The 144,179-nt window shown below is 39.9% G+C and overlaps 3 protein-coding genes across 4 annotated transcripts; 2 read left to right on the forward strand and 1 right to left on the reverse strand.

Annotated features, from left to right (window-relative positions):
• Nucleotides 1–2,154: 2,154 nt before the first annotated feature.
• Nucleotides 2,155–65,330, forward strand: CRYBG1 (crystallin beta-gamma domain containing 1; the record flags this gene model as incomplete). Its single annotated transcript, XM_084203572.1, has 23 exons — nucleotides 2,155–2,190; nucleotides 24,486–25,969; nucleotides 31,517–31,573; nucleotides 31,977–33,423; nucleotides 33,502–33,678; nucleotides 36,087–36,134; nucleotides 36,245–36,363; nucleotides 37,707–37,869; nucleotides 38,794–38,933; nucleotides 41,895–42,021; nucleotides 42,350–42,385; nucleotides 42,789–42,931; nucleotides 43,184–43,310; nucleotides 43,402–43,547; nucleotides 49,512–49,638; nucleotides 49,816–49,848; nucleotides 51,632–51,741; nucleotides 51,967–52,096; nucleotides 55,776–55,915; nucleotides 58,204–58,327; nucleotides 59,495–59,653; nucleotides 62,507–62,669; nucleotides 65,207–65,330. The coding sequence occupies 23 exons, from the start codon at nucleotides 2,155–2,157 to the stop codon at nucleotides 65,293–65,295; spliced, it is 5,325 nt and encodes a 1,774-aa protein (XP_084059698.1). The 3' UTR covers nucleotides 65,296–65,330.
• Nucleotides 65,331–67,607: 2,277 nt separating this feature from the next.
• RTN4IP1 (reticulon 4 interacting protein 1) lies at nucleotides 67,608–91,943 on the reverse strand. 2 transcript variants are annotated; one of them, XM_084202137.1, is made up of 9 exons: nucleotides 91,599–91,943; nucleotides 90,313–90,464; nucleotides 89,401–89,469; nucleotides 89,046–89,170; nucleotides 83,650–83,698; nucleotides 82,001–82,137; nucleotides 79,750–79,933; nucleotides 78,339–78,431; nucleotides 67,611–68,134 (listed from the first exon to the last, which is right to left on the reverse strand). In XM_084202137.1, the coding sequence occupies exons 1-9, from the start codon at nucleotides 91,843–91,845 to the stop codon at nucleotides 68,018–68,020; spliced, it is 1,173 nt and encodes a 390-aa protein (XP_084058263.1). In that variant the 5' UTR covers nucleotides 91,846–91,943; the 3' UTR covers nucleotides 67,611–68,017. The 2 variants fall into 2 exon arrangements, with proteins under 2 accessions (XP_084058264.1, XP_084058263.1); XM_084202138.1 differs by lacking the exon at nucleotides 78,339–78,431 and having other exon boundaries at nucleotides 67,608–68,134.
• A 58-nt stretch (nucleotides 91,944–92,001) lies between these two features.
• On the forward strand, nucleotides 92,002–103,843 carry QRSL1 (glutaminyl-tRNA amidotransferase subunit QRSL1). The gene is made up of 11 exons (XM_084202136.1): nucleotides 92,002–92,138; nucleotides 92,338–92,497; nucleotides 93,664–93,762; nucleotides 94,765–94,861; nucleotides 96,563–96,739; nucleotides 98,995–99,170; nucleotides 99,275–99,387; nucleotides 100,892–101,084; nucleotides 101,458–101,575; nucleotides 102,712–102,917; nucleotides 103,389–103,843. Exons 1-11 carry the CDS (start codon nucleotides 92,115–92,117, stop codon nucleotides 103,598–103,600), a joined length of 1,575 nt encoding a protein of 524 aa, XP_084058262.1. The 5' UTR covers nucleotides 92,002–92,114; the 3' UTR covers nucleotides 103,601–103,843.
• The last annotated feature ends 40,336 nt before the right edge of the window (nucleotides 103,844–144,179 follow it).

Genomic DNA, 144,179 nt, shown 5'->3' on the forward strand with positions numbered 1-144,179 from the left:
CCCTTGGTGTGCCATTATTTTCCTCCTCCTCACCCTGACTTCTTCTCCAGACTTCAGCCAAACACCTTCCTGGTCTCCTGCTCCTATCATGTCACTTGTTCATTGCTCTGAGTGATGGGGTTGACAGCCCCCAGCCTACTGTTACTCCTTCAGCAGTATTGACCATAGACAGGGTAGGCAGGGTGCCACAGGATCTTTCAGCACTACCTGAGCAGCTTTTTAATGTGACTTTTGAATTTTCTCACATGCAATGTGTGTGGAACCACCCCAAAAGCAAGCTCTATCGGGGGAGGCAGAACATGAAAATCAAGATGGACAGCTCAAAGTCAGCTATGTCCTGGGGAAGGTAACCAGCTATTAAGAGTGATGCAGTTTCTTCCTTAGAAATAGGTAAATAAACAAAATAATTGCACATGTTTATTGGGATATGTGTTAAAATGTCAAAACATTTTCACCACAATTATGCAATAAACTGAACAACTTTATAAATATGCCTGAGGCTTTTCTGCTCACTTATTCACTCTTTGAAAACTCTATATGAAAGTCAGTTATAAAACTGAATTTGCAAATAAAGCTGTACAAACAGAGCTGGATTTGGGACAATATGATGAGTCTGGAAAAGAAGCCTGTGGGAAAAAGGTAGTTTTGTTCCAACCAAAATGGAAAATATGCATATTTTAAGGACAAAACAAAACAAGAACATTTTGAGATTTTTTTTTTTTTCTGTGAAAGCAAAATATTTGATGAGGGTATTTTTTCTGCCTAGAGATCTGTCAGTGTTTCAAACTGGGGTGAGTTCATTGGATGGCTGACGGTGAGGTGGTTTCTTGTGAGGCTCCACTTGCCCTGTGAAGAGAGGGTGGAGAATTGGGGCTTGTTCAGTTTTGGAGAGGAGGTATTTCAGCTTTGGGTAATGAAGATGAACCCAGACTTTTCACAGTGGTGCACAGTGGGAAGACAAGACAACAGCAAAAAGTTGATGAAGGTGTGATTCAGATTAGATGTAAGAGAAAACATTTTCACTGTTGTCCAGAGAGGTTGTGATGTTTCTGCCCTTGCATATTTTCAAGGGTTGGTTGGCTAAAGCCCTCCACAACCTGGTGTGTTCCCATAGCTGACCCCGCTTCAGGCAGGACATGGGACCAGAGACCTGTTGGGGTCCCTTCCAACCTAAATTGTTCCATGATCCTATGAAAAATTCAGTCCAATTTTGAAATAAAAATATCAAAATACATACCATTAAAAAAAAGCTGCATTTTAACCAATTGTCAAATCATCTAAAGGACAAAAATACATAAACGGTTATATTTATCAACCTTATAATAAAACTATCTTCAGAAAATTCTGGATCCTTGGTACTTCAACTTTTCAGACAGTGAATTGGATGAGATTTTATAACTTGGTCAGTTTTTACTATTTTGTTTCTCTCTTGAGAGGAGACTGAGTGAACTTTTTTTTGCATTCAGAATTTGAAATTTGACACTGTGGAATAAACATAAGCAAAATTAGGTTTCTTAAGTTTTAGGACTGGCTTGCTTAAAATAAATGTATTGCTTTAAAGATTGTATACACTTCTATTGGGACAGCCTCTTCCCAATAAGTGACTCGTTCTGTGAATTCAACGGATCCTTTTCTGAGACAGCTTCCAGAAGGAAAGTGAACGGGACATGTGATGTAATGTGGAGCTATAAACTCCAAGTGTTGTAATCTGCTGTCTGAAGAGGTGGAGTGACAGGAGATAAGACGACTAATTTTTCTGCCTTGTGGCTCTGATGTGGTTACCCTGCTGAGTGCTGTATTAGGATTTTGGTTGTTTCATTATCAGGAAAAAGCTGACAAGTTAGTTTCAGAGAGCTAAAGCAGGTGGGATGAATTAGTGTCTAAGAAGAGGAGCAAGCAGTTTAGCTAAAATGAAGCAGTAAACTTTGCAAGTACCAGAAGCCTGGAACCACTGCAATGGGAGAAAACATCTAAGTGTTTTATCAGAAGTACAGCAAACACTGACTCGGACTTTTTTGTGCTAGGATGCATTAACTGAGCCATGTTTCCTCTCCTTGCAGGTACTATGATGTGTCGGGCAGACGCTGCACTGTTCAGGAGAACCAAACACCCTCAGTAATCTGCCCCCACTCTTACGCTCTCCCAGCGATATCAATGTCTACTGCCTCACTACCAGCAGCACTTAGAAAGGTAGGAGAAAACTAAGTATGTGTGTTTATATAAACGTAGATAAACACACCTACATATATCATGAAGATGTCTGCTCTGAAAACAGAATTTAACACAAGGTGTAATTGTAATCTTCCTTTAAAAGACCTGTGTTTGAAGTACTGGAAAATGTTCAAATTAATAACATGTACGGAAATAAGGAAGGTACATAATGACTTTAGCTGGCGTGAAGAGACAAAAAAGAAAATGGCTCGAGGAGATCTTCCATATGCTCCCACAAACCATATGGCTTTTTCCTTTTGTTCATAAAAAATATATAAGCCAAAATAATAAAGGAACAACACCTACATTTCTGCAGTTCCCCACTTACCTCGTACTGTTTTTCTCCCAAATTTGCCCTAAACCAGGACACTCGGTAAGTTCTTTTCACAGAGAAGGAGGAATGGCTACACGTTTGTTTCTAGTGTTCATTTAGCTCATGTAGTGTTACTCATTTGCTTGGCAGCAGTATTACTGCATGGAAGCAAGCTAGGGAAAATGCTAATTACTCCTGTTCTAATGTGAGAACTTAATTTCAGATTGCAGACGAAGTTGTGCAATGCCATTCTTGTCTTTATTGTAATATTTCCATGGAGAGAGAAATACCATTTTTCCACATTAACAAAAGTACTCAGCAGGCCAGTAATTGAAAAAGTTTCTTTCTTCTTGGTTGTGGAACTAATATTCATCTGAATATATTTGATGAAGGCTTAAAATATTCTGTCTTTAAAACAAACACATTTATTTTTCAGTCTTCTCAAGCCAGAAAGTCTCATCTACTAACTTCTGCATTTGGAAAAGACTCATTGGTCTTGAGCTGAATACACAAACAATACAAACCCCAAATATCCCTTTTGGTCTCATTCAGGATTTTAGTTTTATTGGTACTGTTGGAACATCCTACAAAAAGGTCTCAGTTGTTCACAAAACAGCAAAATGGCACATTTACTGTGCTGGGATGACATTCCATTGTAGCAGAGCTAGCTGTGAAATTGGATTTCCAACAGAAAAAATTGCTGTCTTGTATATTAGCTTCTCCCAGGCAGTTCTAGAAAAGCAAGTAGATGTTTTATATTTTTCAGTGGAAAGTATAGGAGGCTTCAGCTGTTGCTTAGAAAGCTCTGAGCTGGCATTTAGTTCTTCTTCTGGAAAAATTTGTTCATACTTACAGCTAAATTAAACTGTTAGGGTGTCATTTCTCTAACCTGGAATCAATCCATTTTTACTAAGAACATTTAAAACCTTTTAAATGAAGCTTCTGAAAGTGAGTGAGACTAGGCCACATAATTTTATACTTTGATGTATAATGCAAAAGCCTGATTGTTAGATAAATTATAAAAATCAAGGAAATCGCCTGGGGTGTGTGTGTGTGTGTGTGAATTCAGCAGTTTCTATTGTATTGGGATAATCTCCTAATGTGTGTAATAACACAGTCACCTGCTGATGACAGATGGTTTATGGGGATAGGGATTTAAGGAAGCCCTGCCTTCCCTCGGCATTTCTTGTGGGAGAGTGGTAGAAAACGGTGGATTAGAAAACATAAGCTGTTTGCATCAGGCTCTCTGTTGCTGTGCTTTCTATGGAAATCTGTTCATAAGCCTTTCAAAGGTAAATGTACTGAGTAGAGTCTTGCAGAATAATGTACCCAGACTAATTTGTTTTATCCTCTGTTTTTGCTTAATTCATATTATTCCCTTTACCTTGGGTAATTAAGAACTGACTCCAGCAATGACTAAGACAAGCTCTCCTACATTCTTTTGTTAATTAAACAGTCTTCCTACAAAATCTTGCTTATCAGTCTTTGGACCTCATAAAATTTAGGGTTCGTTTTCTGGGGAGAAAAAAAGTACTTCGATTTTGCTTCTTTCCTTTTTTATGGTAGTGACTATTAAATGATGGTGTTCACTTTCACCTGGATTGCCTTTCACTCTCAGCTAGTTTGTGCCCTACTAGTCAGCAGAAGACCTAAAATAGCCACTCCCTTAATGGTTTTCTTTACCTTCTAAAGAAAAAGCTGTCCCCAGCGTATTCCAAGAACTTGTTGGACTGTCTCCTTCTTGTATTTATATTTCAACAGAAAAAAAATTAATTTCAAGAAGTAATTAAAGCCATCCACTTCTGTCCTTTTGGATGCTTCCCATGTGTGATCAAAAAACATGACTTCTCTCCACCCAAAAAGCTAGTCTATAATAAACTTCTATCTTAGTGTACCCTGGTTTTCCCTTTTCATCTTCTTCATCTTCTTGTTAAACAATCTTCCAGGATTGTTTAACAAATCTTCATCTTGCCTCTTCCTGTACTTCACAGCAACTGTTCTTGATGTAGTAACTTTGTTTCTTTTTGTTTGACTTCCATAGTGATAGTAAAATAGCAGGATATTAAAATATGTTTAAGACTACTTGCTTGATAGAATTACTCAATGAGTAAATGTTGTGTTCCCCAAATCATAAGGCAAAAATACTTCTTTTCACTACATCATTTTCTTAGGAAAAGAGAGGCCTCCTTCTGTAACAGTATTTCTTTCTCATCAAATACTTCTGGTGTTGATTCAGATGTGCTTCTGGTTCTGTACAGATTTCCACTTTCTTTCCCTTTGCAAGGCCTTCTGGAATCTATAATTTTGTTTATTGTAAGCTTCTGATGGAACAGTACAACCAAAAATATCAGAACAACCAAAAATAATTATATAACAATGAAAGAGAGATTTCAGAGTGCTCCTATAAAAATACAAATTACATATATTTATTAAGTCACTGGAGGTAACTGGATGCATGAGAAATTAAAAATCATACAAATTTGAGTATATGTTTCATTTTTGGTTTTGATCCCCTCACAGGCCATTCACTTAAAAGTTGTACTCAATTATCCTTGAGTCCCTTCTAACTCAGAATATTCTGTGATTCTGTGTGATTCTTGACTTTCTGGTCCTGTGCTATTTAATGTACAAAACATTTGTTTCATGAAATTGAAGATTAGCTTCTTTCTTCTGGTATTGTGGCAGACATTTGATAACACATTATTAAATATTAAAAATCCCTCAGAAATAATTTCTAGATGTCAGATCCACAAAAATATGGTATTTCTAGATTCTAAACCTCAGCTTATTCCTTTTCCCTAATAATGCATTACATCACTGGTTACATTTTCCAGTTTCACTAACTGAAGCTAAATAGCAGCATTTGGTATCCTTGAGTTTGTTTGCAAGTGAAGGGAGAATGGCTTTCTTAGATTCCTGTTTATATCTACAATGTCTGTGTGGATTCACATTGGGGATTGCTTGCACTGTCATATAGCCTGCACTGCATGAAGTAGATCGCTGTGGCCATGATTTTATTATCTGGTTTTTATATCTTTTAGACCTTACTAATAAAAGAATGTGGCCAGTGTTCTCCCTATGAATGAAGAAACAACTTCCTGAATGTTTGACTCATTTAATTCTCCTTGGATAAATAATAATTCAATTTGAGAACCAAATCATGGATGAAATGTGTGTTTTGCAGTCCTGCAGCTTCAGCAGTGACAAAATACCAATACCAAGGGTGAAGGTCCTACCTGCGCTATGGCAAACTCAAATGACCTTAAATTATGTAGTTAAAGACAAACACGTGTTAAGCTGACAGGTTTCTGTATAGTTACACTGAAGGGCATTTATTCCCCTAGAGAACATTTTCAAATTTAGATTGGATTCTGCTGATAGTAAAATGAGTGAATGGAAATAGAGTTTGCTTCATTATTTATATATTTCCTCTGCATTAGGAATAATGAACCCAAAAATCTAGACTTTAAAATCCCATGTGAGATACTTAGATTTCAACATCTTTTTTTCTAAGTCACATCTGTGTGCTCTAATGCTGTCTCTGCTCTTATATTCAGGTGTTGATTAGTCATATTTTCAGATTTATAACCGGGTACCTGTCCAAAGGTTTCTCAGGATTCTTCATCTAGATAAGAGTTCTCACACCTACTTGCTACCTGAGCACAGCCACTGCCTTTCACACAAAGATTCAGTTCCATGACATGAATATTCATTGAAGGAAACTGGGTGGAGTACTTCTAACACCCAGGTGTGGCTATGGAAGCCCATTTTGATTCTGTGTCAAATTACTGGATTAAATGAGTTTATTCTATCGCTGCCTTTGCCATATTCCTGAGACAGCAGATATGCAGATCCCTAATTCCTCCTGCTCTTTTAACTCATCTTTTAAGATGATAGTTCATCAAGGTCTAAGATATTTTCATGTTAGGACTCCTCATCTGCTTCTTTAATTTCTGTCTGCCTTGCTCAGAGAAATGTTAGCAAGGCTTTCAGCCTAGCTCATCATACTTCATTTTTTTACATTTTCTCAAGAAATAATAAAACTTAAAGGTCTGTTTGGGATCCATGGGGTTACTAAATTACCTCCCAAAGTTATGTTTAAATGGTAGGAACAAAGCATTTTATACTGTCAGTTGATTAACTTCCATACCAAGTAAGTGCAAAAGCAGGTGAGTCACTTACTAAAGTAACAGACAACAAAATTATCAGTTCATGGATAGGTGAGAGGAACCTGTCCACAGGAGAACAAGTAGTTGCCTTAAGGTTCACCCCAATTTTTAATAGATAGGGCCTTTCAGTGGTTAACCAATCTCCTCCCAGAATTTGAGACTGAAAGAAGAGAAGGCCTCCTTCTCCAGCTTGGAATCAGAAAGCTAAACAAAACCTGGTAGCCAAGGTCCTATGAAATGAGTTATGCAGGGGCTGACATCATATTTGCTGGTGCTGGTTTTCTCAAAGGAGAAAAAAACCCCACAATTTCAAGAGAACCTGCCTTGTGCAAAGATTGAAGGGAGAAAAGGAGGGGCAATTATATGACACTGTAGCATCTTTCTTTTGAGGTGAAGGGGAGTTAGAGGAAGGCAGTCACCTAAGAGAGGCCTAGGTGAATCAGGGAGCTGGGTTTCTCCTTGGTTTTGTTTTGTTTTCTTTTACAATCGAGATAGTTCCTCCCTCAGCTGTTTGGAATGGGTTATATCTTTCCAGATAATTAAATGTTGCAGCAGGACAAATTTTTATTGTATTACCTTGAAAAAGACAGGGGAAAAAAGCCTGCTCAGCGCTGTGCTGCATTCTGGATTCTTGCCAAAGTTTTTAGGTGTTTAACTACACTTATGCTCAATTTTTTTTTTCTCTCTTCTTTGGTGTAACTGTTGTGTTATAAAAATTACTGGTAAAATTACTGTTATTCCTTGTGTGGGAAATATGGCAAGGGCTACTCAGGATGGTTGTGCACCTCTCTGAGAGTGCGTGTTCTGTGCAGACAGGTCATTTGCTACCGAGTGGTGTTCCAGCCGCCAGCCTTCCCCACATTTCCCTGAAATAATGGTCGCACTTTCCACCTCCCTCCCAGGTTTAACCAGCTGATTCATTTTCCTTTTCTTTTTTCTTTCTTTTCTTCTTTTTCTTTTTTCTTTCTTTTCTTCTTTTTCTTTTTTTTCTATTAGGAATTCTCCCTTGCTAATGGACACATAGATTCAAAATCCCTTGATAATCCCAACACAAAGCTGACATTCACTTACTCCCTTTTCAGTTACTTATATTTGTGCTCACTCTGCTAGGGCTACTTTTTAATCATGTTGCTCCCCATTATCATCCCTGCAGAGGAAAGAGTAGCTTCCCATGTTTTAAATTTAAAGTATAACTTTTAAGTTCCTGATGTAGACAGGTCTGCTTGTGAGAGTTACCTACAGGTGATGTGCCTCTGGTTCGCTAATTTATGGGGAATCTGAATAAATACATTTCTTTCATTTAAATCAATCAAAAATACAGCAATAAATATTTTATAGGTTAAAACATGTGTAGTAATTTTATTTGTATTTTTATTTATAAACATATACAGATATGTATGGATGGGTATATATTTAAATGTAGATATGAACTGAAGGATTTTTGGAGGATATTATTCATAAGCCATGGCCTTGGGATTGCTGTTCTGATGTATTTGTATCCGTTGAAGAAAAGAGTATATAGATAGGATGGAAAAAAACCAGATGTGGTGAAGCATGGGTCACGTGAGAGTTCTTTGACAACACCCAGAACAGCTACATTATTCATGGTCTGTATGGCTTTTAATAGATGCTGTAGTGCTGACCAGCACAGTAATTTCTTATTGTCCTTTCAGCGCAATTTGTTCCTATTCTTGGGCTGCAACCATGATGTGATTTGGACAAGAAAGTGATGTTAATAGGAGAAGAACACTGAAGTCTTTACTTTGAAATTCATGGCGGGGGGGGGGGCGGGGAGTAATCAAATTCTCAAACCAAACCAGTTGAGTAGGGTGGAGAAATGTGGGAAGGGAAAAAGAATGCTTCATTTTGCCCTGGCCATGCCAGTATTTCTTATCGGGTTGGCAAAGTATTTATACACCTACCAAATACTTAATTTGCTCTGTCCCTTAAACTTTTAGAGTTTTTTAAGATGTTTAGCTCTGAGTCATGCTCTGAGATGATTAATATAGAAGTATTTTTTCAGATTTATTTAGTTGATTAGTGTGCAATTCATAATTAAAAACACAACATCACCATAAACATTAAGAAAAAACTGTAATTTAGAGAGTACTGAAATCATTATGGAAGCCAGGAAATGCAGAACTGGGACAGAATTTAAATGCTGACAATTTAAGTCACAGTGATGTCTCCCACAAACAGTTGGGTTCCAAGAAGCCACTGTATATTAATTTACTTGTCACTTGAGTGTTTGGTGAGTAGTGTCATAAACCAGTAAACTGAAATGGCTTAGCAAATGTTAAAACCCACAAAGCACAGGGGGAATAATTTGAATATAACTTCTATCAAAGCTTTTTCTGCAGAAAGTGTATTTAAGAGCATGATCTACAGGGACATAATGGCAGTCTTGACTATCATAAGTATATTTAACTGAAAAGGGTGCTCAGGATCGTGCAAACAAAGCAAAATTAACCCCAGCATGTCCAGATAATCCTTTTAATACCACCTGCCAGCAAGAGCCCACATGTAGGTGAGCTGCTCCTAAAGAACAGCACTAAGTAAGAGTGGAGGACTGAACTTTGCTTTTGTTAATTCTTTAAGTTTTAATAACACATGGTACTGTCCTTTAACATAGACCTTTCTCAACATTAATACTTAAAAATATAGAAGTAGCAGAGCCCTTATATTACTTTTAATACTGCACAGGTGCTGTTGTACCTGTAGGAATGCTGAATCAGGACCCTTGGGCAGCTAGCTGAAGTTGTAAGTCAGCAATTGGTGAGGCTTATTGCACTGATAGAACTTAGATACCATGTCTGATTTTATGGAAAATAATAAAGAGAAATGTGATAGGAATTTGTGTACATCAAGCCCATTTGCTTTTGGGCTGTGATAATTGCACATCCATTGCTTTACCTGTGTCTGCTCTTTGTTAAGGACTCGATAGGAGGAGGGAAGAGGGGACAAGAGGAAGGCCAGAGAGGAGAGATCAAAAAAATGGCACAAAAGCAAGCTAAAACCACAAATCAAGAACAATTAATTATTAATAGATTAAATTCACAGCAGAGAGTAAAGAAAGCTAACCCAAAAATTGAAGTAGGACTGTTCAGAAGATTGAATCATCAGTTTCTGTCTTTTAAATGCTTTCAGTTACATGATAAAAAGTTTGTGCTTTTCTAGGATTCTGTTGTAAGTCAGGTGTATTTTATGTCTCTGCTTAAAGAACTACAATTCTGATGTTTGCATCCCTAAAAGATTAAGTGATTTGTAGTAGAATTGCCTCTCTAACACTATTGATCTGAGACACATGACAGAATTAAGGATTCCTTAGTTTAGAGTATCCATAATGATACAAACTTTTGGTCAAGCATCATTCTGCCCAGGTTTCCTAGGACACAGCAAGCATTCATAACACTGCAGCAAAGGCGCTCTGGATACAAAGATATGATTCTTTAACAGAAGAAGATGACAGGTGTCCTCAACTCAGCCATGTTTCCTAATTGTGAAGACAGAAGAATCAAGCAACTAGTTATACATGCAGTGTCATACTCACTGTGTAGGCAGAGAACCAAAATTCTGAGAAGTCAAGATGTCAAAAAGCTGGGCATCAGGTCCACTAGAAAACTATCTGATTATTGGGATTTGGCTTTAGCCTGCTGAAGACATGCTCATCCTTTTGTCTTCCAGAAAGTCTGGAAATCTATGGCTAATTACAGCACAAGAAGGGTTCTCAGCTATCCATGACAAAAGCTCTCTGAGTATTGCTCAACAAAATTACTTCTCTGCTTAATAAAATACTGTGCTGCTGACTAGACTGATGGCATCATGGCAATTTCCTTGTCGGTTAAATTTTTTTCCATATTCCCAGCTCATTATTCCTCTTATCCCCATTTGAACCACAAATTCACTTCAATATTAACTTACAAAGGTTTTCATTTTGCTGTTTCCAACATGGCTAAGACACCAACTCTCTTATTTCCTAAAAATAGCATCTAGGTTAGGTGATCTCACATTTTTATGGCTGGCTCAGAGAGACCTTGAAAACATCTCTAATGTTTCTGCTGCTTTTTGGTGAGATTAATAGGAGAGCATCTAAGCTGTGGTTGATTGTAGGTGTACAGGACTACAGCTGACAATGAACGTGGGCCTTAGAGAAGGGGAAAACACAGGAGGGAAGATGGCATGGAGTTATGTATCATTTTCATAGGAGGAACATAGGTCCTGGAATACTGGTGCAAGAGGAATCTATGTTGTAGTCTCATACTTTGGCATTCAAGATGGCAGTGGATATACTGAGTCAAGAAGGCTCCCTTCACCCCTTTAGAATATATTTGAAGGTGGGGATACCGGTAAATTTTTACTCTGATAGACATCTTTCAAGTACTCACAAAGTTTATTGAGGAGATTGTTGGGGTTTTATATATACAATTAAAAACACCCAAACAAACTTGAACTTGTATCAGACAACTTGCATGTAACTTGGCTGGCAACTTAGGACATCTGTCACTTGGACAATTGTCCTTCCAAGCAATTAAATACATTCACCTTGATGCAGGTGAAGTATAAAAAGGTTATGTTCAACTCTACATTGGATCTGAATCCTGAATAGTATTCATATTCAGCCCTGTTTGGAATTGAATTTCATCTGAGGTATTGCACGCTTCATGTAATATTGTGAACAAATTTAGTGGAAGCAGCGGATGAAAATGTGTTTCTTTTAGAGAGGAATAATGATGGCCTAAAGTCATGTGAGCAGTTGTCCTGGAATGTGATAGTGCTGAGGTCTTCAGGGCTGGGCTGCTGAATAAACTACAGTCTCCCAAGCAGGGACAAAATAAAAGGTCTATCAAACCAGCACATATCTGCGCTTTGCACGAGTGAGATAATGTGGACAGCCACATACTCAGTGTGGTATTGCCCAGGGAAGGCAATGAACCCTTCATGCATTGCAAATTATTTAGGAGGTCTGTCATCAATGATCAAGCATTGATGGTACAAAATGACTGTGGTAATGGTGACATGGGAGTGTGCACCAGGCAGTCTGGTATTATCGGTGACCATCCTTTATCTGCCCCACCTCTGTGTATCATCGTGCCAGACACGCAGCTACATAGCATTTCAACATTTCACAGGTGTTACTTACGCTAGTATGTAACTTTTCCTTAGGATGACAGCCGACATTTACTGCTTTCTTCCCAAGGGTATACTCCTCCCTTCTCTTTCCCTTGGTGAGTACAGTCCCGTGAAGTTGCTCTTTGAATCACCAGGGATTTGTTTCTGGCTTCCGTGCTGGGCTGCTGTGCAGTGATCTGCAGTCTGGAGAGCTGAGGACTTGTCCTGCATCGTGCTTTTCTTGTACCATTTCCACACTTGTGCAATGTGTTGGAATGGTTTTCAGGACCTTGGCAGCTAGCTCTGCTCTCTCCTTGGGTGTGGCCCTCTTTCCATTTTGCCATGCTACGTGACCAGGTGGCTCACAGTACGCCTGAGCACCCTCAGATCTGAGGAGGTTGCGACACACAGCTTTTGCTAATAGTCCATTCCTCCTGACCAGGCTTTTGCCACTTTTTAAGCTATATGAGGTGTGTGACAATTAGGAATGCGTGTATGCATACATATATGTGTAATTTATTGCTCTGTAGTGCCAGCTGCAGTGTAATAAGGGGTTTGAAGAGGGTAGTCATGAAAAACTTCATCTTTCTGGTTTTATTGGCTCAAGAACTGAATTAGAGTGAATAAGCTGGAATGCTTCTTCACTTACCTCTTTAAAACAAGCACTTGACCTGCCATGGCTCAAGATCTGCAAAAGCAAAGCATGACCCACTTAAAAAACCAAATGCCTAAACTAATGTTTCAATAAGATTTAAAGATTGTTAAAGAAATCTACCATTCCTTCAAACTAGTATTGTTCATATAATTTTCAAAATCACAGGGGGGTAACATTTCACCAGATAAGTTTTCAGTTTGTTGTGGTTACAAATAATGTCCAAAGATTTAAATAGAATGTAATGTTTTCTACTACAGACTTTGTTTTTTATGATGAAGTTTGACATCTTAATTTCCTCTGAATCATATCTTATGACATGTAAATGAAAATTTATCTTCTTTTCCTCTCCTGTCTTTACAATTCTCCTCTCCCTTTTTTTTTTTTTGTTCTTTTCCTTTTACCATTTTGCTTTCTAGGGTATATTTGCTTATTTGCTGAAAAAAAAGAGAATAGTTGTCTCAGAAGAAAACAGAGATTAAAAAGTTTAGCTTTTGAAAAGTCTGAAAAATCTGACAAAGTATGTGAAAAATCTGACAAAGTATGCCATAAATGTTTAGCAACCAGAGTTCAGATAAAAAGAACACGAAGATCTGTTTAGTTTTTTTATGTTTCCTCTGGAGAAATTTGTGATTTTAAAAGGCTCATCAGAGGTAATTCTGGATATTTCCCCTCCCTCTTCTCTGGGGGAGTTTTGATGGTTTTTCTTCTGGAAACACATAGGGTATCTTTTTTTGTCTGGTGTGTCAGACAGTTTTTATTAGATAAATTTCTGACTCTTGGACCTGAAAAAGACTCCCACTTTCCAAACATGGGAGATGTGTAGACAGTTTGTGAGGGTTTTTTCCCAAGTGTCTGCCAAGCAAAAGAGAAGCTCCCCTTGGTTGTTGCTGGCTGCTGTTCAGAGCCTTGTGTAGAGCTGGGAAACTGAAAAGCTTTATAAGGTTCACCGTGTGGCCACCTGGGAAAGCCTGGGCTGCAGAAGAGAAAAATGATGGAGTCACCTACAGAGGAAAAGGGTAGGTAGGTAGGTAGGTAGAGAAAAACCCTACAGCGTAGGAGAGATTTTTATTCCCAGCCTTTCCCAACAGGTGCCAAGAAGGCGTGGGAGGGAAGTGGTAGATTAGGAACAGGGGAGAAGACTCATGCCTGCCTTCTGCATACAGGAAACACTTGTTGTCTACCAGGTTTTAATGGTCGACAGCCACCTCCCTCCTGCATTCCAAAGCACCAGCAAATAATGGAGTGAGTTTATGCAAAGGGGACTCCAGGAGTTGCTAATGGAGTGGTTTTGCTATCATTTATTTAGAAAGTATCTAAAATAGTTTGAGCCTAACATTAGAACTGTTGTAGCTAAAACTATGGTTAATCATGCTGCTTTTAAGGGTTAGCTTTAAAGTACCTTTGTCAAATCTGTTGTTCTACTAAGCCACAGATACCAAAGCCAATCGTGGAATATGTTGGATTGGCCTATATCCAAACTAACAACTTCAGAAATTCAAGTGCAGAATCAATAACTCTCTGTATTTCTTGACATTTCCTGGAAGTTTGGGTGTTTCTGGACTGCACAGTTTCAACTAGCTTCATCTAATTCCTTCTTGCATTATTGTTCATCCACAAAATACATTTTTAAAGGTAAGACATGATGTGGGTTTTTAAATACCAAATAGAAATTAGAAATTTCATCCAATTATCCACCAATAATAGTAGTGCAATTTTAATGCTGTTGTAGTTGTATCTCTTTAGTAGCTAACATTTACCAGTTGAAGTGCACAGTAGCATAATGCAGCATGACTGTAGTAATTAATCTGTAATAGCAGGAAAACATGTATGTCCCTTTTTTCTTCATAAGTAATAATGTATCTGTTTTCTAGACAGATGCAATGTTTATTTTAATGCTTTCTGCATTAATTAGTTCTGTTTGGAGCCTAAAATAAACACACCTCAGCATTTCATGAGAACATTTCCTCTTAGAAGTTTCTCTTGCTTAATGGAGAATATTGCGATATGGAAGTAATTGTGGAATTACAAGGAAAGAGTTGGAAGGACTATTCCACTTAATTTACATTTTTTCCCACAACACTATAGGGAACCAGTGGGTTTGGAGTCATTCCCATTTTCTTCATACTGGTTTCATAAAGTTTATTCTAACCAATATTGAGGCACTTCTCTGTAATAATTATTACAAGAAATAATTTTAATGAATTCTGGAAGCTGTAGGTATACACTGTTATTTGGAATAAATGCTAAGTTATAGTACTGTAATTCAGATGTAAAATGAGATATCCAGCTGATTTTTATGAAGTCAGGATAAGATATTTTAGTAATAGTAGTTCCTTGTGCTTAAAACTCTTCATTTGTAAATGATGGAAAATCTGTACATCAGAGAAGTTATCAAGGAGTGTAAACACTTTATACATTTCATAAAAGGGCTTTTTGAAGCTCACAGGGTGTCAAACCCAAATTTTCCAAAACAGCTGCTATGTTGGGCACCTCGATATTGGGGGGCTGACTTGAGACACATTTCAGTTGAAAGGTACCAAATGATACCCTGGTATGAGGCGTAATAGGATTTACATCACATGACTTTAATCTATTTAATGAGAGCTTCTGTGAAGAAGAGAGACTACATTAATTTCATATTTAAATACAGTTTGATTAAGTATTGTCATTTTTCATTCTGCTAAGAAGTTTTCAGAGTCAGAACCATACATTAATTTTTTCTGTCACAGGACCATCACATCAAGCCAGCATGTAAACATGTAGTTCACTTTGTTGTTTATGAAATTTGGCTTTGATCAAATTAGCAGTCCAATTTGCAGTTTGTTTACTGTCTTTATTCTTTCACATCTTAACGGCCTCACCTTAGTAACCAGTGCTCACAAGGATGGCTTTCTGCCTCTTGCCCGTGACAGCCTATATTCTACTGTGCCTGACCTGGGGAAAGTCCCCATGTTGCTAGCAAAAGGCTTTTAGTTTTCCATTTATAGCTTCAGACTATCTGCTACCCAAGAAAAAAATCTCTGGTTTTATGAATTTCAAATTACATCATGAGTTACTTTTAGGTATCTAGAGCTAGAGCTGCTGAAGGACACCTTGGTCCTTTAGTTAGTTTAACTAACTCCTGGGCATCTGTTCCCTAGACTCAATTAAAACTGCAGGTGAGACCTAGGTTTCCTACCTAGTACTGTGAGACAATCTATAACCTTCCTCTGCTGAGCCTTTACAGCCAGCTAAAAGGAAACACTGGGCACAGGAGTATATTAGAAATTCTGCCTTACTCTTGAGCTACATAGAATTATAAAATACCCTGAGTTGGAAGGGCAAACTCCAGCTCCTGGCCATGCACAGGACGGACACCGCAGGAGTCACACCATGTGCCCAAGAGCATTGTCCAAGCATTTCTTGAACCCTGTCAGGCTGGTGCTGTGACCACTTCCCTGGGGATCCAGTGCCCAACCACCCTCTGGGTGAACAGCCTTTTCCTGATATCAAACCAAAACCACCCCTGACACAACTTCAGGCCATTCCCTCGGGTCCCATCACTGGGCACCACAGAGAAGAGATCAGTGCCTGCCCTCCTCTTGCCCTCACGAGGAAGTTGTAACTGCAGTGAGGTCTCCCCTCAGTGTCCTCCAAGCTGAACAAGCCAAATGACCTCAGCCACTCCTCATACAGCTTCTCCTCAAGATCCTTCACCATTTTGGTGACCTTTATTTGGAAGCTTTCTAACAGCTTAATATCCTTGTTACGTTGTGGCGCCCAGAAATGTACACAGGACTCAAGGCGAGGCCATGTGCAGTGTCATGTAGAGATGCCCAGGAAAAGTCAGGGCAGCCACATGAGTGCCCTCTTTGGCAGAGACTGATAATATATGTGGCTCCATAAGATTATTTCTTTTTTGCCCTATAATCATTTAATGTAATGCTGCAAGACTTTTTCAAGTGCCACAGACTTTCCAGACTGCTGAGCTCCTATTGACAGCAGCAATTTTGTGTGAAAGCATGAGGAAGAGATGAAGATTGATGGTGCTTAAGAAAGAGCTGATTTCCAGAGACGGATTGCTCCGTCTGTGGCACAGACACTCCTAAGTTTGCAGAAAAAGAATCGTATTTCCTGTCTCTGGTAATCATGTACAAATATTTCATCTAAAAGGAGTAAGTGTTGCAGTAAGCTGTGGATCTAAATTAGTCAGTTTACGTTAAATCTATACTAACCATTATATACCATTTGGAGTTAGGGACAGGACACTGTACACTCTCACAAAACAGGAAAGACCTACAAGCGTAGAAGAAAGAGACCTGCTAAATCAAAACCACTGACGTAATAGATTCTTTATCATTTGTGAATTGCATTCAGAAATGAAAAAAGGAAAGGGGTTACATTTGTTAGTTGTGGCTTCTGATTAGGGGAGACTTAAAATTAACTCCAAGCCACTCTCTTCCTCTCCAAAATGCTTTTGCCATTTATCCTTTATTGCTTAACAGAAAAAGTACTTTCAAGTTCCTATCTCTTAGAACAAAACATACACATGTTTATTTTCACTCTTTACTTTGAAAGAGATAGTTTTGATGAATATTTACACTAAGAAGATTATCTAGCGATACAGCTCTGACCCAGCAGCAAGATTCAAAATCGTGAGAGTGAAGATGTGAGGCTAACTCATATCAAACTTCCTCACTTTCTCTTGTACTGAAACACAAAGAGTTGCAAGTGCAATCATTTATGTTAATACTATTTTTTTGCATATAAATTTTTTCTGGATGTCTTTCAGGTTCAGAAGAGTTTAAATATTCTTTCAGTTATTCATTGTTGAATAATCCCTGCTCCTGCTTTTGGTGCTAGTTCTTTTCTGCCTTTTCAAGTCCCTTTATAGTACCATTTTACCACGAATAGCTCAAAAAAATACAGATTTAATATACCAGCCTAGGAAGGTGAAGAACCAAGGATGCCAACATAAATCAGTCTCTTTCTGCATAAAGGCACAGGTGATTTTTTTTTTTTTTCTTTAGCCATCCTAAATTTGGACCAGAAAACAGTAACCAGATCTGTGAGAACCAACGTGTGTGGTATATTTTCTCTTACTGTTGCATATCTGTGCTCTGGTATTGCACGTTAATTAATACACGTAAGGCGTTTGCCCAACACTAACTTTGTAGTTCTTTGCAACATGTTCTCTGCTTCTGTAGAGCTGCTTACTGAAGGACTTGCTGCCACCCTTCTGCAGTTCTTTCTCCTATCCTCTAATTGAGTCCCTTTCTGTAGTTCTAATTTGTCTGCCAAATGACTTATCAGTTGGAAAGGCTCAAGTCAGATACTACTCAGATACTACTTCCTTTTTTTTTTTTTTTTTTTTTTTGCTTGTTTTTACCTGAGTGCTGCCAGAAGAAAGAAGGGGTTAAAGCGTGGGAGGATTGCTAAGAAAAAGGGTTTGGTTACTGACACACAGGACTGCATCTCACACAAGATAGTTTGTTTATTCTTCTGTAAACAGCAGAAAGAATTATCATCATCATGGTAAGGCAAACAACACTCTCTTTTATTCCCTTTTTAAACTCCATCAGAAATCTTCATGTTAATACACAGTTACTTTTTTAAAATCATAAAATCTACTGATCTCCATTAGTTTTATAGAGCGTTTCTTTAACCAACAGATGCTCCTCTTGACAGAAGGGGAGGGGGGAATTATTTTAGTTTATGGAAATAACTAGCTCTGGGGAAGAGGAGATGGGAGCAGACATGCCTTTTCTGACATGCCCGTTCTTATTTATCTCCCTTCTCTCCTAAATACGCATGTAAGGATCTGTTTCATTTTATCAATGCTTCTTTGTCTTTCCTGAGCTTTTTTGAAAGATTTCCATTCATTTGATTTTATGTGATTTGCTCCTTTCAGTTTTCCTGTTCTTTTCTAATACATCCAATATCTAAATCTTGGTGTTTGACACCTAAGAAATATTATGGTATAAAATAATTTTTATATATATCTATGCTTCTTGAGCTGATTATTTCCTTTCCAAAAAATCCATTAAACATTCAGGCTCATTAGTCTCCTTAATCTATATGCTGTTGCAAAATAGTCAATTTTCAGTTACGTTAGAACTAAAAATCTACTCTTACAGTGAAAAAATAAATTGGAAGTAGACAAGTCCTGTTCTCTTGAAGACATAAAATGTTTCACTAAAATACCCCGGCTTACTAGAAAATACAGTGTGTGTAAAAATATGACTATTAAGAAAACTTACATTTGTTTCACTTCACTCTGCTCAAGTCTCACATTTATAGCCCCTCGCTTACTCAGGTAAGTTCCTGAATCTAAATAAATGTATTCCCTGCACAAATTGCTCAGGTAAAGCTGAAATTGTTTAAAATCCAATTATTGCTATTTAAATCCTCTATCTGCATAGCAAGCAAAGAGCTGGAAAAGGCAGGGAGTGAATTCCATACTAGAGAGGACCTGTTAAATTTAAAGTGTGTTTTTTTCCTCTAACTCTGAAGAGGACACTGTCAACCTGGAACATGGTATACTTAAAATAAATGCTAAAAAAGTTCAGAGAGTATATGCCAAACTCTTCATATTCAGAAGGCCGTTTGGGAGTTAAAATAAGATAAGCCATATTTTCCTAATAGTAGCCCCACTTTGTGTCTTTGTGAAGGGTCAGCATAAACAATGAACAATGAGTATAGTGAATTGAAGTAATTCAAATCCATTTGATTGACAGCAAGGTCAGTTAAACTGGTTAAGTTTAGAGATCATTTAGATTAACTTAAAATATAACTGCTTTTTTCCCTTCAGTGAATCGCAACAAGAATTGACTCAAGTCAAATGTTTTGTTAAGTACATTTTCCCCCCATGCTTTTAAAAGAAGATAATAAGCACCAAGCCCTTATTTCCATCTGCAACTCACCCCTTCTCCCTCTGCCAGTAGCTATGGCACTCACCTGTAGGACAGCAGTATGAAAACTCTTCTCTGTAGGACTCGAGTGGGTCTTGTGCTTCTCAGACTTTTCTCTCTCTTGGCTTTGATTTGTACATTGCTCCTTCCAGTTTTTCTACTAATATTTTCACAGCACGTTGAGCCAGCAATACTCCAGAGCAATTTTCAGCCTCACAAAGCCAGGCACTTTAACTGTGATATATTTCAGTCTCAGTCTCTGCAGAATGCTAAAGCCTGAAGAGTAATAGTTTATTTATTTAAATGTTTTTGGCTATAGCACTTTTTGGGATGTCATGTGACTGCTAGAACTTCAAGGCTTTCTGTTTCTCATGGCTGGGTGAATTACAATAGTGTGATTTAAAGATATTTGACATTACTGGCTTTCCAGCATGAATTTCCAAGGGTCCTACACTATGAGAATTGTTGAAAATAGAAGGGTCTCAGAAGTTTTCATGTTACTTGAAATCCAGTCATTTATGACTTTCTAATGAATGATAAAGCTTAAAGTTATTCTTCACTAAATGGTTTGTTGCTTTTTTCCCCTCTGAAGATGAACACATGCTGGAAAATAAATGTTTAAATTAAAGAATTGTCCACAGTAGATATTACCATCTATTAGTTACCACAAAGTTGCTAATGACTAGTAAAAATGCTGCTTTTTTCTCTGTGTGCTCTAAGAAGTGTTTTCATTTATGTTTAGCTGACTCAGATGAACTCATCTAAGAAAATAACATCCAACTGATCCCTCAAGACACATCCTCAAGTTTTGATTCAACAGATCATAGTAGCTTATGCTCTCTTTTCACTGGAGACCAGCAAAGCACATGTTTAATTGCACTGTTAAATTAGGGGTTTGGCTGTGGCTAATGAGAAAAAAAACCCAGCCGAAAACAGAGGAAATATTTTAATGCTAGCATAAACAGGTATGAATATAAATACAAACAAAATTTACATTTCTTGGTTAAGAAGGCAGCAGCATTTTGCTTTCAGATTAGAACACAGCTTTCAAGGTTCATGCAGAGTGCTTGAAATAGCTTTCTCCACACTGTCCAAGGAATGGATAGGCAGGTCCTCTAGATTTTTCAGTTGCCAATGCCTTGGATCAGGTGTTTCTCAAGCTGTTAATGTTTTAAGAGTAAGAATGATTGAGCGTAAGCACATTGAAGAAGCCTGATCTGCAGAGCAAGGGTATTTCTTGCCTTCTGAAATCAAACACTTCCATGCAGTGCTCTGAAGTCAAGCATTCTCGTGCTGTGCTCTGGCAGGCTGGGTCCCACTTGCGAGTCCCTTGGGATGCTCAGTCTCTGTGCCCTCTTGCACTGGCAATACTGGCTCACCTACATTTATCTGACTTAAAATACAAGCTCTTCAGGGCAAGTACCTGGTCTTTTATGTGTTTTGAAAGAGCTGTATATAATTAAGGTACTTTGTATGAAGAAATTACTTCAAAACAGTTTACATAGGGCAGCTATTTCAAGATCAAGGAAAAATCTTTAGCCTTGTTCCCTGAGGAAACAAGGCTTATGTGACTGGACTGGCTGGCTGTCCCTCCTCACTTCCATTCAACACCTTTTGAACTTGTTGGTTGTAGTTTAAACTACATTTGAAAGGGGGAGATGTCTCAATGATAATTAAGTTCCCATGGACTTTATGAAAATCAGTGGCTGGGAAGGGAGAAATCCAGGTCCCCAGTTCAAATAACTAATTTTTTTTAGGTGTAATCTTGCAGACTAAAAACTTGACAGCAAGTGTAATAATGACGGTCAAGTTGATAATGTACTCCCAACTACTGTAGAAGACTGACAGCTATTTCCATACAATTGTTAATATGATGGTTGACACCATAATAAAGTTACATTTTCCCTGTTTTGGTGTTCCAACAGTTTTTAGCATGAACAATATAGTCATTCTCCTCACACTTGTAGTTATTATGAGTTATTGAAGAAATCAGTATTTTTCTTTATTGCCTTGCATTAAGTGTGAAAATTTTGTATTTTTGCTTATTTTAGCTGGCAATGTTCATTATTGTTATCTTATCCTTTCCCTGTAATTAGTTAGTACTGGCAATACATACATAGAATAAGAAATTAGTAATTGGGCTGCATTACTCATGATCTGATAGGGAAATTTATAGTTGGTTTTGTTATCACTAAAGCACTTTACCCGTCTGAGCTGTGTGAACTTAATCCAGCCCTTAATATTGCTCTTTACTTAATTGTTTTGGTTCTACTGCTTGAAAAAAGTCCTCAAAGGGAGGGGAAAAAGACAGGGATCAACTTTCTCATTTGTAGATTATTTCACTGTCTAATAAAACCTAATCCCCAACAATACAAAAACTTGAGCTTAAGGTAATGACCACAGACTTGCCTATTTGAAGGCTACTGGTGGAAGATCACTGTGTGAGGGCACAGGTCTTGGTTGGTGCTACAGCTGCTTATCAGTTCAATGAGTGAACTGTCATTCATTAGTAAACAGAGGTAGGCAAAGACAAGGGTTCCATTGATTTCTGTTAAGTTGCAGTATAAGTCAGCTCTATCTTTTCCCCAATTTAGGCTCTTTTTTTTTTTTTCACGTTTTTTGGTATTTTTCATTTGCTTGGGCAAGCCCTGCTGCTGCACGTTCACTGGCATTAAGTAGGTTCTATGTGGCTCTCCTGAGCCAAGACTGTGTAGGCTGTTGATTAAGAAAAAATAACGAACTTAACACTTTTCCAGCTGGAGGAGGAAGTGACTCCATAAAAAAGGTCCTTATTTTCTTCAGTAGCCAAGGGGGCAGACACACCGCAGGCCGGGCACCCCGGCCAGCTGCAGGCGGTCTGACCTGGTGTCTCCCCCGCCTCCGCGCTGGGCCCTCAGACGCTCCGAAGTGAGACTTGCGTGGTCCTTCCTGTTGAAGCTGTTCCACTTCATATAAGTCATTAAGCGTTAATTAGAAGAGGACTTGTTGAGCATTCATTAAACATTAAATACTAATTGAGCGCCCGGGGAGAGCGCCGGCACCATTCGGCCGCGGAGTCATTCTCACGCCGGCCCGAACGGGGCCGGGGGCAGGCGGGGCAGCCCTGGCCGCCGGCAGCCGTGTCCCCGGCCCGGGGGCGCCGTGCCCGGGGCGGCCAGGCAGGGCAGGCATCGTCGGGCGGCACAGACGGCAACCAGCCACGCCCGCCGGTGCGAGGTGGAAGGTGCGGGTTCATCTCCCCGCAGGGCGTTGAACCCAGATGTCCCACAGGGGCCCCGGCGGCCGGGCGGTGCCGGCCCCCGCACGCTTCCCGGGCTTGGGGGAAAGCCACGCCTGCTCCCGGCACCTCCGAGCGGCCAGCATTGGGGGCGGCCGGGTTACGGCCGCTCCACACACTCCGCTGCCCCGCAGCCATCGTGCCGGCAGGGGACAAGCCCGTGGCCCTGCCCTGCGCCGCCCCTCTCCCGGCCCGGGCGCCGGCTCACGCCGGGCAGCCTGCACTGCAGCTCGCCGGGGCGGCGGCGGCGCGAACCGCCCGCCTCCAACCCTCGGTGCTTTTCCCTCAACATCAAAGGGCGTCGGTTTTGCCCGGGGCGGCGTTTTGCCCTCAATAACAAGGCGGCGGCAGCCGCAGCGCGGGCTGCTGGGGCACCTACGGGGCGCGGCGCCCACTCGCGCCCCGCCGCCCCCTCGACGGCCTCACGCGTGGCCGGGGGCACCCGCGCTTCCCGCTGCCCCGCGGCCCTCGCTGGGGGCCGGTCCGGCGCTGCCGCCGCCCCTCCCTCCGCGGCCGGGAGGGGCGGCCCGGCCAGGTAGAGCCGCTGCCCGCGGCGGGGCGGTGGCTCGGGGCGGGCTGCGGGGGCGGGCCGGGGCGGAGCGCGCAGACGGCCGGCGCCGGGGCAGCCGTGCGGGTAGCGGCGGTGTGCGTGGGGCGGCTTCGTGCAGGGGCCGCCGAGGGCAGCCGAGCCGAGCGGTGAGTGTCGGGCGCTCGGCAGGGTGGGGAGGTGAGGAGAGGTGAGGATGCGGTGCGGCCGGCGGAGGGTAAAGCCCGCCGCGGCACCTTCCTCCTGCTTATCCCGTTTGGGGATGGGGGTGGACAGCGGGAGTCTTGGGCGGCTTCACCCTCCTGGTAACGCGCGGAACGGGGGCCGTGACTCCTCCGGTGAGGTGGTGCTGGGCTGGTTCTCTGCAGCAGTACCTGCGGCCGCGGAGGGCGCGGGGGCTTAAACTCCGTCCCGCCCTGGGCGCTGGGGGGACGCCGGGCAGTGGCAGGCGAGCTGGGTCTCTGCAGCAGGAAACAAGTTGGAAACTGCCGTGCTGCCGAGGGAACCCGCTCTCCTCGAGAAGTCTGGTGCGCCGGGGTAGAAAGTACTCGCGGTGTTTTGAAATAGACGTCCCAAAACAAGTATTCATCGTACCGGCATGTAAAAAGGGCTAATGTATTAAAATGCAAATATGAATGTGTACTCGGCGATGCTGTTGCGTGTTTCCTGTTTACCATGTTAATTAGAAGTTGTAAGGCAAAACTTTGCCTAAAGTAATCCAGGGCAGTGTTTGACCCAGTAATGCTCACTGAATGATGCAGTGGATTTTATAGTTCTGGGGTTTTTAGCCCAAAACACAACCCAAGTATTTACTGAACTTCATTAATGAGAAATGTATGGATTGTAAGACAACTTACACCTTTGAAACTATTCTCTACCGGTACAAGTGTGAAAACTGACTCAGCCAGTATGGAGAGAAAGTTAAACTTCCCACTCTTGTTTTTGTAAGGAAAATTTTGACCATGAAGTTTGATTCCCGTCTTGAAGGCACCAGGATACTTTTCTGTAACGTTTGGGGTGACGTTAACTAATTGTGCAAAATTTTGAGATTTGGGATATATAAAGCTGCCATTATAAAGCGTGATGAGCACATTTTCAAACAAATGCAGGCAAAAACATACAGAGGCATCGTGGAGTCCTAATTGTTTTTCAAGGATTTTGTTGTTCTTGTTCTTTTTTTGAGAGCTAGTATTGTTCAGTAAACTGTTTTGTTTCCATTCACTCTGTCCTTTTAATTTAGAGATAGTCATAAAACAAAAAATTTATTTATAGAAACAATTTTGACATTAAACAAATGTTTGTTTGTTTTTGTAGTCCACCTCACACCTTCCAGATTCTTCCAGAGAAGAAAATAAAAAGAAACCCGTTTTGGAAAGACTTGGAAATTTGTTTGGTACAGGGAAGAGGAAAAATGTCAAAAGTTCACTAGAACACACTTCACGTCATAAGGGTGAGAGGTCAGGTTCTCCTCACGGGGCCCAGGCAGTGTACTGTAGGCACTTCAGAGAAGGACACGAAGCTCCTCAAGTAGAGAAACAAGTGAGAAACGTAAGTGCCCTTCCTGAGGCACAGGAATATAATTTCAGTGGGGAAGTAAGACCGCTGTATCACGATACGATTTCAGAATGGAGCAGTAGGGGAGTTTCTTCTGACAGCGAGTGGTCAGCAGATTGGAGCGGCAGCAGTGAAACCATTAAAAACTCTTTCTGTGAGAGCAGCCTGAATGTGGAAACACTGGGGCTGGAGAAAGAATCCGTCACAGATATAAATAATTCCACAACTCCAGATTTCATACAGAGCTTGAGAAATCTGTCTAGTGAAGACTTAGAAAAGAGTATCTTAAGTCACAAGCGGCTTGTGAACACGTGGGTGTCTGAGGAGCCCGGGCATGCAAAACCAAAGGATTTGCCATATGAGTTGGAATCTGCAGCGAGTGAGCACGCATATTCTACTAGAGTGTTAACTGTTGATATCTATCTAAGAAAAACAGAGGAACTCCTTAATGAACCCGTGACTCTTGAATCGGAAGAAAATTGCAGTGATCTGGACACAATGGATAAAAAATCTGCCAGTAAAAGATCTGGAAAACGGAGAAAGTCTCAGTCGTCTAGTGACATTCCAAATGGAGAGAGAAACCAGACTGAGAATACTGCAAGGGAAGAATCCGGTTTTGAGGATGATGCCCATTCTGAGGTGTTTTCAGACAAGATAATAAACCCTGAACGAAAAGTGAGGTCTCTTCAACAGACTCCTGAAAGAAATTCCTCTTCCTCAGGTAGTAATCAGGACCTAAAAGTTGGATCTGCTCACAAAGGGGCATCTAAAGCTGAAGCTGACAAGGGCAAGCAGCAGATCTCAAACACAAGCTCTGCAAGGAGAAGATCATACAAAAAGAATCAGTCGGATACTGTACCCATTTCCCCTACTGGTTTGAAGGGTCAGGTGAAAGATTACTCTTCAAAAAGGCAACCTTTAGCATCGCCAGAGACTAACCCAGTGACAAAAAGAACTTCAGTGGAAAAGGGAGCTATACCTGTGGCTTTTGGGGAAGACAGTTTGGAGTCTCCCAAAGCTTCTTTGGCTGCTAAGACAGAAGACTTGGTGTTTGCTGAAGGCAGGAATGATACCAAGGCAGTAAAGAATGGTAATGGTCCAGATGGAAGAGCTTTCTTGCATACTGATGGGATTAAAAATGGAGACCTGTGTCTGTCAGCTGAGAGGCAGACAAATTCTGATTTAGACACCTTAAAGCTGAAGAGTTTGGATTCTTCCAGAACAGTCATGACAAAAATTAGCCTGTAAGTAACAAACTAGTTCATCTTGTCCTTGTAGCTGTAATTTTGCTTGTATCTGTGTTTAGAATTCCATGGAAACACTAGCTGTGTATCTGTTGTCTGTCTAAATTGTTTTCAGTTAAGAACTACCCTTAAAAAAAAAAGTTACCATAACTAAAGCTACCACTTAACAAGCACTGTAATCTACATGTATTAGAAAAATAATTAATTTTTTCATTTTCTAAATTGATAGGGAATCTTTGTCACATCCACTATATGGAATAATTTAACATATATAAAAACTGCTCAGTCATCATCATTGTGGATCAGATTTATTCATCTATCATTGACCTTAATTAATTTTTCTCTCTGTAACCAAATCAGAATGTGGTTGAAGATTTTGTATGTGAAAATCTTTTGAATAAGAAATGTATTCAAGTTTTCTAGAAACAGCCTAAGTTCTGCTCTTATTTTATGAAGAAATGTAGCATGCAATGTAGAACTTCATTGTTCAAATGATATGATAGATCACACTCCAAAGTTTTGAATACGTATCGTTGCTTTCTTAAGTATGTGCAGGGTGAATCACTTAACTTTTGATGCATGTGAATAACATCAGGTATTTGCAGAATGAAGCATATATTAGTTTTCAGTTTTTGATTTTACACTTGAAGAAACTGTCTCTGTCAAACAGGTGGTCAGAGCTTTCCTTAGGGTTATAAAGAAGCAGCTGTATTTATAAAGTTCGCTGTTATCAGTAGTATGAGACCAGTGATTGATTACTTGGATACTGTTGCATTCTCATCCACAGGGAATGATTTGTTTGCATTATTCATGCCTGTTGTTTGGTTGCCACGGCTGTGTGCTGTGTGCAGTTGCTCTCCTCGTTCTGACATGTTCAGCTGTAGGTGTGGGGGCACACTGAATCTTGTTGGCCCACCTGAGGTACACTGAGTGTTGATAATTGTCCTTGTGCTAGAAGGATGTGGAGGTTCAACATGATGATTTCAGAGACATGTCTGTTTGCAGTTATGCTTCCCACATCTGAGAAGCACAGGAGCAATTTCCTCTGCACAATTTGTAATACTCTACATCTGAGTCTTTAATTTGTAACTTAAGTTTAAAAGGCCTAGTACTGAAAGTTAAACTGTGGCATTTTTGTACTGGGTGATGCCTTGTCATCTGGCAGTATAGATCACAAATCTTTAACTCTTGAGTTTGTATCTTCACAGCTTCAAAGGAAAGGTAGCTTTCATATTGTTTTTTCTCTGTGTCACTGTCACTAGTGATGATGAAGTTATAAACACCTGCATAGTTGGATTTAATTTCTTCTTTGTATCTCCTGGGTTTGATGTACAGTGAATTGTCTTTTACTGTACTCATAAAGTAACAGACAAGTGTTCTGTCTGAAAGACCAAATTTTAACAATTAAATAATCTGTTCTATTTCATCCCATTTTGTGGGGTGTGTGACATTGTGTCTTGGTCTTATCTGCTGCTGTAGGAACTTTATCCCTGGGTGGGGACTGCCATGTTGCCTGCAAGGTTTCTGATGCATCTGATAGCTGTCATAGCACAGCACCACACCATTTCTTTAGCCAGAGTTACATGCTCGGGTGATCTGGTATCATTTAGTTATTCATTAGAATGTATCAACTATAAACCTGGATGGGGATTAAGGTGCTGTAAAATGGGAAAGGGGAAGATGGTGCCATTACTAGAAGACGGTGTGTTTTTATTCTGTAGTTATGGCTGTGAACAGATACATTTTTCATTTTCAAAGGTCAAAAAGTTATTTTTAGATAGTTCACATTAATTCCTTTCTGGTTAAAAAATACCCATTTACTTAGAGATTCCATGGCCCCTTTAAAAAATGGATTTTATATAATACAAGTAGTTCTCCCTTAAAAATACATGATATCTCTTAGTAATGACCTCGTGCCAATTTTGGGAATCAGGTTTCATTGGAAACAATTTCAAAACAGGTCAGTTTCTCCAGTCACCTCCAGAAATGCAGGTTTCCTGTAAATAAAGATGGCATTTTCTCTCTTCTCCATTTATGTCTGTGTACCAGATAACTTGAAAGTCACAGGATACTTTGCTTCTAGCTTTTGAAAGGGAAACCTGTCAGTTTTGAGACTAAAATGAGGTTGATGGTAAATCTTAATTGGCAAATAAAACCTCAGGCAGCGCTCACTTTGATGTGCTTAGCGGAAAACTTGGCTTCAGTTGTCATAATTTATGTTCAGACATGGTTTTGTAGTTGCCTTTACATTTAAGCCCACTTGTTGAATTATTCTTCTCTTTTCACATGCCATTTTTCTTTGCTCACCTCAATCTGATATTTTGGCATCAGTGTTTTTTGGCACCACTTGCAAGCTTGATGTGTGACTCACCTTCCATTTTTGACTGTTGGGAGAGGTTTAACTGCTTGCTTCCACAGTTTAGCTGCAAGGTGTAACCACAGAGAAGGACATTGGTATTTGTCTTGTGCCTGCTTGTTCCTGGCGTTTCAGATCAGTAAGAATGAGCCACATTGGACTGTTTGTAAGAAGGCATTTGTGCTGTTAAGTTTTTTCCCCATACAAGATGGGAGGCTTAAAGGATACTCAAACAACATTTCCTTTTAAACAAGCTTGGAGACTCAGTTCTTGCAATAAAGTGCGTCTCTTGGCTGTATTTAAAACCAGTATTTTGTAGTGTGGAAAAAGGTGCAATGAAAAGATTAGAAGAGGCCAGCTGTACTGAGTGGAGCTACAGGGCTGAGCTTTCTCATGCTCTTTGGTCTCAGCTATTTGGCTGCTGCTGCCATGCAGAAGTACTGCAGAATACAAAATATATAAAGTGTTGAAGTGGTTGTTTCTGCATAAATTTGCAAAGCTTGAAACTATACCTTTGAGGTGAGCTTTTCATTTAAAAGAGGTTTTAGGTGTGGCTGATAAGTATCACTGTTAGCCATTAAACTTGCTTGTGTCAGGACATACAGAGAGACACAGATTTTATGGGGAAGATATGTGTTATGTTGAAATGTAGTAGTGCAAGTGACAGGCTGACAAAAGGGTAGTATGGGAATGAATGTGTTAAAATAATTGGGCCATTAGTGTTACCTCTTGAAAATACAGGTAAAAGAAAAGGATAAGTACATTTTTCTTCTGATCAGAAAAGGATATGAAAGATAAAGATCCTGGTGAGGAGGAAATTCAGCACGTGTCAGTAGTGCTTCATTGTACCAGGTGAAGGCTAAGCCTGTGCTGTGCTCCATAGGCAGGAGCATAGCCAGCAGGTCAAAGGACAAGATACTTGGTGCTCATGGGTCTACATCTGGGTCACTCTGTTGAGTTGTAGCTCTACCTCCCCTTCCAACTCTCTTCTGGTATGAGAGATGTTCCCAAACTGGAATGAGTCCAGCAGTGAACCATTAAAGAAGGTGACAGCTCTGGAGCAAATTATGTTTGAGAAGCTGAAGCGGCTTGGTTTCTTCAGCTGAGAGAAGAGAAGGATACAGATAGATCTCAGTCATCTCTCACTGCCTATAGAGAAGGCAGAGCCAGATTTGTCCCTGAGCTGTGAAGGGACAACAGCCACAAGCACAGCAAGTTGTAACAATGAGGTTTTAATGAGATATAAGGCAAAAATAATTCACAGTGACAGTGGCCGCCCTGCTGCAGTGCTTCACTAGGAAGGTTGTGAGATCTTCATCCTTGAAGTTATTCAAAACTTGGTCAGGCAGAGCTTTCAGGAACATGATCTAACTTTGAAGCTGTCCCTGTTTTTAGTAGGAAGTTAGGCTAGCTGATCTTCAGAGGTCCCTTGCAACTCATAGTCATTTTCCAAAGAGAAGAGTCATAGAATAATTTAATTTTTAGAAGTTTAGGAAAAACCAGTTGTAGTTCAAATGAAAAGTAGTACCTCAATATATTTAATTTTATGCTGTACGATAGTTCCCTTCATACCTTCCCTCTTTCAGGAATATTTTTTTTTTCTGTTTTTCCTTAAGTTTTCCAAGTGTGTTTCATTAGCACCTATCTGAAGTATGGCCAGTGGATTTTGAGTTTGCTATTTCTTCTTTTATTGATCATGCATTTCTCATAATTCTTCATAAAGTTGTGAGCTAGCTTGAGTAGGCTGGTAGTTAGAGGGAGCACTGTTGGGAAGTCTTTTCTGAAATGACATGACGATAAGAATGACCTGGAACTGTTGGAGCAAATCCAGAGGAGGGCAGAAAGTTGGTAAGAGGACTAGAGCACCTTCCTTATGGAGACAGGCTGAAAGAGTTGGGGCTTCACAGGGAAGAGAAGACTGCATGGAGACCTTATAAAAACCTTCTAGTATCTGAAGGTGGGGGTCTACAGGGAAGCTGAAAAGGGCCTCTTTGCCAGGAATTGTAGTGATAGGACAAGGAGTACTGGGTACAAACTGAGAGACAGGAAATTTATGCTGGATATTAGGAAGAAAGTTTTTACTGTGAGGGTGGTGAGACACTACAAAAGGTTGCCTGGAGAATACTCCAACCCTGGCAGTGCTCAAAGCCAGGCTGGAAAAGGCTATGAGCAACCTGGTCTAGTAGGAGGTGTCCCTGCCCATGGCAGTGGAGTAGAGGCTAGATAATCTTTTAAGATCCATTGCAGCCTCTTAATAGTCTATGATTCTATGATTTCTAACAGTTGTTCTCTGTATAGATTCATAGGTAACTATTTTTGAATCCTTCTGTTATTTCAGTAAGTTTATTCCTCATGGTATTCCCAAGAAATAAAGCTTGTACAATGGAGAGTCTTGCATTAGAAGGGTTTAATTTCTTACTTGGGATGGATTACTTGAGGAAGAGGGAAATGGATCTCTTGTTTTGGGTTGTTCCTATATCTTGCACCACTTTCTTGGGCTAAAGAGCTGCTTGAGAACTTAGTGAACACAATTTAGGTAGATAAAAAAAGAAGAAAACACTTAAATACTAGAATCATCCATTGACTGGTAGAGCATTTGGGACCCTGGAGATTGCTGCAAGCTATTTTCTTTTCATCTCCCACCTTTGTCAGTTTTCACGTAGGGCAGTTTCTACCTGTTCTCTTACTGCTGTGTCCCCAGATTCCTCTTTGGAGAACAGGACTGTCTTGGACATGATGGTGGACTCCTTGACACTCTTTAGATCTGACTGATTAATTTTGAAGCCATCTGCTTTGCATCTTCACAGCTGTTCATACTGTCAAGTAGGCAGTAGCAAGTTACATGGACTAATAATTTTTCCTGGTTGTAGGCATTCAAAGAAAAGAGCTTGAAACACTCAGCTGTGCCTTCTGCCATAGCACAGGAGTACTGTGTGCATGTACTTGTACATGCCTCTCTGTCCACTCTGATAGAAAAGATTTGTGTTTCCAATTTCAGTTCTTGTAAAATTATTAGGCTTAGTTTACACGAGTTAAATTCTTAGCTAAGTTTACCTAAAGGAAGTGGAAGAGTCCTCATATGTGGTGTTCACTTAGCCAAGGTGGTGATGCAATGCTTGGGGACAGCTAACATTTTCTGCAAGCACTCATGAGTGGAAGAGTTTTCACTCAAATTGAGGTTGCTTCTGCAGTGTAGGTATAAAAGCTGCAAAGAATCTGGGCAGATGTCTTCAAAACTCATTGGAGAGAACATGCAAATGTTAACTAACTCATTATCACCTTAATGAATTGGGATTTGTTTTCTAAACTCTGTAGGGAATTGCATGTTCGTAATTTATTCTTCCTATTCACTACTAAATGTTAATGTCTGTCAGTCATAAGTAGAGTTCTCTGCCTCAATTGCAGATGCTGTAACTTGCTGTGTTTGTTTTACTAACCTTAAAGAACCAAGTACATGTTTGAAATATATACTCCTTATTTAGTGTCTATTTTTTTAAATCCATATAGTTATTCCCCTTTTAGTTGATTTCTTTTGAGATGTCAAAATTTGAATTAAGTCTGTGGTTTATAATTCTGCTTTTTATTGTTTTGAAAATTGTTACAAGCAAGATTAATTAAAGATGTCGCTCTGTGTCACTTTGCTTCCTGTAGTCCGGCCAAACCGAAGAACGTAGAGCTGAATTTTAAAACACCTATGAATCAAGACAGTTTAGAAAGTGAGCAGGACACTCTTGAAAAACCAGTTAATAAAACTAACAGCAACATTGCCAACAAAATTTCCTTGTTTGAAAACAAATGTGCTAACCAGAGCCAGAGACCTACTGACATCCCTGCTTCAAAAAATAATGCTGTACCAAGCACATTCGTTGGCAGAGCAAAGCTGAAATTTGGAAAACAACCTAAAGAAAACGAACAGCCTGACAAAACATTAAATAAGCAAAGCAGTCGCCAGAAGTTATTTGAGAATGGCACACTGGAGAAAGAAAGCACTGCAGAGTTAAAAGGCAAAAATGGAGAAATCTTTACCTCATACGAGGATATTGGGAAGACAACAGAACTTAAAGTAAAAGCTGCCATATCCCTTTTTAACCAAAGCAGCAAAAGTGATGCTGGTAGCATCTCTCTGAAGCAACCAGAACCAGAATTAACCACAGCAAAGAAGGAAAGTTCACCTTTTAAACTGCCTTTGCACTCACCTGTAAAAACTGAAAATGCTCAAGATCCTTTCTACCAAAGAAATTACACAAGGTCAGAATTCCATAGCAATGAAGAAAAAGTGCTGCCAAACGCAGAGGCTTTATCACCGTGCAATGATGATAAATATCCTCTACCGTCTCAGGTTTCCAGATCAGAATTTAAGAAGATGGAAAATGGAGATAAAAAGGTAAAGCCAGAAGATTTGAACTTTGCACCACTGCAGTATGACAACAATCAAGACAGTGTATTGGAATCAGAGCACAACACCAATACGCAAGAGAGCCCAGGGAAAACCTGTAATGGATCTGCTGAAGATGACAGCATTTTTGATTCCCCATCTGACATGAAGAAGTTTGCTGAAACAATAAAAAACTTAGACAGCTCAGTTTGTTTACCCCAGAAGAAGAAGAGGTCAAAGCTTCCCAAGTCTCCAGCACCCCACTTTGCAATGCCTCCCATTCATGAAGACAACTTAGAGAAAGTATTTGATCCTAGTGTATTTACTTTTGGTTTGGGACTGAGGAGGGAAAAAACACAGGATCTGTTACCAGCACAACAAATTAAAATGCAAAGCCTGGAAACAATAGCCAGAGTCAGGCCCAAGCGTGCATCAACAGAGCAAAGTATCATATTCAAAGCTCTGCAGTCGTGTAGAGAGGAACCTGCCTTTACTCAGGAAATAAATGGAAAAGAGAGCACTGACTGTACAGATGGTGAAATTAAGAGATCACGGCTTGAAAAAAGCTCCCTCTTCTCAAGCTTGCTGTCTTCTAAAGAGAAGTTTTTTAGCCCTTCTGTCACTTCAGTAAATAACACAACAGCTTTTGCAACTGACTCCTCGGGGATGCCTCCTTTACAGCAGGATGTTTCTGGGCCATTCATCATGCCTCAAAAATCTGAGGTAATAAAGATCATTCAGGAAATGAAACAATGTTTGTCAACCTGCTGAATGACTGTTAATTTTGATTTTGCAATTCAGTCTCTTTCAGATGTGAAGTTTCCAAGTTTTGTGGAGAAGTACCTGCAAGCAGATAGTGCCAAAAAAGAGCTAAGTTTACAAATCCCCAACTATGGCAATCCTGAGAAAAGTTTTTCAAGCTGGTTAGGAACAAGCAGATATGAATCAAATGTGCCCCCTGGTTTATTAGATGTGGATGTAAGTATTGTGTTTTTAAAAAGCTGCCTGCAAAGTTATCCAGCTTTTATGTTTTCGATAGACCATGTGCATATATTGTTTTGTTTCCCCTCTTTGGGATATATATAGATTACAAATACATTGAGGTGAACTTAGGTATGGTACCAGTTTTATCTGAAAAGGAAAATGAAACTTTTTGCAAATATGAATGGAAAGCATTTTTTTAATATGTCTTTGTACTTGATTTTGTATTATATTGAAACAAATCTTGTGCTAACTTTAATTTTTTATTGCAAATCAGTAGAATACTTTCTGTGAACTTCAGAAAGCTTCTGAAGTAGTTGAAGTAATCTTTCTCCTCTTCCAACTAGACATTTATCCATTGTACAGTTAAATAAGTAACAGAGCAAATTTTTTATTTTAGCCCTCTGTTGTATTGGCAGAACTGTATTGGCAGCAAAATACATATATTCTTTAAGAATACTGAAATAACTGTATAGGAGTGATTATTGAAAGTGCTGCTACAGTGCAGGACTGTCCCTTTTTCTGATTACAAGCATCTGTTCTTCATGGCTGAAGACAGACCTATGTTTTCCCCTCAAAGCAACATTAATATGGAATATATTTGTAATTTCTGTTTTTAAAATAATGACTCGATGTCCTGTAGTATTTGCTGTTTCTGTTAATGTAAGCCCTTATTGTGTCCTGAGAGGAAAACTATGATCAGGAGATCTAAAAACCATGGGAAGAGATATGTTTTCTAAAGCTGAATAGCCGCATGAATGGGACCTGTGGAATTGAAGCAGCATGTTAGAAGTCTGAGAAATACTTTCCAAAGCTAATGGTTATCTGCTAGAGCATTTCTACTAAAAGGAGCTCCTTTCTTTGTCACCTTGCAGGAGACAACCATCCATGGTACCTTGCAGTTCTGAGAATGTAGATTCTTCTCTTATGGGAAAGTTTTCTTAATTAGAGTGGAGATGAAAATTAGGGGGGTTAATTATAGTAGGGTAGATTTATATCACCAGTTAAAGAGGCTTTCTTATTCTGTTGGTCCTGCTTGGATTTAAAAACTTGAATTTAAAGCTAAATGTCTAGTACTGTCTTACTTTGTTTTTTGCTACTTAAACTGTTTTTCTTGAGTGGGTTTCAGTTTTCCAGTAGAGTGTGGAGGCCTGATATAGCAGTGGAGAGTGTACATACCTAAGACTTTAGGCTTCATACCTAACCCATTAGGCTTCAGAGGGTTTCTGGATTTCTGTGGCACTGTTGCTGACTGAAATGTTTTGCTCAAATTGGGAATCAGAAATGTTTCTGTGAGGTGTACCTGCTGTGCATCTTCCACTGACTAAGAAAATGATGATGCAATGGCTAGTGGGTGATGTGAAGGAAGGAGTAAGGGCAGCCCAAAACAATGACTTTGTCATTCCTCAAAACACAGAACAAGTTTTAACTGGAATTGAAGCGCAGGCTAAAAACCAGTCGTGCTTCAACATGTCTTGATGATGCCTACAAAAACCTGGTGGCGGTTGAGAACTGTCTTGCGACCACTGCCTGCTCTGCTTATTAACTACTGTGTTCGCTTTAATTCCTTGCACGTGTTGCTGGTTACCTAGTTAGGGGCAGGATCTGTTTTTTGTCTTTTTGTTTGTGTGAATCATTCCTAGAAGAGCAGGACCCTGTCCCAGAATGAACACTCCTGTCCTTCCTGGGAAACCAAACACATAATTTCAATGCTTGCTTTATTTGTTTGAAGGTGACGTGATGCAACCACAACTTTCCCATATATTCTATATCATACAATTTACTGCTGACTTCACATTGTTTTAGATTTTGTACACCTCCATGTGTTTTAGTTGTTCTGAATATTTTCAGTCTATCACTTAGTGCTCAGTCTCATGCTCTTTGAGGAAACCTGTTAGAAAATTGATTATGCTAGTTAGCTCATACATGCATGTACCATCATGCATCCTCAGTATTTTCATATATTTCTTAAAAATACGCCATGCTTTATGGCTTGACATTTTTAGACATTTAAACTCATCATTGTTATTTTACAGCATGTACTTCATCAGTGGCAGTTTTTAAAGTAGTCTCTTGGTATTGAAATCCTGGGCTATGTAGGAAGAGGATCAGGGTGATTTTAAAGCATTTCAGATCTGAGGATAGTGAACTTCAGTGAGACGATAAGTCAGAGTTTTAAAAAAGTGTATAAGTTTTTACATTTGTGACAAGGTGCTGTTCCACAAGGGGAAGTAGAGGTTGAAGTGGTAAGTAGGTACAGTTAAAAGGTTACCAACTTTTGCTATTCAGAGTATTTTTTATTTTGTTTTACTAGCCCTTTTTTATAGCCGAGTATCTTTATTGAAAATGTTTTTGATTTTGTGAGGTTTTTTTGTGATTTTTTTTCTCTTCTCACTGTCTATTAGACACTTCCAAGAAATGGACAAAGTAAAATCAATCCCAGACCTGGCAAGGTAAGATCAATTTTAATAGTTTTAGTGTTCCTTTCTGTAAAACTTAGGAAGATAGAACTATGTTTTACTGGTGTGTTTTTCTGTTTTGTTGGGGTTTTTTTTTAACACAGCTGGTGATATACTGTGACTCAGACTGTCAAAAAGCTGGCCTTGAAGTTTTCCATGATGTTCCAGATTGCAGTTCTTGGGTTCTGTCACCAACAATTTTAGTTAAAGTCATCAGAGGATGGTAAGAGATCGATTTTTATTCTTATTGAAAGATTTTTACTCTATCCAAGAATGTTTTGAAGCAGAACTGTCATGTGATTCACAGTAAGTCTGGCTTGTAACAATGTAGAGCTGTGAGCAAGAAATAGGGCATTTTACCTCTGCAACAGGAAGTTCTGAGCTGGAAAACCTATTTTGCTGACTAATTGAGTGAGTGTTACCATCTGGCAGGGTGCGAGATGTCACCAGGCATAGGTGTGGGATGAAATGACAGATTCTGTTCAGCTATTTTGCCCTTCAACTCCTCTGGTCATTAGGGATTCTTGCATAGTATTTGGATTGGGCTAAAAGGCTAGCAAATAAGTTTAAAGCTGGGTCTTACATAATTATTTCACGGCCAAAGGAAGAGGATGGTGCTGTAGAGATAATTGACTGTTTCTCTGACAAAAGAAGGGATTTTGCTCTAAAAGCTGTATTGCCCAAGAGTAATTCAAAGCAAGTTCATCTCCTTCTTTCTTCATAGCATCAACAGAGGGGCCATTAGTAGTGTGGCTAGCACAGCAAGTTACGCTGTGGCCAGGCTATAATGCAGTCAAATAGCAGGTTCTCAAAAGTAATTATCTGATAGTAAGGTGCAGACACAAGGGCTAGCCACAGTAGGAGGTACTGGGAAGCAAACTGATGGCTGTTTAGCTTCAGAAAACTGGAACAAAATCCTTTTGATCTCTGTAAACCAGGTTGTCTTTTCTAGCATGGTCTAGAGGGACTGGATTTGGGGATTTTCCTCCTTCCGTTGAGAGCCTGAGTGGAGGGTTTGTATTTGCAGATGGATAAAGTTCTTATTTAGTTATATATTCTGTTCTGCCATTAAAAATGAAGTTGTCCTTGTCTTCTGAGCAGTCTTATCATCCTCTGGCACATCTACCCCAGCTCCTGTGGAACTCCAGGCTGTTGTTAACAGGTTCCAAGCAACTTGTCTGTTTATACATGATGCAGCAGTCTGCAGTGTCATTGTTTTCTCTGATGTACAAATTGGTTCTGATTAGTATCTCATATGAAGTCTGGTATTCAGAGACAGTAGTTTTAACTGCCCCAAATTATGAAATTTAAAAGATGGAGGAGTTTTTTGTGCAAGTACACTTCAGCAGTAGACATTTTTGTTTTTATCATTGTTTTTAAAGGTATTATAGAGACTGAAAATGGCTTGCATCAGCAGTGTTGGGTGAATGAGCTGTATTGGGGAAATGGCAAGGGTTTGGAAACGGTACTGTGTATGAAACTATTTGTTAAGTGGGATCATGATTTTTGCAAATCACACTTGATAAAGCACCATGAAAAATTAGATTTTTAAAAATTTATTTTAAGCTGGATACTCTATGAAAAACCAAATTTTGAAGGCCCCTCTATTCCATTGGAAGAAGGAGAGTTGGAACTCACAGATATTTGGGGTGCAGGTGCTTCTGAAGAGCAAAGTGACTGCAAGTCTCAAAAGCCTGCAGTGATCGGTTCAATAAGACATGTTGTTAAGGCAAGTAATACAAGTCAAAAAGTTTTTTATAGATCTTAATGTATAGTGATGTTTTATACTTTAGAGAGTGTGATTGGTCTATTAGGACACAAGTGTAACATGAGCTACAAGTGCATGAAACAATATGTTGAATTTCATGTTTAATCACAAAAGCATGTGGGGGCTTTTGCACAGTGGGGGTTGTGGTAGCATCAAGAGGAAGGACAAGGGTAGGAACGGAACTTGGTGGGCTTTATTAGAATCGCCACCAAAATGCCATACAGCATATGCTTTGTAGTCTGGTCAGTGTCAGGAAAAGCATCCCAGCAAACCATCAATAATTTGGTATTTTCAAAACACGGCTTTTTCTTTTTTTTCCAATACAAACCAAATTTGCACTCGATACAGACTTCAATGTGAAATACCAAACTTTGGTTTGCCTGTTATGGGCAGACTTACCAGTGAGTTTCACACATGATGGAACATCCTTTCTGTGCTCTTTTAAGCTATCATTAAGTAGGTTGCCAAAACAAGCACAAGCTAAGTTATTTGAGTAGGAAAGGAAAAAGAGGAATATATATTGCTTGTAACTACAATTGTTGTTTAAGTTGCAGATCTCTTCAAGGATGTCTTGTTTGGTATTATCTTAGGATTTGATTTGCTAGAGGAGATGTTAACTGATGAAAGAAGATGCATTCCTGCCTAGATGGCAGAAAGTAAACAATGTAAATGCTGATTAGAGATTGACTGACTCTCTTGGTTCAAACAGAGACAGGCAAACTGGCTTAGCTATACTTTTATTATAGGCATCTAATAGCAGTAGTAATTGACAAGGGGGGGAAACAATTTAAAATAAACAGGTGTTTCAAAACTGATTTAGTTACGCACAGTAATTATAGAACTCACAGCACAGATCAAGTGATTATGGCGATCTTCATTTTTCAGGATTACAGGGTTTGCCGAATTGATTTGTATACAGAGCCTGAAGGGTTGGGAATCGTGACTTCCTTTTTTGATGACACTGAAGAAACAGGGGTGTTTGGAACCACTCAGAAGACTTGTTCTATTAAAGTGCATTGGGGCATGTAAGTATGCAGCTCTGTATGAATGACAGGAATTTGGTTTAAACCATTGGTTACACCTGTCAGACTTGCGAGCAGGCTATATTTATTCTAGTCCTATATTTTGGCAGTAAATTTGTTGACAGTAGTGTTAGTACATCGCTGTAATGCTTCACTCTTGGGGAGTCTGACCTAGAATGTTTTGTTAGAGCTAGATTTTCTTTTGCTTGCGTGTAGTAAATACTGAATAACCCTTGCGTATTTGTAGCCAAGGAATGAGTTTGCCTCTCCTGCTTTTTCTCATTCAGGCAAACTTACCAGAAATGAGGGTGGGGAATGGATTGTTAAAATAAGACCGCATTTCCCCCTTGCTTTCTTCTAAACTTGAAATCATCCAAAGAAGAAAAATTTTGAAGTCCTTCTGTTATAAACTAAGACTTAGTTATTTAGAGAGTCCATATGTGACATTGTTGTATTTCACAGTGCATTTTGATGTGGACTTTTATGGTGATGTGTAATACAAAGATGTTATGTCGTCTGAAAATATCTGGCCATCTGAGTTAGGAAGGTAATACTGTGAACCAGGCAAGCTTTTATGAGAAAGGAGAACTCTAAGGAACAATCCAGGTTCTGTACCAGTATTAGTTTTCGTGGCTTAATAAACAAACTAGTAAATCATCATGGAAAGCATGCTTCAAAGTAGTACAGGGAAAAGTATGCAGAAGAGAGAGAGAGGCTTCTTTCAGAAAAAGTGAGACTGGAGCCACTTCCAGTCATCCTGCAGAACTTCTTACAAGGTGTACAGACCTTGCTTGTTAGCTCTTATGTTTGGACACTGATAGCACTTGCCTTGCAGCAAATAGTCTATCAAAAACTGCCCAGCTGAAGGCAGGTGTTACATATCACTTTTTATAGAAATACGTAAGGCAAAAATGTTTTAAATCTACCACATGATATACATTCATTTTTGTTCTTAGGCAAAGGGTGTTTTATCTGAGTAAATATTTACACCTTGATTTGTGGAAAAAATGAAGCATTTTGGTATGTAGGCAAATTTGAAGATGTCCAAGAAGTTGGTTCTCTGACAGGAAGTTATTTCTGGTGAACTGCAACCTCAATCCAAATTACATGTCTCGCAAGACTAAGGAAATCAGATATGGTATTTGCAGGGTGATTGTTAATTCCCTTCATGGATGTCTCGTCTTTATTTCTGTCTCACTGAAAAGCTATCTGTAAAATTACTGGGTTTTTTGGAAGGATGCAGAGCCTGTGCACATCTGGGTTGTCTTTATTTTGCATTAATGTAACAGCATTGTTTTACTAAATCCACATGAACTCTTGCTGTCTTAATATCTCTTGCATTTGTATCCCTGAAGGAAAGCAGAATAATATTTTCCCTAGGAAGTGAAATATACTATTTTTCAACTGTCTTTCTCGGATATCTGTTTATTAGTCCAGTGTAGAAAGAAGTCACTTCCATGAGAAATTCTGCAGCTGGCTGCTGCTTGTTTGCATGTTGCAGGGTTAGGGGTTTTTTTGCCTTTAGTTTACAGGCATGACATAGTTCACTGTGTTGGCAGGTGAGGGAGGCTCTGATTCTGAGTCACCTTGCCATGTGGGTGTGGTTGTATCATCTTAAAGTTTCCCAGTGTTCATGCTTAATTGCTGTTTGTTAAAAGCTGCCAACAAAAATGAGTCAATGCGCCTTTATCTTCTGACTGTACTCTCTCCTTGTTCTTCCATGTGTGTCAGTTCTTGCAGTGAAGTTAGTCATAGAATCCTTTAGAATGGAAAAGGCCTTATAAGATCATCCAGTACCACCATTAACCCCAAACTGCCAAGTCCTCCACTAAGCCATGTCCCTAAGCACCACTACTGCACATCTTTTAAATACCTACAGGGATTGTGACTCCACCACTCCCCTGAGCAGCCTGTTACAGTGATTGACAACTCTTTCAGTGAGTTATTTTTTCCTAGTATCCAGTCTAAACCTCCACAGGTGCAGCTTGAGGCCACTTCCTCTTGTCCAATCACTACCTGCCTACAACCTCCTTTCAAGGCAGTTGTAAGGAGCAGTGAGGTTTCCCCAGCGTCTCATTCTTTCCAGGCTGAGCACCTCCAGCTCCCTCAGCCATTCTTATTAGACTTGTGCTCCAGACCTTTCCCCTTTCCCCTCCAGACCCGTCCCCTTCTAGGCATGATCCAGTCCCTCAATGTCCTTCGTGTAGTGAGGGGCCAAAAACTGATCCTGAAACACAGGATTTGAGGTGTGGCATCACCAGTGTTGAGTACAGGGGGACAGTCCCTGCCTTGGTCCTGCTGAGCACACTGTTGCTGATACAGACCAAGATGCCATTGGCCTTCTTGGCCACCTGGGCACACATTGGCTTAAGTATAACTGCTGTTGACCAGCACCCCTAGGTATTTTTCTGCCAAGCAGCTTTTCAACCACTCTTCCCCAGTCCTGAAGCACTGCTTGGGAATGTTGTGACCTGGCACTTTCCCGTATTGAACCTCATGCCATTGGCCTTGGCCCATTGATCCAGATCCCCTTCAGCAGATCACGCAACTTCTCCCACCCAACTTCTTGTCATCTGCAAAACAGCTGAGAGACCACTCAAATCCCCTCATCCAAATCATTAATATTAAGGTATTGAACAGAATTTACCCCAGTGCTGAGCCCTTGGAAGTACCATGTGTGACCAGTCACAAGCCAAGGATTTACTGAGTGGTGTGAATACAAGGCACACAATGTATCAAACATTTAGCTACACACAGTAATAAAACTAAAGCACGTTGCTTGTTTCTTGGAGCTATGTGTCTGCAATGAACTATATCAATTTGGGCCAGTTTATATTAGCTTGGAATCTTCCTTTAAAGGGAACAATGATCATATTCCTAAAGTAATCATATTGTTCTTTACTGTTCAGAAATGTTCTGGGGATTTTATGTCTTACTTTTGTCCCTCCACCCCTCTACTTTTAGATGGCTTCTTTATGAAGAACCTGGTTTCCAGGGAGTCCCTTTAATGTTGGAGCCTGGTGAATATCCTAATTTATTATTCTGGGAGAAGAAGGAGGCCTACATTAGGTCCATGAGACCCTTGAAAATGGTAAACTACTGCTATTACTTAGAAGTTAAATGACCTATGTTTATGTGTTAGAAATAATGTAATAAGGTGATTAGATTTTTCAAGACTTAAAAAAACTAATTCTTTTTTAAAAACTAAGATTTTTAGTCTATAAAATTCTTGAACTTAAAATATCTGATTTCATCCATCTCTACCCTTAATCTGCCATTTATTTTCACTTGCACTCTTTAAGGATTATTTCATCTTAGTCCTGACTTTTTGCAAAGAATTGATGACTCTTAGAGATATCTACAAGTGGTCTAAGTCATGACCAGCTTAATTTTTTCTTCTTTTTTTTTCCTTTTAACAGGGTGGTCGGAAAGTTGAATTCAGTGGGGAGCCAAAGGTAAAAGTCAGTGTGTGTTGATTGTCCAAAGCTGTTTTACAGCACATGAACTACACATGGGTAGATAAGTATGCTTTGATTGGATACCAGCTACTGTTGCTTTACTGTAGTCCTTTTGTATGTGACCACATTGCAAAAACACAACTTCTGTTACATTTCTGCATCCATCATATGCATAAATGACAGTATTAACAGCAGTCCAGACTATGCGGATGGGTAATCAATGCTCAAGCCCTCACATTGCATCTCTAGTGGAAAGGCCTCTTGTAGAGGAGAGAGAAATCCCACTAGTTGGTTTCATCATTTTGCATTCTCCCTCTATCTGCCCATTCTAAAGAAACTGTCTGTTGTCAGAATTCATCATCCTCCCTGCAATTTTTCTTTTACTTCATTTATATTCCAGGTAGTTGTTTATGAGAAGCCTTTCTTTGAAGGAAGACATGTGGAAATAGAATCAGAGGTCTTTATGCTTGATGACAAGGAATCAGAAGACAAGACAAGACTTCCACTTACATCAGTGGGATCTGTGAAAGTACTGGGAGGAGTGTAAGTGTGGAAAAGTTGCATTTACCCTTCAGCTGAAGCAGTAACTCCATAGACTGGAAGTTGCAGTTGACAAATCCAGTCCCTGTTTATTTTGATTTTGTAATTTTTGGGTTGAGGTATACACCACGGTTAAATTTGAAAATATTAACAGGAAAAGAATAAATATTACATATCTATATCTGCTCCATGAAAACATGGAGTGGGACTTGTGGAGTTTCACATGTAGACTCTGTTGTTGTTGTTGTTGTTCAGTTGGGTTGCTTACGAGAAGCCTGGGTTTGAAGGCCATCAGTACCTGCTGGAAGAAGGAGCGTATCGGGATTGGACGGACTGGGGCGGCTACGATGAGGAGGTGCAGTCCCTGCGACCAATTGTTGGTGTAAGTTCCAAGAACACCTAGTAGGCCTCTCCTGAGTGCTCGGAGATGTGATGTGGCACTTTCCTTATGGTGCTCCTCTTTGTTTTAACAGGACTTCACAGGCTCCCATATGATAATGTACAGTGAAAAAGACTTTGGATCAAAGGGTTCCAATATCAACGTGTTAGGTATCATTTCCAATTTGAAAGACACTGGATATGGGCTGAGGACACAGTCTATAAATGTGCTAAGTGGCATGTAAGTGATATTTTTATTCACTCCTTCATTTTAGATATGCTGGTCTTTATAGAAATTGATGGCGTTTGCAGATGTTTTTCAGGACTCTGACTTCTATGTGGAGTCTTCAGATAAAATTTTCTGCCCTTGACCACAGAATGTGAAGAGTAAAGTTTTGGTGAATATACCGTAAATCGTCTTTCTTTTTACAATAAGATAAGATAGTCCCAGGAAGCCCTGACTTTCTGATACATAGAGTATGAGAACATGAGATTTCATCAAGAGAGGAAGAAATAGCTTGTTCTTCCGGTTGCATTTGTTTGAAGCATTTCAACAGCAAAATTGTTATGGAAGTAATTTCCACTTTTGAAACTAATTTCCAGGCTTCTTGCATTTGACCAGAGGTAGATTCCTTGCTCTTGTGTTTTAAGTAGAGATAACTTTCACTATGCTCACTAATACCTTCTGATACTAGGCAGAGTAACTGTTCTGAAAATCAACATTGCTTTTGCAGTGAATCATGTAGGTTTAATAGTGGTTTAGTGCTGTGGTGTTGGTTTTTATTGTTTGTTTGGGGTTTTGTTAAACATAGGGTTCCCAAGAGTGTGTATTAGCCCTGGCCATTAACAAACCACCTCTTAGTGCCACGAGTGCTATCACATGCAGTTGATCAGCTGCTAGACTTTGCTGTTTAATTAGTCAAGTCCATCAACTGCAGATTAAGTTTCACAGCCTTGCAGACTGTATCAAAGTATTTTGGAAATGCAGACAAGTATTAGAAATCATGGCTGCAAGCACACAAAATTAACTAAATTAACAGAACCAAAAGAGCATGAGATGTACAGTCTGTCTCCCTGCCTGGTATGCATGCAGGTGACTTGCTGGAAGCTCTGCCTTACCCAGCCACACCCAAAATCTTTCCTTGGGTTATCTGTGCTATATCTCTGCAAGTTTTGTCTGGATAAAGGTTGCAGAATCAAGCTCGGTGCATTCCAGAGGAATGCTTTTAATTTGTATATGAATATGGTGTGACAGCAGGTTTTTTTCTGCCTAGTGACCTTTGAAGCCACTATGCTCTTTTGTCTTCTGTAATATGCAAGAGAGATTCCTGGGAAAGAGTCGTCTCTGAAGGTTGGGAAACAAATTGTGGGTTACCTATCATGCGCTTCATGTAGTTGTTCTAGTAAACATGTCTGTTGCATCTGAGATAGGAATCATACATGAGTTTGAGTATTCTAGTAATTAAGAGTGACTTTAACACTCTGATGGCAGAGGTGGCTAGAAGTCTTTATGAACAGCACTTGTACTAGAGACTCTGCTATCATTTCTGTAATTTCACCTTGTAGACTCCAAAAGATGTAATTTGTAGCAATAAGCTTTTAAAAATTCAGATGCATTGCTCATAACAGGTGGCTAGCACTCAGCTCTTGAGTCTTGTACAACCCCTCTGTTTCCAGAGAAGTTGTGAGTGTTTGGGGGTTTTGTGGTGATCTTACTAAATGTTAAAGTGCCAGAAAGCTTGAATGATCTATGTGAAGTCATGTTTGGCAGTACAATGCTTTATTTTAAGTGTTAACCGTCTGTTCAGGTAGAAGATTTTTTTATATCTTTCCTTCCAAGAAATCTGTCAGAGGGCAATGAATAATCCATTGAGCAATTTCCTGAGCTGTTTAGGTTGTAATGCAGATGATGACATAGTGAACTGTGACAGATTCAATAAAGGCTTGTCATAATATTTTGAAGTAAGCTTTCTGGTATTATATTGAAAACACTTAATTAAAATAAGTCAAAAATCTAAGAAGCCTTCAACCTTTCATTGCAATTTTTCAAGTACAGGTATCTGGGGTAAGCAGTCAGAGCAATAAGATAACAGATGATCTGTATTTCCCACATATTTAATTTGATTGCTCTGTAATTTAAAGGGTATATCAAATAACAGAAAGCCTGACACTACAATGCACAGATACTACAGAACAATTTCTGAGCTCAACTGCAGCTCTGAACTCTATTGCTGGAGACAGCCCAGCTCTGCATTTGGGGGGTGACTGTTCAATTTTGGGGTAATTCAGCACTAGCTGCAATAAAATATCCAAATTTCTAAGTGTTTCTAAACATGTTTCCCAGCAATATTTTCATGTCTTTACAATGGATTTAGCAAAGACATCCTGAAAAACATATCCTAAGGAGATGAGGATTGACTTCTTGAAAAATGAAAATGTACTTCTTTAAAAATTAAAAGGTTTTGCTCTTGAGTGTTTTTTGGAGACTGGCCAAAGGTAAAATTCAAAAATTATTTTTCTGCCATTAGGGTGGGAGAAAGCAATCCAGGCTGCCTGAAAATAGGAGGGGCCTTTCTTCTTTTAAGTAGGGTTTGAACTTTACTTCTAAACTGGCAGAATTTGAAGTGGCGGAAAATGGAACTATTTACTAGCAACAGGTAACACCCTATACAAGTTCAAGCAAGTACTAAAATCAAGTGTTGTATAGTTTGGTTTCCCCTCTGCTTAGAAACTTCTTCAAGCTTTTATTTAACAGTGATCAAAATCACAGGAACTGCATGTTTGAAATGTGCCTTTTCTTTATCCATAAACACACCAAACTTTTGCCAGAACTTCTGAAGAAGCTCTTGTCTTTTCATTGATTCCCTTTGAACTTGCTGGAAGAATTTTCCCGGATTTATTTTATGTAGTCATCTGTTTACTGTGGTTGTGTTATCAGACTGGTTTTCCCCTAGTTTTCAAGTCCTGAATCCACAATGTAGATTGGGTTCCTGCTAGAGTATGTATGGATAGTGAGTGATATTAAGGAAATAATTAGGTAATGAGTGGTTCACATACAGAAACCAGGAGGTAGTAAAGTTAACCTAGATGCACTCCGGAAGGTAACATGAGTGAAACTGGAGACACAAAGTACAAGAACAAACCTTCACTGGGAGCTGAAAAGGGCAAGTACCCTTGGTTATCCCACTGGAGAACACTTCAAACAAAGCTTTAACTTCTCTGTATATCTGAACTGATGTTCAGAAAAAAATCTTTAAAGAAGTCATAAAATTAAAGCTTGCAGGTCCCTGGGATACTAAGAATCACAGTCACAAAGGAGCATGATGAACCCATTTTCTCTCTCCTATAAGTAGAATTTTATTACCTCATTCTGTCTGTTAATTATTGTACAAATCTGCAAGTGCCAGTTTGGCACTTTCTGACCTCTTCCTAAAGTCAGACAAGGTGAATCCTGGGCTAACTGAGGGCAAATCTGATTTTTGGTGAGCTACCCATGTCTGGATTATTTTCTTGGCTGTACTTTCAGACCCTGTTTGGAGCTGCACTTCCTAGATGTCATATGTAGAGGTTTTTGGAGAAAGATTCTCTGTGTGTAATAGTACTAACAATACATAATCAAAACTTTATGCTGCTTCTGGCTTCAGGGGCATGGATGGTGCCCAGGCGGAAAGGTCTCCAGCGCCCTCCTGCCAGCAGCCTGGGATAGAGCTGTTGCTCAGCCTCACAAAGGCAGTTTGTGCATCTGAAGGTTACAAAATCTGTTGTGCTAGGAGGGCTCGCTCCCTGTGGGGCAGGATGGTTGCTGCCATGCTGCAGAGCAGCACTTCAGTTTTTGTTGTGCCTGGCAGCTGGAATCTGTCTCTCTTGCTCAGCTGTGGAGGCAATATCTTGCTCTCCAGGCCTTTCTGTGAAGTCAAAAGTTGGATTAAGGCAGTGCTCCTTCCTAGGGATAATCTTGAGGTCTGGCAGGTTTAGCTGGTACTGAATTCAGCCGCCTGTCCTTGATGATGTTATTACTACTTTCAGCAGCTTATATGGGCTTCTGAATGAAGTGGAGAAGCACAAGTATTTCACCACTAAGCCCTGACTCTAGGAACTGTCTGCATGGGCTGACTTGCATAGAAGAGTGGCACTTAATTATTTAAATCCCATTTATTTAAATGTAAACATGTGCAAGTGAGATTTGTTGATTACTTCTGCATTCAGGCTTTTAGATGGGGGGAACTAAAAACCTGCTATCGAGGGGTTGTTAGGAGGCTGCTGGCATGACTTACAGTTCATTTTGTGCAGAAACACTTGTTTGCATAGATGTCAATTGAGTAAAACTACTGTATCCTGGCACTGGAGCACTGAAAAATCTAATGAATGCCTGCTGAAGAAATTGTTTAAGGAAACCTCATTTTCACTGCTTTTGCTATAAGCGATATACAGGTATAGACACACCTGAGACATTTGAACTCTGCTCAATTTATTGTACATACCAATGTCTCTTTGATGAATTACTCTGAGGTGATTTTGAAATGGACCTTGAAATATGCCGTAAGTAATTAGTGTGTAACAAGTTGGAATAATTGATTATATCTGAGGCAAACCAAGAGACTTGAATAGTGATGTCTGTGATTCACTGTTTGAATGTTTGCCATGGACAAATAAAACAAAGTTCATACTCTTGGCACATACATGTTGATGCACCTTTATTTCAGTTTGAGGTTATCCCACTTCTTGTATCTGCAGAGACTGGCATTTGTACCTGGAATAAAACTGCAGCTTAGTAGAATCCAATTGATCGACACATAAATTAATGGAGAATCTTGATGTTGAGAGTTATCTTCCCCTGCAGATTGTAAGATCTGTATCATTTTACTGCTTTGCGATATGAAATTTTTGTTAGTGTAGAAACTCAGTAAGTTTCTGAGCCAATTGAAAGTGGATTTTGGCATAACCTAACGGATACTCATTATGCGCTACCTTGGCTAAAATTATAAGCAGGTTGACTCTGAGTAGAAGTTTTTCTTGTAGAATCAGGAACCAGCAAGATGTCCTGATTTCTGCATAATGAACAAAATGCAGCTGCTACTGTGGTCTGATGTCATAAGGGCACTCAAAAAAAACCAAACCAACAAACAAACAGATAAAAGAGAGTTATAAGTATGGGAAAGTTTGGAAAGTATAGCAGTGAAAAGCAAGTCAAATTCTGCAGGTTATCACAAAATCAAATGTAGTATAGATGCAAGAAGTGCTCTGTTTGGGCTTGCAGTATGGAACCAGGGTCAGGAGAATACTGTAATAGAAGATTTATCAAATGTAGTATACTATTCTTAGCAAGACTAACTGATAGCAGATATTTAAGATTGGACCTAAAGACTGCAGGGTAATTGGACATCAGAGAGATATATGTAATGATTTGGTTGCTTTTCCAGTACTTAAAGTGTGTATCATGTCAAAAGTTGAAAGTCTTTCAAAAAGACATATTCTGACTGAGACAGAAGTCTTGATGCCGGTCTCTGAGTTTGTGGCCTATGTCAAGCACGAGATCCACCTGAGTGGTTACAATAACAGCTTTGCATTTAAATAGATTGATCTGGTCAAATTTGTGGTGGTGTTAGTGCTTAGTTTTCAAGGATATTCTTCTTGCTCTCTCTGATTCCTAGCAGGGAACAGTCTCCTCTGCTTAGCCTGTTGTTGCAGCTCAGCATCCTGTTGGGGTGTGTATGTGCTTAAACACAACTGAGGCATAGCTACAGGCAACATTAAAAGTCAGTATTGCTGCATTTACTGCTCAGATTACTCTGAAAGTTAGTTTGTTGGAAAAGCTGTATTCTGATCTCTGTCTGGTGTTTTGGTTGCCTTTTTTTTTTAGAGAAGAACTTGACCTTGGTACAATAATAGAATTCTAAAGTATCTTGGAATACTGTTACTGGAGATAACTTTTAGGATATGTGGCAGATGATATGTCTGAACTTGTGCTTTGCTTTAGCTAATTCACTCTGATTTGTATCAACATAGTGCAAGAAGGTAGTAAAATTTGCATAGGGTTTGCACTATCAGATACACTGGTTTGTTTAGGGTTTTAACAGCATCACAATTTAGCACTTCTGAAACTTTTTATTTGTTCTTACATTAAGAGAGTAATGAATGTACACATCTGTATATTGGAATAGAAGTGTGACTTCTACCAACCACTCTCTTCTTCTTTCTCTTTTAGATGGGTGGCTTATGAGAATCCTGAGTTTACAGGGGAGCAGTATATACTGGCTAAAGGGCTGTATCCCAGTATTGAGGCATGGGGAGGAAAGAATTGCAAAATATCTTCAGTTCAACCCATTGTTATGGTAAGGGGCTAATTTTCTACTTGTTTTGCAAGTTATGCTGAAATATTTGGAATTCTACTTTTTCTATCAAATTCAGTTTATTTATATTATTTAAATGATAATTAATAGTAAATTTTGTATGATGTTTTATCACTGTTGAAAATATTTTTTCCCTTCTTTCCCTCAAAACTTTTGCAGGATATTGTTGGAAGCGAAAGGGGTAAAGTCAAGGTAAGATACTTCTCTAAGCTCATGAAACATACTATGTAGTGTCTGTAACATGTAAATAAAGAAGTGGCTGTTTGTCCAGGGGAACACTCAAGTATTTGCATAGATGGCTGACTAGTCAAAGAATGAAGACTGCAGGTGGAGGAAGGCTACTTTCCAAACCTCTGGAGTAAGGCACATTAAGACCCAAGGAAGGTGGGATTTGATACACAATTGCCATCAGAACTTAGGGCACTGGCAATGTCTTGGTTCAGCGAGTGAGGTGTTTTGGGGTATCAGTGATTGTTTTATAGAGTTGGAGCCTGCAGCCCTCTATGCAGAGGTGCAGGACCTGGAGTCTGTTGCTGAGATGAGGGCTCTACAACCGAGATGATGTTTTGCTGAGGGCACTACAGGATAGATGTTGCTCTTGGTATAGCTGACTTAATTCCTTGTGAACATATTTCTTTGGTTAAAAGTTTTACTAGTGGTGGTTGCACTTGAAGGGAGTTGTTCACTCACAAATACTGCTGAGTTGTGCTTAAAAGTTGATGCCATCTTTGTCAATAACATAAGGGAAGGAAATGGCAGGGAGAACTTGTCTGTTCAGTGAGTTATATATTTCTACATTGGATTGTCTTCTTTGTCAAGTACTAATACATAGTTTTGACAGTGAGGCTAATGGGCAGCTTTTTTCAACCTTAATTTCTGAACCTTTTCAAGTTTTCAGGTTTGTCCCTGTACAAAGTTATTGTTATTTTTATTTTCTTTTCAGTCAAAGTAGTGAGTGTATCACGGCCCAAAAAACTAAGGAGACAATTCTTAGCTGTCCTGGTTTGCTCCTCCTGATTACTAGCACGCTTCAGTGGAATCTCCTGCATAGGGATAATGCATAAACTATGGGGAATAAAAATCTCAAGGCTGCTTATTTTCAGCTGTGTGCATGAAAAATTATTTGCATCTTTACATTATATGCCTATTAAGACCCTATCCTAAAGAAGACCTTGTCTTAAGGAAACCAAGAAGTAGTGGCTTGCAGCAAACAGACTGCATCCATCATCAGCGCGCTCCTCTTTGGAGAATGCTGTACCTGCCCACACTCCTATCGCTATTAAGAGTGAATAAAGCTGGTAGGCGTGTTGTAAGGTGAATGACTTTTGTGTGATCATGGCTAATTATGCTCCAGCCAAATTAGCAAGTTTGCTGCTTAGAATTTTTTATTTTTTAATAAGGGAAAAACACTCTGGGGGATGTATCCTCTCTTATCCTCAGAGCAGAGAAAGAACCAACACGAGACTGGGTCTGTAGCTGTAACAGGCTCATAAAGCCTACCTACCCTGGGAATATATGGCATGCTGTCTGAGTCCTTTGCCAGGATTATACACCATTAGTATTCTGAGAGGCAGGGAGTTTTCATTTACTGTGAAGAGTATGCATTTTGGAGATTAAGCAGATTGATAATATAAAAGAAAACTTTTTTACAGCCTTTTAATAAAGGTGTGCCTATTCTGGCCACTCTTTGGGAATTTGAACATCTTTCCCAGCAGATAAACCAAGAAGCTATACTTGTTATTGTTGTTTTAATTATTTTTTATGTCACTAAGTGATTTACAGCTAGAAGTAATTTTTGGAGTTGTTATCTTGCTCTCTTGAGCAAGGATTCTAACACTGAAGAGATGACAAACATAGGTAACCAAGGAAGTCTGGCTATTATAAGTATATTTTTATGTAATTATAGAATTCATGGTAGAGATGTAATTGAAGGTAGAAGAATTAATTTCCTTAAATATGTTTATAATTTTTAAAGGTCCAGTTATTTTCAGAGCCTGAATTCAAGGGTAACTGCCAAATATTTGAAAAAAACACAAGATGTATTGATTCATTTGCTGTGAAGTCTTCAAAAATTTTAGATGGCAGGTAAGTTATATTGAATGAATAATGCAAAATCACTAAAATGGTAGAAGTTTCAGAAAAGCAACCAGCTTTCTAACACATGAGGTGGTTTCATATATGGGGACTTAGAGAGAACAGTGCTTTGCCATTTGCACATTAATCTTTCAGGACAAAACCTTGTAAATAATGCATCTGCATTTTACTGGCACAGATGTCTTAAGAGGGAAATTCTTCTCCTTCTTTCTGCAGCTGCATAGTGTATGACCAGGAGGAATTCGCTGGTAACCAGTATGTGTTGGAAGAAGGGATCTATCCTGATCTGACAGCAATGGGTTGTTCACCCCAAGCAGTTCTAAAATCTTTACGGATCATAAATATTGTAAGTAAAACCTATTTGAAATACTGCAAAGATAAGGACAGTGATGATACCTTTTTTTTGCAGCAGTAAAATTCTAGGGCACACATACAACAGAGGAGGGGTTGGTTTGTTTGTTTTGGTTTGGGTTTTTTTCTGTGCAGTAGCAGTTAAATGTCCTAGCTGCAGTTAGTCAGGTTTTCTTGACCTCTGTGCTGTTTTTGTAAAGGAGAAGACATTACAGAAGCAACTGCCTGGGATACCTGTTCTTAATAACAGCTTATAAAAGAACTTCTGTAAAGAGTCAAGTCTGTTTCCTGGTAGGAGAGACCACTTAGAACGGATTGAGAAGGTGGTAGGACGGTGTGAAGAAATATCTGTACCGTGGACCTTGTTCTTGATGCATATTTAAAAAGCAGGCCTAATTAAGCTACTTTGCATGAAATACATGTAATTATAAGACACTGTTGTCATCATCAGGACAATGGAATTTGAGTTAATCACAAAATAATGCACCCTTCTAGATAAGGTAAAGCAACACCCAGTGCTATTTGGCAAAATCAGGCCGTGTTGTTGTGTGTGGTGGATACAAACTAAACTACATTTACATATTTTGTAACTCATCAGTGGCCAGGAATGAGTTTGCTCAAGCTTATAACCAATGATTATGATGGATCACTTATGGAATCTGCAAGTATCTTTTAAGATCAAAGTAATTACTAGCAAAATGTGGTCAAGATTCCAGGAACTTACAGCAACATGAGGAGATGGTACTCGTTTTAAAAAAGGAGGAGTTCACTCTTGAATCTCCTCTTTGAATTTGGCAACTTTATAGCACTCCACTGTAATTTTGGTAACCTGTCAGTGGTGTAGCAGTTGATGAAGTAGAGCTAAAATGTGTCATCCTCTTTCAGGGCTCTGGAGAATTTCGATGTACTCTGTAAACAAACAACTGCAGCAAGTAGGTCTGCCTTCTGAACTCTTGGGCTGTCTAGTAGACAGATCTTATTAAAACAATAGAATTGTTTCTAGCCAAGCTTGGTGGGTGATTGCCATGAATTAAGATACATTTCAACAGTTCCTGGCTTTAAAATGCTTGTTTCATTTCAGTAGTTCCTGGGTTTAAAATGCTTGTTTCAAGCTGGAAGGATCAGCTTTACTATTTGTGACAGAGACTGATGTGTTAAAACAGAAATGCCAGTTCTGTGCTTAAGTTCTTTACACTTGTGAAACTTGTTCTAGCCCTACATTTTATCACACTTCAGACAGCAGCACAGAGCTGCATCTGTCTGCAAATCATGTGCTGCTGCTTCCTTCTTCAGAGGCTCCCTAGCTGCAGAGAAGAGGAGAATGGGTTACTTTGCTCATTGGTTTATTAGCAAACTAGAATAAAAAGAATGTTTAATTCTGTCTTACTACTTACATTGTTTATTTTTCATGATTTTCCTAAAGCTTGAGCCTTATTATTTTAGCTCCTGGTTTCACCTGTCAGACATGTTTTGGGACTGTATTTTGGCAGTGCCAATCTTTATTCCTCCCTACCATCTGCCATTTCTATAACTTTCCTCAGGATTTTTCACTACATTTCTATACAAGAAACACCTTTGCTATTTTAATGTCATGTTACTGTATTTATCTAGTTAAACAACCCTTTTGAAGGGATGATTTTTTAAGGGACCATAAAAAAGCTGAAATTAAAGGGATAGTTGATACACTTATAAGTGAAAGCTAAAAGGGCTTTTTAAAATAAGGGAACTTATGAAACTATATTAAGGGCTCTTTATAAGCTCAAGTGTTTTGGTTGTGCTTGCTTTGCATGCTCCACATGGTTGTGCTGCCGATAGAAAATAGCATTTTTCCATTTGAATTTGACACATGTTCTTCTTCCTGAGCATACTATAAAAAACAGCTGTGAATGTGGTTTATACTTGAACAGTCATCTGTAATGAGAAACTCTGTGGAATAACTAAATGGAGATCTGCAGGAACACCAGCTTGGTACAGTGTAGTACATGGGAAGAACTGACAGAAAATTCATGAGCTGACCTTGCACTTGTCACTGGTTTATATAACAGTGTTGCTGCTGAATCAAAAAAAAAAAAGAAAAGCCAAATGTAAGGTGTGGCAGAAAATTGGAGGATTTTCTTTTCTGTTTCTGTTTTCTTTGCAAGATTATTTCTAAAGCATTGCATGAGGCTGAAAGGCTGTTGTCTGAGAAGCTGCATGTCTCAGAGGGCAGGTGCCAGTCTGTAGAAGGGCTTAGAGTTCAGAGGCACTGGGACATCATCACAGTGAGACTGGTCCCATTGGGCTCTTTACCCATGGTGGTGCATGACAATGAGGCAAACCCATGGTGTTGGCTTTCATGGCAGGGCTGGGCATCCTCTGATTTTGGAGTAAAGGGAAAAGGCCTCTCCCAGAATTTTCCACAGCCTAGCAGCATGTGTGCCATCAGGAAGCAGAGCTCAGCTGCTCTATGATAAGCTGGACCGCTGTGAAGGTAGTGGTGACGCTCATGCGACGCTGTCATCTGAGCCCTTAAACATCTAAAGGAAGATTAAAGAGGAATTTAGGCACTGTTAGAAATGGGTAGATGGGAGGTCTTACCCAATAAATTCCCATGGAAGCATGCATATATGAGCTGCCACGCATGCATGGAGCCAGCTCTGCCTTGGAGGGCCTGTTTCCATGCCTGAGGCCGGATGGGAGCCTGTCGAGATTTTGCGTCATGTCAGGCGTTCCCGATCCCGTTGATGTGTGAGTGCGCTGAACACATGCCAGAAGGAAGGAGCTCTTCTGGCTCTGGCGTTGGATTTATGCAGTCGTTGGCTGGAAGATTTGTGAGAAAGGGAGTGGCAGTGTCATTTCTGTCTATGAGTGTACACTGTAGTACCAGGACACTCAGGCTTAATTGACTTTACCCTGGGGAATTTCAAACCCTACCTCCCAGCTTCCACAGGAAGGCCTTCATTATGACAGGTCATTTTCAGTCCACCACAGATACCTTGCCCCACAGAAAAGAGTTCAAAGTTCCTTTTCCAGAAGACCTTCAAATCGGATTCAGTGTTGTAGAGAGGTTCATGTGGGCAGAATCCCTCTGGCACCAGAAGCATTTTAACAGAGAAGGAGAAGAATGATCTCCCCGCAGCAATTCGGATGTTACAGTTTTCACTTGTCGTGAATTTTTACCTCAGTAGTATGAATCTTGAATCTTTTGTCTAGTCAGAGATTGAAGTTGCCGTAACCTACTGTAAAAGTTAAAAATTAATGCAGTAAGTGATAAGCAGTGCTGACAAGGCTGTCATAATTTGAAGCTGTAGAAATCAGTATTATCCTACTGTCTGTTCAGCTCTTTGTATGAAAATTCCCACGAGTGGGGGTTAGTGCAATGGAAGAGAGATATGGCATTGATTAAAATGAATTTTAAAACATATTTAGGTATTGTGCAAGAACCAGCCACAGAGGTCTTTGTGCCTGAAGATAAGGAAGCTTTATATTCCATGCAAGCAGATCCCTTGTGTGTTTTGTATAAGGGTTTTTTATGACTTTTCAAGTTTAATTAGAGAGTCGAAGAGCAGAAACATCCAGGGTTTTTGATCTTAAACAATTCAGAAGAAAACCTCTGAAACAAAAGGCGTACTGATCTTCACAGTCACCATCTGGAATTCCAACATCCTACAAAAGCACTTATCTTCCTTTTGCAGGAGCTGTCTGAGCCCTGCATAGCTCTTTTTGAAAAGACGGGTTTCCAAGGAAAGAAAATCGAGTTCAGTACAGAAATCTTAAATCTTCAGTTCCTGGGATACAATCCTCGAATAGCTTCAATTCAAGTCCTTGGCGGCATGTAAGTTTAAAATCACCTTTTGATTCTTTAGAATTAAGTACTCGACTTTACAGGTGTAATGGAACCACAGAATGTAAAATTAGAATATCATAATGTGTGTAGTGCATTAATGCCATTTCATCTTACAGAGGATTTTCATATCCTGTCTCAACAATATATTATCACTGACTCATGTCCTTTGCTAGGAGTTGAAATCAATTTGAATAAAGCTCTCAGGGAAACTCATGTGTTCTCTCATGCCATATTATAAAAATCAGCTTGGATGGCATCTTAAAACCAACTTCTCTGCTCTTGGTTTAGGTCTCAGTTGTAAAAAAATCATTTGGTTTGTGATCTGTGTTATAACTTCAAAATGTTTTTAATAAGTCTTCATGGTCATCCTATAACCTCTGCTATGGACACAGGTACAATCAGACCATAAGCTTGCCTCTTTTGGTGTTAGTAGTAATAGTCCCTTTACTTCAGGAATTGCATGAGAATCTAGCAGTTAGATTTGGTAGATGTTTTTAAGCATTTGTATTCTCTAAAGATACCTTTTTTACCTATGTAAAAAATCATCTGTCACGAAGTTTAAAAGCTGTTTGGAAGCATTTTTAAAGTGCTTTTAAAATTTACTGTCCTATATCCTAGGATTCCAGCAGATCTGTTAAATTCTCTACTTGGTTTTTTCCCTGTTGTTAACCTCTACCTCTAAGATACTTGCCCCCAGTTTTGGTTGTTTTTGTCATTTGGGTTTGGTGGGGTTTTTTTTGTTTTTGTTTTTGTTTGTTTTAATGATAGGTCCATGTTACTGTTGCTTTGCATTTAAATGTGTTCTTTTGAAGAGGTAAATTTCCAAGGTGTGTGCTAGAGAGATGCTGTTGGGTAGCTTAAGACTGCCCTCAAGTGGATAGCTTATAAGCCAATCTTTAGAGTAAATCACTTTCCCCATCAGCATAAGCTGGTCAAAGAGTTTCCTTAGCACACTGAACTGAACTTTGAAACAAGGGTTGTAAGAAAAGATACATGTTTGTATTGTGAAGCCTCCAAAGGCTTCAGCATCTTTCACCATAACCACAATATAGTTGATTCTCACTGTCCATAACATGAAGTCAAACATCAAGTTACTTCTTTGCCAATATCATGATTCCAGGTAATTGTGAATTGTGTATGTTTCCTGTCCAATGAATATATCTGAGGGGTTTTTTTTGGTGGGTCACCGGAAACATAGAAGATGATATGAAAATTTGGATTTCATTATAGCAGTGTCAGCTGCTGAAATGTGTCAAAATTCAGGGTTTACAGCTTCCTTGCCCCTGCTTCCTCCCTTATTGAAAAGGGTTTCATCTTCTCTTCCTTTGCTAAGAGACCTCCATTTATAATTCCTGGGGTTAGATGAGTATTAGGCAGTGAAAAAGCACCAAAACTAAAGTGAGTTTGGTTCTGGATGGAGCAGTCTGGTGACAAATCAGTCAGAGGAGGGAGGTAACCTGAAAACGAGCATATTGAGTGTTCATGTACTCAAACCCCCCATGGCTACCAGACAGTCCCAGCACATCACTGTGAGAAAACTCTAGAAATTGCACTGTATGGCAGCCTATTTTGAAGCCCAGACATAATTCACTGGCTGTGCCAATAATGGAGAATCAGAAGTTGAGTTCTGACAGATTACACTGAATCTGTGATTTTAAACATAGTTGGATACATGTTAGGGAATGCTAAACAAGTTTTTTCTATATGCAGTCTTGCTCTGTCTCTTCCCCACCCCCCTTGCAGGTATTTGGAAAGAAGAGAGATGTTATGAAATAGAACCTCTATCAAAATACCCAAGAGAACTTCACCCTGTCGCACTTTCCAGCATTTTCTTGTTCCAGTCTTCATCCATAGTAGTTCTTTGTCATGTGAACCAGGCCTGTCCAAATTCAGATACACAAACCAGCTGGTTCTGCACCTGCAGCAATGTAACATTTACAGCATATAGATCTATGCTCCTTGAGGAGTCACAGTGCCTCCTGAAAACAAATGGTATTTAAAAGTTGGGTTCTCCCGAGAAAATGCTTTGCTTCATTCAGCTTGTAATTTTTAAATAATAGGGCTCTAAAATTAGAACTCCTGTGTACCCATCTCAGTGTGGCTGACCTAAATCAGAATGTTACTTTATTATTTTTTAAGGCTTGTTACAAAGAAGGTAATTGGCTTTCCAAAGCTAAACACTACTATGTTGTGGGACAGATTTCTATTAAACTCATTTATTGATTCCAAAGCAGAATTTGGCAGTTAAAACATTGTCTTATTTTTTCTCCTCATAGATGGATAATTTATGAACACAGTAATTACAGGGGCCGTCAGATGTTGCTAACACCAAATGAAATTCCAGATTGGTATAAAGCCAGTGGCTTTTGTCAGATAGGTTCTCTGAGACCTTTACTGCAGGTGAGTGGGCTTTGACATGACATGTCAAGCACTAATTTATATCTTGTCATGGGGCTGGGGAGATATTATGCAGTTGTAAGGAGCGTTACAGCCTTGTCACAGGCATGTGACAAACTTCAGCATTGGCAGTTGTGTAAAGAAATCCAGAGTTTTGCGTGTAATAAAAGCTGTTTCAACATGCTACATGGCTTTGCAGTTACACAGCTTAAACTGCTAATTAAGCATCCTTTAAACCAAAGCACAGAAGACAACATATAGGGATTAATTAAGGATTAATAAATAATGTCTGTAACTGCTATATATAAATGATTTTAAGTTGTTTCATAACTAGCAGTCAGACTGGTTGCTGGCATGCTGTCTGTACTATCTGCATTATTTATGGAACAAGAAGAAAATTGGTAAAAAAAAAAGATACTTCAGTTAGTAGTGATTTTGTGTTGATTTAAGAGGAAAAGTCCCTCCCTGTTTATTACTTGGCAGAATAATTTGCAAATCTAATGCAAAATTTATTCTTGTCATGCCCTCTTTATTTTGTTTTATAAATATGTTTTGTTCTATAAATATGTATAATATTTTGTTCCATGTGATCTTGTCCAGTGGTGCAGCAGTCCTGGGAGCTTTAACATTTGAGGTTTTTGCTGAGCCATATTTCATTGGAAAAACATCTTTTTCTAATTCATAGGTTACTTGTACCTGCAACCAGCTTAATTTGCTTGCTGTCATAGCTTTGTCTTTGCATTGCCTTAAGCAGAATTAGGAAAAATGCATTTTGACTGCCCTGCTGAGAGCTTGTCTGAACAGAAGTGTTCATGTGTAAGAGGCCACACAAGTGCCCCCTTAATGAAAGCTAAGAGCATATATGGAATGGAATTAGCAGAGAGAAGTTAGTTCTGCTCTGAATTAAAAATTTTTTTCTTTCCACTGTGTGCTGATTCAGTGCATAGGAAAGCCTAAAACTCTCCATGCAGAGTGGTGAGTTCTCACAGCTTGTCCTGTCCAGATGTTTATGGGCTGCTGAATTACATTCTCAAATTAAAAAGTTAAGCTTTCAGAAAGAAAGAGGGAAGTTTGGGGTTCAGCACTGACAGTAACTACTCTGAAGTTAACTCAGAGCAGGATGTATTCTCTGCTGAGATTGTGGTTAGAGAGTTCTTTTGTTTTGTGCAGAAACGTGTGTACTTCAGGCTTCGAAACAAGGAAACAGGAAAATTCATGTCAGCTGATGGCAACCTAGATAATTTGAATCTTCTCAGAATACAGGTTGCAGAAGATGCAGACTCAGATGATCAAATCTGGGTTTATCAGGATGGATTCATAAGGTGTCGGGTAAGGTTTGAATTTGTGCATTTTCTCTTTTCCTCTCCATTAGTAGGGTTTTATGAATTTAATTCCTACTGCAGCATCTTCATTTATTTTATAGCCTTAATCTGTTTCAACTATAATGTAATCTTTCTGTAGGGAGTTGGTTTTTGTGGATATTGTTTTATTTTGTTTTATTTTAATCAACTCTGGTTTTTTCAGGTGATACAAACTAGTTGTATGATACTTTTTTTGATATAATTGAAATTTTGAGAGAAAGTATTGCAAAAGTATCAAAGCAAGGGAGACCCTTCCTGATAATATTTTGAACTATGCATACCTTGCAGTAGGACAATTAGTGTAATGTAGGTTGGTATTTGTACCAGTTTAGAGCAAATTTGGGAGAAAACAGACAGTTAAAAATATAAACATCATGAAGTCATCCTAGGACAATATCCTCTTCTGCATTTAAGCAAGCTTAAAGATAAAATCCCATTGTTTTGAGCGATTTAGGGGTGGGGTTTTTTTGTTTTTGTTTTGGGGTTTTTTGTTTCTTTCCTGGTTATTCCCTGTATTTGTCAAATCCGTCCTTTTTCCTTTCTTCTGTACAAGTTTCCAAATGAAGCCCTATGTTTCTCACAGTCCATAAAACTAATCATGTGCAAATTGTCATTGAGGTGAGCAGAGGTATGCACAGTTCATATAATGTTTAAGCATGAACAGTCTTCAGTAGGGATGCCAGCCAAAAGAAAATTAAGTTACTTTAATACTGTTAAACAGCTTGACTGCAAAGAATCATGTGAACTTTTTCTATAGGATTGTATAACTTCAAAGGAGCCATTTATAACTATGTCATCTATGCTGGAGGGAAGAATCTTACTGTTAATAAGCTAAGGCATTGTTCGGACATGTTTACAGGACACATGCAGTTGTAAAAGGGATTTATGCAGACAGCAAAATGATGCAAAGTAAGCTAAAAGCTTTAATATGACATACAAAAGACTTCTGTTTTGATGGTGCTTCTCAAACCTGTCAACAAGTTTTCATATTGAGACAGTGGTATTATATGGCTTTGGATAAATGCTCCTGGTTTTTGCCCTTTTTCTGTATCTCATAAAGCAGTTTTACTGTGCACAGAAAATACTCAGCTTGTGCTGTATAGCATTCAGGTTGCTTAGTGCAGAGTGCAAGCTGGCAACATTGATCTTAAGTGACTGAACTCTTGGAGAGCTCTGCCGTCTTTCTGGTGAATGGTAGTAAATCCATTTTGCACAAACCAGAAATTGGGTTTTACCACATATTACAAAGAAAACTGAGCTCCTGGCTGGGTAACTACCTGCATGGAGGCGGACACAGGTCATGGAAGAACCTGCACCTTCCTGTAAGCTTGGGTCATCTCTGTGACTGAGTCATGAGATGTGACCTTGAGCTGTGCCTGGGGTTTTCAAGGAAGGGCTGTTTTAAGTATGTGGGATAACCAGTAAGCAAGATATGAAAGTCATTCTGCTCTTCTTTCAGCAACAGATATGAATGCTGGTCTCCTTATTCTTCATGAGTTTCATGGAGACAGGTGAAGTTCTGGCCTAGTGAACCTAATGTCTAAGCTCAGAGTTTTCCTTGTCCCACTAGAGAATGCTTCAGATACAAGTGAGAACTTCACAACCAAATCAACTTTCTTTAATTCTAGGTTATGACAGTCAGAAGTATAACTTTTTCAAGAAAAAGTGTTTTCAAAAGTACTTTTAAAATAATTTAGGGCCATTTCAACAATGACAGATGAGTGTTCAATCTGCCACAGAAGTGCATTCAGTAGTTAAAAGGTGCAGTTTATGGTGATCTACTGAAAATCACAGTTTATCTAGAAAAATTAACTGTTACTTAATAGTACAGCCTTCACATTCTTTTGAAATAAGCTTCATTTTTGCCAGCTCTTTTTTTAACCAAGAAGACATTTGCAGATGTTTGGAATTAAGTAATACAAGTAACTAGGAAAAGAGTGCAGAACAAAGAAGCTAATATTACTGTGATACCCTGTGAAATTCACACACTTGATACTGTGCAGTTATGTCCCCTTTAAGAAAAGGTTACTGCAAAACTAGAGATGTTGGGGAAAAAAATATGTTCAGAGGAAATGGAGAGCCTCTGTGCAAGGAAGAGACAAAATAGTGAGGACATTTTAGCCTACATAGGGTACACTTTGAGGGATGATGTGCTTGAAGTCTCTGCAAACATAGCATAGACAACACATCCTTTAAAATAATCCAGGGATGAGGAGCGCATCTAATAAAACTAGTTGCATATCAAAATATTTTTAATTCATATATATTTTTAAAATAATGATACTTAGGATTTGGAACTGCTTGCCACAGTATGGAAGGGTTAAAATACAAGAGGGTGTTCACATTAAAGGGTTACTCTGATCTTGGTGGGTAGTGAGTAATAAATTTGCACACAGGAAGAAAATAAGCATTAAAGATTCTAGGATGCATGGAAAAGTCTCTGGGCTGGCAATTGCTGTAGCCTGGAAGAGATAACCAGGAACATACTTCATACAAGAGTGCCATCAATGTAATCTTCCATGGTATCAATGTAATCTTCAGTTATTGGCCACTACTATAGACAGGTGCTAATTGTTCCTCTTGATCTGATACAGCATAGTTATTTTAATGTTCCCCTGTAGTAGAGAGTGTCAGCATAAACATAAACAGGATCAAGAGAAGGACGTGTCTTGAGTTTGGGGCAAAAATGGATTCCTGGAGGGAAAGTCATTCCTAAATTCTATTCTCACCTGCTGATATCTCTCTAATTGGATAAAAAAAACAGTGGGCAGTAGAAGTAAAGCCATTATGAGTAATTGCTGTTGCCTTTCTGATGACACAGATGGCAGAGGATTGCTGCTTGACAATTGTTGGAAATCTTATAACTCCTGGCTCTAAACTCGGTCTGTCATTTGAGCGGAATGAAGACAAACAATATTGGCATATTAGTCCCGATGGCAGAATTTATAGCAAGATGAAACCCAAGCTGGTTTTAGATATCAAAGGTAAGCAAATGTTATCTCATTACATTGGGTCTTAATTACATGGTATTTGCAGTGGGATACACACTAAACGTGCCTATAAATTAAGGATGGTGCTTTAGTTGCTTTAATCTAGAAGCAAAAAAGACCCGATCAGCTAGTTTGACCTCCTGAATTATACAGGCCCTAAGACTTAATTTCATTTCTCCTAAATACAATTTAGTAACCCACAGTACTTGCTTATCTTGTATTCTCAGTGTCCACTCGCTGTAGATAGCCTCAGTTAATTTTTGGGCAATGTGAATATGAATATTTAAAATGGTGAAGCAAGAACAGCCTAACTTTTCATTAACTTTGATTTCTCTAAGTGCAAATTTTCTTACATAGTAGTTGTAGATGCAGTAGCCAAAGGATATTAGGAAATCAGAGACAGGCTTGTATACTGATGTAATTAGATACAAAAAGCTGGGGTTCTTTTGTTTCTTAATGGCTATGCCTATATGGCAAGCGTGAGATTCTGCTATAGCAGCCTGGGGTCTGTGAGCACTTGATGTGTATTTTGGAGTCACCTTTGGCATAGTAATTTGATTTGTGTAGATGCTGTTTCTGAACTTCATTTTCAGAGCTTTACAGAAGGTCTAAAAAAGCAGAAAATTGAATGATTAGCAGAATTAGCATAATCAGATGTTCTTACATGACTGCTTTTTTTGGGTGAAGGGAGTAAACATTTTCTGTATCTGTTCTATTCTATTAGTATTTTTAGCTGTTTTAAAATTGATTTTAAATTGATGCTGTGACATTAATTATGTCAATTACAATGACCACTATCCTCCAAAAAAACCCAAACCAACCAGAGAAATAGCACAGTCAACAGCCAGCCCTTTAGAACTAAACAGGGCTGAACACATGGAATCATAGAATGTCCTGAGCTGGATGGGACCTATAAGGATCATCAAAGTCCAACTCCTGGCCTGCAAGGCACACCCCAAGAGTCACACCATGTGCCTGAGAGTATTGTCCAAAAGCTTCTTGGACTCAATCAGGCTTGGTGCTGTGACCACATCACTGTTCCAAACAAGCAGAAATACTACTGCATTGCCTTTTCTTCAGTTAATCCTTTTAAAAGCATTTATGTATTCTGCATTTATAATTGAAGAACTTTACAATGGATAGACCTGGTCGTGTGAGTATTGATGCACTCTTAGCTTTAAAACAAAGTAAATCTGTACAGTACATTTAGCTTTTATTTGAGAAAGCCTAGTAAGAACATTGCCTGTTTCTGCCAACTCTTGCCAATCCATTCCAGACCACAAATTGTGCGTTAAAGAATTCCTCAGTAAATGAATGCAGTTGTGTAACTGTGCAGTTGCCAATGCCACCTTGTGGATAAACTGGCATAGCACAAAACCTTGTCCAGAGCACCATGTTATCGAAGTAAATAGTCTCTCTATCCACTGGAAAAAAAAATCCCATCTTTTCCCATCTTAACATGTTTACATTCTATCAGACACCACTTAAAAACAATTTTTGCACTCACAATGATAACTGAGCTACAAAAAATAACTTTAGCCACATACCTCAGTATGTTAGACTCATCATAAGCTTTCAGCTGCCAGGCTTGTCTTTTGCTCAGTCAGGGAGGGGGGTACAGAGGCAATGGGGGTACAGAACAAAAAGATAGTGTCCATGGGAGTGTCCTGGTGCTTTGTATAAATGGTTGGCACAGATGGCTACTTCCAGTGGGAATACCACCTGCTTTGCAGGTGTGTTGTAGTGCAGGAAATGCATGTGTCCTACATTTCTGCAGTACATACTAGATCTGAGGGGAAAAAAACATGAATTCTGACTTTCAGCTCTAGTCAAATGTGTCTTTGCTTCCCGGTTTCTTAAGTTAGAATATTAATGGTGCTCTTCTATGACAACATATTTGGCATTGTACTGCATAAGTAGATTAGGCTCTTCTAAGAAATGTTTCTATTTTGCATTCAGATACATTCAGCTGCCAATGGGAAAAGCTGAACATTGGGTGATACATTGTGCAGGATGAATTGTGATTCATCTGGTCAAAATAAAAGATTATAATGGCAAGGAGTAAATGAGTGCCAGACCTTGTCTCTGACTTGGTCACGTGTGTATTGTCTGTTAGCAGAAGGACTTACGTCATCATATAAACATCTTCACTCTGTTTTTAGAGCCAAGTGACAATTGACAATTGTTGCAGGAAAACTGAATAGTTAAACGTGACTTTTAGGAAGTGATAGTCTTCAAGGAGCTGCACCTGACTGTACTGCAGTTTCTTTCCTTTTCCATCTAGGCTGAAAAAGCTGAGAAACTGAATTGCTAAAGGGGTGGAGAGAAAAAGGCAAACTGATCCTGGTTAATTCAAAAACTGTTTCAAAATAAATTTCAAAAGCAGGCAGTGATGAAAATATGTTTGTCTTCTCAGAGTTGTGGTTGAAGAGAAATTGTCTACACCAGCTCTTACAGAACTTTTCTGAAACCTAGAGTTTTTGTCTCTTATTTCAAAGATAACCTCCCCTCTTTGACATTTCTCTCTACAGGAGGCACTCAGTATGACTGTGACCATGTTGTTGTCAACACAGTCAGCGAAGAAAAGTTAACACAGTGTTGGGAACCGCTGGTTGTATAAACCCAGTGAAGGAAAGATGACGTTTGAATTGGCCACTGTTCTGGACATTGGAATTGACACTGCCATCTCTGAAGGATACAGGATCAACGATGAGAGTTTTGTCTTCACAAATTTAAAAAGAACAAGCAACAGAATTATTTCACCTCCCTATCCAAAATTATTTTCCCTATAAAAGCTTGAGTATCTCAAAACATTTTTTTTGGCGGGGGGGGGGGAGGATTTGGGGTTTTTTGTTTGGTGTTTTTTTTTGGTTTTTAAATCCTTTCAATTCAGTGTTGGATAGAGATTTGGCAGTATGCCTCAGGCTAGAAGGGAACAACTGAGAGAGAAGCCATGGGGAGAGACCCCATGGAGTTACAATCATGTCAGCGAGTTGTTAACCCAGAATAGTAAGTGTAACTTAAGACAGGAATGCAGTGTGAATGTGGGTATAGCAACTTGGACCTATGGGCTGTAGTATAGAGAAATACTCACTATGGGAAATTAATATATTTGGTTCACTGGAACAAACTTATGTTTACTGAAAGTTTAAAGGCTGCTAGTACAGCACATCCAAAGATATTTTAACATGTTGCTTCAAGTATAGTTAGTATGCTAATATGATAAGTCCTAAATTAAGAAAAAAAAATCTAGATTTTCTCATGTATAGAGGATGTAAAGTAGCAGATATTTTGTTAGAAAAAGAGAGGGCTGGCAGAAGGATGCATTGCAATGTGAAGAATTTGCCCATTTTCTAGGTTGCCTAACTTCTTGAGTTGTGAGTATTTTTTCTTCTTTGCCAAGACATATTTGTACCTTCTAAAACAGTTTCAGTAAGTAGAGTCTTACTGAACTCCAAAATCATATAGGAAACAAAAATTCTTAGGAAAATAATTACTACAGATGACTGCAACAGCCTGTAAGCACTCTGGTTACTGAGTTTTCCAGCCACTGCCTGTTGGGCTTACCATGGAGAATGCCCAACTCCCCAGTATTTCTGGAGATGTTGAAAATCAATGTTAGTGGTGGGCTCCTGGCTCCCCGTTGGACAGAAGTATCAGACTCCTCTAGGAAGGGGCACAGCCAAGCCTGGATACATGCCCAGCCGAAAGGGCTGTGCCCATTCCACGGAAGTGTTACTGGTTTAGTAAAGAGCTTGTGACATGTAGGATGTTCTGATGACTGCAGGAGGCCCTTCTGTTGCTCTGCTTTGAACCTGGTCATGTTAGTTTTCCTTAATAATGTTGGCAAAAAGGTAAAATACAAACTCTGGTACTATGCTGCTGTGTTTTGTTCTGGCTTAAACCAGTGTTATTACAAGCTGCTCTGAGGAGCATCCAGGCCTTTGTCTTGCATAGTAAATCTGTTTAAAATTAACATTTTCATTACTATTGTTTTGCCTTAAAGGATACTGGTGCTTTTGCTATTAGCACCCTAGAAGAAGTGCCTTACTAATTTTCTTCCTTTTGTAAAGAAGCACTGAAGTTTTGTTGCTCTGAAATGTGCTGCTTTTAGTCCTTAATAGAAAATATGATATTACTGGTTCCAAACAGTGGTACTTTGTCATATTGATGTGCTCTTGCTATATATAATATAGCATTTTACAAATAAATTTAAGTTAGGTAATGTTCTTATTGAAATTATTTTTAAAGGTAGAAAAATGACATTTTATGGTTAGTTTTCCTTTCATCTTGTGCCCATCTCTGTCCATAATTCCTCTGCAATAGCCAGCCCCTGAGGAGTGAATACATGGTGTAGAATAGCTGCAGGCTCTGAGGAATGGGCGATTCTTCTATACAAGAAGAATCTTTTGCACATGTTTGTACAGGTACTTGTGTAAGCACTTGTGCACAGGGCCACCGTTGGCACAGCTGCCACTTCTGTCCCCTGCTGGAAGCATTGCATGACATAGTTTGTGCATCACCACAGCTGCACTGCAGTAAATGGACAGCTCTCACTTAAGAAGTTGCCACTTTCCTTCAATCCACCTGCATAATTGCAGGGGAAGTTACTCCATAGCCCATCTGGCAAAACAGCAAGTTGAGAAACAGCCCACCAGACACAAACACCCCCTCCAGCACTTCACCAGCACTGATGAGACACAGCAGGAACAGGGACACAAAATAATGTCTACTGTAACTGCACAGACTGCAGTCAGCTGAATTTGGGCCAGGAGTTGGGCATTTAGAATAATAATCAGTTACAGATTGATTTTGTTCCATGCTTCTATTTAGATTAGCTATGTCATGAGAGAGTTGCCATAACAAGATCAAAGTATCAGTCTTGAGACAGTGATGTGACCATTTAGTTCTAAGAATGAAATAGCTTGAGTAGTAATCTACATTAGTGAAGGTAAATAGAAGTAGGAAAACCAAGGAAAAACAGCACACGTTTCATACAGACAAGTAGCTAAGCACCATTTCAGGACTTACACCTGAAAAATAAAAGCTCCAAGATATAAAAAAAAAAAAAGCTGCAGACTGTTCCTCTTATCCTAAGAGTGAGGGGTGTTCTGCAAAATTCACAACTCCATTTTTAATATGTGTTTCAGGTAGAAATGGTTAAGAGACATTAGTATGTCTTGTCTGCTTAATAACAGGCAGTGTATGAAGCAATCAGAGGCTTTTCTAAAACAAGATTTATAAGTTATGCATCCTGTATGAGCTTTTAAAAAAGAAACACTCACTACATACCAATTCATGTTCAAGGACTGACTGCAGGCAGAATAATGATTAGAGATAATTTATTGTCTATTAATTACATTGATCACTGTTTTTCCACGTGCATGTCCTCCTTCCAACTTCAGAAAGGCCTCTGGAACTTCAGAAAATGAGAAGACTTCATCAATAACTGGTTGAATCTACAGAATAAAGAAAAAATGGCACTATATTAGGAATAAAGTATAATGTAATGTATCACCCTCACACTTCAAAACTGTATGAAGAAGGGAGGGAGGTTTCTTTATGGCATTCAGGACAGAAGTTGCCATGTAGCCACTAGCTTTTAAGATTTTTCAGGGATACCTCTGCATCCAGAAGAAAGTTTTCTGCTGCTCTTTGCCCATGTTTTGAAACACCTCTACTAGCACAGTTTGGAGCCCTTACCTGGGGCCTCTCCCACTAATGTCACCACATAAGGCTGTAACTTGTACATCCTTTCAAAAACTGACACTGTGGTTTAACTTTTTGTTGTCCATAATGATATACTTACAGAAAGAACTGGTTTTTTCCCTCATATTTTTCTACTTGTTTTCTTGTTAAACTCAAGAATTCTCACAATGTCAGATATTTTAAAGATCCCTATAAATCTGAAGCCTGTCTGCATCAGTACGTGGCTCAGTACCCTCAAAAGACCACAAATGAAGTACAAAAAAAATGTCCACCAATGTTGTTGCTGAATCATTTAACTGCACTTGAAAATTCAGCCACTCTGTATTCCAGGAGGCATAAATCATTATTAAGCCCAGCTTGCATCAACTGCTATTTTGACATTAATTTTGCAGAGTGGCCTTCTGGATTGTTTTAGACTCATTTCTAACAACAGTGAAACTACTTATTCACTCTCCCCGTTATTAACTAAGGAGTCTGAAACCCCTATAAGCATTTTCTTTAGATGTCATAGTGTACCAACAAACGTGTAAGAAATTTCAGCTCTTCTAAAAAATATTTGTCACTGCTGGTCCAAGGGAAGAGGTTATTTTCTACTGTCAAGTTCTGAGTCAGCATTCCAAATGCCAAAAAAATATTTGTCTACAGAATATTAATAATAAAAAATATTTGTCTGCCTCTCACACCTCCTACCAAAGATCTGCCTACCTTGAGGTTGGTCCTTTACCTTGGATTCTGTAACACCAACCCAGTGCATGTCTTTGCACTGATGCACTGATCCTAATCCTCTTACCAGAGGAAAAAATGACCAGTAGATGAGTATGTAGCTAGTGCTTGCAGTGATGAAGATCTGAAGTACCAAAGATCCAAACACACTATTTACAGTGCTAGAAGAAGATCCTTTTCACTTGTGTCAGGGAAAAAATATCTTCTGCATTTTTTTTTTTCAGCTGTGAGCATGCACCCTCTCTTGTTGAATAAGCCAGAACTGGTAATCTCTCTCTGCTGGCAGGACATGCTAGACAGAAAAGGAATACAGCAGCAATAAGGACACAAACAATGTGCAGCTTTTGGAGTGGTGCTGTCTTCCAAAAAGCTGCCTTTCTTTTACCTTCTGACAAGGGGTTTTGCTTTCAGATGTGTTGCTTAGAAGGTGAGTACGCAGCACTACCAAGGAAAGGTTTTCATACACACACACACTTTCCTAGCAACAGAGCTGACCACCCAGCACCCTCCCTAGCAGCACAACAAATGCTCTCTGATAGTTGTCCGTGCTCAGGGAGGTCCTTTTCTTAGATCTCCTAATTTCCTCTTCATTTATACGCTGTGCCTTACCTTGATGTGCACTCCTTGTACTTAAATAACTACTAGCTTTGCTTGTATGATAACAGGAATCCAAGACATCAGTACTCTAGCTTGCACCACACTATCCCCTAATACCACTAGATTTTCCTTTTTATTTTGTCAAGGCAAGTTTAGCCATAGTGTGAAATTTTACATGGCAGAAAATCAGGAATGAATGAACCCCCTCCAAAGAATGCATTAGAATTTTCAGACAAATCACTTTGAGAGCAACTGTGCAAAAAAATGAAGTCACCAAATCACCAAGTGCCTCGAAGTTGCCATGCAGCAATGTACAAGGCTTAGTAATTTATTTCCCTTGTTCTGCCTGGACGATGTAAACCAAGCCCCAGCAAAGTGAGTAGCAACATACGGCAGTGGAGCCACAAAGATAGCCCAACTGTGGAAGAAACGTTGGGTATAAATGATCATGTTCAAGACAAACTCATGTCTGGTCAGCATTCAGCACAGAATGGAAATACTGTCTTGGGCATAAGCAAAGTCAGGGACGTGGACTCAAGGCAGCAAAACCACTGAATTAGACAATGGTTTGGGGTAAACTGAGCATCTGAGTGCAGCTGCAGCTGCTGTGACCATCAGCAGGAACGTGCTGCTGATCAGTACTGACTGTTTTGAGGAAGACCAACCCTTGCTTTCATAGCAGATGCTTGGGAAAACACAGTTCAGGAACTTTGTTGAGCCAAGCACTTGTACAGTACTTATTGTTAGTGGCAGTTGTCTACAAAGCTGTGCTTCAATTAAGAGGGAAAAAAGAGATACAGAAACCCAGCCTGCTGGTGCATGGACACAGATGACCCTGAGAAGACCACAGGCCAGAAGGAGAGGAAAAGTATTCAGGGACGAAAGCAGAGCAGCAGCACAAGGGATGTGAAGTGCAAGGGATTCCGGGGAAAGGCAGAAGTTAATTTCAGACACGTGCAGCAACTGAGAAAACATGAACAAGACACTTCACTGTTCTGCTAATCCACAGTCCCTTACTCTAGGTTGTAACTTATAACTCTGACAGAGTGAGGTATGTAACATCCTTAGCCTGTTGGGTAGAGTTTAAAACACTGCATTTGAAAAGTGGTGACACAGTGATTCAGAGGAGCCTTGAATTCAGCCTCACAGTTCAAAACACCGTGTGTATTGCAGCCGCCACATGCTCAAAGCCCAACTGCTACATTGATGTAACCTCTAGCTTAATTTAAATGCTGGCTTTAAGCAGTGCTATAGAGAGACATGAATACCAAATTGATGATCCTGGCAATCTAGAGCATTAAACATTTTATCTGGCTGGCTGGACAGTCCCATTGTTTGAATAACCCTGAAAGGGCTGACCATGTTGCAGCACAGTGATTCACTCAGCCTTTACCATAATCCACTGACTAAGATAAAATTTCTTCCTGTGAACAGACAAACAAGTAGGGGAGCGTCTGCTGTTTGTTGAATGTGTGATAATAAATGGAGATTAACTGGATAATAAAAACATTGCCTATTTACAGCCACGCATCAGTTCCTTGCCAGAGGACACCTATTTGTTCAGGGAAAAGGGATTAAACTAAAGTCTGGGAGAGAAAGGATTACACATACCCACATTGAAACGTTTATCTGAAAACAGATTGGACCTGAAAGGTATTTTCTTCCTCTTCATTCTCTCCAATGCAGGACATACTATAGAAATGAATCTCAGGTCTCTTGCAATGAACTCATGCGTTTGGAAAAATAAAAAGAGTAATTGCTGATGCTGATTAAGGCTGTCCTACACACATCACAGAGGGGTGTCCCAGCCACTCCAGCTCTGAATGCAGTAGGCAGTGAACATCACTGGCAGGAGTTGACTGGTCAGCAGGAACACACTCCTGCTCATGGCAAATCCAGGCCCACCCTTGGAGGTTTCACCTTCTGTGTTAGCAAGGACGCAGTTTCGGTTTATCAGGAGGGGACACGTGAGAAAACATGAAAGGAAGGGAGATGGCTTCGACCCTCATAGCAGCAAGTGACTCCAGTAAGTGTGGAGCTTTTTCCTGCCACTGGAGGGAGAGCGAGAGCCTTGAACTTCTCAGGAGAGCGACGAACTGAGCGCAAGCCTAGCTCAGAGCGCAGAAAGACAAAAGTGCTGTCTCTCAAAGGACAGTGACAGTGCACTGGCTCTTTTCCAGGTCTGCAAAGGATGGCCGTGTCAGAGCTGCCGGGCAGCCTTGCTTGGGAGAGTGCCTCCCTCCCAGCTGCTGCCTCCCTCCTTCCTATGCCTTGGTGAGGCTGCTCAGGCTCCCCATACACCAGCCTCCAGGAAAGGAACTTGCACATGCACAGAACAAAAGCTGGGATGTGCTCCACCAGACATCAAAGTCCTCCCGAGGGCTTGCCATAATGGAAAAGACCTGCCTGCTGATCTGACTAGCTGAGTTAAAAGACAAAGGCCATCTACCTCCAGAAATTACCACTGAGCCTAAATGCAGTCCATGAGCACAAATATAATCTCCTTTGGTCTTTAGTGGGTCTCTCAGTTAACAAGAGAAATCATTAAAAAGAATAGTCCTTGTTCTGGAGCTAAACAATTGGTTATCCATTTGTTACTTTATTGTCATCCCATGGGGAAAAAAGATGCTGTTTTGGGACACTCCTACTTTAGCTGAGCATCTTCTCTGCTGTACTCCTGTTCCATGCTCCTTGGATCCTGATCTCACTCCTTTCTTCCCCTTAAAATGGCATTCAACAATATATGCTGAGCCTGATATTGCTTGCCAACAAGGTCAACAAGGGCTAGGGTCAGCCCTCACTGAAGACAAAGAATGAAGTTCTTACCTTCTCCAAAAGCTGGCTCTGGTCACATCTTGTACTTTGCAACTGCACAGCGCCAGCATAGAATTGTAGCATGGTTTGGGTTGGAAAGGACCTTTTAAAGACCATTCAGTCCAACTCCCCCTTCCACAAGGCCAGACTGCTCAGAGCCCCATCTTTGAACGTTTTGTAAAAAGCTTTCATTGCTGTGTTTTTTATTAACTTGTATTTCAGAGAATATGCACTTTCATCCATAAGCACATTAAAGGACAGCACACACATGATATTTCTGTCCCAAATACCTAAGAGAAGTAAAACTGAGCAAACAATACACCCATAACAAAAATGGTGCTGCAGTGGTTAAGACGTGGGAATGGAAGGCAAGTGTTCCAGGGTCTAATCCCACAATCTCTTACCAACAACTGTATTATCAGGTCTTATATGTTTGGCTTATAAGCCAAAGTACATACTTTGATATCAAATCTCTAACAGCAGCCCACAGGAACTCATATATATAATGTAAAATTATTAAAATGCTAGCAGAAAAATCCCAGTTAAGAAGGCTATCAAGGTACAGTTCAGAGTGTAGAAAAGGCTTCAAAATCTCATTTGTTAATTAGCCATTGCAGAACAGCTTCTACAGAACACAATAAAGAGCAATAAGAAACTGGGATAAGCCCAAACTGCAATGTGTGCTAGCTTAGCCCAAACTTAAATCAGTAGAAATAAGGAAGATGCTGGGTTTAGTTACCTACTGGACCAAGCTAAAAAACTGTTAACTAAAGGAAAACACAATTAATCTCTTCTAGAATCCCTGGTAAGGTACATTCTTGGTAGTTATCCTGATATTTATGCTGGTATTTAAAGCAATCTAGATCAATGTCACCGTATACTTAAGGCAGAACCAACTTTGGTACAGTTAAATATAAATACATATTTACATAGGAAAGCCTATCATATGCAGAGATTAGAAGATTAGTCCTGCATGATCCACATCTTCCCAGTCTCAGCAAACTAAACTCAAAGCAGACAAGGGCTACCTTGTCTGCACTTTACCCCTGGTACTAGGCACAATTCCCTCCTACACCAGGAGGCTAGAGCCCAGAACACCAGGCCTGACTTACCACACAATTTACAATGACATCAGGTTAAGAGAACACATCTGATTAAATGCCTGGCAGATGATGATGCTTTTTTTCCAGACCTCATTGTGGTGTAAGTGAATTTACATATTGAAACCCTATTTCCCCACAGTATACAAAGTTTCCATTGGTGCCCTTCACAGATACTTTGTGATGCATGACACACACAGCTCAGCACATAGGCAAGCCACCATGTCCTGGAGAAAAAGGAGCAGGTATGTTTTAATAAAAATCACAGCGGCTTGTTTTTGGTGGCCATGACAAAATGCAGATAGAGGTTCTTTTTGGAAGAGAAAGGGCTGAACAGAGCTTTTGGCAACCCCTCCTTGGTCAACATCTCTGTGCTCTAGCCAACCAACCTGGCAAACAAATGCACTGTAACAGGAAAACACAAAATTAAAAGCAAAAAAAAAAAAAAAAAAAGGTGCAAGCTTTTCAATTTAGCATGAAGAAAGATGGTCACCAGGACAAGCATGAGTGACTACAGAGAGTGGGAAGAAGGACTGACCTCTAGTTAATGGAGACATTTAAGTGTAGAAACCCTTATACTTAGGTACCCTAGTGCCTTTTTTCAGAGAGACTAAAGCAGATACCACACAAGGGGAAGTTCTCAGGTATCTGAGGGTACCTTAGCACAGTCATAAAGTCTGGAATTACTGTAGAGAAGGCCACATCTATAGGTGCCATCTTTGGAGAACATTCAAGACTCAGTGTTGCATTCACTGTTTCATATTCATACAGCTGAGAGAAATGCAACAATAATGCAATAAGGGCCAGGGAGAAAGTTATTTGCAGGACTGTAACAAGATTAATTGGAATCAAATCAACACACAGGTTAGGATACAGAGTCCAGAAGCTGTGATGACCTAATAACCACCCAAACAACTCTCAGAACCCATGGCATGTCAAAGTGGATGACCATATCCATCCATTTGTGTTATTTACTTCCTGAATAGGAAAGACCAGGAACAGAAGACAACTAAATTCCTCATTTTAACAAGGTACCTCAGAGCAAATCACCAACGGTGAATAAAGGGCATTAGCCCTCAGTAGTAGATCAAGAAATTATGGTAGCAAAAGGTTATGTGATTTGTTCAGCATTGCACAAGAAGGCAGCAACAGGGCCAAAGAACAGTCAGCATCCTGCCCTCTAAACCATAGCAGCAGGTGCTAAGTCCAAAGCATCTAGTGCCTTCAGCAAAATGTATAATCAACTCTACTCACAAATTACATTAATATAGGCAGGCAGTTGTTCTTCCTATGGGTGCCTGTGCTGGAACATCTATCTAAAAAGCAAATATCAGAGAGAGTAATTTCATGATTAGAGACTCTGACGTTTAGCCTTCCTTCTGCAAAAACAACTTTCACCCATCAGCCCATCTGATGCAACAATGCTCTGAAGGAAAGAGTACTAAGTCACCAGAAACACTTCACACACGCTTGTACTGCACTTAAATAGCACTGAATTAAAAGGAAAATGTCACATTTCTGTTGGGCTGCATGTTAACCCACATCCTATTATGGTCCTGCAGGAGCACAGAACACAGTGCTCCTGCCTGTGACACTAAGGAGTCTTCTGAGCCTGCTTTCCTCCACCAGGCTTAAAAAAAGGCAAAGTAACTGCTCAGTTACGAGTTAGAGGCTTCTACTAACTTAAATACTTGCATGAATTTGGCCTATTTTCAGCAAGGACTACATGACGTGTCCTTAGCAGGAAAATGCTGGGCAAGCAGCAAGAACCAGAACTGTCAATGTTAAATCCACAACACTGACCACAAATACACCAAATTAATTCCTAACGAGCCTCTCAGTCATGATGCTTCACTGAACAGTGTGCCAGCAGATCTGTGTCCTGAATTAAAGGTTCTGTTGATTTCAGCTGTCTTAAGATGAGAACTGTAATTCACCAGGAATATTTTACCATGGAAAGAGATACAGAGCTTCTGACATGGGCTTTGTCAACTCATTTGGGAGAGCCCACATTAAGCCAGTCCTTACTGGGTCATAATTAACTGCTGCAATTCAAGCCACAACAGGGATTATTCAGCAGTTTAGAAAATAGCCAGTCTCTCTAAAATTTGTCAAGGAAATACTGGGTTTTCTCCATGCCCATAATTGTTGCAGCAGCCTCCCAGCCCCTCAGTCTTGCAATAGTTTGCTTGCAAGATGTCCATCTGCAAGGCAGAGAAAACAGCTTGTAAACTGAAAATAGTTCTACAATTCCCAGAACTGACTGATGTGCAGGTAAATTACACAAGGAAAATTATTCTCTTTCCCTGTACTACCAACTCATCAAATCCTCTCCTTCACTTTGCCATTAAAAAAAGGCTGTTAAAAGAACTCCTCCTCAGAGCTGACGTTTTGCAAATCTCTATTCCTTACTGCAAAGATCATCCAGGTGAAAACCAAGTAACTTTACACAAAATTGCTTATTCTTCATCCACTGAAGGTTTGAGAATCCTTTTGCTTTCACAAAGGAAGATGATGAACTCATCAGAACTAAAAATCTCTGTTGGTGCAGAAGGACTGCAAAGAGAAACACTGTCAAATCAAAATTATCTGTAAATGTTTCAGAGATATGCTCTTCAGCGCTTCACTTACTGTAACATCTCTTTAAACCATCATCTCTTTTTAATTTCTTACACTTAATCCCCCCATATAATTTATTCCTGAAAAAAAGCCTTTCATTTGCAGGAGCTTTCTAATTGCTCTCTTACTCACTTCATACAATCCCAAAATTAAGATGTCTTTCACAGAAAATACTTAAATGAAAAAAACCCCTGCATTACTCAAAAATATTCACTCAACTACTAAGTTCAACTACATGAGCTCAGTTTGCTGCTTCCCCAAGCTTCTTGAAACACTTCATGCCTTCTGCTTTTTTTATTTCTCCTTTATTCTTTCCTATCCAAACATAAACATTTCACTTACTTATAGGAAATTGTGGTACAATTTCTCCAGTGATTCTCTCCTGCCTTTTTTCCCCAAACACCTACTCTTCTGAATGGATGGTCTGTCCTTTTACGAGAACTCTGGGTGTCTAAACAAGAAAGGTCATGGTCTTATTAATATCTGTCTAAATGGAACACAACTGAGTCTTATAAAATCCCGATGACAGCTCAGATGTTTACAACATTGCACAAAACAGAGTGAAATGCTGCTAGAATAATGACTCTGCAGACAAACAGTCTGACATTAGGACCTGTTTTTGCACAGAGAATAAAAGACCAAGCAAACATCTTTGTCCTCACGATCATCTTACAACCAGAAGTACATCAGGACATTCATGTATGTATGACGTACATTTGAAGTGGCATTGCAATTCACCTGGCCAGGTTATTAAGCAAAGAACACCGATTAAGCCCTATCTCTATTGCATAAACAGCTCTTTCCCAAGAGGCTTTCATGAGCATAGTCTGCATTTGTTTTGCATACAAGGTAGAAGCAGAACACAAAACAAATTGCAACTGGCTGAGTACAGGACAAATGGTAAGAACAAAGACAAGGGCATTTCTTTTTCTTAGACACTTATAATTTAGCAGTGTGACTGAATGCAATCACAGGATGAGGACCTTCTACAGCTTCTTTCTTGACCACAGCATTATGCCTACAAGCACTGGGCATAATGCAAAGCAGAGAATTTTTTATTCTTAGCAGCAGCACTGAGGTGGCAAAAGAGAAGCAATCAGGTCTTCAGTACAAGTTTGTTGACTCTTTTCCAAACTCTGGAGCATATTGCATACCAAAAAAGGGGAATCAACACTCAGACTTTGAGAGATCTAAATTTTACTAATATGCACAAATTTTGAGCACAAGATGGCAGTTCACAAGATGGCAGGACAGACTGCTTACTCTTCTGCTTATCTACCACACAGAAAGATTAACAGCAGTTGTCCATATTCTCTACTCTTGGGTAATTTCATGTTGCCAAAATTCCCAGAGGACACTGATGGGGCCTATATCACCACACAGTCCAAAACATAGGAAATCAACTGTTCATTCCCACAATATATTTTGTAACAAGCTCATAAACCTGAAAAGATCACAAAAACAGACTTAATCTGTCTTGGCTTTTCCTCTCAAGTCCATTAAGATTCCCCAGAACCTTATGAATGCTCACAATATTCCAAGTTCCTGTGCTGAATTAGCACAAACATCACAATCTGCAGCACAGAAATAATGAAAAACAAGATTCTTGCCACCCCTCTGCCACTGGAGATCATCTATTACCTGCAATAACCAGAATATTCTAATTCTGTGCAACCTATGGGCAGGACACCCAACCATCCAGGCTAGGCAATTTTGCACATGCAGGTACACAGCCATGTTTATTCTGCCCAAATGAACCAAGTGAGACCTCTTAAAACATAGTTTTCATGTAGAGTTTATATTAAATTATTCCCATTGGCAAAAATAAACAACCACTGGACATTACTCCTTGTAACTTTGTAAGCTTTGTGTTGCTAAAATGTACACTCAAGGAGGAGAAGGCAGAACAGTCTTAAGCATTATGAACTCCTAAATTCCTTGCAAAAGGCAGAAGTTAGAAAGTGGAACAAGTTGATTTTTAACCAGTTTTCCTTACCATGACTCTCATAACACTTTATTTCTCAACAGTGAGCTACACCATTTTTGAGTCCAAGCAGCATCTCTTTCAGCACAAATACCCAAATAACCATTACTGACATACCTTTCCAGAATCAACCAGTCCTGCTATTTCATCCAAACTTGGGCCACTTGGCATGAAAAATGCCCACCGATAATGGACTCCTTTAAGGAGATGCTGCAAGAAAGATCACAAATCTCTTATCATGAGAGCAAGCTGCAATGGGAACTAAAATTAATGACAGAATCTCTGAAGAAGTAACTTAAGGAAAAGACATGGAAATTATATGATAGTGTCTGAAAAAAATGGCACCTAAGCATGTGGATTAAATCTACAGACCAGGATGTTGTGTTACCACAATAGGATCAGGGTGAATTGTGTGTCCAATTGCACAAGTCAGCTAATAGAGAAAAACAATTACCTTGTCTCTGCAGCTAGAAACAGAATTATTTGTTACATTAGAGAGAAATGGTGTTATATGTTCATGTACACCCAAAACAGGGGTGAAATAAACCCAGCAATGCGACATTTAGAACCTTCCACTTCAGTAGCAGTGACTTCATTTTCCACCATAGTATCTGCCAAAGTCATCACTGTCCAACAACAGATGGCAGCTCACATGAAAAGCATTTTGGGAAGATCTCACACACACAAATCAAGAGCATCTCCTCCAAGTAAGTCATTACAGGAATAAAAGAGAGATGATTTTTATATATGGCATAGCTCTTCATCATGGAAACATGCACACTGAGAAATAATACTACATTATTTCTTCCCCGCCTTTTCATTTTGTCTTTGGGCTTTCTTGAGAAGGTACTGCTGCAGGACTTAAAATCCCATTCAGCCAAGCCTTTGCAGGAATACCATAGCAACTGCTTAAAAAGCATTCATTTGGAGAGCAAGTACACAAGCATAGGCAAGAAAGAGAAAGTTCTAAAAAGCCCCACTGATCTGGCCACTGGCAGAATGTTTTAAGATCCACTTATGAAAACTAGAAAATTCAGTATCACCATCTAGACACATGAACATGAAAGAGATGAAAGACTTCCTAGCCACCCTCCACCACGCTTATTACTCTGGTGCTGGAACAGGATGAAGAGAATCAGTCATAGAACAATGTTCTGAGAGAAAGCCTGACCAGCCTAAAGCAAGTAACAAAACTGCCCTCACTTCAGTGAGGCAGGGATTTGCTGTGTTTCCTATGAAACCCTGCCTGTCAGCAGGACTCACTAGGGAGGCAATATGGAAAAGGCCACAATGGAAAGCACAATAAGGAATCAAACTTCAAAGCTCCCCAAACTACTACATACACCCAGAAGCACCACCCCAACACATTTCTTTTCAGTGCAAGAAAGAAAGAAAGAAAGAATAGTATACTTAATGACATATGAGAACAATGCAACAGCTGCCTCTCCATGAGCTCTGACATCCAAGCCACAGAAGTAGTCACTGAAGTACTACAAAATATGAAAGTACATAGGATTTTGTCAAATACCTTTAGAGTTTTGGAACCAACAGTGACTCCTGTTTGCAACATGCCATCAGCCACTCCAAGTTTGTCCATATTGATCAGGAAAGGTGTCACTAAAGTAACATATGTTGCTCCTGACCATTTCTTCAAGAGATCTAGTGCCCACTTCTCAGTGGATCCACCAACATTATCTAGAATAAAATCAAACCTGCAGACATACAAAGAACAGGTTTAAAATCTCGATATAGGAAAAATACCTTCACTGTAATTAAGCTAATTAGTAGCAGAAATCACCTATTGTCCACATTTTTACATGTCACTGCAATGCAAAAAAGATCAGCCTGCAAGACAGCAACAACCAAGTCCCAAGACTTCAGGAAAGTCCCAGCTTAATGTACAATGGGATTTAAATTTACAGGTTATTGCCAATTCACTGTGCAGCAGACAACGGCTATTTAGAAAGTACACCTAAACTCCAAAAAGCAAACTTAGAGCTCTAGAAGGCTTTAAGCAAGTACAGAATGTAGTTGTGCATCTATCTTTTCAGCCCTCCCACAGGGACTATTGGAACAGTCCTGAAGTCTAGCACTGAACAGTATGGTATGTACATGTAAAAACCAGTCTGGACTCATGCCCTCAACTAGGAACAGCTCTTGTACATGCTGTATTCAACAAAAGTCAGTTCCAGTAGCTAAAATTACGTAAACAAATTATTCTACTAACCCTTATTTCCTCACATCTTTTCCGTGACCCAGTTCTCAGCTTCACTTCTCCAAGTTTTTTTTGACCTCCTTATTTTTTAGGGGCCATTTTACCTCTCCTGACAGCTCTTTTCTTCACATCTACCTATTTAACATTGAACCTAACAATGCAAAGGATCTAAAACCTTCCCCCCATGGAATGGGTATATGCAGCCTCTGGCAAAAAGCCACAGTTTCAGTGTTCCTTCTCATTACACAAGCGTGTGAGCTTGTAAAGGCTGAATAGGGCAATAGGGAGCTGTGCACCTGTTCTGTTAAATACACAACTCATTCTCATCTGTAAATTTCCAGCAATCTCCAGATTGCAATAGATACGTATATATACGTATCTCTAATCTAAATAATCTACAAATATGAGAGAAAATACTTTATGCAAATTAAATAGAAAAGTCCTCATTTCTCTGGAATGACAATTCTCCTGCCTGTCTTCCAAGGGTGTGATTTGATGTTTAAAGTTCAGTTCATGTAACAGTTAGCTGCCAGCAAGAGAAGACCATGAAAACTAATGCTCCTGGAAAGAGTAGCTGACTGTGGGTTCTGAAGAGTCAGTACAACTGCAAAGGGGAGGGAAGTAGGAACATCCCACTCAGTAGAGCTGACTGATCAGCCTAGTTGCATCATTAAACTGCACCCCAGGACACTGTTGTTGATGTCTCTTAGAAAGGGTCACTCACTAGAATGGGTGTTTAGCATTTAAAGTGATCACAGAGGCAAATTTTGCACCAGCTGCCAAGTCCATCCTGCTGTACAGACAGTGCCACTGCCCTCAGGCCTGCTGACAATCACACTACAGTTTAAGGGCACATGGCTTCTTAGCACAGTCACCAGTAAAATTCTTCCACAGATCAGCTTCTATTTCCCCTCCCAGAAAGTCAGCTCAATCTATCTAAAAAGAGCAGCGTAAATACCATATTCAAATACAAGTCACAGTAGACTACATTTAAACAGATGGAAAGATGACAAAAGCAAAAAATACTTCTGTTCTAGAGAAAAATCGCAGGCTACTTTAAACATAGCTGCTATGACAAGATAAATGTGATTGTTTTTCAGAGGCAGCTGTATCCAATGTTACAGAATAGAAATTTACTCCCAGTTGCGTTGCACAGTGGCAAGTCACTGCTCCTTCATGATAACAGTTCTTTCCTCTGCAAAATCAAGTTTATATTTACCAGCTTTGCTCAGGATTTCAGAGATTTATTTCACTTTATTCATGCATTGTATATTCTCCAAGATACTTGGATGGAAGCTACAAAACTGTTCATATTACAGTCACTGAAGAGAAGCACATGGAAGCGAGCTTGTCTCCCAGTTAACTGGCTTAGTGTTACAATGAAATCTGTGCTGGGCATACTCACTTGCAAACTGCATTCAAAAAGGTGAATCTGCTTTACAAAATAATGCTTTAGAAACGGGAGGAAAAATTTAGGGACTTCTGATAGAGTCAAACAATCAAAAGGCAGAAGGTCTGACCGCCAACTCCTTCATCTCAGTATTAAAGCAACACAAACACTCACAAGGGTAATGTTTTAAGCTGCTCTTCCAGATTTCCAGATTTATAATCAATCACGTCATCCGCTCCAAGCTTTTTCACCAGCGCACTGGCATCATGAGAGCAAACTGCTGTCACGTGAGCATCCCAGGCCTTCATTAGCTAAAAACAAGTATAAAAAAAAAAGTCCAAAGATTAAAATTTAGTGAAACATTGAGAACAACTTAAAAAGCCAAAGTGTCATTATATTTATATAACAAATGAGCACCTTTAATAGTGACTGGGGAGACTGTTCCAATACAGAATAATTTGTCACAAATCACAGACAAAATAATGGCTAGAATTTATCAATATTTAAGGTGGTTGTGGGGAGGGAGGAGTTGGTGTAAAGGAAAGAGTGTGAGGTTTTTTTAATGCCACTGAAAGTTACCAGGTCTTATGAAAAATAAGGCTCTCAGTGTGCCATCTGTATGTTTAGTCTACCAGTTAAACATACACCAAGAGATACTGTCCAAGTTGCCAATCAACCAAACTGGCACCAGATGTACCATTAAATATTATTAAATATGCCCTTTAAGTATTTCATATTGCTGCAAATAGGTTAAGTACTAGTAAAAAGAAAAAGAAGGAAGTAATCTCTGATTTATCACAGGGACAGTATCAGGTTATGTTCTACTCCAAAAGCTATAGCAAAGTAAAGGACTTTTGCTAGTTATTTATCTCATTTTGCAACTCATTTCTTCATTCACAGTAACACTTTTTACCTTTATTCCAGGTTAATTAACTTAGATTATCCAGGACTGATCAGTTACAAATTGTAACTAGTCAGTGGCTGCTAAGCCTTTCATACTGAAAGTCACCGGCTTTATCATAGATCAGGCAAATAGCATACCACAAAAAAATTCTGCTGTAAACCTCTTTAAAACCACTGTGCTTATGGCCTAGTAACACAGAAAGCAGTGATACAATCATCCAACTTCTGCATTTTTTTTATACTCTTGAAAGATTTTTCAATGTGAGATGATAGTAATTAGAATGAAAACTCCCAAATTAACTGAGAGCATGAAAGAGGGTGTTCCACAACTAATGAGGTGACAAAAGAGCACCTCGACTTTCCAAAGTTTAGAGCTACTCAACAGACAGACAAAAGGGCATCAGGGCAAAGACAGTGAGGGAATGTAAATCTAAGCCTCTGTGCTTTGCAGCCACTGCACACAAAAGCCCGATGGCCTCTCACATCATTTGACCAGCTACAGCACTTGTGGTAAGTGACATTCTCCATCAGTTTTCCTACTCATATGCCAAGTTCTGCTCATATTTACAGCACAGAGCTGAACGAAACATAATGAGAACAGCCTACATATTTCAAGTTACACCAATCAGAGATTTCCTGCGCCCAAATTGTGAAATGTGATCTTACACACAACTCCTTTCTTTGAAAGTCCCTGCTTCCTACTTTAAAGTAATACAACATAATAAACAGAAAGCAATAAATCTGAAAATACTTTACTTTTGGAAATATCAATCATCTCGATCAGGCAGACTGATCTTGCTATTAATCTTGTTATATAGAGAGCTTGCTGTTTCTCTATTTCTTCTCTCAATTCCCTTCTGTTATTTTTTTTTATACTGAAACTCTTGAAGATTCATCTTGGGCATGCTGGATAATATTACCTGTACAGCAAATGTACCAACTCCTCCTGAAGCTCCTAATATTAATATTCTGTAAGAGAAAATTAAAATATATTTAATAGTTCTTTAAATAAACTCTGGAGTAACTACGTATTCTAATGTTTCTTTGTACATCTCTGACACTGAATTATTTTTAGCAAAAGATTGGTTTTGTCATTTAATGTTATTCAAGAGTGGCTAACTGTTCCAATAGCCAAAAATGTGACTTAACATTGCTGATCATGTGTCCTGTGCCAAAAGCATTATCTCAGCATACCCAAAGAGACTTCCTCATATGTGCTTGCCTCTAAATGCAGGCAGTGGAGCTGTCAGGCACTTATATAGTTCAAAACCCCTCTACCTAACATAATTGTTTCAAACATAATTGTTTGAAACAAAATGTTTCAAACAAAAATTGTTTCCCAAACGCAATTGTTTCATTTGGGACAAAATCAAATAAGAGTTCTTCCTGTCTCCCAGACTCCACTGTCACATCTCCTAAAGAAAAAAAATGCAATTCATCAGCATTTTACACAAATTGGTCTTATCCAAGAGAAAAAGTAGTTTAGTATCACGTTATTTAAGGAGACTGTGAACTGCAGAACATATGGAACATAATTTTCCAATATTGCATAATGTTTATCTAAAAGACAAAAATACAATAAAGTACTCTCACCACTAACAAGTTTAATTTTTATTAAATTAAGATGAGTGTATTTTTCTTTAGGAAAAAAAAGCAGTAGAATTTTTCTAGTTCCTTCCAGTACATCTCAACAAGACCCTGTAAATGCCAGCTTGTGGGTACTGGCACACATGCAAGAAAATGAAAGAGTATATTGCAAAATTATTAGCAATTGAGAGTTCATTTTAACTGATAACCCTCAATTAAAAAAAAAAATAATACAAGTTAACTTGTGTGAGGCCCTTACTGCTAGAAGCCTAATCACTGTTCAAAAATTTCATCCAAATATTTTATTAAATAACTAAACATAAGAAAGTGAATTAGTAAGAAAACCTTGCAGCTCAAGTTGCAAATAGTGCTTTGACTTTGGATTAATTTGCTAATTCTAGGACAAAAAAGATCCAAGATGAAGTCCTGGCACAGGATTGGGGAACATCATGTTTCTCAGAGCTTGTGTTTGCCAGAAAAATCTCAGAATCTTCAGAAGCTGGTGAAATTCCTGTTTTAAATCTCACAGTAAAAGATGTTGAAGGAAATTGCTTTTTACAGTACAAAACTGTACTATACAATCTGGAGTCTCAGCTTACAAAAGTTCTTTGAAGTAGCCTAAGAGACTTGGCTTTGGTCACACTATACATTTTAAAATGCTCCTTTTGTAAGTGATCAGATTGTTCCCTCCCATTTCACTGATCCAAGCTGCAAAATTCAGATTAAGAATATGAAACCACAATACCACAAAGCCTGCAGCTTTTAAATCTGCCAAAATGTACTTATCCTCAGAACCAGGCTTCTAACAACAGATGCCCAGAGCAACATGCATATTTCAACTTCAGTATACTTGAAAAGACTCCAGGATCCTTCACTCAAGATATTGGGTTAAACCCATCTTTATCCTTAAAAAGGACAGTCACAATTAAATCCCTTCAAAAAAACCTTTTCAAACTGCCTTTACAATTTCACTCCTTAGTTAAAGGGAATTTCTTCTACTACATATCTGGGGGAAAGCTGCCATCCTAAAACATACAATTTGCTCAAAGGATTTAGGTAACATTTTCAGTTTGGGGAGCAGCTTGGCTAGGACTTTTTTTTTTCCCTTCAATAAAAGCCCTCATGATTCCTTCAGGTAGAAATACTTTTGAGATTCAGTTTGTTCCTATGTTACATGGGCTATTTTCTATCACATCTTCCAATTATTAAAACTCTCTCCACACATTGTGACTTCAAGAAAGCTCTTCAATTCTGAGACAAACTACATCTGCACAGGAGATCCATGTGCAGTGGTCCAACAGCACTGACAACAGCAAGACACACAAGTAAGAGGGGTGGTGTTTGAATGTGCAGGACCTGTTAGGACAGTACTGAATGACAGATGGTGGCAAGTGCCAAAGCAGGAACAGTTTTGTTTGCACTGCCTCAGGAAAACACAGCCAGGAGAAAACACATCACAGAAACTACCTGTTTTTACTGCAAGGGTGAGCTCAGGAGTAAATTAATATAAAAGTATTTGCACCAGGGACCAAATTAACAAATCTTCTGACCTGGACAGAGATCCAGGAGAACCAATTCTTTCAGAAAAACAAAAAGAACATTTGTAGCCCAGGCTTTCCTCCCTTCTGACAAAGGCACAACACTCACCAAGCCCCCCACGGGGCTCCAGATCATAGGGAGCAGCTCTCTCCAAATAAGAACACCATGAGATTTGAAAGTTTAGCCCATCTCCCTAGGCCCTGGTTGGAGCTATGGTGTGGTCAGAAACGAGCATCAGAGAGGCAGAACCTGTTTCAGTGTGTGTGTGCCCCCCACCAGAACACGTAGAGGGTGGGGAGTGGGTGTACAGATCAAGGACAAATATTTTCTCCAGGTTATAAATAATTAAAAATTTTCAGTGGCTGAGTTACATGCAAGATAACAATTGAATAAATGCAGCAATTTTATATAGTTGTAAAATTAATCTATTTATTGACTAAATATATCAACTTTATTTAGATATAAAATTGTATTTCATTTGATTATGCCAACAAAATGTCCTCAAGAAATTTATTCCCGGATCAAGCAGGGGTTTACCCTATCAAGAAGCTTTACAACCTACACTCAATTTGTACTTCTCAACAGATAAATAATGAAATAACACACAGACGTTGAAAAAATATTTCCTTGGGGTATTAAACCCTTCAAATTTTCACTGTAACCATACAAACCAGGAGTCTATGTTTGGTAGCTTACATTAATAGAATCCAGCATCTCTGCCCAGCATACATGAAAGTCTAAGATATTGCCTCTGTATTTACATAAAGGCTTTTATTTAAAAGCAATGTAAGCACTTTGAATAACTTCTCAAACCGTCAGGTTTGTTTCTGTCATGCATTTTGTGAATACAGAAAGCAAGATATTTAACAGCTAGTGTTGAACAAGCATATCCCCTTTCTACTGAAACAGGTCAGTGGCTGAGAAGCTCCAGGCAGCCACAGAGAACTTCAACACAACACAGTAATTTTGAACATTTAGGATAGGAAGAACTTTTAAGCTTCTACAAGAATATTGACAGTAATTAGAGTGGTATAGAAAAATGGCTATGGAAAAATTATTGGAATTGCAGGAGGGTTCACGAACAATAAAAGCACACTTCAGGAGACTTGTAAAAACATAACCTGTGAAAGTATGTGCAGATGGAGCAGATAATCTGTCAGATCAATGCACAGTCAGACACTGGACTAACAGCAAGTGTTTCCGGGTAGCCCATGGCAACACCTCAAAAGAGGCAAAGAGAACAATACACACCAAGAGAAAAATCTCACTGCTTTTAAGATGTCTTAACATTGCACTAAAGCACCAGTGAAGGAGCTTTCATCAAGGAATACAGCTGCTCTGCCAAAATAAGGCATTTTTGTGTGCATGTACATCCTTCTACATAGCTATTTACCTATAACTACAGAAGACAAAAAGGCTGACACAAAATCACACATGTAGGTAACTTCTTACCAAATATATGATCTAAAGAAATTAGGAAATATTGTATAAACTGTTGTATTTTTAAATTATTGCCCTGAGAATTCATGGAATATAATTTTGCACAGCCTCTTCAATGCATTTTAAACACTTTCCTACAAGTACTATTTCAGGAGGAAAAAAGGTACCATCACATAAGTCATTCACTGCTGGTTTTACAGTTCAAAATTTATAGATAGGAAATATAATATTTTTAAGTACATTAAAATGGGGTTTTTGCTGACAGAGTAATTAAAAATTAATTTGGACTGTGAAAGTAAATATTAAATGTAAAGACACATTACAAATGCAGTTTCAATTTTACTGTTAACAATCTAAACACTTACCTGAAGATTGGAAGGACAATTTAAATAAGGCTAGCCTATCAGTGTATCTTAAGGTTAATTCTATTTGCATGTGAAAGTTAAGATAATAAAAACTCTAAATACTGAAAATTAAAAAATAAGGTTATCTTATCTAGAATTTTATTACCAGCTGGAAGTTAATTTCAATGATTTCTCTTTGAAACTCCTTTAAATTCTGCAATTTCATCTTCTCAAAACATTGTTTATCTTTAGAAAAAACAATTACTTAATATTTTCATTATGAAGTTCACTGTGACACACGACCACTCACTCATTTATCTTCTAGAGATGAAGGGGAAGAATTTCAAGATCTAGCATCCTTTGAAATGTGTTGCATCACAAAGTATCAGCCAAGATAAGAAGAGGTCAGGCATCCAGACTCCTGTTGCCCAGTAATTACTTCATAACCTAAACCTGTGATGCAGCACAGTAATTTTAACTAATGTTTTTCAACTCCCATAGTTTTACTTTTGCCCTTATTTCCATTCTGAAGATCTTGCTATCTATTTACTCAAACATCCAAAGGTCAAAATAACTGAAAATTTCAATTATCAGGAGAAAAATGGTATTTGCTCCAACCTTTCACTGCATTTTTCCTCATCTGCCATTGTCAGATCAACAGCCTGATAAACAAAGCCAATTTTTCTATTTGATTGGCTGCTTGTCTTGTACATTCTGCGTTTCTTGTCTGCCTTCCTGACTTCATCAAAGTTCTGGCCTGCAGGTCAAATAAGAGTCAGTCACCTGCTCATTTTTCTCTAAAAAGCTGGAAAACCAGTCTGTTCCAAATGGCCCACGCATGCAGGAAGTGAGTGAACCACATCTCTGTCCTTGAGAGTGCTTTTTGTGAGCTGCCAGTACAACTGGGAGGATATTACATTTGGCCAGCTGTCTTAACAGGCAGAAAAGTCCCTACAAATTCCTGGAGATAACATCCTCAAATTCTCTATATAGCCCATACATTAGATATACATTGGATTATGATGGAATCATAGAAAGGCCTGTGTTGGATGGGACCTCAAAGATCATCTAGTTCTAAATGCCCTGCTGTGCACAGGGACACCCTTCACTAGGGCAGGTTGTCCAAAGCTCCACCCAACCTGGCCTTAAGTATTTCCAGTTGTGGATGAGTGGGCATCTACAAGTTCTCTGGGCATTTTTTACCTCTATACAGGGACCTCATCTGAGCCTTCCTCTAAAGAAGCCTCTCTCAGCAGCTGTGCAGACAGAATCCATCATCCTCAGACAGCTGATCTTTATCAATGTCATGGTGCAACAGTCTTTATCGCTGCTGGACATGTCTTACAAGCAGCTCATCAATACAAAAATGAAGAACTTTAGTTTTAGCACCAGAACTGTTTACTTACCTTTTCCCACTACAATTACTCTGGTTCAGTCCTCCCACTTGGTTAAGCGCAGACCACGCAGTGAGACCAACATATGGTAAGGCAGCAGCTTCTGTGTGACTGAGACACTTTGGCTTAAAAGATACCTGAAATAAAATCATTACTAAGACTCACAGCAGCTCCTATGTGACACTGAAATATTTAAAAAAGCTTTACTGAATTGCAGATTGTGTATTGCACATTTTCAGCCACCTTCAAAACTAGCTGGAGTACTAATCAATCCAAGCACCAAGAAATAGTTACTTAGATACTGAAGAAGAAAAATGCCAGTCTTTATAATTTTGAGGTTTTGTTAGCCAGAGTTTTGGAAGTTTACCTCGTTTCCACTAGCTACCACAAACTCTGACAGAGTGCCTTGTTTCCATGGGGGAATTGCAGCCCACACCTAAAACCAAACAGAAAACAACTATCAATTTTTGTAGCTTTGCACACAATTGGATGTACACAGAAGTTTCCTTTGTTAAAGAAATCTTTTTTCTAATTCACAGAATGTCTTCACTGTTTATCAGAAACCAGTTTTAGCTTATTTTACACAAAAAAAAAAAAATCACAAAACCAACTAAATGAAGGACTGGAGAGCTATGTAAATAAATTGTACCAGTGCGTTGTGTATAAGACATAATTTTTCAACTCCCCACAAACTACTCCCATGCCAGGAAAGCCCAGATTAGAGGGGTGAGGATGGTGCAGAATCAGGATTTGCTAGGCTAAAACTGGTGAAATGTGAAAGCAATTGGTGAAGGTAAAAGAAAACAGTATCAGTATTTCTGTGGGCACCCATGAAGTGCTTCTTGGGTTAAGCCAAAGTTCCTTTTCCAAGTTACTCAAGAAAAATAAAACCAAATCCCTCCTTGTTAGAATTCCAACTTCAATTAAAAACAAAGTGGCACTTTGAGTGTGCACTTATAAATAAACAAATTCCACTCTTGCTACTGCTGGTCTAAAAACTAAACTAATGATCCAAACACTAAAACCCAGAAGTGAAATCAACTTGCAGAAGCAAGTCTCTGAAAGACCATGAGACTGTGTTTTTCACAGAAAAAAAATGAAGGGAAGAAAGCATTCTAGGAATTTACTGCCAGATAGGCCTTATTAAGAGTGCAACAGCATTAAAAAAATAATTAAGAGGAGAATGAATGCTAAACACCTCATAGAATATTTTTTAAAAATATAAAGTATATTTTAAAGAAATTAAAGAAGAAATAAAATAAGAGATTGGTGGTATCACCTCATCTCCAGGTTTGAAATAAGACACACCCAGTCCACATTCCATAACAACACCAGAGACATCTCGACCAAGCGTTAGAGGAAATTCAGTCTCGCCAGTTCTGAGTTTCAGGGGATCCCTCTTCATATTTAATGCAGTTGCACCATAACCACCTGCAAAACATGGAATCAGCCACAACATACCACACTGAGTGTTCATTTATTAATTGTGCAATTCCAATTAGAAAGCACTGGCTATCCATAACGTGCCTCAATTCTAACTGAAGCATGCAAAAAATCTGCAATATTCTACACTTTTACTGATTTTAGAAATAAAGAGCAAGTGTAAAAAATAATAAGGCATATCTCCTAGGATGAGTAACCTGAACTTCTATTTAGTAAGCAACAGACAAATGCTGTGAAGTCTCAGAATTACCCATCTAATAACAGCGCTCAACCTAAAAAGAGCCTGCATTTGGGCATGTATACCCACTCAAGTGTTTGGACAAGTCCGCCTAGGGTCCCTATCATGCCACAAAGTGTCTTAACAGGAACCCTCAGATAGGAAATGTTCCATGACTAAACCCCCAACTATATTCAAAGATTTTTTTAAAAATTCATTTATTAGAGTCAGAGCACAGATTACAGCTGTATCAGCGGAATTCCTGCAGATACATTTCCTTGTTCTACTGAATCTGGTTCAATATGCAAGCATTCCTACACAGGAAATACAAAGTATCCTACTACCACAACTTCCTTCTCGTGTTTCAAGCCCAGAAACTGGGGAAGAAAACCTCATTAAATGTGTCAAATACAAAGAGCCGGGCAGTGAAAGAGACAGATTTCCCGGGCGGGATGACAGCACGTCTCCAGAGGCCAATTTAGGATGGGCATGGCAGTGACCACCACGGTTTGCCTTAGGTCGCACACTTGGCAGCAATTTGGACCTCCAGCCCCATTCACCTCAAGGAGATGGGAAAATGCAGCATCACTTAGGGGAATGCCTCTCCTTGGCCGGGCGTATCTCAGTCAAGAGAGCTGCACCGAAATCACTCAATTGAAAGGTCACCCTCGCAACACACACACGCACGCTCTTGCCAGTGGCTTTTTGTATCGTTCTTCCCTGAGAACATGAAAAGTGTTGTTTCCGAGAGGCGGCGGTTTTCCACAGGGCTCGGGGAAAGCACGTGTGTTGAGGCAGCCCTGGGCACTGCCGGGCAGGGCCGGTGCCCGGGCACCGCTCGGGCCGCCGGGGCCGCAGCCCCAGCACCGCCCCTGCCATCCCGGCAGCCCGGGCTCGGCACTTACTTCTCATGCTGAGGTCGATGGGGTTCAGGCTCGCAGCGTGAACCTTAATGATGACCTCGTTCGGGAAGTGTATGATGGGGAACATCATCTCGCTGGTGAAGCGCAGCACCTCATTGCTGCCGTACCGGTCTATGACCCAGCTGGGCATGGCGATCCGCGCCCGCGGAGAGGCGCGGAATCCGCGGGCCGGTGCCCGCCCGTTCGCCCAGCGCAGCGCCCGCCCGCCCGCCGCTCCCCACGACAGCATGGTCAGGGCAGCCGGGCCGGGCCGGGACCCAGGTTCGCGATCGGAATCAGGATCGGAATCGGAACCGGGATCGGGCCAGGTCGCGCCTTCGCCCCACCGCGCTCAGCCCGGCGGCCCCCGCAGCCAATGGGCGGCCGCCTTCTTGGCCGCCCTGCCAATGGTGCCGCGGGGTGTTGCGGCAAGATGGCGGCGCGCGGCCGCCACGCCGGGGAAAGGACGGGGGTCGGTCGGCGGGCGTGAGGAGGCGGCGGCGACGGGCAGGGAGAGCCATGCTGCGCGCCTCTCTCCGACAGGTGAGTGCTTGATGGATGCCGAGGAGGGGGGCGGGTTCGCAAGGTGACCGGGGTCCCCTCGCGTCCCCCTTTCCCGGGGCGGCCCGGGAGAGCGCTTCCCGTGCGCTCCTTCCCTCAGCGGGGATGGCGCTTTCTTCCCGTTCCGCCCCGGCGCGGCCTCTGTCACCCGGCTGCCCTGAACGGCGGGCTGCGCTCTCAGGTGTCGGCGGCGTTGAAGGAAGGACGAGTCGCTCCCACGGAGCTCTGCCAGCGATGCCTGGCCCTCATCAAAAGCACCAAGTTTCTGAATGCATACATCACCGTAGCGGAAGAGACCGCTTTGAAGCAGGCTGAAGAATCAGAGGAAAGATATAAAAGAGGTATGTTGGTTTGCAAATAATGTCAGTCCTTAAAAAGCGACTGAGGAGGAGCTGTCTGTGTTAGACGAAGCACCTTTGCTTTTTAAAGGCGGTGTCTTGGCTTGTTTGACTCTTGGGCGATGAGGCTCAACACTTGAGGTTTCCGTGGGTGCTCGGGGATGTACACTTGGCACTCAGGAGAGTATTTAGGTCAAAAAACAGAGGGAAAACCTGGACCAAACGAGGCACTGCAGGTTAAATAGGCTCTGTGCCTCTTGGACAGCATTACTACTTGGTTTCTACTGCTTCTTTCCCTCAGCAGTTCATTTGGAATATGTAGCCAACAGGTGCCATGAATAGGCAAATGCAGTGGTCATTCACAGGCCTCCAGACTGGGATAGGCAAACAGCTGGCACAAGCTATTGAGTTTTTAATTAAGAAAGCAAATTAAAATAATGCAGCTTTATTAATTGCAGTTAGTAATTGGAGAAGAGAACAGCATTCAGTCCTGTTACTTGCAGCATTTAGAAGATGGCCATCCTCATTTTCCTTTGTGTTTCAAGAAAGGCAGGAAAGGTAAATTTTCACCTAATAGAGTACATGTTTTCTTTCCTCGGTGACACTTGATGTCCTCTAACAGCTCCATAAAATTGTCAGCCAGGTTGTTTTGCTTCCTGATGTAGGCTGTTTTGGTTTTGGGTTGTTTTTTTGGTTTTTTTTTTTTTTTTTTATTATTTGTTGGTTCAGGTTTTTTTTGATGGTGATAATCAATGACTTGTGAAGGGTTTTCTCTGCTTCAGTAATTAATCTACTGTGTATGTCAGGTAGGCAGTGTTTATGGCTCCCCCCCTTAGTGGTGGGGTGGATTTAGTAGCACCTATGGCTGAAATAAGCACTGTGGTGGTGACACTGGAATGCACTCCTTTGGGATAGCCAGCCTGGATGAAAGCAGGTGGAGGGCTTAGACAGGAGGTCTGGTTTGGGCAGAGTGCTCAATGCTTGAACTGGAATGGAAGGTGGTTCTTGAAAATGAAACAGACAACCACCAAATGCCAAGTGGATAGCAATCTTGCTTTCAAAAGCCAACCAAAGGGACATTTAAAATAAACAGTAATCAATGAGAACATGATATATATAGAGCATATTTTGCTTTAATTTCTGTTGTTTTACAATCATTCCTAATGCAGGTCAGCCACTGGGCATTCTAGATGGAATTCCTATTGCTGTAAAAGACAACTTTAATACAGCTGGCATTGCGACAACATGTGCATCAAATATGCTAAAAGGTACAGTAAAGCTTTTAAAGTAAAATCAGATATTTTGCTCTTTGGAGGGTTTATGGACTGGAGTCTTCCAGAAATCCAAGTATTTTCAAAAAATGAGTGGGTATCATTTGAGGAAATACATTTATCCAGTTTAACTAGCCAAGTTCATCTGGTATTACAGATGGATCTTTTTCTTCCTCTAAGCACATTATCTCTTTATATTTGTATGCATTTAGCAGCATTTATAATAAAAACCTATATACTACACTAAAATGGTTCCAAAACTCGCATTTTCCTTCACATTGCTTTTAGGTCTAGAGGAGAGCAGTCAGTACTGTTCTGCCTAGTGAAATCCAAAGACAGTCCTATTTTGTTGTCGTTGTTCTGTTTAAAATTGGTGACTTAAATAGTTTTTTGATATGACTGGAAAAGTAGACATTAACAATCCCAACATACTATCATGTTCTATAATGTTTTTAAGGAACTTTTTTTAATTTCCTAAACTCATTGTTTTTATTAACAGTTAATGAACGTTTTCAAGGCATTACAGTGTTTTTATAGTAAAAATAAATATAGGAAACATTTCTTATATCTGTTTTATTCTGCAGAAAGTAAAACTTTATATTAATCCTTGTGGAAGATAGCAGAAGGAAATTAGCAGACCTCTGATTTTATTGTGGTTTTATTTAATAGCAGAAGAAACAAAATATGACTTCACTGTTGTATAAGTTGTTGTATTACCTGAGATGCTTTTCCTTAAACCACATTCTCAGACCTGTTGTGATTGATTGCAAAGAGTATTAGGAGTGATGTCCTTATTCCTGAAGAAAGTGGGAGTGAAGAAGCCCCTGTTATCATTCATGAAGTGAATTGGTTACTACTTGAGGTCTCGCGTCACTGTCGTAGTTGTTATCTTTATGTAAGGTCTGAGTGGTAATGACAGCGTCAAAATGTTCAGAGTAGCTACTTGTGAAAATAACTTGTATCTCACCAGTTGCTCCTAATTGTTCTGATTGTTTTCAGGTTATATTTCTCCTTACAATGCTACAGTAGTTCAGAAGTTACTGGATCAGGGAGCTGTGCTTTTAGGTAAAACAAACCTAGATGAATTTGCAATGGGGTGAGTGATGTTTATTATTTTTAATGTGCTGATTTTACATAAAATAGCATGCATACCATCTGTTCCAATCTAACTGCAATCCTTACCTCTTGTTTCTGTGAGGCAAGACAACAATGAATACTTACTGGTAGTGTACACAGAGCTGCATGAACTTCTCCCTGAGCGTTTGTAGTGTTGTGTAAATGGTACAGTCACTGAGTTTTGTGAACATAGTGTTCAAATGTGCTTGAGAGGCAGGAAGCAGTCCAGCTTTTGCAGAAGGCCGAGGACAAGTGGCCTTCTTGTAGATTCAGTAGAGTGTTAATAGAATTGGTTACAACACAGTAAATTGCTGCCTTTTCCTCTCTCCTTACTGATGGCTTTTTGTCCTTAGGTAATTGTTATCGTGCCCCCAGTGGCAGCCAGTGCCTCTGCCCTCTGGCCACTGGGGTGATTTATATGGGTTCTCCCTGACTTGCTGCACACAGGCTAATCGAGAGCAAGGCTTTTAAGTTGCCTAAGCTAATGGTGGTGACTTTTTGTCAGGAGCACATTGAAAAATGCTCCTACTAATTGAATCTTCTGCAAATCGGTGAAGGCAGCCAAGCTGTAGCAGAGAATGGCATCAGGCAGTTAGGGATGGGAATTACTGCTAGGTTTGGAGAGGAATCTCTGGGACTTTTACTTACCTGTGAAAAACAGTATAAGTGCTGTATTTTGGTTTTATTATACTTAAGCCAAAGTCCAAAGTTTGATTGGAAATTCATGTGGATGGAGTGGAAATACTTGGACAATATTGCTTTGATTAAAGTAATTTTTATGTAAAAAAAGCTCTTCCTCAGAGGAAGAGCAGGCAAAAACCTTGGGAAAAACCTGATAATGCAGTATTACAACTGGTCTAAGTTCGTTAAAGCACATGATTCTCCTAAAGAGCTTATCCCAATACTAGTTTCTCATTCTGGTCTGTGTGTTTGCATGATCTCTTGATCAGGGGGCAGGTCCAGCTCTAAAGTTGTGATGTCTGAATCAGGATTGCTTTCAACTGCTGTCAGCTGCCTGTTCTGGCTGATGATATAGCTGGTAACACTGGCACCTTGCAGTCAGGGGGAGCTTGGGGTAAAGGGCCTGAGGAAGGAGGAAAGTATGCCCTGCCCCTGCTTCTGGTGTCAGCTCACACCTAGGTGACACAAGCTGACTGAAACCAGTTTCTGAGAAGCCAGTCTGGCATTCTGAACCAGTGAACAGTGGCCTCTGCAGAGGGCTACAGGGTGAATAATAGTGTGGCATTTCAGAGAAATGCATGTTCCTGGTATTGTGGAACTTTTTCTCCACCTCTAGCAACATGTTTTTCCTCACAACAGTGATCTTGCGTCAAATGCAGGGCTGGAAAAACAGAATACCTTAGTTTTGAAAGAGATGTGCTCCTGTACTTTTACTCAGCTTAAATCAGTTTTGTGTCTTTGTGACTCTGTTCGTTTCAATGGCATTAGCAGAAGTTAGAAAGAAGTACTAGTTCAGGTTCTGTGTCAGAAACTGATGAACAGCTATGAATTTTGTATGTAATGTTGTAGAAGTTGACTGCTTAAGGATTTACGTACACCAGTCTTGTGTTGAAATTGAATTTGCAAGGATGATGAGGAATTGGATGTAAAAATTAAATTGAGGAATACAAGTGTGTCATTTGTCATTGCTGTCTGTATTTGTCCTGTCTGACTATCTTAGTTCTGGGAGTACGGATGGAGTATTTGGACCAGTCAGGAATCCCTGGAGTTATTCAAAACAGTACAAGGAAAAGTCTGTCCCAAAATCCCATTCTGAAGACGAAGAGTCTAACTGGGTAATAACAGGAGGAAGCTCAGGAGGCAGTGCGGCTGCTGTGTCGTCTTTCACATGTTTTGCGTAAGAGGCTTTTAAAATTGTCTTTTCCTAAATGTCTCAAATTATGTTGGAATATTTTAATTTTATAATTTTCTCATAAGCTAGTAAGAAATAGGACGGTTATTGGCACTGGCATGCAAAAATTTATTTCAGCATCCCTAGGTTACTCGTGGCATATCATGAAGCCAGAATTAATCCATGCAGGCAAATTTAGATTTACTCATTTCAGGCGTTATTCAGTGGTATGACCACTTTGCACTGTGTAAAATAAAATTTTGGTGGCAGTAAAGGAGTGACAGTTTTATTCTTATTCCCACATAATCTCTTTAAAAGTCTTACAGGGTTTGTGACTCATCCTCTTCCTCACTAATTGCATTACACAAATGCACACTGAAAATGTAATTCAGCAAATTAAGAGATCCCTTAATTTGTAACAGTATAATAATCTTTCCTCTGCTCCTTTGTTTTTATAGCATAGTTATGTAAAAGTACATGAGATTTGGGACCGAAAAACTTTCAAATCTCTTATTTAATAAAAGAGTACAGAGTACTTACTACATAGATACTTACAGACTTCCTGTTTTTAACTTAGAAAACAGTTTTAGTGTTGGGGTGGTTTTTTAGGTAAGTGTGTGTTTATGGTTGTTTGGAGTTTTTTTCCTAAAGATATATAAATAAACTGGACTTTTTTCAAAATAGTAATTACTAGCTGCATGGAATATCAACACACTGTTTAGCAAGTCAGTTGTTTATACTATCTTCTCCATCTGACTTTTCAAACTGATCACAAACCTTTACATCTTGCATTTAATGCAATTTTTAGAGCTACATGTTGGAACATGTTTTATAGAAGATGATTTCAATTCTGCTCTTAATTGGAAGATGTTTAAAAATCCTCTTTATTTACTTTATCCTTGTTTGCCCACAGACTACATTACAAGCATCTATTTTGTTGTCAAAATATTCTTGCTAATGTTGATTACAACTCTTTAAATTACTTTTTTAAGTTATATATCTCTTCATACCCTTGCCCTTTACTGAGATGTAACCTACTCAAGATTTTAATACTGTTGAAATTGAACTCAGTGCAGCCATTCCCAAGGACTGCTGGTTCTCATCCTGAGCCAGAATGGGCTGATCCTGAGAGGATCTGGCACCTTTTCTTATGTTGCTGGGCTCCCGTTTTGCACTGCTCAGCACATTGTCAGATCAGGGAGATTTTTTGTCCAGCTATTTTATTGCATATAACCTATTGTATATGCATCCTATTAGTGTCTTTCAAGCACCAGGAATGCTGCCAGTCTTTACATTTTCAGTTTGAGATTTGGATGTCCAAAAATGCTATAAAATTGAGGACATTTTACATCAACACAAAGGCTTTGGAAAAAGTTCCACCTCAGGAAAGTCAGTTGAATTGGTTCAGCCATCTCATAAGCAAATGGCTATGGGAAAAGTCATATACTCACTTCAATAAATATTATACCTATTTCTGGAGTTTAAATTGGTTTTGGCAAAGATTTGAATGAAAACTGCTTTATTTTTTAACGCTGCTGGAGTTAAATTTATTAAAAACGAGAGAACATCATGTTTCATTTCAATACAATTTTTGAAATAAAAATTTCAGTTTAGAAAGAACAAGGTTTCACTTGTGGATAAAAAAGAGGAATTCAACATAACAATAATAGTAGTAGTAATAATAATAATAATAATAAACTGTGTTTTAATTGTTCCTAAGCTACTGTAAACTGGGAGTTCTGATCAATCTTTGTAAATTTGGAAACAGGAAAAACATCTTTCCAAAGTACGCCCTCTTGTTAGGGGCAAGAAGCGTTGTTCTTCATTTTTATCCTGGAAAATGCTGATTCATGGTGCATTGGCTACCCAATAAATAAGATATCAGTGTTGAAATTTGTTCCCTAAATCACATGAGATGTATCAGTTGGAGTCCACAGTATTGGAACAGACCACAGTATTGGAACAGGAAAGGCAGAAGATATTTGGGGCCATTTTCAGATAGTCTGATTTCTACCTATCTGCCTCTACTTTGTGGAGGGAACTGGACTCTCCTAATGGCAAATTCAGAGACCCTAAGAAAAATCAGAGAACATTGGAAAAATAGACATAGAGAGCAGATTGGAATTTAGGCTTTGTGATTATGACTTCTGATCTGGAAGAATTTACAGACTTTTAAATCCATGCATCTCAAAGCCACACATTCTTATGATTTGGAAATGTTCTGAGCTATCTTACTAATGATGATCCTTTTGAAACCATAGAGCCTTAGGGTCAGACACAGGAGGATCTACCCGAAACCCTGCTGCTCACTGTGGTGTTGTAGGTTTAAAGCCAACATATGGACTGATCTCTCGCCATGGTCTCATTCCTCTAGTGAACTCCATGGATGTGCCAGGAATCCTAACCAGATGTGTGGATGATGCAGCAGTTTTGTTAGGTATTACTCTGTCATACATCTTTCTTTACAACATTTCCTCAAAACAGACTGAATCCTGACTAACTAACATTTTCCTGGTCTTTGCATTTTGTGTCTTATTTTAGGTTCACTTGCTGGACATGATCCTAAGGACTCTACCACAATTCAGGATGACTTTAAGCCGTTTGAACTACCTAATTTGACTGATGTCAGCAAGCTTTCAATTGGAATTCCAAAGGTAACATTTAAATCCTGTTAACAATTATGGACAGGAAGAACAAATAAAAGACACATTAAAAAATACTTGTGTCTTGCCTACCACCTCCCACTCTCCCATGATTTGAAACAGTGAAGACAGTAAAAGCAGCTCCTGGAAAAGAACAGTATGTGTTTGCTCTGTTGCCTGTCCAGGCAATTTGGAGTAAGCATACACTAATGCATCACCTACAACATGTTGTCATTGTAGTGGGAAGCACTGTCAGGAACTTAGGAGAAATGGGGAACTTCAGTTCTTGGTTCTCTCTGTTGCTCTTTCCTTAGTCTACTCTGTAACCTCCAACAAGTTGCTCTTGGTGCCTTCCCACACAGTGAGCTTGGTACTGGTTTGTGCAGAGCTTTGGGATCCATGCCTAAATGCCACTCTGTTAATATAGAGCAGAATTTTTAAAGGCAATTGAATAGCACAAGGAGCTGTGATTTGCAGAGTCCTAATAAGAACTGAAAGACATCTGTAATTTGGCATCTGATGTATGCAATTAAATCATGTTTGTTTGAAATTTAGGAACAAAGTTTGGGACTTCAGCCTATTTTTAATTTAATAATGGCTCTGCCTTCAAAGATACAATGTAAATAACGTTTATTAATTGTATTCTCAGTACTGGAACCTAAGCTAGAACAGGCATACCAAAAGTTTTCATTTGGTAAGCAGAGATGTCCACTGACCAATTATTCACAATCTGTGAAATGGAAAAATTACGTGCCTAGAAAATTGATCAGCTGCATACTGATTAAATCTTGATAAATTGTGATGTTGGTTAATTTTTCCTGTCCTTTGGACAGTTTTTTCTACTGCTACAGGTTATTTTAAACAGATAGATGCATACATTAAACATGGGGCATAGCTACTCAGAAATCAGACAGTATTATGATCCTGGTATTATGGGTTAGAACTAAAGCAAGTACTTTCAAAGATAGGGAATTTTAATAGAAAATGTATAATTTGTCTGTGTAATAGGAAAGTAGCTAATCTAAGTCTTCTCCCAACTCCTTGATTGTAGTTCTTCTTTGGTGGGTGGTTTTATTTGTTTCACCAAGGTGTGCCAGTTGCCACTGATAACACTGTTAGTGTTAACAGGGGCTAACAGCTCTAGTTTTAGGACTTAGACATGAAGAATTTGTACCTGTGACTGCACAGCAGTACAGTATAGTCTTGATATATAAATAAGGGAATAACTGGGCAATTACTCTTTCAGAAGAAACTGCTGAAATTCCATGATCTGTGATACATACGTTGATCCTGCTGAGATGAACATAATACTCTTAAGAAGATTCAGTCCTGTTAATTTAATATCCCTTTATTGTATAGGATTTAGTAGATGCAAAAAGCTTTTATTGGTACTTTAAATCATATAGCGGTGAGATAATGGTTTTAATGTATTTTTAGCAAGGAGTATTTGTGTTTTGGTTGCTATTAGAAGTAAACCAGTGTGTAAAATAACTCCTGTTCTTGTTTTTCCTCTAAGGAATATCATGCACCAGGGTTGTCTAGTGAAATTCTGGCTCTCTGGTCAAAGGCTGCTGACCTGTTTAAGAAGGCAGGTGCTAAAGTGGTTGAAGTGAGCTTGCCACACACTCGTTACTCAATTGTCTGCTATCATGTGCTGTGCACAGCAGAAGTGGCATCAAATATGGCCAGGTTTGATGGACTGGAATATGGTAAGGCCTTTGAAAAAACTTTTTTCTTGGACAGTAGGAACATTGCTGGATGCCATGTAAAAGTGTTAGTTTTCGTGGATTTTCTTTTCATGGTTGGATGCTTGATACTATTTCTCCAAGATAGAATATAGTAAAAAACCTTGTGCAGATAAAAATGTGTAAATAAATACATAATATATTTCACTACTGGGCATGTCAGTGTCTGGGCTCAAAATCTAGTTTAGTATTTCCATAATAAAACAAGAATGTGTTTTGTTGTTTTTCCAGAGTAGTAGCATGTCAGGCTGCAACAAACAGTGACCTATTGTACTACTGTGACATTGTTAAATCATAAGGATTACAAGAAGTATTAATACCCAAAATGCCTTTTCAGGACATCGTTCTGACATGAAGGATTCCACTGAAAGTATGTATGCTGCAACACGGCGAGAAGGCTTCAATGATGTCGTAAGAGGAAGGATTCTGTCAGGAAACTACTTCTTGTTGAAACAGTAAGCAGAACTTCTTGAAATTCACCTTTTCCAGGTTAATGAATTTCTGAGCAAATGGTGATTAATTGTTCATTATAGCATGAGAAAGAAATTGCTCTTATAGTAGTAGCTGTTTGTATTTTTATTATTGCTTTAGCTCTGTAATGCTTAGTGAACTGTTAATGATGAACAAAAATGTTTTCCCTGAACTAACCAGTGAGCGTCCTAAATTAAAGAAGTAGAACAATGTAGTGATATTTTTTTTCCCTACCAGAGCATTATTGGCATCCATTAGCTAAATTAGGCAGAAATCTACCCTGTGGTATGACATTGAAATCATACTGAAGTCTTTACTGTCTTAGTGTTAGAAGTTCTGTAGCTGTTAATCTCATTAAAACTGCATAGAAAAACTGCTGGTACATTGTAGCAAGATCTTCTAGAGAAAGCCAGAGACATAGCAATTAAATTAACTGTAGCTCTCTGTCTCAGTGTACAGGGAAAGAGAAGCGTTGGCAGAAGTATTGAACTGAAGTCCTTACAGAAGTCAGGGTTTTACCCAGCTCACGTAGAAAAGCTAGTCCACGGATCAATTTTACATTTTTAGTTTTCAATCTTTATCCAGCAGTCCTAATTTGTGTTAGTAAATGTGCTGTTTCTCTTTGTCTGAATTTGTTCAGATACTAACAAAAATATTAGGCGTGTAATTAGTCTCTGTAGTGCACTTGCTTTGAAAGAGCTCTGTCAGCATGAGTATTCATCAGATGTGACTTCTGATTGCTCTCAGAGACAGGAATGTTGTCAGTCAGTCTGTAATAACCAGCTTTTATGGAATGCTGGTATTCCTGCCAAGTGTGCTCCCTCTGCTTACAACTGTCCAGATCAGCTTTCCTAAGGCTGCTTTAAAATTCACGTAGTTAACTCTTCTGTGAAGGAATACACAATTAGCTTCCACCGAGATGGAACAGGAGAGTTGTGTTCCTGTTCCACAGTAAATTACTCTTGAAGAGCAGGGTGCAGGTTCAGAAAGCATTCTTAGAATAAGTAGTAGAGAAAACCCATCTGTGTCTCCTGCAAATGTTGCCTTTTGCAGCTTATTTTTATCTTTCTTTTCAAAGTTTTAAAATGTGTTTTTCCCTATTGTCCTTATTCCTTTCTAGGAACTATGAGAAGTACTTTGTCAAGGCGCAGAAAGTGAGACGTCTCATTGCCAATGACTTTGTGAAGGTTTTCAGGAGCGGTGTTGATATTTTACTCACTCCCACCACTCTGAGTGATGCAGCACCTTACACAGAATTCATCCAAGAAGACAATAGGACCCGCAGTGCTCAAGATGACATCCTGACACAGGCTGCAAACATGGCAGGTGAGTAGGGACAGGAACTCAACTATGTTCTTCCCTGCCTCATACTTTTGAAAATCCAGTCCCTTTAGGTATTTAACCTTCTCTTTAGAATCATGATATTTCCCCCCCATGTCCTAAGTCTTACAGTGGTAACTGGGTCTGAGGACAGTTTTATTAAATGCTTGAAAATGTAAGACCAGATTTTAAAGTAGGGTACCTTGGAGCTGAGTGTGGGCTGCAGGTAAGATGAATCTGTTCCAGAGACAGAAATCTCTTCCTAAGGAGAGCTTATAATCTTTTTCAGAGGGTGCTGATCTCTTAAATCTCTCTAATTAATTTCTTGTGATCATCTAGCATTCACTTCATTGAATCAAATTATTTTAGCTAGTCTTTTTTCTCTTAACTTTTTTTTTCTGCTTCTCTTAAAATTGATACAAAAATTACTCTAAGGTTTATAATAAGTCTTTGCAAGTGTATTTTTTTTTCTTCCAGGACTGCCAGCCATAAATGTTCCTGCAGCTCTTTCAGAGAGAGGCTTGCCAGTTGGGCTTCAATTCATTGGACGTTCATTCCAGGAGAAGCAGCTTCTCACTGTAGCCAAATGGTTTGAAAAACAAGTACAATTCCCAGTGATTCAACTAGAAGAAGTAAAGAGGCATGACAGTGATGTCTTTCAGCATCAGAAATCTGCTTCTTTTTCATAGCCTGGGACTTGCTAGTCAGCTAGAGCAAGAAAGCTGTGGGGATGGTCAAGAAACTAATTTCTGCAGTTAATTGTCTTTTGCAAAAGTTATAATCTGTTCTAAGAAGACGTTATGCAGTAATGCACAATGGAATCACGACAGCTTGTTACAGTGTAATTAAGGCAAAGTGAATCATTAAGTAAACATTACCACATTATTAAGCAGCATTTCTTACTGATATTAAAAATACCAAGTTAAAATTGTGTATGTTATGCCTGTGAAGCTGATTTTTTAATCCCTGGAGGGTGTATAAGGTATCTGACCAATTAAAGACCTAGCCTGAACTGTTGTGTGAAAACTTCATAGTTGCCAGAGGGCTTGGTTTCCTTCTGGAGTGTAGACTTTTGTAATGGCTGCAACCAGACAAGCTCTGTTGGAACAAAGGCAGCAAGGATCTGTTTATCAAGAGTTAAATACAAAGGGAAACAAGGGAATAATTTAGAACCATAGAATCCTTTAGATTAGAAAAGACTTTTAAGATCATCAAGTCCAACCCAGCACTACAAAGTTCAGCATTCAATCATATCCCTTATGCCACATCTATATATCTGTTATGTGATGCTTATTAAGGCCATCGTGAGAAAGCTAAAGCACACCTGCATTTAGATCCCTGTTTTATCAAAATCCAAGATGTGGAAGTGTTAGTTCATTTTAAAAATCAAAATGTTCCCTACTTCTAGTTAACTTGTGCAGAAGGTAAAAATAACCTCTGGGTTTATAAATCATTCAGATTTCTCTGATTATATACGTGTGTAAGAATAATGAATTCCAGATATCTTCTGGGGAAAGATGTGTAGTAGTAGTAGTAGTAGTACTTGAGTAGTTATTTTCTTCTTCCTTCGTAACTGTTCTTTATAACCAACACTTAAATACTTGCTAAGAAAGAGATCTTTCTCAGTGTGACTCCCTGTAGGAATTATGCCATTTATTCCTTCATGGACAGTCATTGAACACAATAGTAATTCAAACTGAGTTTCCATACTGTCATCATGTAGACTGGAAGACTTACTAAACAACTCTTAACCTGTTTCAAATGTTGCAGTTTCCATTTCTTGATAGTTAAAAACATGAAGGATAAAGTTTGTAGATGTTTGGCATCGGATTTACTTTCAATCATAGTCTACAGCATGCAGAGATGGAAAAGGTATAGGGGGAGAAAAATGACTGAGGTGGTATCCCCTATGGAAACATAAAGAATCTTCCAGAATTACATCTTGTCATATACCATATTGTCACTAATATAAAAAAATGCATCTGCATCTAAAAATTGCAGATGAATTGGTGAATTTTCCATATGCCAAAGTGAGCTTTTCCAATACCTTTCCTACACGATTAAAATGGTGCACAAGTACAACTAAAAACCCTACATTTAAAAAGCTAAATGGAACACAGAACTTTCCATGGCACAGTCTTTAGGGAACTTGCTTTTTCTATTAGTGGGTAATGATGAACTGAGAATGCTAATAAAATATTTAGGATTCACTGAGAATCCTAATAAAATATTTTCACTAATGTATTGTTCATTTTAGGTGTGCTGTTATCATGCCAGGTGTGTCTTACAGCAGCTTGCTGACCAGAGCTCTGAGTGAGGTTATCCAAGTTGCTGTACCTGGATATATACTTTAAATAGTTGCTCTTTGATGTGCACATCCAAAACCGAGACCTACCACTTGCTGTTTCTGAAAGTAAAGGTCAGTGTCTTGGGCCAGAGTTTGAGATAAAATCCTGGCTGTGCAGAGCATTCCTGGAGCGACTTGAAGCACCTTGGAGTGTTGCAGAAGAGAACAAGCTGAGGACTATGCTTTCCCTTGGAAATTCATTCTAGACTGACTTCTGACCTACTGGAAGATCACTGCTTATGCTTGGCAGTCTTTCTCTTAAAGCTTCCTCTGATGTAAAGAGCTACCTGATGGGAAAACTGGATCAAGGCATTGATCCCTACTCCATGCAATTAGAGGAGCAACTCCAAGCAGTTAGAGGAAAGGTAGGTGGAGGGTCCCTGTATCTGCACTACCTTTTTTTGAAGTGGGGCTCCAATTCCAGTCTGCAGAACCCTCTAAAGGAGCATTCAGAAGATCACAGCAATGACCTGTTCTGACACAGGCCCTTCAGAGTTTCTGCTGCTGGCAGACTTCTGAGCATAGAACAGCTGTGTGGGGAAATATGCAGTGGGGGAGACACCAGTAAACCAACCAGACACAGTTATAAATGCCAGGCAGAATGGGTATGTTAGCAGTTGAATTAACAGTTGCAGAGACTTTAGAAGAAAACTTCCTGAGTAGATGCTTAAATTTCTGGGCTATCAGATTCACAGCAGCCCCCAACAAGGTTTCTGTCCTCCTCCTACTTCTAGCTGGTTTGCATTTTTGGGGTCTGCCTATATGCTCTTTCTGCCCTCCCCTTTCTAAAGCTGGAATTTCATCAAACCAAAGGAACCAGCTTGGTCAAGCTGCTAGAGGATGCAAGCAGGAGTTCCTTACACTGCAGGAGAATAACTAAGAGACTTCTGCTGTCTTCATATTAGAAAAACTGGTAGTTGACTCTGGAGTCCTCAGCAGTTCCCAAAGGAGCTTGCCACCCCAGTCTGCCTATAGGTACTGTGGTTGTGAGCAGAGCTTTGTGCAGCTGCTCCCAGTGCCAAGTCACGGCTCCAGAGTTATGAACAGAAAAATTGCTATGCCAGATAATTAGATTCCCAAAACCCCTTGTTACAGAAGCACAGGAATTCCAAGGAGCAGGAACGTCTGGAGGTTAAAAAAAAATTTTAAAAAAAAGGAAAAACCCCAAACCCTGCCCATGCAAACATTTTGTACAGCTGGCTTGAAAAACAATTCACTGAAATAATAGAGTTGGAAGTTTCATGGCATTGCAGCACAGTCACAGTGGGAGGTAGGTGTAACCTTAGCACACATTGAGCTCAGATAATTCCAGTGTTTCCTGAACGAAACAAAAGCTAGAGCTTTAGCAAACAAGCAATCTGGGTTTTGGTGCAAATTGTTTTTTCTTCAGGTAATGAGAACCTGTAAGGACATTGTATAGTGGAAAAGCTTTTTTTGAGATGAAAATTGTTAAGTGCTTTTGCTTAAGGTGTTTTTAAATACAATTGCCATCTGATATTGCACTTTATACAGTTTCCACATATGAGTTTTTCCCTCACCCTCTTTAAGAGCACTCATAAAAAGGACAAATTCAAAGCAAAATTTAACCTTGTGCTGCTAAGTGGTAAGTGCTGCTCCTTCTCTGTTCCTGCATTTCTAGTTTTCAGGTATCATGCACTTAATAGTAACTACAAATTCATTATAACTTCCAAAGTGCTAGTCATTTCTCCATGAGTTTTATGATTCCCCCAGGAACTAATCTATGGAAAGCTGCAATGGGGAATGGACTTTGTACCCTATCTGGGGAATCCCACAGGCCTCCCCCCTCAGCTCTGTCCCCCAGAATACTGAGAGCAGTAGCACTCATACTGCACACAGATCAGCAGCTGAAAAGGGAGAAAGAGGTGTACACAGCGTGCCTAAAAATCTCAGCTGGAGTTACATGGCAGTTGTACTTCATGTTAAATTGATGCCCACAATGCCACCAGAGAGAGCACAGAAATAAGCAAAAAAGCCAGAGGAACAAAAAAGCTTTATCTAAGTTTGTTATTTTTCTATCTATCTCTTAAATAAAAAAGATATCCAGTTACAGGAATGTTAGAGAGAGGCAACAAATGAAAAACGCAATCTTCCTAATTAGCTCACCACACCTCCGATCCAGATGCAATTAAGTGATTCCAAGCTAACCTTTCTTTTGTAAGCAGAAGAAAGGTTTTTTTCTCACCCAGCACAGGCACCCTCATGTACTTGCTGTTGAAGAGCAGTAAAAGGTGTCTTTAGCTCAGGGGCACAGGGCACTCAGGGAAAGCAACAGGAGCGCAGCCAGGGCACTGCCATGTCCTGTGCCATTTTACAGCCTGGGCTATGGACTGATACTGTAAGGGTGAAAGTGCTGTAGAGGGTCACAAGCCAGCTCTGCAGCACAATACATGATGAAATGGACTTCAAAGAACCGGAAATTTAACCTTTTTCGGCTGAAGAGAGTGCTCTCGTATGTCACTGTGTGTGACAGCCAGTGGTGAAAGGATTTGTGTGTGCTGCCTGGCTGCACTGATAGTGGCACATCACGGTGCACAGGGTACTGCCATGTGTGCTAGATCAAACACCTGGGGCACAGCAGGGACACCTCAGCTACAGGCCCCTTTCAGGATCCCCAGGTGCATTATAGTGGAGAGGAAAGGGCAGAGAACACACTGTCTGAAAGGTTGCTGCGGGAGGGTGTGAGATAAGGGCAGGAGCAGAGGCAGTAGGTGGTCAGTACTGTCTGGCAGCACTGGGTCGCTGCCTGCACTGTACCGTGACCTGGGACAACGGCTGGGTTGTACCTGCTGTCTGCTAGCACCACTTCCAAAGGGGAGACAAGATCCTGCCCTGCAGGGTATGGAGGAAAAACAGTGGGGACTTCATTGTGCCACCCAGGAGGGGATGTTTCAGCTTGGGAAGTGACACTGAGAAGCACAGAAACATTGTCTAGGCAAGCTGAGAAACATCAGGAGGTAGAAGGCACACAAAAGAGGAAAAGGATTAAATGTCATAAAAGCTGAAAACTCATTCAAGTAGCCAGATTTGGGAGAGGAAGATTGAAGAGATAAAGGACATGGGGATGAGGAAGCACACATCATCTCAGAATACTCCAAGTTGGAAAGGACACACAAAGCTCATCAGAACTATTCTGGTGAAGGAGGGGCCTTGACTTCATGTTCCTAAGTTGAAATCTTTGAAGGTGGGTACCTTTTATAAGTTGTACTTCTCTGAACAGAGAGGCAACTTGATTTATTCCAAGACAAGAGTATTTAAGACTTTCATTCACCAGCTTTTAGTGCCGAGGTAAGTGCTTCTCAGGCACATATAACATCTGACACAGACACACAAAATACATGTTTAACAAAGATCAAAACATGTTATTAACAATGTACTTCAGGAAGCCTTGGAACAAGCTGCAGAAGGGACCATGTGGGCTTGATTTCTCTATATAGATAATAACCATTTCATACAGTCATCTCCATTATTAAAATCTAACAAGTATTTTTTTGTTTCTTTCTCCTATTAATATTCAAGAACCTTTTGTTTGGAAACTTAAATCACAGCCAAGCCACGCACACCTATTTACTCAAGGCAATATTGGTTGTTTTGTTTAAACATGCCTTCTCAATTTATGTGTTTAATTCATTCTTGTATTTATAGAGCAGTTACATTCTTCCTTAGCCTTTATTCTGCTAGAACAGTTTATTCCTGTATATTAGAGTGCCCTGTGCTAATCCCTGTAGCCATTCACTGCACCTGCTCCAGCTGAATCCCTGTCTTCCAACATAGGTGACAAGTATTATAAAGGCAATTCCAGGTGCATGTTTGTAAGCACAACAGCATTACTATTTCCCTGCCACTCCTGAAAAATTCTTCTCCAGAACACTCTGGACTCACACTTGTCCTTTACTCAGCCACATTACGCCATACTGTAGCTCAGAGCCAACTTATGATTAACCAGTGCACTTGGGGCTTGCTCTGCCTCCATGGCTTTCAGTGGATAACCATTTCCTGCATGAGACCATTTCCTGGGAGCTCATTATTAGGCCTCTAGGTTCATGACCTTGCACTCCTTCTCATCACTGCTATTCAGATTATTGGAGTTTTCCAGTTTTTCCTGTAACAGTCCAACTCTCCACAGTTTTGACAGTAATCCCAGCTTCATGTCATCAGAAACAAAGAATGTGTCCTTCAAACAACTTTCTCATCACCATAGCTTTAACCTCATTGCAATCATTTTCCAAGCCACCGTTGCCAACAGACTTAGAGGACAATAAAATCCAGCTTCTCCTGTGTGGCCCCTGTAAGTCTCACCTGTGCCCTGATGAATCATGTAGATGCAATCACCTATTGACAAAGCTACATACAGGCTGAGGAGCTGCAGCCTTTCTTAACAAAAACTTGGGGTTACAGCCCCCATTCTATTCCATGCCTGGCTTGCTTTGATGGCTCAAACCACACAGAGTCCCATTGCAATAAACACTGTGCGTGGGTATCAAGAAAAGAACTTGCCCCTGAAAAGAGCTTGCATCTATTATGCATCTATCCAAACCCCCATAAAACCCCCAACAAAAAAGCCACCCCAGGATAATGAGCTATTGTATCCACAGCACTGGAAACATAAGAGCCTGAATGATCTACTCTCAATTGTGGACAATGGAAACACGCTGAATCACTAAAACCCAACCTTCAATAGGCAAAATGCAGCCTTGTCACTAAGACAAACTGCTAATAGCAACAATGAGGCTTGGAACAGCTTGTATGGAGCCAAAGTGGCTCTCATACTTCAGCTGAAGTTCATCCAAAGTTGAATGGGGAGGTCTCCAGATGGTCACTGCTACTGGGGTTGGAAGGAGGGACCATTACGTTACTTTGTTGTTAATACACAAAGTGTGGAATTTGGTTTAGTGGTGAAAATTAATACTTACCCCCAAAGGAGTGGACAGGATAAGCCACAAAAGAAAATGGCATCACTTACACAGGGAAGATGATACTACTTTAAAAGGATTTTGTAGTCATATAATTTTGGCAGAAAAGCCAGGGGGGAAAGCACAATTGTGTCACAAAGATTGTGCTGTGCTTTTTTGGTGCAGCATGTAAAACTGTAATTTCTTTTATAGAAGTAAAGATCTAACTTCACAGTGAGCAACAAAGTCCTCAATTGCAGCCCTAGTCAGAAATGTGACAGGCAGAGGGATGTCCACACTGTTGAACTCAACTATAAGCTACACTTCATCCCAAGTCTCCCATTTAGAGTTGTATTTGTGTCTATTCCCTGTGCTTCACAACCACACTGATGATGTGGACTTTGCAAATACAGCCTGGCTCACAAAATACCTCAAAAGGCCCTTCAGAAAGAAGCATCATCCATCTCTGAGCCAATCTGCCCACTCCCACAGACAAACACAACCAGCTTGCAGACAAGAGGAGGTGGGAAGGTGCTGGACCCTCTTGCTTGGTTACACAAGTCAGAGAACATATTTAGGAGGAAAAGCTGTCCCTGAGAGGGCTGCCCAGTACACCAGGGCAAAGGCTGTCCTTGGGGATATTTGAGGGCAGACCTGATGCCTCTCCAGAAGTGTTGGCTTCCAAGGACTCAGGGAGAAATTTGTGTTTCTTCATTTCCCATCCCACTCTTGAATCTTAAATCAATCACAAGGTTCTCAGAGCACCACAGCAGCACGCACATGGAGAGTGTGAGGAACTTATGAAAGCCCCGAGGGCTGTGTGGAACACTGACTGTGCAATCAGAGAGATAACACATCCCAAGGCCTGCCATGGAGAACATGCCTAAACATTATCAGGGTGGAACAAAAACCCAGCTCCGTTCATGCCTCTTTGATTTGGGACTTAAAGCATCCATCTGACAGAATCACTTACAAAGCCAAAAAACATTCCCTCTGCGTTGTAGCCAACAGTGCTGCACATATTTGCACAAGTCCATCTCACCTGAAGGCAGCCCAGCAGCACCACAGCACATCCTGGCAAGAGGCTCCCTCACAGAACAAGCAAAGTGGCTGTCGTGATCTTCAGCCAAAGGGAGAGGAGATTACACCTCCTAATACCTCTCTTGGGGGAGGAACTTGGTGAAACACACTACTCTTAAACTAAACTACTCTCTATTTTTGGTCCCCAGAATATAAACTGAGATATTGCAGGTGCCAAGTGTATTTCTCCCACACAGCATGTTTTTGTCTAAAATCAAATTTGCCTTTTTGAGTACATGCCATGGGAGGGAAGAATGGTGGTGAAGAATTTGTAGCATGCCTTAAAAAATGAGGGGAGACAAATGAAGTACCAAAGGAGGAAATAGTTTTTGCAAGCAAGTCAGCAAAATATTCTACTGCATTTGCTCTTCAAGCTCCGTTACATTTGCAAACAGGCTGATGAAGGGGAAGTGTGTTGCTCCATTACCTCAAGTAGAGCAAATCAGAGGAGGATTAGAAATAAATCCAACATACTTTCAACCTGGTGAAAAACGGACTTCAGATGAACCTGCACGGACCTAGCAACATAATTGAAAATAAAGCAGAAAATTATTTCTCCATCTTCTTTAAAACTGAGACCCTAAGACAAGCTATAGAGGAACTTCAGGTAACTACTGCTTTTCTCTGTGCAACCTTAGCAGTTTTCCTGTAGAACATTTCTGACTCCTGCTCTTCAATGCCACTTAATTTGTTCCATTCAAACCCAAGATTTCCCAATAAATTTGGCCAATAAATACAGAATTCATTGATAGACCTGAGATGGTGTAGAAAACCATCAATAAAAAGCATGCTGTTATTGAAAAGAGACATCTGTGAGTGTAGTTATGGGTACTCTTCCCCATAGACTTGACCAAAATTTCCTTCTCCTGGCATGCTTTACTCTGAAAGCACAGACATTTCCTAAACCACCGACTGTGGCACTCATGAACAAACTCACTAAACAAACATTACATTTCCATGCAGTCTAGAATTACCAGAGTGAGTGTGCTATTGAGTATTTTAGACCATTCTTCAATCTTATTAAATACATGAGAATTTAGCTCATCCCAAGCCCCATTTCTTACAGCCAGAAATTGCTGTCATTGCCTTAAGTATCAGCACAATGTACGGGGTGGAGGACAAAAAGACCAGATACCACTCAATTATTCTATTGATCTATTCAATTTTTTAAGTGTTTTCTTCTAGGACCTGCTGCAAGCACTAACCTTTTTTTATAATTACCACTAAAGAACATTGGCAAGAAACAGTTCTAAAAAATTATGAACTCTCCAAAGATGAAACCTGAAAATGAGTTTCATTATTCATGAATAGCCCTTGGAGATCCCTATTTCTATAAGGCTAATATTGCCAAGTCCCTACCCATATGCCACTTTTACACCATCTGATATATTTTTCTATTTTCAAGACATTAGTCTTTACTGATAGCTGGGAAGGTCTGTTTTTCTCTGCTTAATTGAGGAAGACCAGCTGCACAGGGACACTGAAGACATAATTTTCAAACTGATCCTTTTCACAAGTGACTTAGCTCTCTACTCATGTCACTGCTTCAGAAAGCTTGGGCAGCCTCAGAGTGGAGGTTGCCTTTCAGGAGTTTGATGAAATATTACAAGGAAAAGGCCAGTACACAGAGACTGCACTTGAAGTAAATAATTTTTATTACTTTACTTATGTTTGTGTGCTCTACTGGTTTTGTATCACTCCCAATTTCTACACAAGTGTCAAATATTATCCAAGAAAAAAAATCACTCTACAACTCTAAATATACAGTGGCAACATTATAATGTATATCAACCACCTCTTTTGACAACATTACAAACTTCTCAAGTTTGATAGGAAAATGCTTTCCATCAATCTGTTGACACTCATTACATTCTTTTCAAATTGTTATCAGCCCAGTCCCCCCATCATGGTTTCTGCTATTTTTCCTGTGACTAAGATGCAACAGACTTATGGTTGGGAGTGCCCACTGGAATCCTAAAGGCTCTGAGATGTAGCTTCCTCCCCTCCTTCCTCAGGCCTTCCCTGGTGGCTGCAACACCACTCACCCCAGCAGCCTCTCAGCCTGCTGCATTTTCTGGAGGGAAGTGACGCATTTTCAAATGTTTAGCTGCGATTTAGCACCCTCCCAATTTATTACCAGAGGGAAGGTGTGCAGTCATATGAAATAGCCATGATGTCTCTGTCTGTATCTATACACATCTCTGACTCCTTTTCTGCTGTTAGTGACAAAGATTTTGTTTTGCCAGCAGCACCAGTAGGTGACCAGGAGCACAGCTGGGCTGAGAAGGGAAGGTGGTTTTTTTTTCTTAGGAAAGCCTAGGGCTGAAGTGTTTAATATCTCACCTTATTCCACATAATTAGTATCTTATCTTATGCAAAAAGGTGTATCAGCTTTTCCAGCTAGAAATTTATGTCCTGTATTTGTTACTCTCAGCTTCCCCATTCCTGTTTTATATTCGTGGAGAGGAGGGTTATTGTTTCAACGGTTTCCTTTCAGCCAGGATGTTGGGTTTTTTTCCTTGAAATGAATCTACCCTTATTTTTTTCCCAGTTATGGCTTATTAGGCAGCCTGAAAAACATTCTTAGACGTTTTACAGTTACAATTTACATTTTTTTCCCCCAAATGACTTAGTTCAGAATAGTTTTTCCCTTTGTGAAATTGTATCAGCTAAAATGACTAATTTGCATTTTGTTTTTCTTGAACAAACATAACTGAGTTATGAACATTCTAATTTATTGTACCACTAATTTTTACTATTGTGCTTCCTCTCCGCTGCTGAGGCAAAATCTGGAGTTTTTGTGAGATCTGGAACAGTCATTTTTAAGAAAAAAAATTAAGAATGTTATTTAGCGATTCTGAAGATGTTTCAGTGCTGGCAGTGTGAGATTGCCAGCACATGACATTTAGATTAATGTCTCCACAAAACTCACAATTTTCCTTTTCCTCCTATAAATTATAGATAGAAACTGAAAGAGTCACCTGTTCCTCATAAAAAGCAGGGTTTTTTTCTCTCACAGAGAGACAATCCTACTCCTTTTTGTACTTTTCACAGGGGGAAATCAGTCCATGAGATAATTTCTTCGTTATTTGTCACTAGTAAAATATTAATGTCCTTTTTGCTGTTTTTGGTCATAGAGTGCCATTTCTTTTCCCCTTCTGTCTGCTAAACCTTTCTGAAGAGATTTTTACCTCTGGTTTAAAGATTTCAATGAGCAGAAAATTCCCATCAAGTTCCAGCAATGCCATCTCTATTGAATTTACATTCATAAATTACCAATTCCAATTTCTCTGTTTATTATCTAGGACCCTCACATTGGTGTAAGCAGCTAAATTATTTCCCCCCACGACCTTGGGCATGTAAGTTGGTTTTATTCACCATGGCATGGCTTGGAGTTAAATGGGTGCTCATTTTTTCCTGGTCAGTCCCTTTCTCACAGAGGTAGAAGCCGCAGAGTTTTCCCAGCCCACTCAGAGGCTCCCTGCTCACCAGAAGCCCTCCAGGAAGAGGAACCTCCCTTCTGCCCCGCAGCCAAAGGCAGGAGACATTAAACAAATTTATGCCTGCAGCCTTTCTTCAGCGTGGATAAGTGGTTTCTGACACTGCTGTGGTTAATACTTGACCATGTGCTGCTTTGCTGCTTTGTCTACCACTCCCCCCTTTAAAAAAAGCCCAAATCTTGCTCCATGAGTAGCTTTTGCACTTAAGAGGCAGAGAGAAATGAACCTTTAAAGCAAAAACAATTTTTGCGTGTATCCATATCCTTACTCTTAATTTTCATTCTTTTATAGGAAGTGCTACATTAAAAACATTAAAGGGCAGTTAAAGGTCGAAGTGTTTTATTCCACATAAACTCAGGCATTAATGATGCAGTCCTGTCTTTGATTTCTAGTATGATTCTGAATTGCAGCAGGAGGGTATTCTAAATAAATAATCTAAACCACAGAAACTCATTCTTGAAATCAGTACTGTGTCTTACCAGAGATGTATTGCACACCAAACAAGAATGGATTTAGCACTCTCCTATCAATGCCTGATGACATGGCCCTTTTATAGGATGTGCTTTAAAACAGGACCAATTATTCTTACACTACGATTTGTACTACAATCTGTAATTAGTCCTTAACAGAAATAATAAAAGAAATTGAGAAAAATAGTGAAATAAAAAGAGACAAAACCCAATTTATTTTAAGTAATTGCATTTCTACCTATTTATATAAAATCTGCCACTTTCAAATCTTGTCATCTTGCCAATGCAGCAGCACAATGTTCTCCTGCTAGCCCTTTATATATCTTTGTAGAATAAAAATCTCAGCTGCAGTATTCCCTTACTCTCAAACCAGAAATTATTCCTTCCTAATCCAAATCTCCTAATGGCTCAGGATTCTGTGCTATGAGATTTTCCATCTTCTCGTGAGATCAAATAAGCAACTTTTCAGTCAAGTGTCCTAAAAGAACTATTGTCTATACAGCCACTTTAAAAGCCAAGACTTTTTTCCTCACACATCTGAAGTATTCTCTTGCTTGGGAGATGTTTTTTGCATTCTCTGTAACCACTTCTTAGTCAGTTTGCTTAGCCCAATACCAGCCTCATAGTTAATGACCTTCTTGTTATTTCAAATGCACAGAGAAACTAGATTTAATTCAAAGTCAATACTACTGGTAGGCTATTGTAGTTCTGAAATATTTCCTTGCCAGTCTGTTGGAATAAAGTAAAAGAAATTTTTTTAAAGTCTAGAAAATAGCCCCCAAGAACAAAGGTCCAGTCTGCCTTAACAAGCATGGCTGAATGGCATACAGCATTTTAGTCTTTCATCATTGCTCCATGGAGTTCAGTATTCCCCCAGTCCTCCCAAATTCAAGGGCTTGTTTTTGATTTTGGATCTACATCTCCAGATCAACAGCTATGAAAACATGAAACATGCACAAATGGCAACAGCATTCATTCATTCCCAAATTTGGCAGCCAGACTAAATCAATGTTGTTTGTGAAGCACAAATCATCTCACACATTTCAATGGGCTCCTTGATCACCAAACTGCAGACAATCAGTTGGACAATGAGGGGTTTTTATCTCTTGCACAAATAATTGTGTTACTAAAACATATTCCACTCTGAATCCCAGTAACAGTCTAGCCAGGGGTCAAAACCTTCCAGGTTCATCCTCTGTAATTCCTACAGCATATCGATGGACTGACAATATGGACATTCAAGGTAGCATGAAATGCAGACACTGCATAAACACTGAATATACAAGAAGCACTAGGAAAATCAATGTATGAACATGTTATTCACAACTGTACAAAACTCATCAATTTTCAGAGTGACTGCTTGGACTTTGCAGCCTGCCCTGAGCTCACGTTGTTGCAGCCAGGAGCACTGATGGAGCCTTCAGATGCCAGTTATCACCAAGCATCCAGGTGTATGTGCCTAGTGCAACCTGATCAGTCAGCAAAAGGAATTATCAGCTGTACAGTGCAATGGAAAAGCTTATGCTTTTTTTTCTCTGCAGAAGTGGACATGGAAAACTTGGACTTGTGTGCAAAGTTGTGTTTTGGTAATATGTTGGAGGATAAACTTTGCTCTAAATCCTGATTTAAATACGAACTGAGCTTGGAAGAGTTCATATGATTTAGTTAAACTGCTTTGCTTTGGGTTTTTTGTTGGTTTTTTTGGGTTTTTTTTTTTTTTTTTTTTTTTTAGCTTGTGTGGTTTTTTTCAGTTGGTTGGGGTTTTTTTTGGGTTTTGGATTTTTTTTAAATACAACCACCCACTGCAGGGCTTGTTACCTTTGTTACCTTTTCCACCTGGGAACAGCTGTATTACTACAGCACATCTACAATGTTGTAGTAACCATGTCTGTACCTGTGGTTGGGTAAGGAGCAGACAATCTGGGAAAAGGCCCAAGCACCTGAAATCTTCACTGTTTATTTTCCAGTACACCGGTTGCTGTAACAAGGGCTACTACTTTTCTTTACAAACCTTGCTCTCTTTATACTGTACCCACTTTAATGAGCTTGTACCACTTTATCTACCTGACAGGTCACAGCAGACTAAGCTGTGCTCTGCAGGCACGTCCTAAGGAGCATGAAAGGTGAAACTAGACCAGGTTCCTGCATTTTGGAGCTGCATTTTAAGCAACAGTTACTCCCTGCCTCCTCCACAGCCAGGTCAAAGACAGGACAGTTTCTTTCCTAAAGTTCTCAATGACTCCCAAAGAGCTGCCCCGACCAGCCTGCCTTGCCCACATCCTTTACCACAGTTACCAGCCACTGCTCATGTGAGGAAAGCTGCTGGCACAAGTAGTGAGCATGCATCCAGGTCCCAGCAGCCTCCATGGGTGCTGCTCCTGAACTGGGAGCACGGTTACTGGGAATTAATTGAGGAGCTCATGACTTAGCAAGCACCACTCATACTGTAAGGAAGTATTTCCCCCAAATCTGACTCCAGATCCATCCCCTGGGCTCACTCAGCTCCATGTGCAGAGGATCAGAGCTGCCCAGCAGCTACAGCCCTGCTCTCTTCTCCCAGCAGCACTGTGCCACAGCCGCTGTGCCCCACTGCAGCATCCCTCAGCCCTGAGCCCCACGTCCTTTGCCAGGGCTGCAGACACACCAGCCAGGGCCTCCTCGCCTCACCCTCCCACCAGTGACCAGTTGTGCAAGCGTTTTGCCCTTCCAGATCAAATAACTCAACTCAAGGTGTCTCACATGATGGGACACAGGGAAATTGAGAAGTCTGAATTGCTGTGGTTTCAACTTTCTGAAGTGAAGCACCTGAACCAACAACATTTTTATGTTTTTGAAGCCTAGGGACTGCATTTCCCCATCATCCCTCTGTAAAAAAATGCAGTGCAACTCTTCTCAGAAACAAATGGATAGCCAAAGAAACCGATACCAAACCTGAAATACTAGTATTGGGAGCATACATGTATGATCTGGCTGAAAGAACAGAAGGAGATGGTCTAACAGAAGATACCATGCAGATACCTCCTGATTAGCTCTGGACTACAGTCCCAAAGCCACACTGATGTGCAAAAGATTCCAGCTTGCCAGCAAATGAAAAAACATCCCTAAATGCCCATGGCATTCTGCAAGCTAAGCAAAACTGAGCTGCTGACTTTGTGAACGTGTGCTCAACGTGATGTAATTATCATATCATTTTGCAGTGCACCATCAAGAATTTGAGCTGGAAGAGCTTTGTCTTCTCTGCTGTGTGACTTAAAAGCCAGCAAAGTACATTGCTCACCTTCTTCAAGCAGCACTGCCCCTGTGAGTGTTAAAGAGACAGTGACTAAAGGAATCAATGCTTATTTATTTTTAAATCAATGCTTCACATTTACTTAGATTCATGGAAGAAATAAAACTTCTAATCTTCCAGCAATTCACCCAATTGAAAAATATAAATACACTTGAAACATTTTTGAGAGTATAAAACTGAAATATTCTTCCTTGCTACCTCTGATTCTTTTCTCTGCTATAAACTAGAGAATCAGAACATCATTACTGAGATCATGGTGTCTTTATCCAGGGTGGGAGGTAAAGTCCCTTGCTGTCATCGACCTGCTGTACTGCTGACATTCTTGATACCTGAGCAGTTGTGATGAGGTGACAATTTTAGAACTGCAGCTGGCTGTTTATATCTCTTGAACATACATTTTCTGAGAGAAAACGATGTATCTTCTGAAAATCCAGAATGGTAAATGAAGTCAAGCCTTGTTCAGAATGGCTTTCAAAGAAGATATTCTGCAGTTCCCAGTATTGCCTTCCCATCCCAGTCTCAAGGACAAAAGATGTAGGGAGGGGTGGCTGCTATTTGGGAGCACCAGCAGACACTTTAACTGGCTGGAGACAGCCAGAGAGGGCACAAGCTCCCACAGAGAGCCCATCTCCCCGGGGAGCTGCAGTGCTGCCAATGTCACCTTACCCCTTGTTTTTTTTTCCAGATCATTAACTGTTAAACAGGGAGAGAAAGCAGGAGTGAGTCCTGCTGCCCTGAGAACAGCATAACGTCAAGAAGGGAAGGCTACATTTCATCAATCCTCCGCTAAAGCAAGTGCAGCGCACACCTTTGCCAAAAATAAGCAAGAAGAAGGGTGGAAGTAAAAATAAACATCCCTAAAGCTCTTTGACTTTCTGCTGCCAGAATGTGCCTGTGTAAAACAGGTTTTGGCAGCGAGTCCCTGACTGGGCCCCGCTGTGAGCAGCCGCTGAGTGCCGGCGGCTGCCCAGGGGCAGCAGGCACAGGCGGTGGTGCTGGGGTGACAAACGGGACAGGGCTGCTGCCAGAGAAAGCCTGCAGGCAGGCCTGGGCAGCACAGCAGGGTGGCTGGGTCTGCAGCTGGCTCCAGCTCTAGATCTCTGATGGACTGCACTGAAGCCTCCAGGTACCTTTGCCATTTCACCTTCACCACAAAATCTGATTTTCCACCATCTTGAAACCCTCTCAAGAACATGGGGGTTTCCCTGCTGCTGTGGATGGCCGTCTCTCTCCACACCTCCGCTATTTTCGGTGCAAAACAGTTTCTAATTTTATGTCCTGACTGGGAATTTCCAGCTGTAACCTGGCTGCACTTCCAGTGCAGCAAGCAAGCAGGCTGACTCGCAGCCACATGATTTGCTCTTGACATTGAACTGTTTGTTCTTTTCACACCCTGGCCACTTCTACTGCGCCTAAGCATCAGTTGTAAAACGTAAGAGCTAGAAAATGTTACCTACAAAAAGCTGCAGAGCTGCTTGGCTAGGACTCCTCAACAAGGAAAGCCTTTTCCACAGTGCTGGTCTTTGTTTCTGAGGGTCTGCGTATCCCAAGCACTCTGTGCTGTTGTATTTTGGTCACACAGCTCATTGAGATGCGTGGGAGTCCCTTCCTCCAGGTGCCAGCAGCCTCTGATGCACTTGTATTGAGTCAAAAAAAGATTAAACCAGGGGCATTCCCAGCTATCAGTACTATATGACCTGAAAGAAGTCCCATTAGGCTTTTAGAAAGTTCTAGGCAGACTTTTCATCAGTTCCCTTTGATTTTCAGGATATCAAAGGATTCAGGTGGAGGTACAGAGGAGCAGAGCAGGAGAAGCTGGACCTCACCATCTGCATTAGTAATGCCTTATTCCCTCCCCTGAAGGCCAGGCACAGCGGGGTTAATGCTGAGGGTGACAGTGCCACCTCTGCTCCCCCCTTCCCTTCCCGAACCACCAGGGTGGTGTGTCCTCCGGGAGGCACCAGCAGGAAGCAGCCTCTGTACTCTCCTTTGCAAGGACTGCAATCACAAGGAGCTATCCGAACACTGCAAATAAATTTTTGGGAAGTTTTATTTCCTTTTGGACTGGGCAAGTGTCAGAAATTGCCTCCTCAAGTGACTGAGATACAACTCTCCTGGCACCATTCCAGGCTTAAATAAAGATGAGTTATAACACCAAGGTTTGCAAAAAGCATCAAGAAAAACGCTGATCAGGAAGTTTTGTGTAACTTCTTGGCAGAACTTGAGAAGGGAAGGATAGTTTAATCTCCATGGATTTATGGTTGCCTACCAGAAGGGGAAAGGCTTGATGTGGCTGTGGTTCAAATGACTAATTTTTAGTGATTTTTTTCTGCAATCTATATCTGATTGATCCCTATATGTCCATCTTGAGTCCTTCAGACAGTTTGTCCTCTCAGACAGTGCCAGATTCCAGTATGCATGTCCAGAAGGAAGGGAAAATACAATATAAATCCAAACTGACTTGAATTTTCTTTCAGCGTAGCTTCCCATTCTGACCATAGCAGCAGCATTTGTGGAAGTCCTCGAGTTAGCTGCACCACACCCTACTTCCAGTCAGAAGGCAAGAACAACCACTTCCTTCTCCTCTTTAAGGACTCCCCAGCCAGCATTTAAAGTCCTACATATGTAATATTATGCAACATGCTTATTTTGTTATTGCTTTTGAGCCACTGGTTAAAAGAACCAGACTGGTTGATCAAAAAATTCCTAAACATTTCTATTGTATTTTTAAACTTTTCTATTAACATGCATATATTCCCATTAGAAAATTAGTGCCTATGTTCAGTTAGAGATTAAATAAGTAATTATACATCAAATTTTATTTCTCCGTTTGTAAATCAAGGAGTAAACTTCTGTTAATTCTCACTTGTCCTAAGTTTTTCAAAGAGATTGTTTTTTTCTGACTTTGCAAGAGCTATTATTTTAAGTAGTGTTATTGAGAATTAACTTACATTGTAAAGGAACAAAAACGATCTCGCAGGCACCACTGATTAAATGCAGCATAAATTGCACCAAGCATTGAAACCAAGTCTAAAGAATATCAAGATACCATTGTTTAAAATAGTACAAAGCAATCTCAAAACCTTTAGCAAACACACAGAAAGCAAGAGTGTTGCCTGGCTGCCAAAGAAGGCTACTAGGTATGATGTGAGAGCATTATAGGCCGCTCAGCCTAATGTCAAGATCTGAAGTGCAAATGACAATATAGCTGTAATCTGACAGAACACTCTCAGTAAAGCCAGGTACCACCTGGTGAAATGTGGGCAAAGCACCTCGCACTAATGAACAACATAAAAATGCCTTGGGATGTATTTTAAAATGTATATGCTTGCCCTGGTTACCCCCTCTTTTTGTCATCTCTTTCAAAGAGAGAAACAAATGGATCAGTACCTGACCCTGAGGCAGAAAGCCATGACTCTAAGAATGGCATCTTTCCAAAGACAATATACTGTCTGTCAGCCATGAGCCCTCTTCTCTTTGCAATGAAAACCACAGGAGGACAAGTTCCTTTAAGAAGGGTATGCCACACTCCAGGTAACTCAGCAGCACACACATTTCTGTGGCTAGTTAAGTACCTGTTGAATTCATCTTGGTTAGTCCATCCCATCTCACATCCAGATGGCCTCTAAAGGTTGGTTTCTAATCTGCTTTCCCTGTGAGTAAGCCAGTAGTTACTGCCTGGTTTGCCTCGAGGGGGTTGCTCTTGAGGGGCTTTGACTCGACAAATGGGCTGGGGAGGAAAGTCCACATCTGGGGATTTCCATGCTCAGTCTGACAGTGAGTGGAAAACATATCCACAAACAAAGCTCTAGACAAGAACCAGCTCCATGAGGTGCTCTAGCACCTGATTTAGTGATTGACTCATTGCTTGTGACATAGAAACCTCAGGGCTGCAACCAATGTGGCACAGATTTTTCAGGGATGTCTAGAAAAGCTCACCCCTTTTTTGGAAAGGACTAATGACCAGATCCTTGGTGGGGGATAGGGAGAGCAGAGGAGGTGGTGAGGTTATGGGAAAGAATGAAAAAGAAAGCAAAGCTAAAAGGATCCCAGGAAATAATTTACCAGCTCTCTTCCAGAGTTCAACTCAGTTCATGCATTTAATTATAGATACTAGTTGAATCTACTGAAAGTCTAGAAACTTTGCTGGAAAGCTTTTGTTGTTGCCTAAACTTACTGTGAGGTGAGATGTTCTTTTTGTAATATCCACCCCAGACAATAAACTATTCATACCCCTACAAAAATCTATTTCATTAACAAAGTTTAATTCAAGAAGCTTTTTAGGAAAATGTTTCTCAACAGGTCAGGTACTTTTCCAGCAAATGCAAGTTTTATACACTCAAATACAATTATCTATTACTCAAAGGAACATTTACCTATTTTAGATTTTTTAAAAAATCATTCCTTAGACATGCAAAATAAATTAAAGTTATAAATTATGACTGTACTGACTCTAAGTTCTCCACAGATTGTCCAAGTCAGTTTACTCAAGGGAAGGAGTCTTTCAGCTGTTGCAGCAGTAGATATGAATGCAGTACTTGCAGACTTTGAATAATCAAGCAAATAGGGTTTTACAGGTCAGAAAATGGTATCATTTCTGAAACCAATACTCTCACAGCATGTAAACACATTCTCCTTGGTCTGTCAGTACAGAGCACTGCTCAGACAAACACAGTGTCCAACCTCCATAGAATCTGTAGGAAGCTCTAGTAAACAGTAGAATTGCCTGAAGTCTGCACTGTTTTCTCAGGGGAGGTGATTAAATTAACCTAACATGTTTATTTTTTGAAATCAGAAGAAAGTCACATATTCCAGAGGTAGTACAGACACGGGCAATAACGTGTTTGTGCATAGGTACACTTACAACCAAATATTAATAATCAGATTTTTAATGGTCTAACATATTTATAGAAGTTCTCCCAACATAACACAGTCAGGATGTGACTATTTTAAGACTATCAGAAAACATGCGATATGTTGTTGAAGAGAAGCATTATGCAATCACTGAAAGAGTCTCTTCTTCACCCTTAATAAACAAAGTTTAATTACTGAACCCTTATCTAGTGGACAGAAATAACTTACAGGAGCTGTAAAATACTTCCTGATCCTGTTAACATCTTTCTTACTATGGTGTACCTGAACATTTCCATGTTTTGAGAGCTGACAGAATGATTTCCAAAACTTATTTTTCAGATCTGCAGAAAAACAAGCAAAAGGTTTTGCCAAATCTACTTCAGGAATATGTTTATCCACTGATTTAAAATGCCTATGATGTAGCAGAGCAGCTAAAAGCAAGTCTTGCTTCTTATTGTCTACAAAATCACAGGAAAATGGTGTTTTCCAAACAGCAGCATTAGCTGTAGCAACTGCAAGCAGAAGTAGGTCAGGTTAAACCCCAATCACCTGTTTGTAGTGCATTTGTTACATTTTTGTATATTCACAATGCTGTTTAAACGAGGTCTTAAAAATATTCTTGTAGAGACCATATTACTCCTTTCTACCTACCCCAAGGAATGTTGGAAATCCTTGGATATTTCCAAGGTTTGGAGGCATCAGTAGCCACTATCTTTAATTGTTTTCTAAGTTGAAACAGGTTCATGCTATTCACAGTAAATGGAGCTCTCAATCTAAAATCTTAAGCTTGCTCAGAAATGAGTAGAAAATGACATGGAATTTGCCATCATAGTAAAGAGATTTACGTGAATGGCTGCAGAGAGTATGATTCCTGTTTGCCACTTTTACAACACTAATTTTCATTGTTCTCTGTATAATTCTATTGAGCTTTTATTGTACAAGTTATACTACGATTACTTTTTCTTATCTATTCTGCTTGGCCTGCTCTTTGACATCTGACATTACCCCATCAGTCAAAGAAATATTCTCTGCATTTGCTGATATGCCTTATGTCCACACACATAAACATCTGTGCAAAGCCATTCCTCCTCTCAGGAAAGTGAGAAAGCATTTCCTCCAAAACAGGACAGAGCAGATATATTAGGGAAATGCTTCCTTTGTACTCCTGATCCATGGACACCAATCAAACCAATAACACATCACTAGTGTTTCAAACTGGTCTTGTTTCACAACCAGCCATGGATATACTCTATTTAGTTAAGTATTATGAAAAATAGAATTTAAGATACCAGAAGCTCGAGCAGTTAAGCATAATCACAAGCTCAACCGCTCTAGTAGTAAAGCAAAATCACAGGCTATAGGTAATTAAGAAATGAAAGTAAATGTAAAGTGTATTTCAATGTGCAACTAATGATGTTAAGATCCCTTCCAATGTAAACTCTTGTTTGATCAAATTCAAAAGTCTCAACAACTAAGGAGCACTTCTGGCATTGTCTGTGACAGGAATTCAGAGAACTCTGGAGAAGTAAAATCTTTGTTGTTCAGTTAGCTGGGCTCTCCAGCCTTCAAGCAAAAGCCTTCAGACAACTCCCATGGAGCCTCCACTCCTGGTCTTCTGAAGGCATTCTGCTCCTCTTGCCTTTTCTGAATTCTCACTCAGTTCTGAGAGCAATGTTTTTTCTCTTTCCAGTTCCACAACCAAGTAATGAAATCCTCATTTTATGACTTCCCTTCCTGCCCAGAAAGTGCCAGCAACCTAGTAACCCTTTACAGGGCTGGTGGTCTCACCTATTTATAGGCTGCTAAACGAACTTTTCCAGAGGGCCTTGTTATGATTTCTACACAGAAATTTCCATGCCATGCCTGAGTGAAGTGGCATTCCATCACTCTCTAGCACAACACACTGTGTGAAATTGTGAACTGACTTGCCCAATAAAGCATATTATATTCACATAGTCACTAAGATTAAGTTTTCAGGAGTTCTCCTCACAGCAGAGTTCTTTACCTGGGGTAGAGGTACAGCACTTAATGCATAGTGCAATAAGTGATTTCATGGGAAAAGTCTGTCATCCTCAGCTGTGGCTTAACACATCTCACTTTAGAAGACAGATTTTCTTGTTCTTATCCAACGTCTGGGGCTCCTCACACTAAAGACAAGTGCCTACAGAGAAAGGAGATCCTACCGAAGCTAGATCCTTAAACCATCACTACAACACGCACGCCACAATGCACGTGGAGCAAGGGATGCTCCTGAAAACAAGCAGTGGCTGCTCACAGCCCCTCAGTACACAGAGGCACAGACCCAAGCCTTCCCTGCCACATTCTCCTGATCTGCTCTCTCCACCCACAGCCACCACTGCTGTCCACGTCCTGAGCTGGAGACACACAAAGAGCACGGCACCCATCTTTGCTTAGCAATGCTCAGGAGTGGTGGTACAGGAAGAATGAAAAAGACAGAAAAAGAAAAATGATCACTTTTCCAGAAGTTATGAGAAAGTGAGACTTCAGATTTTCAAAGCTTCTAAATATCTAATTATTTCTGAAAAACACAGCTGAAGTCTTTTATGAGTCGTGCAGATTCTAAAGAACGTATTTGATTACCTTAATTCAATGAAGTGTTAATCTAAGAGTTAATTTCTTGGGGCATTAGGGACACTTGAAAGTCAAAGAATCTGGATTTTAAGACCTGTCATTTGGAACATTAAACCAATGTAAATCAGACTCTATGAGTCAATGTCAATAACATTTACCACAAGCAATTATTCACAATACTTTTTAATAGATTTTCAGTCTAAGAGCAACCTTTATATGAATTCCAGCCTTTGCTAAACAGCAGATATTTTACTAAATAAAAGGCTTTTTATAACCAAATAACCACACACGCTTGTGTAAGCATTTTTAATGACCTTATGCATTTTATTTCTGGTATAATTCTTCTAGTTTCAGCACTAAACTTTCTTATGACCACCTTCTAAGATGAAGAACTGTAATATAACAACTCATGACTCTCTAAGGTAATGGAAGTTTCTGTACAGCACACTTGTATAAACCATGCAATGCCACCAATAGCTTAAAGTTGGTTTTGACCAACTTTAATAACATTCTATTCTAGTTTCATTCAATTTTTGGTTCACTGCCCCCATTCTCCAAGAACGGTGGTTCTCCCCTTACACTGGGGAATCTGTGACTATTCCTGTCTTTTGAGAAAGAAGGTACTGAATATATATGTGTGTGTGTGTATATATACATATATAAAGAAAGCTCTACAGGGGAGTAAAACTTTCTAATAATTGCAGAACAACCTTCAAAATGTTTGTGCATGAGGCAGATAATGGTTAAAAGTGTATCACACCAATGTACCCTGGAGGTATGAAAAGATTCAGCTTTGTAAGAAAGCACTTAGAACTAAGGACTTATTCATCTCCTCTTTTAGCTTAAAATAAGATTCATACCACAGAACAAACATTTTCCTGACATCTTGGCGCATAAGACAAACTATTCTAAGAGAAAAATACATTATGAACAAAGTGAAAAGATACAGATTAAATCAATCACACTCAGTTATAATCTAATTCTCTAGCAATCAGTCTTCTTCTTTCCCTCTCCCCCAACGTTGGGATGATTACAGAAATCTCCAGCACATTTAAAATCAACAGGAGATACTTTGGGTTGTATCTGACCAATTTAGGGCCAGGGAACAAACCCAATTCACAGAATATTGTTGTTGAAATTCGAACTACAAATTCTAGCTAGCCTGCTTCCTCAGGCAATGTTGGATCTCTAATAGAAAATCCAGGAGATGTATTTCTTGCCCATCAAAATCCCCTTTTCCTGTGATTCCTTACTCTCTCCTCCTCAAAAATGATTGGAAATCAACAAATGTTGTTTCAGAGAGTACACAAAGCAGTAATTAATAGGGACACAATTTGAGAATTGGAAAAAGGAATGAAAAAAAGCAAAAAAGTAAGTAAAACCACAATTTACTGAAAAGATAAAACTAGGAGACTAACGCATTTTCTTAGGTTACATCATTTAATGGATTTAAACACAGATTGAAAGCACACTTCTTTCTGCAATTCTTTACAAGATTCCACTATTTTTACCCCAAAACTCATAAATCTTCCAGATTTCAAAATCTGAATAGCTAATCTTTTGAATTACTGCCACCAATGAGAGACTTGAGGATAAAATCACCTTCTGCTGGCCTTATTTGTGATATACTACTTCCCTCATATAGAGGCCATATGCTGCCATATAACCACAGTATGGGAGCCCCACTGCCCTGTTGTCACAACACAGGAAGGTTCTGTATTTCAAACACTCTTCAGTAATAAAGAAATGGAGAGGTGTCCTCACTGTATTTTCAGCCATTTCATAGCAAACTGGTTTTCTATTGCCTACATTCAATATTTTGCCCCAAAGTGCATTCTTCACAAAGGTTTTGAGAAGATTACTGCATAATGAAGATCCCTCTTCCTACCTCAAAGAGATAACACAGGAAGAAGAGGGGTGACAGAGGGTACCAGAAAAGTCTGTAAGCTTTTCCAAAGCTTGCTGACATTATTTTTCCCTGAAGAGAGTTTTCAAACTCATTTCACTACCCTTCCAGTTTCCTACAACACAATGGCAGCTAAGTAGAATTACCTGTTTTGCACAGAAACCACCTTTATATATCAGTTTCCAGCACTTTTTGAGCCTGCCTTTTCATACACTTTCAGTGAAAATATAATTTTAATTTCAAAACAGTCAGGGACATCTTGGGAGATCAGACTCCTCTGCACAGAAGACTTCAGCCTTTTGAAACAGTTTTGTCTCCAGCACAAACCAAAACTCTGTCAGTATAAAAAATATTTAGCATGTCCACCAAATACCACCAAAGAAAAAACCAAAGTGCCCCAGAGATGTGGGGATTGGAAACTCCCAAGGTGTAATCCTGGGTACCCGGCAGAGGAACCAGTGAAACAAATTATCTGGAGTCAAAATAAAGACAAAAACAAACCTGGTTCATGGGCACCCAAGTGTCACAGGCACTCAGGGTGCTCTCTCCAAGTTCAGCCATACAGGGAGAAGAGGATCCTGTTTCCCAGGATTTTCCCACCTGAGCACTCCCTCACTCTTTAAACAGTCAAGCTGGTCATTCCCCATCCCCCCCTTTGATTTCCCAGGGCTGATTTTGCAGGCAGGGCCTTAGGGAGCAGTTGACCAGGAGCTCAGCTGGGGTAGCAGCCTCTGGCAGAGGAGCTGCATCAGCCCCTTTTGTCAAGTACAGTGGTCCCAGGAGAAAATACCTATTTGTGGCTGCCACTGAATCAGAACCATCTCTGCATAACATTTTAGTTTTGACTAAAAATCAATAAATTCTGCTGAGTAGGTGTTGTATTGATTATTTTTTCCCTAACCAGCTGTACAATTGCTAAGAAACTGATGCACTATCAGACATTTTGGTGACTAAGTAATGAAGAATTGGCATTTAATTCAAGCAACTGTCACACTAGGCAGTCTCTGAAAGCCTGTTCACAGTAAATACTGGGTTTGAGTGGGAAGTTGCAGGTACAAATATTCCCAGTGTGAGTTTCTTGATTCTTTCTGCTTCAACTACTGCCTCCAAAAAGCTCACCTCTCCTCTACCTATATTGCAGCATTTTAGTACTGTGACATTTAAATCCTGTGAGATTTTCAGCCTAAAATTTAAAATCCCACCTGCAGAGGTCTTTATAACAATACTTAAATGTTTGATTCTGCCTAGAGAAACATCTAGAAATAAGCTTATCACGTGACAAATGACTACCTGTCAAGTCTCCTCAGATTGAGTTCCATGTGCTATTGCCATTGATGTTTTTCCACAGCTAGTGCTCACAACCAAATTTGTGGCATCATTTGAAACTTCCAAAGAAGAACAAAGAGATGCAGAATTAGAGTTTTGGCTCTCTGAAGTCTTCAAATTCACTTTCCCAGGGATATATGTGTTTTAATATTCCTTTCCCTGGGTGCACTAGAAAGCCTATTTCACAACAAAAAAAAACATAGTGTTGTATTGGAATGTAAGTCCAAATAATTATGTGAATTATCTCCCCTGTTATGCCTTGCATGAAAGAAGATATGGAATGGTAAAGAAAAAAAACAAAACCACTAAAACTAACCAACCTATATATCTCTTGGTTGGAATGATCAAGAGTTCACATTCATGTAAAATATTTGGAATGAGATTGTTATGAATGAAGTTCTATATGTCTAACTCAATAAAACAACAAAGTTAAATTTAGCAGCAATTTTAATTGGGCCGCGATTTTATATAGAATAACACAATCAAACATAATCAAGCAGACACAAAATAATTTGGGCAGTGGTTGGGATAAAGCATAAGCAAAAGCAATTTATCAGGGTGCAGGGAGGGTTTTTCTCACCCTGCCTCACGTACAAAAAGCACAGGAATCCAAACACCACTTACATACTGTATGCTAATGCATATTCATCAGTATTTTCCTGTAAATCTCCTCTTATTTTTGATTCTTGAAATCTATGCCACTCTACTGCACAGCCCCTGCTCCAGTTGTTGCTAAGGGGGCTTCTGGCTTTTCAGTGGTCGCTTCTGATGAAGGCTTCTCATCATCATCACTGTCCTTTCAACAACCCCACAGGTAGCACACGCACCCAAGGTTTTGTGTTACAGAAGCCAGCATTGTATTCCAAAAATAAGCCTTATTATTTCACAGATACCTGGAATCATCTCAATTTTGTCCATTGCAAGACCGATTCTTTAATTATCCCGAGGCCTATTTTGTTTTGGGATGTTACTTATGTCAAAATACATCCTGTATCCTATTTTCTCATGAACATCTGAAAACATCTGGTTTGTGACACTAATTAAACATCCTTTTCCTCTATTACTTTTTAATAAATATTTTCTAAAATATCTATATAGTTACAATTGTTAGCATGGGTCATATTCATTTATCACAAAATAGTCCTTGTATGCAGCAGAGCAAACTTGGAAAGGACTCTCCAAGTTTCTTAACCCAAGGCAGCTGTCTGCCATATATATCCAATGTCTCTCACAGCATGAAATTTGCCTCTCTCCAGTTTCTCTAAGAGTGAACAAGCCTCACTACTTAGGGCGACACTGGCCTCACTCCACACATGCCTCTCATCGCCATTATTTTTACTGCCGGTGTTTGCAGCAGTTCATTGTAGAAAAAGCTATTAAGGAACAACTTCTCATTTCCTTTTAGCTTGTAAGGTAATTAGGCTGGCAAAGCAGTTACAGTGTTAATTTATCCCTGGCAGATAAATTAACTGGCTCTTTGCAGACACTAGAGGAATGACTCACATCATGAACACAAGTTTATTAACCAGAGTCTTTCCCTCTTTCCTGCCTCCCACCTTCTTGGGGCATAAAATTGAGACTGGAAGGTCAGTTTCACTGTGTTTCATAGTGTTTTCACAGGTTGTTTTCTATCCCCAGTCCCAGAGTTCAGCCTTACCAACGTTTGGGAGCAACGTCTGCTCCCAGTGCAATTGGATCAGCTCCACTGAGAGCCTAAATCTGTTCATCGTTTGCCACAGTCAGAGCCATCAGCTAAAAATCAGCAATACCTTCTGCACCACAGCAGCAAGGCTGCCAGGAATGTTATTAGGATCTGATTTTTAGGTGTTTTTACACAAAACACAGCTAGGAAAGTTCCCTACAGACTGAAATTAGAGGGCTGGGTCCTTCAAGCAGTCATTCACACAAGCAGCCCATACCTGCGAGCTTCATCAATGGCGCTATTCACGTGAGATTTTATGGTTTAGAGGATTAGACACTGTATGTAATGTCTCAGGCTGAGGCCCTGCCCCATACCCACATCAGGCTGAAAACAGGCCACACATCACAGCTCTTCTACCCGCTCTCCATCAACATCTGAGAGATCCAGAAATACAAATAAATTTTTGAAAGTTGCCCTTTAAATCCTCAATTTCATCATCACTCAGAAAAATCCAACTGCTTGGGATATGTATGCAGACTCCATTTAAGCCCACCAAGATGAATTCAGCTTTCAAACAGACCTGTGTTGTAAATGAATTGCTGCTAGCCCTATATAACCAGTGAATTCATTTTCTAGGCTTGCCAATACGACATGTTTCAACAAGACTTACATTCAGTTTTTACAGGTATCATGTTAATACGTTTGTATAATTTTCTTCTTATACGGTTCCCAGCATATTTAAGGACCTCCATCATTGCAAATTGCCTCTTCATCTTTGTCACGAGATCCCCCTTTATCTGCAGGCCCTTCGGCTTGGCAAAATTAACCTCTTGCCACATCAAGAAAACTTCAGGTTCTGTTGTTTTTTGTAGGTTAAACAAGGTGCTATGGCAACTCCAAGTAGAACCTGTTATGCTGGCTCAGGTCTGCTGGCAAGGTATGCAAGTTTCAGGTGCTCACTTAAATTAACAGGGATGATGAAGGAGGCACTTGTACCTTAACTCTCTCTAATCCTTGTGGGAATAAAACTCTTAGAGTCTGCATTTTGCTGGTGGTACTACCATGGAATAAATATTAATTCTCAGTAAGTTAAAATCTTGCTTGCCATGTCTGTTGAATGACGTCTGCACCTCATCTGCTCTCGGACAAGCTCCTGTAGCGAAGACACTGCAGTGGGATTTTCCCAGTCCATACACTACTCACTGACACCAGTCCCATGCCAGGTGCAGCAGATGTCTGACCAAACTGCCCCACCCTAAATTAGGCAAGGGGATGAACACCAAATCCCTCCATTATTCACAGAAGAGCGTTGGGTGCTGGTGTGGGCAGTATCCTTGCTGGGAGAGCCCTTTCCAGACTACTTGTGGGGGCTCAGCACCAAACCAATCTCTTCAACATGTAACAACCTAACTGCAAATCCAAACTTCCTAACACCCTCATCACTGCCCGGAAATACTGGTACAACCAGCATTAAAGCTTTCTGCCCTACCCTGACACCTAATTCCACCCCCAAATTCTAATTCTGTTGACCTTGAATGCTGAAGCAACCCCAACCCTTAGTCCTTGCTGTTAGCATAACCTGACTGCTAACTCAGCCTACATGTGCTTTCTATTTGCTCATTAGCATCAACAGGAGAATTGGCAACAAATGAGAAAAGAAATGACACTGACTATAATGACTTACAGTTCAATTAAGGAAAAAAACCCCAAACCATTAAGCAACTGGCTCCAAAAAGTCACAGTCATTTGACATACCAGATCATGCTGGGGTAACAGGATTACTGCTTGCACTGGGATTAGGGGTAGGTTAAGATTTATTATTTAGGAAAGCAGAGAGTGAAGAGTTTGGTTTGTGCTAAAGAGAAGGTCATACAAATAGGGCATGGGCTGGAAGGTTTTACTTTAGCTTTCAGGTTGAGAAGGATTTAAGGTTACGGTCAGTAAGGTCCAAACTTTGCAGGAGTCTCTGAAAATTGGAGGCCCTAGTGCAAGTCCTGTGTGTGAGGACTAAAGGTGTCTGTGAAAACACTTAACTCAGGTGTAAGCAGGTCTCATTTGCCTGTGAGCTGGCAGGCGGTAACACGGGCAGCAGGGACACAGGATGAGAAGCAAGGGTGAACTCTTGCTGTTCCCAGGAGGGATGAGAGAGCTCCCCACTGGCAAATGAATTAGCAAAAGTTCAAAACCTAGTGTGGAAGATGGGTGAGGTGGTGTATTGCCTGGTGCTCTAAAGTAGCAGCATTATCAGGTCACCCCAGGACATCAGGGCAGAGAATTGTTATATTTGTTTTGGTCTGAGTGGGGCTTACTGGAGCAGTTCTAAGGATACTATTGTGGAATTCTACAATAGCTTCCTAAATCAGAGGTACAACGTGCTTTTAAAGTTAATTCAGTAATCATTCCCACATACCATGCATTGTGCTGTGCAGTAGGCAGCTGTGGTGCACGCAAACTCCTTTCAAAACAGACCTGGAAGGCCCTCTCCAAATGTAATCCCACCCTAAAGGGGCTTTTGGGTCTGTAAGTCTGTTTTGCTAATGCCCCAAAGTCTGCAGGACAGTCTGTTCTTGGAGATTCCAAAGCAGGTTTTAGCAGCTGGTTGCCAGCTGCAACAGGAGGCATTGTTATTCACATGGTGTTGTGGGTCCCAAAACAACCTGGCTAGATAAACTGCTATAGAAGGCCCTGAGAAAAAACTGACCTTGTAGGAGAAAAGGTCTTGTATTTAATCTATCTCAGTAAGAACATAAACTGGATAGAGTCAGTTCAGAGACTGTAGCAAGCTAAAAGAAAAAACAAATCAGAGTAAGATAGTAGGCGGGATAAAACCTCTGACTGGGTGTGAAAAACAGTTTTGGATTGTACAAAGGAACTTGTAAAGAGAAACTGATGAGAAAAGATGAATGGTGAAGAAAACTAAAGAGAGATTATCAGCATCCAGCTTCATGGAGCATTGCCAGAGCCTGAGAAACAGTACGAGAACCTGGGATACTCTGTGACGGTGCAAAAAAACCTGCTCAGCCCTCATTTTTCTACAATTTGTCTGGTTTCTAACAGATACAAAGGTAATCTAGCATGTCCTGTAGCTGTTGGTAATAAAGTTACCCCCTAGGTGACAGGTGGCTGTGTGACACTGTATTTGCACTTGGAAGTGTGAGGGTACTGCACCAGCTCTTCCTCCCTCTAGGGATTCTCTTGCTCCCTCTCCAGAGAGCTGATAGCTCCTGGCTCACCTGCCTGGCCCAGCTGGGGAGCCACAGAAGCTGCAGCACACAAAGATCCTGATGTAGCTCTGCTTGCCCCAGCCAGGCACCAATTGGATTGGATCCCATCAGAAGCACCGTTATTTTCCAAGAACTCAAGGAAAGCAAATACCTGGATAAGTGTAAATTAGTGCAATACAACAGATAAGTTCTTACTCATTTTTCACTCTCTTTACCCAGAACTGGAGAGTTTGAACAATAGCTTCAGAGAGCTTTAACATAAAGACTACCCAGAACTCATTGTCCTTGTCTTCTTCCTGAAACAGAAGGACATCCAGGAGGTCTGTTAGCAATTAATCTTTGGTGTTTTCCTAAAATAGCTGCTGTGTTTAAAGGATTGAGCCCACCATTCTCTCACACATCTTTGACCAAAGAAAAACTCGGAGGTAGGGAAATAGCCATGGTGTCACTTGTAGGGCAGGAACAAAATGAGCTGGAACAGAGATAAGGCATGAACACATGCAGCAATGGAGGCAAGGCTCATTTCTGCATGGTCCATTGATATGGGAAAAAAATGTGGTCAAGCAAGGAATAGAAAAGCTTACACTTATTTTTTCTTGTCCAAGTAGATGTTTCTGGATTATTGTTAGGTTCACAGCTAGAACTGGTGCTGCAGAGAGGTGATGAAAGGTTAAAGTAAAATAGAAGGCACTCTGAATTGGAATAAAGGTGAATACTGAAATTAGATTGTTGTTGCTGCAGCAGGAACCTCTCTGGCCCTAAACAAGTCTAAATTCAGGACAGGCTTAGATGTAGGGCTCTAAACTGGAAGGATCAAATTGCTAGGATATTTGCTGGGTCCTGCTTGGTTTTTTCCTTCATTTTCCAATTTCTAGAACATTTGTGAAAAAGGTTAGGCTACTTCATATGGTTGTAGTTACTGAGAGCAGGAGCAACTTTGTCCTGTCATGTGCAGAGGAGTGGGATAGAATTCACATTGAAGAAACTGGGCTTAAGGTTAGTCAGAAGTTCATCTCTGTAGCTAAAATGAACTTAATATCTCTTGAAAAATTATTTACACCTAAGATTAGCTAAAATGAACTTAATATCTCTTGAAAAATTATTTACACCTAAGATTAAGACTGATTAGGACATGAGAGTTATGGAAAAGGGTCTGAAGGTCTCAAATTAGTGATGCAAGAGTCACTGCTGAGGATGAGATGTGGGGCCATGTGTGGTTTCTTTGTTACTCCAAGTTCAAGGGAGAACTGCAGAGAAGAGATAGCTCTGGGCTGTATAATTAAGACAAGATTCAACTGAAGAGCTAGCTGGATTCACAGATACTGAAATGCCTGTGGACTAGACTGCTACCAGTAGGAAACTATGACCTTTCTTCTTGTTTGGATAAGTTGTTTATTATTATTATTAAGCCTGTGGCTGGGGTTTGTGGTTAAGCTTCATTTACAGTGTCCTCATTTACTGGATGACTAGAATCTTGTCAGGCCTAGCAGATTAGGATGAGGACTGATACCAAAAGGAAGCAAACTCCTATACTCCTTATCCATCTGCTGCTGGGATGTGTCTCTTGGTATAACTACTATCAGCAGTGTGGTTACTGCACAGCAGTGGTGGGGAAATGATTCCCCTCTGCTATTCACTGTGAAGGACTTGCTGACTAGACTTTGGCTTAGACTAGTCCTACATACTAAATGTATATAATTTGACATACCAAAACTTTTGACTTTATTCCCAACTCATAAAGTTAGGCTTTAGTCTTAACAGAAGGTCTGGCTGGAAACAAACAAACCCAAAGTAAGACAACTTTCAACTGAGAGTAAGACTCTGCTCCCTTCTAGCAATGGTTCTTGCGGTAAGAGATTAAGCCTTGAAGACTGAAATCTTCAGGACATGCTGTTAACGACTGTACCAGTCCTAGCACAAGTAGATTATCCCTTTACAAAAGCATAGAAAAGCAATTAATTAAATATACACACACTGGCATCACTTATATATGTGTGCATAGTCTTCTGAAGAGGTCAAAGTAATATGAAGACCATTCAAAGCTGCCAAGAATTTGCACAGCCCTTTGTCCTAGACAGTGTCTTCGTGTTCCTGGATTAAGCCAAACTTGTAAGGGCCTGGTAGCCAAAAATCCAGAGTCTGGTTGGATTAGTTATAGCTGGATTATGAGGCTACAGAGCCAATATCTGCTTGATTCCTAGACATGGCACCTCCAAGGAATCAAATAGTCAAACTAGTATTTCAGGATCTGCTGTTTCCAACTGTAAAATTGATCATATCTTTGAAACCCTTCTGTAGACTGTAGAGAAGCATGAAATATTCTTGCCTCCTGGCACAAACCCGTATCTTAGTCCACAGTGCCTTCTGTATTGCACCATTAAACCCAGGTCTTCTGGCCCTGCTGTCTATTTCCCTAACATGACACCTGGCCACAGTTAGAGCTAGGTTCCTATCATAGCTTGAAAAGAGAATGAGCTCTTACCCTCTGGCTACCGGTCCCAACCCTAAACTGCCACAAAAATATCTCCTTTCCATCAGGCCCTGCTAGCCATAACCTCTGCCTTAGCTGAAGGCCACAAAAAGACACAAAATAGGTTTCTCTTTTGCAACCAGCCCATAACCAAGGCCAGAGCAACATTCCTTCTGCAGATTAAAGCCTGGTTGTCCAACCCAGCTGTCCATCGCCTTAAGGGGAGGCTAAACTTAACTATAACCCCTGAAACTCCTATTGCAGCCCCACCCCAGTCTCCCTTCAAAAGTATGTTTTGACACCCAGAAATACCTAGCATTTGTGTCTCTGATGGGTCTGAACAGCAAACAAAGCCAAAGAAAGCCTCAACTATACCCCAAGTGAACGATACCCCCCAGATACTTTACATCATTAATCTGTCTGTTTCAGGCACCATTCCTTGGTTCCAAACTTGAGCACTTGGCCAGACCTAGTGATAAAACAACGTCTTCAGCATTGATCTTCCAATCCCAGACCCTGGTCTCAGTTCCAGTTCTGGCACCAAACAAAGCTCAGTGACTGCCAACATCTTCACAAGGGTTTTTTGTATCTACTGCCTCCTAGAACCAGCCCTATATACATCACTGTAAGCCTGGTGAAGTCTTTCAGTGGAAACAAACTACTCTGCCTCATGCATCCAGAGCCATAGACTGCCAACATTTTTAGGTTATGAAGATGCTGTAAACTATATTATGAAAGCCAGCAGATTCTAACTTGCACCAAAACCAGGTGTAAATCTGTGATTCTCTCAGCGTCACCTGCAGCAACAGTGCAGTGAGTTTTGCAGGGTAAGCAAGAAAGCTGAGCATTTGTACTTTATAGTTAAAAACCTCAAACCCATGTAGTCAGATGTAGTCAAATGTAGTCAGAGACCCCCCACAACAGATATGCTCCAAATGAGGCCTCCTGGAATGAAGGGTTTCTTGTGGGGAATGATGAGGAAACAGATGTCCAAGCAAAGAAAACTCAACACAGTTGCCTACTAGAGGGATTCTTTGCACTTACATGTGGTTTACATTGACTTGGTATATCAGGGGAAAGGGGTACTGCAGGGTTTCACAAACTGGCTTTGCTTCTCTTGAGTTTGCAGTGCAAATATAGGCAGTAGCACAGGGCATCTCAGCACTGTCACAGTATAGGTTGTTTTGCTATTTGAACCCAGAGTGATTCCCAAACATTTTTGTTCCTGTGGTTGCAGGCAAAAATTTGAAGTCACGGATGATGAGGCACAGTTCACTTTAAGTCAGATCTAGATAATTATACTGCATATGTCTAAACACTCTGGAACCCCTTTGTATCTGATGGAGGGCAACAGGTGGTCAGAAGGAGATATTCCTCTTGAGCTACATTTAAATATCTACTCTGAGATGGCATGAATCATATTCCTCATGAACCTATTTTCAACTGTATCTCTGTGAAGACATCTGAGGGTGAGTAATTCATATATAGACATTTACATTTAGTCAGATAAATCTTTTAAACTTTCTTACTAATCTGGAAGATAAGGATTTTGAATAATCAGCAAATTTCCATACATGCTGCCTTTATGGCATTATGATTTATACCTTCATGAAAAGGACTTAAAAGGGTATAGCATAACATGGGATTTTTTGTATCTGTTCTAAGGAAAATTTTTTTATTATTATTATCTTCACTTCAGAGTTAAATCCACCTGTGAACTGAAGGAGAATTATGTCTATATAAATGTTTGCAATAGTTAAAAAATTTGTTTCGGTCTGGTGGCAAAGAGTGGCCTAGCAAGGCTAAAACTCATCAGAAGAGTGAAAATTTATGGTGTATGAGCATCTGGCCTGGCTCTGTTTCCTCTCACCTCTCAAGAACCAGAGGTAGGAAACTAGGAAATCACAACTACCAGGAGTGGTTGTGTTTCTTAAAGTCATCTTTGGGGAATGCTCCAGCATCTGAGAATTGTAAAATTGTTCCTCTACTCTTCACTAGGGTTTAGTCAACTGCTGTATGTAATACACACTTCTTACACATTACACTTAATTACTTAGCTGAAAAGAGCCATCTGCAATGCCAAGATCAGAGCTTCTCCGCTGATTACAGAAAGTAATTTCTTTATGCTCATCCCTTCCCAGACATGGCTGATTAAATGATGAGATGCAATATAATGTGTGGGGGGAGCACTGACTGCTGCTCCTTGCAGAGTGTCTGATTGCAGGATACACAGCTGTAGGAGCAAGCAGTTTCTGAATATAAACTTGGTGCCTATTCAATGCCAGGGACCATTCAAGAGGCTGATGCACAGAAATAAGCACGAGTAACACAGCAATGTTTCAATTCCATTATTCTACCAATGGCATGTAATTTCACTGCCAGTGACAATTAAGCTAGCCAACTGTATTTTTATTTAGTCTTTAGTACCCTAGCACAGCTTTTTGCTTACTTTGCTTACTTTGCTTTTTGCTTACTTTCCACCAATCTAAAATCCACATCCCCTCCAAAGAGTATATTAATATGGTCACATACAATACTCTAAGCCATATTATCTTACTGAACATCCAGGGGGGAGGGTGTTTGTGTGAGTGATTGCCTGTCACCGAGGCCAAGACTCACACTCCATTTAATATCCAGGAAGCAGAATTAGTTCCCAATGAATATTCAAAACATTACCCATAAAACAAATGCTATGACTGTGTGAGCTGCTCAAGTGCAGCTTGAGTAGATGTGCCTGAGCTGGCTGGATCAGGCAGGTGCCACATGTAAAACCCTTGAAGTAATATTGAGGACAGCACAGGCTGCAAAACCTTCTTAAGCCAGGGATAAATGACTTTAGTGCAATTCCATGCTGCCTTGGTCACATTATCAGCTATGCCCAATTAGCTACCCTGAAACTGAATTTGTCTTATTTCTGCCTTCCCATCCCAACCTTCTCTCTCTCTTTTTTTTTTTCTCCTAGTTTAAATGGATTAAATGAAGAAAATGTGAACTAAAATAATTGAACTGTTGCACTGTTAAATCAGAGCCAATGGTCATTGAGGAACTGATGTCCTCTATTCTAAACAACCATGCTTTTCCCTTTAGAGAAGAAATCAACCTGTAAAGGAGAAATTTAAAGTACCCTTGGAGATAAGGCGAGCTTCTCCATGTTTGCTACATACAAGAGAACTTTTCTGTCTGACAGAGCTAAGCAGGAAACATTTCCTCTTCCCAAACCCTTATTAACCAATTTCAAACTCCTCTCCGAAGTAGTAGAGACAGAGTCACTTTGAAATAACCTGTGGAGTACAGTATGGAGCTTCTTGTGAAGCTGAAAAACAGCCATTATCTTAACTTTCAGATTGCCTGAAGGATTTTAAATGATAATTACTTTAAAATCACTCAAAGGAAAGCAAAGTTAAAATAAAAGCAAACAAAATCAAATAAAATAATCTGTTTACAAAATACAAACAAAGAGTACAGGTGAACAGTTTGTAGGAGAAAGTACAAAGGAGGAAAAGAATGAAAATATTCACCTAAAGTTTGGATGATGCTTAAGGATGCCAGGCACTCCTGGAGCTGCATGACAGCAATCAGTGATGGGGGAGGAGAGAAGCCAGGGCACTTCTATGGGCCAGAGAAGGAAGTGTAAACAAAGAGAGGAGAAAGACTAGAACACAAGCAGCTGGCAAAGGCCTGGGCTGCAGAGGGAAATCCTGCTTCCCTTTTATAAATGGATACCTAATTGTGTCAGAGTACTGAGTACTCCTCAGATGGAGCTGCTGTAAAGCAACCTCCAGATTGTCTACCAGAGACTGTGAGACCTTTAGAGTTAGGTCTAAGTACACTGAGATGTTACACAAATTATTTAGACTGGGATTTTTCTCTGTGTTCAAGACCCATTAGCAAACCACTTCTCTGTTTTGTTCTGTGTATAATGGAAATTAAATTACCATAATCACATCATGGTAACAAACATTTTGGTTTACAGCAAGTGCTGAGGGAGCAGCTTATTACCTTCTCCAAGACAGAGTTCCACAGACATTTATTTACAACATATTGATTATAATTTTTCAAGGAAGTGCTGATTACAGGTTCAGCAGCTTCTCTTCATTTAATGTTGTGCTCTGAAGAGACACCTTCTATTAAAACTCCATGCAACCATCTTTCAAACAGTCTGCCAACATCTTTAGTGAAGGCATCCCATTTCAGTTTCCCTGCTTTGGGGAAAGGCACTGAATTGCCTTGTGTGGTTCAGAGATTATCATGGTAACCATGAAATAACTTGATGCTAACTAATATCTCAAAACCACTCTTACCACAAGCCAGGATAAATACATTCATTTTCTTTTATGGTTATTTGCAGAAGCCAAGAGCAATAAAGCAGTTCAAAGGGTTTTTTTAAAGTCAGAAATGAAACATATACTTAACTTGATTAATGTCTATATATCTATCAGACAAGCTGTACCTGAGTATTTGTCATTTTCGTGCATCCCTCAAGATACGAGCTCAAGAGGGACTCTCAGGTTCTTGAGCCTATTATTTCTTTCCCTTTCAATTTCCAGGGCCCTTCTTGAAGTTCCCCTGAAATTCTGTTTGCAAATCTCCCCCTTGCCCTGGAATGATGCTATTCTGCACTTCATTCAAGAGGCAGCTTTGGTACTGTGTCTCCCAAACCCTTGCCTTGATGACAATCAGAGAAACAGCTATTTATAGCCTGATTCAAGACATATTTTCACAGTCATATGAGGGGACAGCATTACTGGATGGTTGTGTAACCACTTATCCTGCAATGTCTCTATTGCCAGGTATTTGGATAAGCACAGCAGCCCATCTCCTCACATCAGTCAGGACCATTTCTTCTGGGCCATGCTCTTACTCATATTTTTCTTTGGCCCATGCAGCCACGGTAGGATCTTCTTTCACATAAAAATCTTTCCCCCACTTTACTATGAGCTTTATCATAGCTTTTCATCTAGGTCTTTTCTACATGTAATTTTAATAAAAAAACAACTTAGTAAGTAGTATCATTTTAAAATTCAAGAAGGGTGTTGATAGAGAAAAAGCAGTGCTTAAAGGCAAAGTAGCAAACTGCCATTAAAAGCTAGAATTTGTATTTACTTTCTAGAGAACATAATTTTTTAACTATACAGTTTTAGATCCTGCTTTAAAATCCCTTCAAAATATGTTGGTTTTTAAATTCTCCCTATGATTCATTGTCTTATTTCAAATATAAAAACTGAAAGTATTTGAATTTATGGAAACACTAACAATATTAATTTTCTTTTTTTCCCCCTGTTCACTACTGCATTCACATTTAAATATGAGCTTTAAACAAAAATGCATTGGAAGTGAAACACAGCTGAGCAATCACCGTTGAAAACTGAACAGAACTGCTTATAGATAATTTAAAAGTGCATACACATTATGTTTGGCTTCCTTGGGAGTTATCAGAGAGATGCCAGCTCGTTTGCCAACTATTTCAAAGTAATTTAACACATAATACATTCTAAATGTATGACACAGTGTGTTGGAAAATTGGCATTTTGGTAGTAAGTTACTATCTAAAGGAAGAGGAAAAAGAAATTATGACAACTGCTTGTCAAGACATTTATTCCCATGACATCTGCCAGGGTGGAAATGAAAAAAGAGCAGCATCAATGGGGTGTTCTTAAGATGTGATTTAGAGCGTGGGAAGTGATGACAAGTAGTAGAAGAAATTCACTGCCATTAATATTCCTAATAATTTTTTTAAAGACCCCTAATGCGCTGACGTTTACTTTAAGCCTGAATACATTTTATTGAATAAAGCCTTCTGCAGGCTTCAGATGAGATTCTCAGTCATGCACACTGACCAGCAAACCATCCTTCTGACCAGCTGCCTGAGTTACTCCTCAGAGATTGCTTGAGAGGAATTTTCCAGCATGGGGCAAAGAATATCACAGAGGTTTCTGCACTATTAAGGAAAAAAGATACAGACCCACAGTACCTCCTGCCCTGTCCCTGCTTGGTGTCTGTGCTGGTCCTGATGATGGCAATGACAATGAAGAAAACTCTGCCTGAAGAGGTGTCTGGGAAGAGACCGGAATAACTTGCCAAGTCCTGGAATATTCAACTGTGAAAGTAAAGAGCAGATGGAACATATCAGCCTTTGCATGGCAAATACAAGAACTGACCTCTAGGAAATGATAGATGGGTGAAAGCTTTGGATGAAGTGACTGGCAGGTATGAAGAGTGCAGCAGTCCATGATAAGTCTTGATGCACAGAGCCAAATCTGACATTAGCTATGCTGTTTATTGTGTGAGAGTGAATGCAAGTCAGCAGATAACATGCCAAGGTAGAGGGAAATGAGAAAAACTGGACCTGTTCCTATTTCTTACTCTGTGCAAGTTCATCAACCTTTGTGCCACAATTTCTTTTTACATCAAAATGGGGGGAAAGTAAAAAAAACCAAACAAGAAAAACATATTTCCTTATGCTTCTGTATAAACCAATGAGATCTATTTAGGATCTTAGCAGTCATCTCAGGGTAAGAACCATCTCATATAAAACATTGAAAAAGAAGAAAGAAAGGCAGGAAAGAAGGAAAAAATACATCCCAAATGGATCTGTTACAAGTTGTTTTTCCAGCACAGCCTGTGACTATCATTTGCAGATGACAGCTCTGTATCAAGATTCAAAATACCCATGCTCAGTTGTTTACTGCAATCTTCCTAAATTGCTAGAAATTATGAAAACATTTGTAGTGAAAACCCTTTTTGCTCTTGCAAGGAAAACTGCACTTAACTCCTAACTCAGACTCTTCTCTTTTGTTACTCCAACAGGAAGATGAGCCAGACCTCCAGTCCTGCTGCACTGTAGCGAGCATCCTCCTTTTTACTCTGCAGCAATGGCCTGATCCATCTGCCACAGCCACTGGAAGTTGTGGCCCTGATCATGAACCAGGATTTTAATCCAGGTTGCTACTCCTGCAGCAAAGCTGGGTTGTACATGAGGGCTCTAAAGGGGATAGCCTGCGGTTTTCCCCAGGATATGGGGTGCTCTTTTCAGGTTTGCTTTTCAAACAGTTTTTCAGGCATCCAAGGAACAGATGCCCAAGGAAGTAATATGGATGTAGAGTTCCACTTGGTGTGGCTTGTGTGTACAGGGAGTCACTACAGTGAACTTCACCCTGCTGCCCTCAGAGAGTCTCTGCTGAAGAGGACATGCACATTTAGGAGCTTGGAAACAGCTACCTCAGCTGCAGAGGCTGCTCCACAGGAAAAACTTTCACATGTAGTATGGTGGCACGTCAATTTTAAGCCCAGCTTGAGTATTTGTTGCTGTAGCTCAAAACTGGTTTAATGTAAAGCACAGGTCTGAGGTTAAGTTCTTAAAGAACTGTTGAATTTTTCATTCTTCCACACCTGAAAGTATAAGAAGGCAGATCACCACAGGTTTGGTGGGTAAGGATAAGGTAACGAGGGGAGGGGAAAAAACCCCTTATAACATTTCTTTATTACTCAGTTTCACATCTTACCTTCTTGTACACTTTCCCATAAACCACTTATCAGTTGAATTTGTATGCTGTGACATTTTAGCTTTAGCACAGAGACAAACAAAAGCTCTGGGCTTTCCCTGGCTCAGCCTGTGAAAACTGGTGGACATTTAAGCTTAATATACCAAAATTTCAGTT

The sequence above is a fragment of the Fringilla coelebs genome (assembly GCF_963513975.1).
Source record: "Fringilla coelebs genome assembly, chromosome: 3".
Classification (NCBI taxonomy): Eukaryota; Metazoa; Chordata; class Aves; order Passeriformes; family Fringillidae; genus Fringilla; species Fringilla coelebs.

Bases quoted from the DNA above. Each gene is read 5' to 3' on its own strand.
- RTN4IP1 (XM_084202137.1), bottom strand. From the start codon at position 91,845: ATGCTGTCGTGGGGAGCGGCGGGCGGGCGGGCGCTGCGCTGGGCGAAC. The intron at 78,432-79,749 runs GTATTTGACAAA...TCTTTCTTGCAG, and splicing joins TTGGTTCCAAAACTCTAAAG to CATCTCCTTAAAGGAGTCCA. The intron at 68,135-78,338 runs GTATGTCAGTAA...TTTATTCTGTAG, and splicing joins GACTGGTTGATTCTGGAAAG to ATTCAACCAGTTATTGATGA.
- QRSL1 (XM_084202136.1), top strand. From the start codon at position 92,115: ATGCTGCGCGCCTCTCTCCGACAG. The intron at 96,740-98,994 runs GTAAGAGGCTTT...TTGAAACCATAG, and splicing joins TCGTCTTTCACATGTTTTGC to AGCCTTAGGGTCAGACACAG. The intron at 99,171-99,274 runs GTATTACTCTGT...GTCTTATTTTAG, and splicing joins TGATGCAGCAGTTTTGTTAG to GTTCACTTGCTGGACATGAT.